The 144,179-nt window shown below is 38.4% G+C and overlaps 1 pseudogene across 1 annotated transcript; it reads left to right on the top strand.

Annotated features, from left to right (window-relative positions):
- The first annotated feature begins 25,077 nt into the window (after nt 1-25,077).
- Nucleotides 25,078-77,967, top strand: LOC307187843 (small ribosomal subunit protein uS9-like; annotated as a pseudogene). The gene is made up of 2 exons: nt 25,078-25,260; nt 77,540-77,967. The product of its transcript is annotated as a small ribosomal subunit protein uS9-like (transcript).
- Nucleotides 77,968-144,179: the final 66,212 nt, after the last annotated feature.

Genomic DNA, 144,179 nt, shown 5'->3' with positions numbered 1-144,179 from the left:
TCCTAACCACATTTTAGAAACCAGCAGTTGGTCCCTTCATTTCCCTAACTTAACATTATGCTTCTCTAATGCAGGGGGATCATAAATTTCACTCCCAAGTGCATTTTACAATTATGGAAAGGAATGAATCAAACAAAATACTCAAAGATCAGAAATTTTTTTTCCAATTTATTTTCCAGCTGTGCTTTTCTATGCATGGAATAGTTTTCTTAGGTACATACAGATAGGAACCCCTGTGCATATCTTCAACACGTATTTGTAGATGCATTGATTAATTGATTAATTGATTATTTTGATTCAAAATCTGGCCTCAATCTGATTAACATCATCAGCCACTGTTAATCCTAGCTTTACTAGCTGAGTATTTTTTTAAAATTTCTTATATACCATGAAACATTTAAGCATGATAGTTTATTATTAAACTGGTAGAATCTAATCTCTGTGTTATTCTACATGATCTATATCATCGTGAACTAGTGGCTCCCAATTAAATACTAATTGTGACTTTACATGCAAAGTGACCTACAAAATGACAGCAAGCAGTGGTGGTTTCATTATTGTAAACATCTGCTCAAGTCTAGAAAGTTCTCTGAAACACACTGAGCTTTGCCTTACCTAAGTGAACTGTCTATCCTGATGAAATTCATCAGTTTGCTACCCAATCTCCACTTCACTGTGTGCTATGAGGAGTCACAGATTCAGTTGCATTTATTCCCCAAAAGTTCTGTGATTTATTTCATCTTGGTGAGTAGCTACATCCACATATCATTTATTCTTTGTGTAATTCCGTGCTAATGCTCAGGGCCAGTCTGTAGGCAGCTTGAGGGATGTGCACAGAGGTGAAGCAGCAGAGGTGGCAAGAGCCTGGGCAGAATAAAGGCAAGCCCGGGAAAGGACTGGAAAACTCTGGTTCCAGGGAAGCTGGTGGGCTTCAGCCACGGAAATTCTAAGTCAGAGTTTCTGAAGATGGAATCTTCAGATCACCTGCAGCAGAGTTATCTAGAAAGCATGATAAAAAAAAAATTTCGCTCCTATCTACCCTACTCAATCAAAATCTCTATGAACTATCTCCAGAATGTCTGGCCGCTTATAGATGATTATTGAATGAATGAAGGAAAAACTGAACAAACTGTATTGATACCAACATCAAAACCACACAATCTCTCAGCCATCCAACTTCAGGTTAGGAATGAAAGACAACATATCAATGAGGGATGCCATCAACAAAAGGATGTCTGGTACTAAGCTGAATGTTATTAAAGTTGCTTTTTCATGTTCTACCTCTTTGTGTGTTCTACCTTCTTTAGAAACCAAAAGACATTCCATGGTCTGGCTTCATCTATGATTTCAGCATAGATGCTCCTCAGTCCACATAGGTGAATCTTTCCAACTTCATAGTTAAGTCAAGTGAAAGACCAGGTAGGCATTGTCACCAACATTTCATAAACACTGATAATAGACACAGTCATCACTTTCTGAAGCTGAGGTTCAGAAAGGTTGAAGCATTTGCCCCAGTTCACACAGCTAGAAAGTGAAGGAGACAGCACAGAAATCAGATTTGCAAAGTTGGTCAGGAAACAGTCTCTCTTGATACTGGTTACTTGCTCACATTTTTAGATGCGAGGGACATGCGTGGAGTTGGGCTGAAGAGAGTTTGAATCGCTTCTATTCCACAACCAGGTTTAGTTTTTATACCCGAAGAGGCTCATTTTTCCCTAAACAATGAGCTGTCGCCCCCAAGACACATATTATGCAAAAAAGCTGCAACAAATGTTTACTTGAACAGCAAGTATTTTCTTCCAAACTCTATGTATATGTGTTTGTGTGCATGCGTGTGTGTGTGTATCTCCATTTCACGCATTTACAGCTCCTCCAATCTTGTCTGTGTCCCTGTCCTTGAAGACTCCCTACTCTTGTTCTCAATTAACCACAAAGGGCTGTCATACTGAAATACTGTTTGTCACAGCTTAGCCTTCTCAGACTTCATCCCCCCAACCTGGCTATCACCCACAGCATCAGTGTGTTAACAATCAAATACCACAGATTGTGAGGACTGGAAAAACCTATGAGGTCATCTATGATAAGTATCATTTCACATGAGGAAACGGGGGCCCAGGGGGGTTTAAATTCTTCATCCAAAATTTCACCGTGCATCAACACTGCCCTTTTATTATGCATGCTTTCTCATCAATTCAGTTATAACACAAACAAATTCTACTGGTAAAATGAGCAGCTGTTTTAAAAATTGTGTTTCTTTTTTTTTTTTTAGTGACCTTGACCCACCTCTTACCAGTCACAGAAACATGGTAAAGCCCATATTTAATCCTGGTGATATCTAAGTAAATCTGCTCACTAGTAACACTTTGGGTCTGATAATAAAATAATCAGACTGAAGAGGAAGTAACGTAGGTTATTTGCTCATGGAGTATGCTTTCTTAAGTTGATTCACTTAGGAGAAAATGATGGAGACAGTTTCTAAAGTCAAGCAAAGAGCAAATTGTCATTTGGGGTTAAACTACCAGGTGACAGAGATGAGCTGTTTCTCTGTTGTTTAAAATAGCAGTTTACGGCAGGAGTTTACAATTTCGCAGAGGTCTTATAAATGTAAACGTCAGGGAATTTGCTGGCTCTGTCTCCTGCTTTTGGCAAACGTGAATCCCATTCCCCTGGTCCATGGAAATATACGACTGTATATTTTAATTTGTCTGAAGTTATACCACAGAGTCTATAAATATTATATAACAAATCTGAGCATTACTACGTTCTTGTGCATTCAGGAGACATCGCTGTGATCACTATAATCAACCTAATTGGGCAAGACTGTCTAAGTGAAGGCAATGACATTTGTTTACTTCATAATGCGCTCACAGCCTGGTACCGCCACATTCAAATCAGTTTCTAGCCAAAACAGAGAGTAATGCACCCTTCAGTCAACACAGTCTGTTCATTTGAATGTGTTTAAATGAACTGTGTGCGTGTCTGCAGGAGACTCTGAGAAGCTCTGTTCTTTGTCCCCTTGTGAGAGGACTCAGTGACATTCAGACCTTTGCCTTCTTTCATATTTTGCAGATGCAGAGAAGAGGGAGCCCTCCTCCGTTCCCTGAGGTGGCTGGTCACAGGCCCAAAGCTACCCAAAGAACCTCATTCCTGGTTGCAATGGGGGCAGCAAAATTAATTCTCTTGAGCGTTGCAGTGCATTGTGAAAAAGGGCAAGATTGTGGGTGTAAGGGGGAGACAGGGGCAGAGTTAGCGATCCAGACGAAGATGGATTATTCATATCCCTTTTGTAGGAATCCTGTACCATTTGCATGTGCTACTTTACCTCACAGAACTAACCTCTTGACCCCAGACATTTCCGTCAGAATTGTCATTGTTTTATCCCCAAAGGAGTTGTCACATCTTCCCCATCCCAGCCCTACCTTCTGCTTTGCTTTGTAAACCTTGGCCAGGTGCACTTTCTACATCAACTCCCCACGTGCTCAAGGCAGGATGGTAGCTCCAGGTAGCATATCTGGAGGTAAGGGAAAGGAAGGAATTGGAGGGAGGTTTACATATGAACCAGCAATCCCACTGCCGGGCATATACCCTGAGAAAAACCATAATTCAAAAAGACACATGTGCCCCAATGTTCATTGCAGAACTGTTTACAATAACCAGGACTTGGAAACAACCTAAATGTACATCGACAGAAGAATGGATAAAGAAGATGTGGTACATATATACAATGGAATATTACTCAGCCATAAAAAGGAACAAAATTGTGTAATTGGTAGAGATGTGGATGGACATAGAGTCTGTCATCCAGACTGAAGTAAGCCAGAAAAAGAAAACCAAATATTGTATATTAATACATATATGTGGAATCTAGGAAAATGGTACAGATGAACATGTTTACAGAGCAGGAATAGAGAAGCAGACGTAGAGAAAGGACATGTGGACACCGGTGGGGAAGGGGAGGGTGAGACGAATTGAGAGGTTAGGATTGACATATATACACTACCATGTGTAAAATAGCTAGCTAGTGGGAACCTGCTGTACAGCACGGGGAACTCAGCTCGGTGCTCTGTGGTGACCTAGATGGGTGGGATGGGGGCTGGGAGGGAAGTCCAAGAGGGAGGGGATATAGGTATACATATAGCTGATTCACTTCGTTGTACAGCAGAAAACTAACACAACATTGTAAAGCAACTATACTCCAATTAAAAAAAAAAAAAAGAGTGTCTCCTATGACTTGTGCTACTCTGCATCAAAGTGTTCATGTGTCATCACGTAAAGCATGTGTACTAGTATATATTATTAGCATTCTTATGTTAAGGGAAAGTCTTTTAATGTAAGATGTTTTAGAGCAGTCTCTCCAGCAAGGAAAGAGAGCTGTCCCTACAGGATGGGGAGGAATGGAATTCACAGGATTCCTGCACGGGTCCTGCCCTATGCCACCATTTTGCGAGGCCATGCTGCAGGTGGATAAAAAGTGAGACAGGACAGGGTTCAGAGAGACAGAGGTAAACAGTTGATGCCCCCGGCTCATGCTAAAAATACTCCATGATACACCTACACACAAGTCAGCTGAAATTAACCAAAGTTACCTTATTGCTTTCATATGCATTCTTCAGGAAACATTTGATGTTTTGTTTTCTTATTCCCTGGAAACCTCCTGGCCCCCAGATTTTACCTTTATCATTTTTCAGGGGGAAGAAGGAGTGTGCTATGTTGACAGGCACTTTGGTTGACTTTAACGCACACCAACTATGGTATTGTTGTCTTTCCAGTGGCTACCTGACATAGGCTTAGCAAAAATTGGCACTCACATGTGTGCTGAATGAAAGCCATACCCCATGACTCGCTGCTGGCCCTCTCTGCAAATGTTAACTATCAAAGAAAGGGGTTTTATTCAAAAATAATAAACTCAAGTCGTCTAAGTCACACCAATCTGAGAGATATAATCTCAGAGGGATGATAAAACAACAGCAACCCTTTGCAGCGGACTCTTGGCAGAATACCTGGAATGCCATTCACCATTTCTTGCCATTTTCATGACATTCCTAGGGAGTCTGATGTGTAACTGCAGGCAACCACAGCCGTCTTTCTTCTTATAGCATTTTCTTTGTTCTCCAGCATGGTCCTTTTTGTTGACTTCTGCCAGCAGCGTATGCTCCTGGTATCTTTACTGTCATTGATCATATTTTCTCTGTTTCCCTGATTCTCATTATGCGGGTCTTTTTCAATTGTTCATGGCAGTAACCCAACTCAAACTTGTTTAAACAACCCAGGAATTAATTGATCCTTATACTGGGACATATATGAAAAGAAATGTCTTCAGGTGTAGCTGGATCCAGGGGCTTACAAATGTTATCAAGGATTCTGTCTCTTTCTCCTTCTTTAATATTTTTCTCTTCAAAGGCAATTACAAATGGTAATGGAAGGCTCTATACTCAGCTCTAAGTAGAATTTTCTAATGGCTCCTAAAAAAACATTCTGCTGAGGATTCTAACAATTCTGGTTTGTATCACATGCCCATCATTTATTGAGGTGCATAGATTCTGACTGGGTCAAACAATTGCTGCTGTTACAGGGAGTGGGTTTAGCTCCCCCTGATCCATACTGATGGGTTCCCTCCAGGAAAAAGGGGTCCTATTAATAGAAGAAGGAGGGAAAGAGGGTATCAGAGAGAACAAACTTGTTTCCGCAACCATGTTACTATGATGCATCTTCTGAAGTGACTTAGTTATTCCAGGTGCCAAAATAAAATGAAATAAAATGTCCTTTCCCACTACAAGTATTACTTTCTTTGACTAGTTGTAGAAGTGAAAGAGGAATTTTTGGAGACATGGATATTATAGCTCTTTATCTGGAGTGCATCTCCCAAGGGCTCTGGCATAAATGAGTCCCTGGGCTGAGCTCAAGGAAAACCTGTGGAGTGTAAGGACTACATCATGCTGGACTCAACAATCACACCCTAATTGCTGCTGCCTATGTTCTGAGTTTCTTCCCTTGGAGGTTGCTTCTCATCATTAATCCCTTCTCCCAGAGCAGGTACCCAGAGAGGTCCTGGTGATTAAGACATCCAGCCCTAGGGACTGGCTGTCAACAGCAGTGCCTTGTGTTCGTTCATTGACCTTCCACGCAGTTTGCTGATGTTCTCTAGTCAATAGGCCAGGTCTCTACCCTCTGCTCAAGTGTCACCTGCTCATGTAACCTTTTCTTACTTGACCTAAAACAGCACCCCTCTCTGCTCACTTTCTAAATTCTGCTTTACTTTTCTTATTTCTACCTTAAATGATGTCACATGTGTTTGTTTGCTTATTAATTTTCTGTTTCCCTCACTACGCTACAAGGAGCTGGATGACAGGATTTTTTTCTCTTGTTCTCTGCTGCATCCCTGTGCCTAGAATAGTGCCTGGCACATCCTAGCCACGCAGTAACTATTTATTAGTTGTGTCAAGAAATAAATAAGTGAGCAAACAAAATTATAGCAGGAGCAGATTTTAGACCATAATTCTGGGACCCTCATTACACAAACATAAACATATGTTCAGTAAAACATCCACCTGCAATTTTTTTAATGTGTGAATAAAAATGTCTATAAAAGACCTCAGTCCATGCCCTGCATTTTGTATCATGTAACTAGTCTTGCATCTCCCCTTAATTTCCTTCTGCTTCATTTACTGATTTTCCTTTCTCCCCAGAATGGTGACTAAGCTGACGGGGTTGACTAAGAAATAAAATAGCATATTTGATGTGATTTTTGCTAAGTAAAGCCAGAGAAGAGGTAAAATTTAAGCTGCATAGAATATTTATATTAATTCTGCAGAGTTTTTTTTGGAGTAACAGTCTTAAACAAACAAACAAACAGAAACATGACTTCTCTTCCAATGTGCTTTCTCACTCTTTTAACTGTCAGGACTTTAGTTTTCTGTAAAACTATGAGAGAGATATGCATTCACTGCTATAATGGAGTATAAGGTCATGCCATCCACTTGATGTTCCCCATGAAGAGGCTACATTAAAATCCAGAAGACTGGTTTCATAATTTCATCCCTCACCCAATTTCTCCTGCACCTTTATCTTTGGGGTGCCTGGAGATGGTGGGCAGGGCAGAGTCAGGCAGAACCAGTAGCCTGTTCTGGAGGCTCTGCTACCCCTCAAGTGCAGTGGGAATTCCTTTCTGCCTGAGTGAAATGTCTAGTCTATAAAACTGGTTAGTAAAACATACTGTAATTTGGAATTTGGTAATATCGGCTTCATTTTGACAGAACCCAGGCGGACCCACAGCATTACATCATGAACAGATGTGAATTCTAGAGGGGTGGAATTCTTAAAAGCTAGTTCAGAAAGAAGAAAACTAAGTCAAAAGAGACATTCGTTCTTCTATAGCTTCTAAACAGTAAGTTGTGTTTGACCCTGTTTTGTTCAAGTGACCTTAGAATCACCTTTGTCTCTCTTGATATGTAGAGAGAGGGTCTGGTCATAGTACAAATGGATGCTTTCAGAAATGTGCTTTACATGTAATTAAGACCTCTTGGAATCCCTTACATTTAAATATACAAGAATTCTAATAGCTTAATGATCCAGGGCAAGTCAATCAAGAAACTCCATCCTCAGTTGTTTTCATCTGGAGAACGGAAACAATAATACCATAAGTGTGGTTTTATTGGAACAGAAACAATAAGTTAGGTGTGGAGTTTTTGTGAGACCAAATGGGTAATTACTGTATGAAAGTACTTTTCAAACAATAAAGTACTATAAAAATATTCCAGTAGTTAGTATTAACAGCTGTGGACAGATTAAAATAATGGCAATGACTGTATTATATAAAACTTTATTGCCAGCATGTTGTTAAGGGGTTATGTCATGCTTTGGATTTTTGATAGAATTTTCCAAACAATATTCATAACTCTGTCTCCTTTTAGACCTAAATTGATTATTCAAAATCACTTCAAAAACCAGTCACTTCAAAAACCAGTTACTATTTGGCGGGAACAGAGGTGGAAGGGGAGAGGAGTATTAGGTGTGTATGTATGTAGATAGATAGATACAGATATACAAATAGATGTCTATTTTTATATATATAAATATATATACATATATATCTTAAAATTCTATTTTCTTCCAAAATAAGCAAAACTCATGCCAGGATATATTAAGAAACTATTGAACTGATGACACTCAACTTGACCATTTGTGAGGAGTATCCAAACAGAAATGGTTCCTATTCCGGTAGCGTCTTGGAAGATGACCTCTATTATCAACTTTGGAAACCAAGATGGTGAATAAATATAGATTCTATCCAGCCATCTGGGAACCTGTTACCCAAAAATTTCCCTGAAGTCAGAACATTTGTAAACTTTAAGTCATTACACATAGTCATTCAGGAAATATGTCAGACACTGTTCTAAGTACTGGAGGTTTAATGGAAAATAAAACAGACATTGGCCTTGACCTCAAGGAACTTGTATTCTAATAGGGGAGAGAAACATTAAACAAATACATTAAAGAAAATAACTGCAATTTTCTAGGCTCCAGTTCTCCATCAAGTCACTAAATGGGATGAAAAAGTCAAAAGAGAAAAAAAAAATCCAAGGGTAATGGCGACTTCATGGTGCAATAAGAGGCCTAAGGACACAGGCTCTTAGGAGATTCAGGTCCATGCCTCTCCACATTGCTGTGACTCTTTTTTTTTTTTTTTTTTTTTTTTGCAGTACTTGGGCCTCTCACTCTTGTGGCCTCTCCCGTGGCGGAGCACAGGCTCCGGACGCGCAGGATCAGCGGCCATGGCTCACGGGCCCAGCCGCTCCGCGGCATGTGGGATCTTCCCCGACCGGGGCACGAACCCGTGTCCCCTCCATCGGCAGGCAGACTCTCAACCCTGCTGTGACTCTTTTTAATGAATTCTCCTGTTGACTTTATAAGTTTGATCAGCTAAGCAGACTGCAACTGGCAAGTAGACATCACAGCAGTGGCATCTGGGATCATCTACCAAGACTTTGTTCCTGTGACTTGACCCCTGTTATTCCACTACTGCATCCAAAAATAGTTAGGATTCTACACTGAGTCACACTGGCCAGTGTCAGCCAGGTCATTTCTTGCTGCTGCTGCTGCTAATAACAATAAATAATGCTATTGTAGTGCTTATGATATCCTGAGAAGTATTCTTAACCATGTTAGATAAATAACACATATTAGGTCTCGCATAGTATGAAGGGCATTCTAAATCTCTCTGTATAAAATAGCTCAAAGTTTACCTTTTATAATAGTCTTCATCAAGACCATTTCTGTTTACTGCAAGTGTTTATGTTTCTATCTGTTACTGCACAGATATGGCTCCTAAGATTTGGCAATTACATATTTTAAGAAATGTGTCCTCCTCCTATATCATCAAAACCAGGTAAATTCATGCATTTAATTAGGCTCCCTGTGACTTTGTCTATATATATGTATTCTGGGAGTTTGAAAACTTGTTTAAAAAGTTATTAAGTAGGGCTTCCCTGGTGGTGCAGTGGTTGAGAGTCTGCCTGCCGATGCAGGGGACACAGGTTCGTGCCCCAGTCAGGGAAGATCCCACATGCCGCAGAGCGGCTGGGCCCGTGAGCCATGGCCGCTGAGCCTGTGCATCCGGAGCCTGTGTTCCGCAACGGGAGAGGCCACGACAGTGAGAGGCCCGCATATCACAAAAAAAAAAAAAAAAAAGTTATTAAGTAGTTAAGAGTGTTGCTAGTCATCTAGGGGCTGCTACCAGATTCTTATATAAGGATATATCCCAATCCCTACTATTATCTCCCTTTTTTACTTTTTACTATGGAAAATTTATAATATACAAAAGTACAAGAGCCAGTATAGCAGACCCTCATGTACCCGTTACCTGGCTTCAACAACTGTCAGCTGATGACAGTTTTACTTTATCGATATCTTACATGTATTTTATTGAAAACTTATATTTATAAAATTAGTGACTGACAATGTGTCCAGATGATATAATTTTTCCAGATGCTCTAAGAACATTAGGGTGGGGAAGGGAATGTCTGGATTGCTATTGTAGAAAATGAGAGCATGCCTAGAAGCAAAGGGCTTGGTAAAACTAGAAAAAGCAATCTAAAGGAAAATAATGTTTGTAGGTTAGAGTATAAACGAAGGCCACAAATTCTCCACCAATAAGTGGAATTTATTTTCTGTTCCCTGGAAATGTGGACATTTAAGCCTTATCCTATAGAATGTGGTGGAAGAAATGGTATGATAGTTCTGGATCTAGAGGGTTAAGAGCATTGTAATCTTCCACTTTCTCCCTCTTAGAACACTCATTCGTGGGTTACTTCCTCATGGAACCCAGCCAGCAGGCTGTAAGACTCCCAAGCCACGTGGAGAGGCCACGTTGGGTGCCCCAGCAGACAGTCCCGGCTGAGTTCCTGCCTGACAACCACATCACCTACCAGCTATAGGGGGACCATCTTGGAGTTTCCAGCCCAGTCAAGTGCCACATGAGATCACGTGGATCAAAAGAACTACCCAGCTGAATCTAGTCAACCCATGATTTGTGACAGAGAATTTTAAAAGTTGCTGTTTTAAGCAAGCTGAGTTTTAGGCTGGTTTTCCATAGCAAAAAAATAACTGAAACCAAATTTGTGCTTGACTTAAGGTGCTGCCATCACAAAGAATAAAAGTCTGCATTGGCTTTGGGACTGGTGGCAAGTAGAAGCCAGAAAGGCCTCGAGGAGACTGCTGGTGAGGGTGAAAAGTACAGCAAGAACATTGTTTTGGAAAGTTGGAGAAAAGAGGACCCAAGTTATGTCCTGGTAGAAAATAGTGAAACTGTTGCCTTTGGAGGCTTGGAAGAAAAGGTAGTTGACGAACTCATGGATCTGGTGAAAGCTATTTCCAAAAATAATGTTGATAGTTACTCATACTATTGGTCAGAGCAAGTCTGAAGGTGCGCCCAGATTCAAAGACAGGAGAATGGACTTCACTTCCGAGAGAAGTGGAAAGAATGTGGGGCCTGTGTTAATCACCATAAGGGAAATTTGGTATCTGAAGGATACACACAATCCCAGCAGGTAGTACGAGAGAGCCCAAAAATAACACTGAATTCTGACTTAAGAAACATGGGAAAGAAAAGGTAAGTGTATAAAATCCCTCACACCCGGAATAGACTAACGGGTTGATTTAATCTTTAATTAAGAGGGCTTGCCGATGCTGCAAACCTGCCCTTTCGCTTCTTCTGTTATCCCTGAAAGTAATCAAGCAGACAGCCAGAATAATCACAGGTATAAATAGGACGTTGCTTCCACTCAAAGAAAACAAACCAGTTTTATTGTTTCCTTGATGTTGAATTAAGGAGCTAGTCTGGTTTTTCCGTTAAACAGAACTAAAATCCACATCCAAGCGAATTACTCAGATCTGCTTTAAACAAAAGGCCATCATTGTCAAGATACAGGCCGTTTCATTTTTATCACAGGAAGAGATGTTAGGGTAGGTTAATGTCTTTAGAAATTATTTATCCTGGAAAATCTCCTGTGCATTACGCTGAAGTAGACTGGGAATTAGGAGACATTAATCTGAAAGAAAGAGCCACTGCCAGTTATAGCCAAACCCCCAAATACCTAAATAGTTAGATCTTTTGGGTCTTTACAGATAATGATACTTAACAGCTGTGCTCTGTTATGTTGCTTGTGTGTGCCCCAAAGATGGTCAATATACCTTTGCACATGGTTTTTATTTGTCCATGATCATTTGAAGGTGAATGAGGAGGTCCTGGGGAAAAAAATTGGGATCCCAGGAAGCCTACAGTTGGACTTCTTGGCCTCCTTTTTCCCATAACTTTCCTGATTTCATAACAACACTCTGCAGAGAAAAACAGGAGGCCCTAGAAGCTGATGCTGGAGACCGAATTCAAACAGGTCAGGGAAGGGGAGAATAAGAATAAGGGGTGAATTCTGATTGCCCAGATGGGCCTGTACCTCTGCATTAATCTCCTAAGGGAGAAGGGCAGAGAGCCCTGACTTGACTTCTCTCAGATCCATTAAATCAGGGCTAGTGAAGGTCTTAATAGATACTCCAAGAACTTCCCACCTGCTACCTCGATTTTAAAAAACACAGTGAAACTGCAGCGAGAACAGAGGCCATCAGCAATTCTGTACATTTGGAAAAGCAAGTTCAGGAAGGACATGGATTACTGTAAAATTTGGTAGAGAAACTGTTCCGTTACTCAGCCAGTTTTCCTAACCTACATTTCTTGCTCCACAAAAAGACAAACCACTTGTCTATCAGATGATCCTGGTGGGATTTCCTGCCCTAGCACATGCTGATGGGTCCTGAGGTCGCCAGTGGTTTGGAGTTGCCATCTTATCTCAGCCACAAGAATTTGACTATAAATGTATCTAAGTACAGATATTTCCAAACAATTGGCTCCCTTTTCCCTACCTACCCGCCATGGCTTTCTCTTCTCTGTATGTTTCTCTCTTTCTTTTAAAATTAGGATTTCCCCAGTGCAAGAAATCTTGATTCTAGTTGTGACGCTCCCTCTAACTCACTTATAATAATGATAACTTGGGCTTCCCTGGTGACACAGTGGTTGAGAGTCCGCCTGCCGATGCAGGGGACACGGGTTCGTGCCCCGGTCCGGGAAGATCCCACATGCCGCGGAACGACTGGGCCCGTGAGCCATGGCCGCTGAGCCTGCACGTCCGGAGACTGTGCTCCGCAATGGGAGAGGCCACAACAGTGAGAGGCCCGCGTACCGCAAAAAAAAGAAAAAAAAAAAGATAACTTGTGTGCTAGTCATTTCACCATTCCATCACATTTTCCCATCTATAAATTATGGGATTATGCCTAGTACACCAGGTCTGAGTTCTCCCAGGACCCCCAATTTTCTTTAACCATAGCCCAAAAGGCTTGTGCAGAAGATAGATGACTTCTCTTTTCTGCAACATGCTCTTTGTTTTGTTTTGAACAGAAAAATATTTAGTCCAAGTGAACAAAGGAACATAGTTTCTGAAGAAAAATTAACTTGAATGTCTTACACAGGAGCTAGCTGGTATTTCTACAATATATTTTCTATTCCTGTCCAAGACACTAACAATAGCACACAACACAGTTGGAGGTAGAAATACCAGAGTCAGGGCTTCCCTGGTGGCACAGTGGTTGAGAATCTGCCTGCCAATGCGGGGGACACGGGTTCGAGCCCTGGTCTGGGAAGATCCTACATGCCGCGGAGAAACTAGGCCCGTGAGACACAACTACTGAGCCTGCACGTCTGGAGCCTGTGCTCCGCAACAAGAGAGGCCGCGATAGTGAGAGGCCCGTGCACCGCAACGAAGAGTGGCCCCCACTTGCCGCAACTAGAGAAAGCCCTCGCCCAGAAACGAAGACCCAACACAGACAAAAATTAATTAATTAATTAAAAAGCAAGAAAAAAAAAGAAATACCAGAGCCACTCCCCAGTAGATCACAGCCATAACAATTATCTATTACCCAGTAGTAGGAATGATCTATGGCAAGCATCATTCAGCTGGCGCTGAAAAGCCTCATGTGCTACCTTGGGTTTGGTGAGGTTACTGATGGCTTTGAGTTTGGCTGGGGGAGAAATGGGGAGGATGTGCTTTTTCATTTACAGAGCAGGGTTAGTTCACACAGTGAGGAAACAAGCTCATGGATGACCATTCCCAAGTGCAATATTATAAGAATAGAAAAAACCCAGCATACACATGCTGAGTAAACACTGAAGCTGAGGTGAAAAGGGAACAACTACGATCCCACACGTACATGGTCTTATAGGGGAGAACTCAACTAAGGCAAAAGTTCCGTTTAGAGGGTGCTTATAGTGTTTGGTCCAGTGCCCATCCGCATGAGCAAGCAGCATTTTTCTTCCCAAACAAGTTTTTCCTGCTTTGTTGTTTATTTATTCATTTATTTATTCATTCATTCATTTTTCTGTTAGTCTTCGCCTAGATTTCCAGGCTCACAGCGCAGGAGTTGTCCTCAACGTTTCCTGTATCCTCCTGTGCAATGGATCTGTGACTCTGTCTGAAATGACTTTTCCATTCCCCTCTTTGCTGCCCTTTCACTATCCGGATCAGAGCCTGCATGAGTAAACAGATCCCCAGCTGAAGTGCTCTGTTTCCACAGGGCTCATAACCCTTGGTTTACATCTCTCCCGTAATATTTATCAAATGTTGCCTTGCTTTGGTTTGGTTTGTATTTCTTACATTCCCTACTGGATCATAAATGGATGTCAGGCAACATTTTCTTCATGTCCAATTTTTCCATGGCATTTAGCTCTGTACCTTGTACAGTAGAGCCTGAATACATTTCACAAATTGATTTCAAAAGCTAATAATTTCTCCAGATCCAAGAAGCCCGTGGGGTAGAATGAAAGTAGCAGCAGGATGAAGAGTACAAATTTGAGCGGTGATATTACTAATAATAATGACAGTAACAACACATTTATTGAGGGCTTATAAATGCCAAGCCCTATAGTAGGCATATGTATATGATTATATATAACATTAATAAGAACAGACAAATAAGCATGTTTGTTGTTGTTGTTGTTACAGATTGTACATAATCTTACAGATTAGAAAATTGAAGAGCAGAGAACTTAAGAACCCTGTTCAAAGTCTCGTAGTCCATAAGCATCAGTATTACATTCCAGAAGGCCTGACTGCAGAACCCACCATAAAATAGGTAAGTTATTCTATGCCTCAGTCTCTCAAGTTTCTCCTCCAGATCACAAAGGGCAAGCATGTCCTGGGGTGTCCTGGGGTTCTGTCTTCCCCTTGCTCCTGCAAAACCTCTTGGACTCCCTGACCCTTGAACTAGCTACCCTGGAGCTATCGTAGGAGTCCAACATCAGAGGGTCCATGGGTAGCCAGGACCACCTCTCTTTCTTTGATTACGCCTGCAAGTCCAGATGCACAGCTCTGGGACTTGCCAGGTACCTAGGGACTGGGCAGGAAAGCTGGAATACCTGGGTGTCCCAGGAGGGTTCCTCCTGACTCCTCCTGACTCCAGATTTCCCCAAGGAGCTCATATTCTGTGGGCAGAGGCTCCCAACATACAATCAAACAAAAAAGCAAATATCAAGTGGTGATAATGGAAACTGAAAAGTGCAGCAGGGTGAAGGAAAGGGATTGAGGGTGGCTGTTTTAGGTGGGAAGGTCAGGAAGGGACTCTCGCATGAAGCATCAATTAATAGGAAGAAAACATTTTAAAGGAAGCCTCCTGAATTTATGCATGGCCACTGATTACAATATTTTTATTTCATTTGGTGTGTGCTGTCTTAGGACTAAGGGCCATTCATACTAAAAATGGAAACTTAGGAAAATACACATACAAAAAACACACACACACAGGCACATAGACACATAGACACAAACACACACACAAAAATACGTAATGAATGAAAATTATCTGGCTAGGGATATTTTAAAAGTATTAAGCCAAAGGAAGATCTCCTATTAATAAATTGGAGACAATTTGAGGTTTACAAGCCAGGTGGGGGAGGGACTGGGGACAGGAGAGCTTTCTCCACACTCCTGGGGTCAAGTGCCTGGCTGTCACCTGTTCTACCTATGCCCAAAGACAGGCCTTCTCTAGATGCGTTGGTTTTCAGTTTGATGTTCTTATAATGTGGATGTTAGCTTTAAGCCCCTCAAAAAGGCATTTCAGGGATATATTTTAAAGCAAATTCCAGTCTATTATTATTTTATTTATTTATTTTTGGCTGCATTGGGTCTTTGTTGCTGTGCATGGGCTTTCTCTAGTTGTGGTGAGTGGGGGCTACTTTTCATTGTGGTGTGCGGGCTTCTCATTGCCTTGGCTTCTCTTGTGGAGCACGGGCTTTAGGCACGTGGGCTCAGTAGTTGTGGCTTGCAGGCTCTAGAGCACAGGCTCAGTAGTTGTGGTGCATGGGCTTAGTTGTTCCGTCACATGTGGGATCTTCCTGGACCAGGGCTCGAACCCGTGTCCCCTGCATTGGCAGACAGATTCTTAACCACTGTGCCACCAGGGAAGTCGCCCAGTCTTGAAACACCTGTTCAATCATGAGACCATTCCTGACATATGAGGGATTATAGGCTGGAGAAAGAAATGACAGTACAATTTATGAGTCGTCTCACAATTCAGTTTTGAGGTAACTAATCCCCTGTATTTCCTGTCAAATTATTATTAAAAAATTAATACAAGTCTTTCCCTTTAAACTTATAAAATTACACCAAATGCAATAGATTAATTTCTTACATGTCACCATTTTGGAACAAAGCAGGAAGACAGGAGGAAATAATTCACTTTTTTGAGCCATTCTCTGTGGTTTAGCCTCTGACAATCAAATTTTTGTGACCCGTGTGGTCATTCATAGATAGGTGTTCATTGCAGAAAAGCTCAGCCACCACAGACTCTGCTGACACGATACAAGGAAATCCAAACATGCTTTGTTATTCACCTTGATACATCTTAGTCTGACTCCGTATTGATTGTCTGCAAGCCCCTGTAGTGAAACAAAGTGATCAACCCCAGTAACATGAATGTCGTTCCCTGTATGCATCAAGTCCATTAAAAGAAACCACTCAACAGCATCAGTTTTAGGTCAATGGCTTTTAAAACATGGAGTTCCTACTGCAGAAGGACTTTTCCAAGGTGGAGAAATGGTACAGAAAGTTGACAATGGGAGGTATACATTGAAAACTAAGGGGAACAAAATTGGTTTAATTATAGAACCCCATCCAAAAGAAAAAATTGGGCAGGCACATCTTTTCAACTCCGTAGTGTATTTTTCACCAGCTCTAGCCCTCCTTGCTTCTATCTCTTCGCAGGTCCATTTTCTTGGTTTCATGAGACATAAACTTGTGGTTAAGAATTATATCAGAATAGAAATTGAAAGAATTATGCCACGAAGACAGGAAGGAATGATTCTGAGTTGTATCACATTATAAATTGAAAGAATTATGTGATTGGATTCAATTCTGGAGTTCAGGTGCCAAAGAGATAGGTCAGAAAACCAAGCAGCATGATCATATTAGAGATTACAAAGATCCCAAGCTTTTGGTTAAAGAGATAAGGGGGTTGGCCTTGAGAATTCTCAGCAATATTTGACATTTAAAGAAGTTTGAATCTTTGGAAGAGAAGAAAATGAATGCCATCCTGGGAGTGGGAAACCTGAGGAAACTAGAAAGGTTGAAAGGAAAAGGAAAGAAATGAAGAAACGAGTTGATAATATAACTGAAAGCAACTTGCAAATATCAACCTTTTAAGTACAGGGATTTTGTTCACCTCTGTTCATTCATTTGTTTAATCAATAAATACTTATTGAGTATTTACTGTGTCATGCATTGTTCTAGACACTGGAGATAAAATGATGGACAAAATTGACAAAGTCCCTGCCTCCATGAAACTTACATTCTAATGGGAGAAATAAACAATGAATATTTACATACATTTTAATATAGTATTAGATAGTGACAGGTGTCATGAAGAAAAATAAAACCAAGTAATAAGGTAAGAGATGTGCTATTTTAGATAGGATTTTATGTCCTGGAAAAAAAAGATGGGGGATCTTATTTATAGACTTTCTGATTCCATGGTGTAAACACTCCTGCTCTGGCCAATTTGGGCTACCACCATGCCATTACTGAATTCAAAGATGGGAAGAAAAGCTCACTGTTGTCCCTTGCAAGCTCATACAAGCTGGCTCCAGCCTACCACTGGTGGACATTCGAGAGGAAACCTCAAATAAAGGGAGGCACTGAGCAATGCAGATCTATGGGAGAATAGTATTCAGACAGAAGAAACAGCCATTGCAAAGCCCTGAGGCATGGCCATGCCTGATGGGTTAGCAGAATATCAAGGAAGCCAGGGTAGCTGGAGAAGAGTGAGTGGGAAAGGTAGGTGAGACCAAGATCATGAAGTGCTGTGTAGACCATCTTGAGGTCTTTGGATGTTATTCAAACTGTGATGGGAAGTGACTAGAGGAGTTTGAACAGGGGCTTGGCATAATGTGACTTATGTTTGAAAAGGATCACTCAGACTGCTAGTGAACAGAATATGTGGGTAGGGATGGACAAGAGAGGAAGCAGGGAGACAAATTTGGAAGCATTTGTCAAATACCCAGGCAAAAGATGGTGGTGAACTGAATGGGATGGAAAATGGTAGAGGTGGTGAGATGTTATATTTGAGACCAATTTATCTTTCATACACACATAGATATATACACATATGCATATACATATTCATACATACAAACATACATATACATATTCAACTTCTGGAAATTGAACTCCAGATATGATGTGACTTGCCTTAGGTAAAACACTCAGCAGTGGCAAAGTCAGGACTGATGCCAAGCCCACATCTGTACTGCTCAGGATGAAGCACTAATGGGGTAGTGGGGTTGTTTTGAATGAGACCAGGGCTTGAAGATAAGACTGTCTGGTAAGAGCTTTGAAATATATTTTGAAACTAGAATGAGAAGTGTTTGCTCATGGATTAGATCTGGACAAGAGAAAGAGAAATGTCAGTCATGTCTCCATGAATTTTATCTGATTATCTGAGCTAGTGGTTTGGGCATAGAGTAAGTTGGAAAGTATTAGGAAAGAACATATTTATGGGGAAACGTTAAGCATTTGGCTTTGAATACACTAGGTTTGAGATGCCTCTTAAATAGCCATGGGGCAACACAGAAAGGCGGCTAGAGATGCAGTCTGGAATATAGGAAAGATACTGGGGTTATAGAAACAAGTGTGGGAGTCATCAATCTTGTAAATGGTATTTAACTTCATGACATTAGATGAAATACTGATGGAATAAGTGTATCTAGAGAAGATACATGAGGAAAACTAAATCTTGGGGCCCTCCAAAATTTAGAAGTTAGAAGAATCCAGAAAAGGATATGAGAAGAAAAGTAAAAATAAAAAAAGAGAATTTTGTTTTCCCAGAAGCCAAGAGAAGAACATGTTTCAAGGGGGAGAATGGTCAGTTTGCTAAATGCTGTTCAGAAGTCAAGAAAGATACAGACTGAAAACTGACCATTGAATTTGCCGACATAAGGGTCATTGGTTACCTTGACAGAGTCTCAGTAGGAGGACAATAGTGAGGGTGTTGGGATGGAACTTCATACGAGTGATTTTGAGAGAGAATGGGTGATGGGACAATGGAGAAAGCTAATATAGACAACACTTTAAAGTTTTGTCTTACAGCAGAGCTGAGAAATGATTCAGGAGTGTAGAGAGATGTGGGTTCAAAAGAGAGATTTTTAGCAAAAATATTATAGCATATTTGTGTATCCATTTTAATGATCAAAAGAAGAGGAAAATTGATGATGCTGTAGAGAAAGGAGAAAATTGTAAGAGCAAAGTCTTGGAGTGAGAGGATAGGAAGAGATCCAGACAACAAGTGGAAATTTTGGTCTTAGACTGGAGCCCAGACCATTCATCCAGCATAACAGGAAGAAAGGCAGCGCATAAAGGTACAGAAGCAGGCCATGTGAAATGTTGGTGGTGAGGAGGGAAAAACATTCCTTTTTGAATGCTTCTATTTTTCAGTGAAGTGAGAAGCCAAGTCGTCAACTAAGAGTGAAGGGTTGTTTGAGATTTGAGTGGTGAGGAAAACATGTTACTTTGTCCTATGGGAGATGGGAGAGTAAATCAACTGTAGGGCTGCCTGCCAGTGCTAAGGGTCCACTGGAGATCTGCTATCATAAATGCAAAGTGAGGTCAATCACTAGTCAACATGGCTAGTGTTTTCCTTCAGTGAAACCCAGCTATTTGAGTACAGTTGTAGAATCTGAAAGGAATTGGGTTGAATCAGGGTTGGAGCTTTTCTAGGCACAGAAGAAGAAAGAAGAGAAGGGCAAGGGAATAGATTATGAATGTAAGGGAGCATTTATAATAATGGTCTGTGAAATCTCAGCTAGACAGGGAAGAATGTGAGGAGGAGTGGTGTGTGTGTGTGTGTGTGTGTGTGTGTGTGTGATATTGTGGAGGTACCACTGTGATGATAGGTATCAATGGATCTCAGATTCTAGTGAATCTGGTGTCGTGAGTACTAGGAGGAGCGAGCTAAAAATATAGGAGAAAATAGAGAGTATAATCAGTTAATTAAGATTTTGGAAGTGGTACACCTACGGATAATAACAAAGTAGTACTGGGGAGATTTTTTTAAAAAATAACACCAAATTGAGGCTTTGCCCCTGATAATTGAATGGTAATTTTGGGGAGGTGGGGCTCAGCATGTTTCAAAAGCTTCCCAGGTGACACTAATGTGCCTCCAGAGCTGAGGACCACTGGTCTAGGGATTATATTTTAATTGGTGTGAAGCAATCCTAAGCATTAGGATTTTAGAAATGTCTTCTAGAATTATTTTTTCAATGGTTTTAATTGTAGGAAAATACACATAACTTAAAAAGGAAATATCTGCATAGAATATCTTTTTCTATCCTTTCACTTCAGTCTATTTGTGTCTTTGGATCTAAATTGAGCCTCTTGTAGGCAGCATATAGTTGGATGATGTGTTTTATCCATTCTGCCCATCTCTGTCTTTTGACTGGGTAATTTAATCCACTTACATTTACAATAATTACTGATAAGGAGGGACTGATTTCTGTCACTTTGTTATTTGTTTTCTATATGCCTTATAGCTTTTTTGTCTCTCATTTCCTGCATTACTGCCTCCTTTCGTGTTTCATTGCTTTTTCGGTTGTGAAATGTTTAAATTTCTTTCTCATTTCCTTTTGTGTTTATTCTACAGCTATTTCTTTTTGGTTACCATGGAGGTTACATTTAACATCCTAAAGTTATAACACTGTAATTTGAATCTATACCAGCTTAACTTCAATAATGTACAAAAATTCTGCTTCTTTACAGCTCTATCCCCATCCCTTTCTGTTGGTGATACCACAAAATTACAGTTATATATATTATGTGCCCCCAAATGTAAGTTAATTCTTTAAAATGCATTGGTCTTTTAAATTATATAGAAAACAAAATTTGGAGTTACAAACCAAAGTTACAATAATATTAGTTTTTAGACTAGTAATTGTGTTTTTTTTAAGTGCACTAGTCTCTTGAATTGTGTAGAAAATAAAGTGCAGTTATAAACCATTGTTATAATAATACTAGATTTTATAATTGCCATAATTTACCTTTATTGAGATCTTCAATCTCCATATGGCTTTGAGTTTCTTTTTGTTTTACCCTTCTGGCCTCCCTGGAGCATTTCTTATAGTTAGGTCTAGTTGTCACAAACTTCCTTAGCTTTTGTTTATCTGGGAACGTCTCAATTTCACCCTTGTTTTTGAAGGACAGTTTTGTCATATGTAGGATTCTTGGTTGACAGTTTTTTTTTTTTTTTCCTTTTAGCACTTTGACTATATAAACACATTCTCTTCTGGCCTCCAAAGTTTCTGATCATAAATCTACTAATAATCTTATTGAGGAACACTTGCATGTGACAACTTGCTTCTCTCTTGCTGCTTTCAAGATTCTCTCTTTGTCTTTGCCTTTTGAGATTTTCATTATAATATGTCTCAGTGTGGGTATCTTTGAGTTCATCTTATTCCCAAATTTGTTGAGCTTCTTGGTTATTTATATTCATGTGTTTCATCAAATTTGGGAAGTTTTCAGCCATTATTTCAACAAGTATTCTCTCTGCGCCTTTCTTTTTATCTTCCTTTTCTGGGACTCCCAAAATGTGTGCGCTGATCCACTTGATAATGTCTCACAGGTCACTTAGGCTTTTTTTATATTTCTTCTTCTCCTTCTTCTGTTCCGCAGATTCAGTAATTTTCATTGTCCTATCTTCAAGTTTGCTGATTCTTTCTGCTTGCTCAAATCTGCATCTGAATCCCTCTAAAAACTGAATTTTTAATTTCAGTTATTTACATTTTCAGCTCCAATTTTTTTAGGTTTTTGATTTTTTATTACTATGTCTGTTTTATTTATACATCATTTCCTTTACTTTCTTCACATCTTCCTTTAGTTCTTTGAGCATTTATAAGACACTTGTTTTAAAGTCTTTGTCTAGTTTATGTGACATCAGATCTTTTACAGGAACAGTTCCTGATGTCTTATTTTTCTCCTTTGAATGGGCCATACTTTCCCGTTTCTTTGTATGCTTTGTGATTTTTGTTCAAAAGTGAACAATAGAATCTAATAATATGGTAACTCTGGAAGTCAGAGTATCTCCCTTCCCCAAGGTTTTCTGTTTTTTGTTATTGTTTTTTGTTTTTTTGATTGTTGTAGGCTGTCTCTGTGCTGAGGATCATCCTGAGGGGTAAACTTAAGGTCTTCTCAGGTATTTTCTGAGTCTTTTCCTGGACAAGGACAATCACTTTCTATCAAGTTTCCTCGTTTATGTAATTGTTTTTAAATGTCCTAGTTTTTAATGTTTGATTCCCAAAAGGGGAAAAGAGAAAAATGAAGGGAGGATAAAAGGCACTGGCCTTTTAAATCCCTTAGAAGTCACTTCAGCCCTTGAGAGAGGGGTTTGCAATGAGGGGAAATGCAACAAAATCGGCCACCTGTCTCTTCATCTGCGTCTCTGTGATCAAAAGCAGCAATCAGCAATCAGAGCACAGATTCTTGATATTTGGAGGATAAGGTCCTTTTTTGCCCATCCTGGCTCCTGTATGCTGTGTGTAAGCTGCTCCAGGAACCATGAACAACTGCCTGCCATGTGGCTGAGGTGGGGGATAGGTAGCTGCTATAGTGCTAAGAGGTGAAATTGACCAAAATCAGCCTCAACATACCCTCCAAGTCTTCCCCTGGACATTGTCAGGCTTCAATAGATTCCAGAGTTCCAAAACAGTTATATCAGATAGATTCTGCCAGTGCAATTGTTGTCTAGGTGAGGAGATAGATTCTTGGTGATTACTACTTTCTCTACCATTTTCCCAGAATCCTCTCTCCTTCCAGAGAGAGGATTCTGGGAAAATGTTGTTTATATTCAACATAAAGCAAAATTTAAAAATCATCTAGAGGGTTTGTTAGAGCATGATTTCTGGCCCTACCTCCAGAGTTTCTGATTTATTAGGTTTAGGTGGTGTTAGGTGATGCTACTACTGGTGGTCCAGAGGACACACTTTAAGAACCAAGGTTGTAGACTACACTGTTAACTTTGGGAGTAGGTAGGAGAGATGAGTAATCCTTCTCAAATTTTAATGCACATATCAATTATCTAAGCTTTGATAAAAAGCAGAATTTGATTCAGTAGAAAGAGAGTGAGGTCTGAGATTTTCTGTATGTATCATAATTGACCTCATGCTGCTGCTGGTCTGCAGATCACACTTTGAGTAGCTAGGGACAGAGTGTAAGATAATAGGTGAACTAACAGGTGAGAGCTTTTGATGAAAGAGGCAACAGATATTTATTCAACTCCTGCTCTGTATGTCAAGCATTGCAGTGTTTTCTGCTAACAATTAAAATATGCAATGGCAGAAACTTACTAAATATATTCTATGCTTCATTAAGTGTCCTTGCTTGATTATAGAAATAACATGGTCTTAGTGATATGGTGCTTCGTTCTCAAACGTTTTCCAAGTAGAATTTCCATATGTAGAGAAGATTGGCGACTTAACGCTATTTGGCTATTAGATGAGCTGAAGCAGTTACACACATGTTAGATGTGATTTAAAGTTTTGTGTTTTATCTTAAAATGCTATGTAAGTTTTACTTGTTAAGCATAATGCTTGTTTTATAGAAAAAAATTTTCCTCAACATCCTTAAGAAAAAATTAATATTCAAGGAAATATTAATATTTTATTAAAGGAAATAAATGTCCTTAAATTAACTTTAAGTAAAATTAATGCTCAAAGAGAGCTCATTCTTGTCCTTTCATTTTGTTTTTCTCTTGGAGTGTATGTAGCCAGTGTAAGAATCACCATTGTAGTAAAAAAACAGAAGACATTGTTTATAGCCACTGTTATAAAAAAGGTCAACATGGAGGCTCTAGACTCTCACTAACTGAGCTCAGTCTGGGTTCCACACTGTCAGCTCTGTAGCTGGTTTCTGGAGAGTTCCTTAACCTCTGTATATAAACCTTGGTTTACAGATCTGAATAGAAAAAAATCAAATAATATTTACCTAATAAAGTTCTTGTCAGGAGTAAATGTGGTATTTGTGTTCAATCTTCAGCAGTGCCTGACATAAAAGAAGGGCTTATTCAATATTAGCTATTACTATTATTGTTACTATTTAGGGTAATAAGTATATCTGGATTCTGGTCTTGCCCCAATGGGGGTATGTGTTTTCTAGACCTGGAGCACATCACATCTCTTTTTTAGGACATCAGTTTTCTTCCCTAAAAAAGGAGAGGAGAGTCAAGAGCTCTGTGGTTCTCAAACCACTTTATCCAGCATCAGAATCACCTGGAGGTTCTGATTCAGCAGCTCTGGAGTGAGCTTTGAGAATCTGCATTTCTAATGAGTTCAGTCTATCTTCTGATATTTAGCAGAGGGTCAACAACATGTGCAACCTTGTTCAGGAATTAGAGAAATGAAAGAATTTAAAGAATGCAGAGTTAAAGAATTCTATGACTGAAAAGAATCTTGGGGGTTATTTATAGAAGAGATAAGAAGCTCAGAGAAGAGCAGCTGCTGGTCCAAGTTAATGTAAATCTGGAACCAACACCCTGATGTGGACCCCTATTCATGTTTGCCCCTCAACTGCCTTCAGCTCACACAGAACCTGGAAAATGGTTCTTATTAACTTAGACTGACTTTAAGCAGTGCTTGATCAGATTTCGCTAGCCAGTGGGTGCAAATGGGATAACAATAAAAATAATAGTTAACACTTACTGAGTCTTTCCTATATGCCAGGAGCACAGACATAAACTATATTCCTGTGGCTGTCACCAGCATTTGCCATTCAGTATCATTAGTAACTTCTGAAAATCCTTCAAGATATCTCACGTATGGTCACAGATGAGCTGGTATCTTTGCCAAGTTTTTCCTCTCCTGCTTCAGGCTCCTTCAGTGATGTTGGCTGCTGAAGTTGTCTATAGAGGATTAGCTGCCTGCATTAGAAGATGCTTCATTTCCACCCTGAGGGCTTTGCCCTAAAATTCTGGTGAGTTGGGGACACTACCGTCACAGGTTCAGCCATGGCTCTGGAGCCTTCAGTATACCAAAGCCTCCTTGTGTTTCAGGCAGATAGTGGAGGACCCAAGAGGCATCCATCCAAGTCAATGGCTCCTGCTGCCTCAGAAAGCTACATCCTCATGGAGATATGGCTGTCCAGCTTTCTCATTCAAACAGACCTTGAGTTTCTGAGCCAGGTGCAGACGGTGGGGAGAACGATAATGGGTCTTCTTCCTTTCTTTTAGTCCTACTGGTTTATTCACTGTCTTTTAGTGTGTAAACATTTGTTAGGTACCAGCTGAGTTTCTCCATTTAGCATCATCAACCTGATTTAGAGGGAATCCCTTTGAGAATATGGCACTCCTAGAGTTTTTGGTGGTTTTATTTTGGCCTTTGTGATTTATAAATATGTTAGTGAGAATTGAAAGGTGCTGAATCAAAGGACTGCTTAGCCATTTTTGTTACTTTTTGTTTGAGTGCATTTTAGAATTACAGAAAAGCTGCAAAGAATAGTATGGCGTTCACTCGTATCCCTCATCCAGCTTCCACTAATGTTAACATCCTACATAACCATCATACAATAATCAACACCAGGAACTTAACCTTTGTCAGTACTACTAACTACACTTCATCTTATTTGGATTTCCATAGTTTTTCCACTAATGTACTTTTTCTTTTCTAGGACTGTTTCCAGGGTCCCAAATTTCCTTACTTTTCCTTAGACTCCTCCATTCTCTAATATTCCTCAGTATTTTCTTTCATGATCCCAACACATTAGAAGAGTACTGGTCACTTACTTTGTTCCTAAATTTGGGTCTGTCTGATGTGTTCTCGAGTTATAATGAGGTTATAGTTTTTTTTTTTTTTGCAAAAGAGATGTTGTGTCCTTCTTAGTGCATCGTATCACGTGGTTCATGATGCTGAATTTTCTTATGCTTGATGATGTTAACCTTGACTCCTCGGGTAAGGTAGGATCTGCTGGTTTCTTTCCAAAGTTATAATCTTTCCCTTCATAATTCATAAATATCTTATGGGACCTGCTTTGAGACAATACAAACATCCTTCCCCGCCCCTGCCAAACTTTTATCCATCAATTTTAACTCCATTAGTTGATCTTATCTGATCTTATCTGCAATAATTACTATAGCATTTGCCTAATGGTGATTTTCTATTTTTCTCTTTCTCTCTACATTTATCATTTGGAATTGTTTTGTAAGGAGGAATTCATTCTGTTCTTTAACTTTATCGATATGGACTTATGGATATTCATCCTCTATTCAGTGGGTTAGAATCCAATGACCTCATTATTTATATTGTTTCTCTAATTGTTCCACTTTTGTCATTGGGAAGTCCTTTGGGTTGGCTCCTGTATCAGGAAGCAACTTTTACTGGAAATTGGCCTTAATATTGTTTCTTTTAAATCATAGATTACACTTTTCTACAGTATAATAATCCCCTGAGGGGGTTGTTAAAATATAATCCTTGTCCTCACTCCCAATGTTCTGATTCAGAGGATGGGGTTAGGACCCTGTAATCTACACTTTAACAAAATGTAGGCTGGATTGTTAAACTAATGGGCCACAGAAAACATGTGAGGAACACTGTTTTAGAGACAATGTTTCAATATATATCCTGTAGACTTTTGTATCAGTATACCTTTATGTATTTCTATCTAGCTCTATATCAACCAATATGTCTACCTACCTTATATCCATACATGATATGTACTAGATGTTCTTTTTTATAACCTGCTTTGTTTTCACCCAGTAATTTCATGAAAGTTTTTGCATGATAAAGGATATGCTTCTACAGTACCTTTTTCAATAGCTATTGTATTTTATGTATTAGAGTTGGTTAGATTTTTTTTACCTTTATAAATAACACTATTGACATATATCTCATATATAACGAATTATTTTTTTACAGTAAATTTATAGAAAGATGTCGACTCAAAAGTTATTTACATGGTTGAGGCTTTGGAAATCTATGGACAATTTGCCTTCTGTTGACAGTAGATGGTAGTGCTTTTTCCCCCCCACACTTTAATCAATGTTTAATCATATTCATTTCATAAAATAGGTAGCCAAAGAAAAAGTATCTAACTGTTATTTGAAATTCTTTTATTTTTAATGACGTTAACTTTTTAATATTTTTATTGGTCATTTATATTTCTTCTTATCAAATGCAAAGTTGAACCTCTACCTCTTGATCAAAGAAGCTAAGTGGGAAAGCAAGGTTTTAGGAAGACTGACTTTGTAACAAAATGAAGGACTGATTGTGCTATTGAGATTTAAATAGAGGGGTTGCATATCTGCTCAGCTACTGAAAAAAGAAGCACATAAAAAATTTGCTCCTGTGTGTACCTCAACATAGCATTTTTGCACTGCTTTATTTGTCTATTTATTTGGCTATCTCCCAAGTTATGAATGCCCCAGCTCTTAAAGGCAGAACTTTATCTTGCTTGATGTATAAATCAATGCCCATCTACCAGACTCTTTGCCATCGAGTTGCATTCCAAGGACATGTTAGCTGGAAGAATAAAAGGATATCCCATTGATAGTGAAACATCTCAGATCATCCATGCACCAAGAGAAGAGCATCATTCACTTTTCTGACTCAATATGAGAAGTAATAGTAACTTTTTTTCTTCTGAAAACTGTCATTTATCTTGCTGCCTAGAGTAATTGTCTGCTGGCTTAACTTTTTCTGTTTTATCATTTATGACCTGCCTATTCCAAAAAGAAAGATGTTTTGTGGGTTAAATTAGTTAAAAATAATTAAATAAACTTTTAAAATTAAAGGACAGTTTCCAGGAACTTAAAATAAATTTGCTGTTGGCAGTAAGATTTAGTTATAAGATTTCTGGGAGCCAAGAAAAAAGGTAAACATGTTGAGTTGTATAATTTTTATTGCCTCTAAGAGGAAGCTCAGCAGAGAAAAACCAGGAGAAAAAAATGTTTAATCACCAGGATAATTATGTAAAAGACACCTTAGGTAATATCAAGAACAATGTCTTCTACTACAGTTTTGTAAGAAAAAGGAAATGACACACATACAAACAATCATGCACACACACATTCTGCCTGTAGATTGAAATATGTTTTATCTTTCTTTGACTGCACAGTTGTATAGGCTAATTCAGTAAGCACATTTTAACAGAATATAGTCCAGGTATATTGTTTTCTGAATACCCAAATTTATAGAGAAACAGCTCAGAAAACCCAGATCCACAGCAGAAAAGAGAGCTGTGACACAGGTTACGTTGTAGGGGTACTAACCTACCATGCGCAGGTGCATGAAGGGGCTTCCAGATGCCTGTGAACTTCCCAAAATTCTTTGCAATACATAGATATTCTCTGGGGAGAAGGTCGATATCTACCTCATATTTTCGAAGATTGTTCATTGATCCAAACTGCTTTAGAAACTACTTAGCCAGAAAATTCCCAAATCATTTTCATTTGATTTAAAAATTCTCATTCCCTAAGCTAAAAATCAGGAGGAAGTATCATGGGATTTTTCTGGGAAGAGTCCAGGGTGACAGGGGAAGTAAAAATAGGATTGATGCTCTGGGCTCGCATAACCAAGCATGCAGATGAGGTAGGGGACCTGATGGATGTCCAGTGTTGGCTTCTCAGGTGGGTCCCTGCTTACTGAGTCACTCCAGGCCATAAATCGCAATTGCTTCCCTCCTTTTCTAATTTCAAAATCTCTCATTAAAAATTTATAGTGGGCAGTCATCCAGCTATTTATGACTATGTCTAGACAACTGAAAAACAGCAGACAGTGGCAGGGTCGATTAGGGGCTTTCACTTGTCTTGGTGACCAGTTCAGATCAGGGCAGAGTTGATCAGATCAATTAAGTGGAAATCAGATGTTAATGCAACCAGGGCAATCGACCTAGGGAGAGAAACTGATTGTCCCCACTGGTGGTAGCAGGAGCCAAAAATGGATATCCGTTCTCTTGTTTGCAAGCATTTGTCAACAGTGTCACTGTGTTACTCTGCTTGGGCTGGCATCACAGAATTCCACAGACAGGGTGGCTTAAACAACAGAACTGTATTTTCTCACAGTTCTGGAAGCTGGAAGTTCCAGATTAAGCTGCCATCAGAAGTAGTTTCTGGTGAGAGCTCTCTCCTTGATTTGTGTACAGCTACCCTCTCCCTGTGTCTTCACATAGTGCACAGTGGAAAGAGAGACATCTCTGTGTATCTTCTTTGTCTTATCAGATAAGGATACCAGTCCTATCGGATTAAGGCCCCACTCTTGTGACTTCATTTAACTTTAGTTACCTCCCTAAAGGTCCTGTCTCAGAATACAGTCACATTGGGGGTTAGGGCTTCAACATAGGGGTTCTGGGCAGACACAATTCAGTCCATATCAGTCACTGACTAAATAGGGCAAGACCTGTTGAAAGCTGCTTGTGCAAGTAAAGTGACACCTCATTTTTTCTAGACAAGATGCCTTCATTACCTCTGTGACAGTGAGACCTGTTAGTCAGCTCTCTTTGGGCAGCATTATTAGTTGGCATTCATAGCTTGCTCAGAAACTGTCTATGCTTTTTTTGACATTGTTACTGACAAAACACCTGGAGACAGGCAGAAAACACTCAGGACACCAGAGGGGAAAGATGAGCAATGATGAATCTTGTGGCCACTAGAGAATTCCTACTTTTAGAAACAGAAGCCTACATTATAAGGTCTTGTAACCTGTGTCAGTGGAGTTGGGCTACAGCAGTGAGAGAATGCACGATTCAGTGTCCAGATTCTGCCCATTACAGCACATTCATTTGTTTGCTTGTGGGGTAATGAGCTATGTGTCATTCTTAATGACGTGGCAAATTGGAGGACGGTGGAAGAATAGGGCAATCTCAACCTGTGTGTGGCAAGATCACAGGATCCTAGAATTTTAGAAATAGGAGACTTTTGCAGGATTGAAGACTACTAATAGTCCCGTCTGTCTGTTTGGAGCTTCGTGGTCAAGGAGGCTCTTTCATACACTTACCACCTGGCCAAGGCTGACACCAGGTGAGGACACCTGGATAAAGCAGGGCTGACCAAATTCTCTCTGCTACAGATTTGGAATTGGAACTGAAAGAAATTGGTTAATCTTTGCTGATGTCTGGACCTAAGGGTATATAAACACAGGAGCTATGAGAAAATTGTATCCAAATGGACCCAGAGAAAGCTGTTTGGCAGAGACATAAGAGTGAATTAGATATTCAGAGAGTAGCAGAGATAGATTATGGAGAAGGAGAGGGAGAGAGCTAGAGAGATGAGAGATGGGGAGGCAGAGACTGTGAGAGTAATGGTTCAGTTCCTTATGGACTCAGAAGCTAAATCTGGCATGGCTTTCTTTGTGGGTGGGGAGGTAGATAGGAGCAGTTCACAGAATAGCAGAAGGACTACTGTCATGAGTTTTGGAAACCTCCAATTTTTTTTTTAACATCTTTATTGGAGTATAATTGCTTTACAATGGTGTGTTTCTGCTGTATAACAAAGTGAGTCAGCAATACGTATACATATATCCCCATATCTCCTCCCTCTTGCGTCTCCCTCCCACCCTCCCTATCCCACTCCTCTAGGTGGACACAAAGAGCTGAGCTGATCTCCCTGTGCTATGCGGCTGCTTCCCACTAGCTATCTATTTGACATTTGGGAGTGTATATATATATGTCCATGGCACTCTCTCACTTCGCCCCAGCTTCCCCTTCATCTTCCCCATGTCCTCAAGTCCATTCTCTACATCTGCCCGCAAATGTTTTTAATAATTTTACAGTTTAGACTCTGGCCTAATCTTTATTTCACTAAACAATATTGCCTTCTAGAACACATATGAAGCTATGAATCCTGTAGTTTAATCCTGAAGGTGTACCTCAGTAAAAAGAATATTAACCCTTGCAAAGAAATCCTTTCAAAATATCTCAAGATATTTCTATATAGATCCCAGAAATGTCTTAAAAATATCTTTATTTTTCCTTTCTGGTCCACTGTTCCCACACACCACAGCTATCCCCGTGCATCTTGTTCCAATGACCTGTTTCGAGAAAAACTCCTTTTGTGCTTTACCTAACAGCCTCCTGAGAGTCCTGTCACCACATATTTTTTAGTTACAAATGCAAGAACTTTCTAGAAGAATAGAGAAGCAAAAGAGCATGAGAGAGTTAAGATAAAGTTCTCCTATTATAGTATTATGCAGAGGAAAGGCATAGATGGCAAATACTTTACTTTTATCATTTGTATCTCTGTAGACTTGTAAGAGCATATAAAAAGACAGTAAAATCTTAGAATTTAGGATCTGAGAAGGACTTTTTTTTTTTTTTTTTTTTTTTTGTGGTACGCGGGCCTCTCACTGTTGTGGCCTCCCCCGTTGCGGAGCACAGGCTCCGGACGCGCAGGCTCAGCGGCCATGGCTCACGGGCCCAGATGCTCCGCGGCATGTGGGATCCTCCCGGACCGGGGCACGAACCCGTGTTCCCTGCGTTGGCAGACGGACTCTCAACCACTGCGCCGCCAGGGAAGCCCTGAGAAGGACTTTTGAAATCATTAAATCTGGACAACAATTCTACAAATGAGGACACTTGGTCCTAGGTTTGAGAAGCACCTTCGTAAAGATTATAACTTTAAATAATCGCAGCCTGCACAGATGTAGAGATCAAACGTATGGACACCAAGGGGGGAAAGTGACGGGGGGTGGTGGTGGTGGTGGTGTGATGAACTGGGAGATTGGGATTGACATGTATACACTGATGTGTATAAAATTGATGACTAATAAGAACCTGCTGTATAAAAAAATAAATTAAATTAAATTAAAAAATTAAAAAAATAATAGCAGCCTGACAAAATGAGTTATTGGGAGGACAAAATACTGAACTTCTCATATAATTGTTTAGTGCTGGACCAAGAAGGAACTTAGAGATAATTTCTCTAGCCTCCTTACTTTGTAGGTGAGTGTACTGAAGATTAAGAGCATCAAGTGACTTACCCTAGGTCTGAGATCTAATTAAGATTAGAGCTAAAACTTAACCTGGTTCTCAAAGTGCTTTGATGAATGATTTTATCCCCTTAGACCATTGGCTTCCAAACATTATATTACTATTTTAATTTATAAAATGGATTCATTGTTTAAACAAATTAATGTAAGGAACTCTAATTGGTAATACTGATAATCCCTTGAGTGGAGCAGTGTTTAACGATTTCCCCCAACACAAACACACACACACACATACACACACACAGAGTTCCACCTGCTTACCTTCATTATATACCTTGTGACCCCTGGGGGGATGCTGAGAAAACTTTAGGCCTCGGCAAAGCAGAGTTTGGAAACCCCTACTTGGAAACTGCCTCACACCAAGACACTCCCCGTCTCCATTTATAAGGTTTGGGAGGATTCAGGCTTTAGAAAGAGAATATAGCAAAGAGAAAATGCATTTGCTCCAACAGGTCACACTGTAAATTTACATATTTTGACAAAGCAGCATAGGACAAGGGGGAGCAAAATGGGTGAGAAGGAAGAAGAGATTGAAAACTACCCTGAGATCGGGCCTAGGTGGCGTTAAATATCATTATTTATTCATCTTCTGAAAAGACAGAAGTGTATGAACTTGGTCTCTCTGTTAGACTGAAAATCCATCACTAATTGAAAGATGTTTGGACAAGAAAGCTGGTTGTCGTTCCTCCCCAACATACTAGTCAGACACAAATCATTTTACTGATCCCCAAGGTGCTTCCTAATTCTCCAAACATCTTTGCATCATAAGAATCTGCTGACTTCATTAAGAAACAAAAATATCTTCTTTGCATGCACATGTTTGTTCTCCTAAAGGCTTGCCTGCAACTCTAAAAAAGAATTTCCTGAACTTTCTAAATACTGAAAACACAGATTGGGGTAATGAGGCCTAAGAGAAGGACTAACTGAGGAAATTTAACAATCTAATACAAATGAGAGGCAAATTTTAAGGAATGGAGTCAAAATGAAGAATAAGGGGGGGCTTCCCTGGTGGCGCAGTGGTTGAGAGTCCGCCTGCCGATGCAGGGGATACGGGTTCGTGCCCCGGTCCAGGAAGATCCCACATGCCATGCAGCGGCTGGGCCCGTGAGCCATGACCACTGAGCCTGCATGTCTGGAGCCTGTGCTCCGCAACGGGAGAGGCCACAACAGTGAGGGGCCCGCGTACAGCAAAAAAAAAAAAAGAATAAGGGGATGACATTTCTTTTATGACAGTCATTAGTGGAAGAGTTCCAAAGGTAGCTTCCCCTTAGTCACAACCATCTGTCAAATATTATACCAAAGGCCTATTCTAATAATGTTCTTAAACTACTTTGAATTTGAAATGTCACTAAGATCAGAAATAGAGATTTTTCTAAATTAAGTTTTCGTATTTATCCTTGTATATTAAAAACAAGACTAAATCATGATTTTGAAAGATTTTTTTTAAAGTTTAAAATCTTAAAATACATATTTTCTATGAATAAGAATGTGATCTTTCTGATTAATTAATATAAAAAAGAACACAAACACATATTTTTTTAAGGTAACTAAAACAGTTAACAAAGCACAAAAAGAAATCAAAGTAGTTTAAATTTAAACCTGGAAAGAAACTAAAACAGTTAACGAAGCACAGAAAGAAATCAAGGTGGTTTAAATTTAAACCTGGAAAGAAACAATCCCAGTGTCAGACTAAAAAAGATGTAGGATGTATTTTCAATAAGATATTTATATTTACTATTTTAAGATTTTAAAGACTCTAAGTGGAAACAGGCCTACCTGAAACTCAGACTAAAAAAGTCTGCTGTATAATTCTGGTTGTACTATGCTCTCATTTTATCTACATTAAAATAGTCTTATAGAGAGAAGAAAGCTATTATTGTGCTAATCTTGCCCTCCTTTTAGGGTTCTTAATTACTCTGGTTATAGGCTCTATAGAAATTCTTAGACAAATAGATTTCTATGTAAGAAAATTCAGAAGCAAAGGATAAGTCACCCCCAAAAGGACTTTAATTTCAATATCTGCTTTTATAATTTCAAATAATTTCAAACTGAAATAATAAATACATTTATGTCCAAATTCATTTGGCATGACTCTAAACTTAGAATGAAACTGAGAAGGATTTGCAGATAAACACTGTGATTATCTTCACCCTTTCATGGATAATGTCATTCAGGTTAGTTGGGACAGCTACTTGTGTGCATGGGCAGAAGAATTAAGGGTAAGGGTAATATTGCTATTATATCTTAATAGGATGAACCAATACCAGTTTGCATGTAACATCAGCTTTTTTATTTTGCAAAAGAGGGAAAAGTGTCTGGGAAATGTTTCAAAGTTAGTGTGCTGGGGTGAAATGAACTCTGGAAGTGGAACCAAAAAACCCAATTTGGAGTCCCGTATCTGCCATTTATGCAGTGTGTGACCTATGTCAGCTCAATCATTTGGGGCTCAATTTTCTCATCTGTAAAATGAAGAGATTGTACCAGACAATTTTTCAAAGACCCTTCAGAACTAATTGTTGTTATGGTAACTCTAAATGCTTATGAAATATATTTTAAAATCGAGAATCTAAAATGGAAATTATCTATTAGTGAATAACTTAATAACAACAACAAAGGACTACAGATGGCATAGACTCCATATATAATGAATATACAAAAGGGAAAATATGACTTAATTCCCATATTTGAGAAAAATAAAGAGGAGATGTAACTGAAAACTTGGGGCATCAATACAAAATATACAAAGGACTATAACTTCAAAAAATACCCTTTGTCTTACCACAGTTGCATTACATATTAAATATATTTCTACTGGAAAAAAATGGAAAAGATTTTAACTTTTATCATTTGGGGAATTTAAAAGAAGAAATTATTGAGTTGGCTCTTTTGATTTAAATTTTTCATGTAATGACACAAGTTGAATTGCATAACTGACATAACATTATATTTTTAGATATTTGATAAGACATTGAATATTACTGTTTTTAGTTTTCTTCTACATCTTAGAGCCAATGAATATATATTTTTTCTGGTCTCAGATATTTTCTTAGCTCTTGAATGTTCTCTATGTACAGGACAGTGGGCTTATACTGCCTAAATAATAAAAGTAGCCCTGCAGTATTTCTTCAATTAATATTTCTTGAATGAGTAAATTCTAGCCCTGTACATCCTTCAACACTTAGTTTGTCTTGCCACTGTTCCTCTTTATCTCTTGCCTTTTGAGGTGAGGGTAAAATTTCTTGGGACTGATTGACTATAAAGTCATTGTTACTCCATTTGGGTAACATAGAAACCTTGATATCGTGTCAAAGCTTTATCTTCCCTCCAAACACCATTCCTGACAGAGGAGATGCTCACTGAATTTGAGGCAGCCACAGTGGGGAGGAAGAAAGTGTCCCTTCTTCTCTCCCTCCCATCCTCCATCTCTGGGCTGGGTTTGTATGAGATCATTGCAGCCCTTCCAGTCTCCTTTTCTCCCTCCCCAGAGTGCGCTGACTATGACTTACTTTTTGATTCCTTCCCTGGAGGACAGGATCCAGCTAATGTTGAGTTTAGGAAAACAGGAAATAATAGTATCTGTGGTGGGAAGAGACAGGAAAGGATGCCCTGCGAGTTCCTTCAGTCCAACAGGATCCCTCAGGAGAAAACAAACAGACTCTATCGGCAATGAGGACCCAAGCATTGTGGAGAATGGAGTGGGTGGGGGGAAGAAGTGGAAAATGGGCCAAAATTACTAACCAAGAGGTTATGGTAGGGATTCTGAATGTAGTCTTCAGGAGACAAATTTCTTGGAGTCAGATCTGCCTCAGCTACTCATATTTGATGAAGACTTTTTTCCCCAAATGAGACTTGTTCTTGTCTGAGTTGCTTGGCATCAGTTTGCTTTCTATAAAATCACTCTCTCCTCCACTATAGCCTTTGTCTCACAGATAAGGTTGCCAGATAAAATGTAGGATGCCCCGTTAAATTTGAAATTCAAATAAACAATGAAAAAATTTTAGTATAAGTATGTCTCAAGTTTTCTGTGCACACTCTGTCTTCTACTTTTTCTTTCACAAAGTCTGATATCACTGTTCAGGAATCAGTCAGCCTAGCCTGACCCATGATTCCATTTTCTGTTCATTCTCCTGATGGACTTTGCATTGGTCTCCCTATAAACTCCATCTCTTGGTTTCTAGATCCTTGTATTTGGCACAGATGAACCATTGATATGGTGGTTCCAAACAAATCATTCCACAAACAAGAATATCCGGTTGGCACAAAACTTAGTTCAGTAGATCATTCCACCCTCTCTGAGAACAACTGGTTGTGGACCCTCCAAAGGTAAAGACAAGACCAGACCTATATAAGTCCTGGCTGCATAGAATACAGTTAGCTGTTATGAAATAGATCTGGAGTTGCCTTAGAGGTTGGTGTGTGCAGAGGTCTGACTCTCCTCCAAGGAGGACACATTGCTGTCCTCGGCTTGATGGAAAGGGCTCAATATAGTTCCTTACCTTCTGCTATGTATGGGCAGCTGGTCCCCTTAAGTGATGGTGCCATGTTAGGGTCTGGAGGTGAGTCATTAGAGATGGCTAATATTAGGTCCTCAGAGATGGTGGCAGTTCCCAGCATTTTAAGGGATACCCATAGAAGCCATGTGAAAATTCTGCTCTTGTCACAGATGCCCACAGCATTGTGCCCCAGAACAAGGCAAAAGTGCAAGTGTCATGTTTCTTTTTGCTTCTATTTTGTGTGTGTACTTTTCAGGCTCTTCTGAATAGAGCATCCCTAACATAGATTGAGAACGTTGCATTTCCCACTTTCTGAAATACTTTTGTAAAATGAAAGTAGGTCAATGTCTACCTTTTAACAACACTCTTGAAAGTAGAAGAAGTCACAAAAAGACCATTTCAACCTGAAAGATGAGTACAAAGGAGAAAGGGAAGTGCCTACTTTTCAACTCAGAAACAGTGTGAGCCCATTTCTCAGCAGGATCCTCAGGCGTTTTTGACAGCCATGTTGGGTGTCAGCTTCTCCCACACTGTCAGCCTCGCAGGTAGTCATTGTACCTCCTTCTGCAAAGGCAGAGAGAATGTGCCCAAGGTGCAGCCTTACATTCCCTTTCCTTGGAGGGTGTTGGTTCCAAACATGCAAAAGTCCCACATGTTCTCTTTCTGTCCTCTTGGGCTCACACATCCTTCTTCCTCAGATACTTCTGTTAGGGTCACTCATTCCATAGCAGTTGACGTTTTTCCTCATAGGAGGCACAGGGAATGTGTAAGGAGCTGGAGGGTACAGCTCAGATGCCAACTTCCCCATAAAGCTTTCTTTGATCTCCAACTCTAGAAGTAACGACTTTCTCCCTATTTTATATAAATTTCATTTACCATATACCATTCCTTCCCACCACTGGTTAGGTATATAACTGGACTGTATGATTCTGGAGAGCAAGGTTCATTTCTTACTGACCTGGGACCTTGGTATCCCCTCAAGTGGGACTGGAAGAGTGTTTTATACATAGAAGTGATTCAAAACATTGATCAAAAGTTAGCTCCTAGTAGATTTGTGTAGAAATAAATTCTCCATTTACGATGAATATAAGATTCCAAATGTAGCACATTCTTGCAATGTAATCATACACCCGTGCCATACACAAATCATGTGCAATTAGGAAAACATAATTAATAATAGGTAATTAATTTTTCCATTAATTGCCCTCTCTCTTTGTACTCTGAAGTATTCTTTTTACAGAGATTACTAATTTTTGTCCCAATTCCCCAAATGGCCCACTAGTATCAGCCCACCAGCAGCAGAAGGCATTTTTAGCCCTTAGGCATAGCTAAATGGAGCATCATTAGAGCTTTTGTTTTATTTTTTAAACATACTCTGAAGTGGTTCCTTATTTCAAAAGCTAGGAATTATAGAATGGTCTTCCCAATAAGACTGGATATTAACTCAGAAAAATACCTTGTCTCATGGATTGAGGTTGATTTAATTCATTATAGAAGAGTATGAAGTTATTTGAAGAACCATACCTTTTTTAAGGGAAAAATATTTTTCAAAAAGTCAATGGCTTATGGTAAATGCAAACATATAAAATATTTTGCTATGAAGCATCTGGTTTGAATCCAGGGCAGGTTAGCAATCATTAGACATGGGTTCATTTGAGTGACTGCCTTTGTACCTAGTAAAAGTACACCTCTGACATAGAAATTTCATACAACTCTGTGCTTAAAAAGCAACTTCCTACCAATCATCTACTGATTCCCTTCTACCACTTAATTCCAAACTCTGCTCAGATCCAACTTTCGCTATGAAAACTTCTCTTTATTCACTGGGCTGGAGAGAGGTTAACCGCTGCCCGGGACCACTCCCGTGGAACTTTATTAAACACCCTTTCTCCTGCACCCCATATGAGTTAATGAACATGATTCCTCTTTGCTTCTCCCAGAACACACTGCGGCCAGAGCCGCAGGGCTGGGATAGCTCCTTCTACACAGCTCTTTGATTTTCTACATGGAATGAGCTTACTGTTGCAGTGGACACTTCGGGGCTGAAAATAGCAGAAACTGGATCTACCTAATGTAAGCCAAAAGGGAAATTCTTGGAAAAAAAGTGGGCTGCCTAACAGAATCATGGGGCCGCCCAAGGAACATGCTTGGAAACGTAGGGACCAAGGCAGCAGGGACTGCTTAACAGCCTGCTTGATGATGGTCCAGCTCCCACTGTTTTCAGACTTTGCCTCACTCTGCTCCTAATTTCAGTTCCAGGAAGAAAGTTTATATTGGTTTATTCTGAGCCACCAGCCCTCCTACTTCCTTATCATAAGGAGCACAAAGCACTTGAACCTTTCCATCTCATGTTAGAGGGGAATTTACCCAACTAGAAATAAGGGCGCTATTGGAGAAAGATGAGGAACTGTTTACTAGGCAAGCGTAAGTATCAGCCAAGAATCACCATGCATTTACTGAAGACAGTGGCATAGGAGCCTCTGGAAATCTCTTAGGAGACCTGCTGCAAAAAGAGGCAAAGTAGTAAAGGAGAAAGAGCACGGGTGTTGGAGTCAGAACCACTTGGATTCGCCACTTACTATCTGCGCGATGGGTCCTTTCTGAGCTTCCATTTCCACATCTGCAAAATAGATTTACCTCTTGAGGTTATCATGGGGATTGCATTAGATAACATGTGAAAGTAGCTTCCTCGGTAACTGACATTCAGTGGGCATTCTTACTAGTTTCATTTGTTTTGGGTCTGTGGGGAGCATTGTTGCCCAGCATTTCTAAAAATAACTCTGAAGCTTTGTGCTTGCTCTTAAGCAAGTGTTTTCTCTTTAGAAAACTTCAACTACTTTATGATATTAACAGACCCCCATCTCCCTCTAAAGTCATTGGTGCTTTCAGGAAGTAATGCTTTGTCATGCTCTTTTCTTAACTCTTCCATTTAACTATTGCATCTTACATTTTGTTGCTTTAAAAAAAACTTTGTTGTGTATTTTCTTTATATTTTTGCTTAATATTTAACTCAGTTCCACCATCACTGCCACACCCCTCACCTTCCCCACCATACATCTGCTCTTCTAGGCACCCCCTGTCAGCATCATGCTCTATCCAACTGTTCACTAGGACTTTGTTATTTTCTTAGTTATCCTTGACATCTTTCTCTCACCATCTTGCCCCAGAGTCTCAATGACTCAGTTTTGTGGATTCTGTCTCTCAAATATTTCTTGATCCATCAACTTCTTTCCAGATCTACCACCAGCAGCCAAGCCACCATTGTTGCTGAATCCTCTCTACTTTGTTAGTTTCATCTAGTACTTTTTCCTGATGCTCACATGCTGTATCTTGTTGCCTGGAAATCTGACCTTCCCATCTTCCCACATCAGAGACTACAAGCTTACAGTTGCCTCTGCCTTCAGCTACCTCCTGTTCACACTTGTTTCCCAGCTTAGATGTTAGTATCTCAGAAAAGCCCTGCCTAATCCCATTGTCCAAATTAGGTTTACTGCTAAATGTATTTGTGGAACTCTGTACTTCATCATGGCTCTCATCCTGATTCCCATATCGAAAAAAAATGTGTATTTTTGGTTTGTTTGTATTTTATTACACCCATCAGACAACAAACTCCATATGAGCAAGAACTAGCTCTGTCCTATTAATCATTAGTTGATGCGCAAAAATATTTAATAAATGAATGACTGGCTATATGAATGAACGATTCCAACTAGGCACAAGTATGGCATAATAATTGTGAGGATATGTGAATAAAATAAAAATAAATTAGGAAGAAGTTTTTCATCTAAAAATTGCTCTCCATATTTGTCAGAGACATATAGGACTATGTCATTTTTCTTTCTACCTTTATTTTCTGCTGGCTTCAGGTAATACAATGGAATTGTTTTCTTTTTTTTTATGAAGAGATGATTTCATTTATTTTTAATTGGTTTCCCCTCATAAACTTTTTTTTAATAGATTACATTAAGCTAAATGAACTCATTTAAATGAATTTCCACAAAAAGTAAAATAATCACATCGTTTATCATTTAAAGAAAACAATACAATGTGACCAATTTTACTTGAATGCTGAAACATTAATGATGATGCAGGTTTTACAAGAAAAAAATTTGGCCTTATTTATCTTGAACAGAGGTTTATTTTCATAGACAAATACATCTAGCTCACAGGGATGACTAGAAAAAATGTACTCAAGGAAAGAGAGTCATGTTGTGAGTAAATACCCAGGACCTCCTTGAGGCAGTAAGAGTTAGGGTTATTCCTCAGGGTCTAGAAGTTCTGGAGGTAAGACTGTGCTTCTGGTTCTACGTTTAATTCCTCCAGTCTAAGACTCCTCCAAAGTACACATCTTGTCTCACCTCTCTTCCTCGACAGGTCCTCTCCTTGTGAAACATGCAACAGTCAGGTGTTGTGACAGGTGTCACACCTGTGACAACACCTGACTGTTGCATGTTTTCATTTTGTTGCTTTATATCTTTGGTATAGGACTACTACCAAAAATGTAAAATGTTATTTTAAAATCAGTAAACACTTTTTTAGTTCTTTAATATATGCAATTATTTTACTAATTTCATTAACCACTAATATTTATTGAGGACTTGCTATATGCTAATCACCATGTCAAGTACTTTACAGGCATTTATTCCACCCAACCATCCCATAAGTAAGGGATTATTATTAGCATCCCCATTTCACAGATGAAGGAAAAAAGCCTTAGGGAAGTTCAAAGTCATGGAAGTTCACATGGCTATTTTTCATAACTGGCCCTTGAACCCAGCCCTCTTCAAAATTAGCCCAAGCTCTTACCCACTCTGCTGTACTTAAAGTGAATCTTGATATATTCAATTCATTATGAAGCTGTTCTCTCCAATATTTTCCTTTTAAGGTATCCCTGGGCATTGTTAGGGCCTGTAAATAGGGGATATTATACAAAGTGTTTCCAAATCTAAAATGCAAGGGTCACGATTATAGTGGCTATTCCTGATAAAGGTCTTCAAATAGCCTGTATACTGCCTTGAGTGTTTCACATATATTATCTCATTTAATTCTCATACAAGAAATCTGCTCTCTCATTATCCACTTTGAAGGATGAGAGAGAGGAAGTTTGTCAAGGTTAGTTAAATTTTCTGAAGTTCCACTGCTATTTAAAAGCATGCAGTGAAATTAGGATCCATGTCCACTGACTTCCAGTCTCAAGGTTAAACTCCTATCTGGCCTGTAATGTGACCCTCCTCAACCCACACCCCACTACCCCCATTCCTGGAATCACATTGCTGGCCCTGGCATGCCCTGACTTCTTCTAAGACCCCAGATCAGGCTGGAGGGTCCGTTGTGATTCTCAAGAGCACTGCTAAGTAAATTCTATCATACAAACATACAGGGGCCAGATATTCTCCACTAGCAAAACACTTCGCAGGATTCCCTCCAGGGCTTTGTTTAAGCCACTTGTCTACCCACTGTACAGGAAAAACCATAATTCTCTAAAAATACTCAGGATTATTAGTCATTCCTTCTGAGAAGTGATTCTTGTTTAAAAACTCCTATTCTCATGACTTGGTAATGCTTTCTACTTAATTGTTGGAAAAATCCAAATTTCTGAACTTTGGAAGCTCAGGTAGTCAAAGGATATCATTGTTACGATTCTGAAATGTCATTGTGGGCTGCCTATAGCTTTCTCTGTTATAATATCATATATCATTGTCTTTTAATGTTAAAATTAAAAAATATATATATGATTATTCTTTCAGAGCTAGTATCATGTATCTATAGGAAGTATATGTGTGTATATATGTATATGTGTGTGTGTGTATATATATGTATATATAATTTTTTCCCAAAGAGCTTTATTTTATGGGTTTTTCTGCTTTATCCACATTTGTTTGTTCAACAGGTCATATTGAAAAGTTTGCTTTATAGTTGGCTGTCCTTTAGTTCTCATCTGTCTTTATTATCTTTGATGCCAAGCCACTAAAACCAAAGGTTGCCAGTAAGTTCGTGGGAGTGGTTTGAGTTAGGGAAGATGAGAGAAAAGATGTTCTTTTTCCGTAAAAGAAACCATAAAATATATCTTCCCCGGGAATTCAATGCCAGGTTGAACTTTCCCCTGCCCCTCTCATCCCAGGACTTTCCATTCACAGACCTCTGTTTTGCTTGTAAAAACCGTATGAAATATTCAATGTGCCTCACTTAATGTAAGAGGCTTAGTTCCCTAATGCAGGAAATTTCCTATACTTTTACTGTCTGTGACCTACATTATAATAATCACAGTATACTACATTTACCAGTCAACTTGCTTGTGTAGACTATATAACATAAATCCTTATTCAACTTTTATTGTGTTCTTTTTGGCAGCTTTGAAACAACTTTAAAAGGACCCTATATTCTAATATTTATTCTAGTATTTGGGTTTAAGAAACAGCCCGAGTTTATTTTCCCTCCCTAAAAATGCCACCGTTTTGTTTCCATTCGTACTTCTCAGAAACACTATGTCCCAGTGGGAACTCAGCAGGAGTCTACTGAAACTTGTGTTCCTAAACAAAATCTTGCAAAATGTTCCCATTCATCCCAGGGCTTTAGAGGTGGGTTTCACCCCACTGTGTTCGAAGGGTCATCGCCCCTTGAGAGGCCCAAGTGGGCTAGAGCTCCCTGGCTGGTGTCATATTCATGCCCGATACTCAAGTCCTCCCCACCCCTCCAATCTGCCAGAGGGATAGTGGACTCCTTTCCTCTGCCTACAGTGGGAGGCTGACATGTCTGTCCAACTTTCTCATTAGCACTTGGCCAGGTGGCACAGAAGCATGGGGGGTTAGACAGCCATATTGAGACAGGCTGACTGCCGTGAACACTGGCGATACCTTAGGTTGTGCTGTTGACCTCCTTACAGAGCAGAAGGGGGAACAGTACTTATAGCAGGAGGAGGCTTCTCTCTCTAGGGATGGGGATGAAGACATTGATGACAGTGGACACCATGTGCGGAACGTGGTGATTGTGCTAAGACCCTCCATCCATCATCCCATTTAATCTTCTCAACAATCTTACTAGCCAAGTAATATTATTTGTATTATTTCCCAGCAGTCTTCGAAGTGATTTATGAATATCAATTCACTTAAATCTCACAAAAACTATGTGAAGTATGTATTATACAAATATAATTTTTACATACAAGGAACTTCAGGTCAGGTAAATCTCTGAGGTCACACAGCATGCGAAGTGTGATTCAACCCCAATCTACCCCAAAACCCATACTCTGGACTACAACACTACAGCTCTGTCAAGCAGCTTCTTTAAATGGAACAGTTTGGTGGTGGTAGGTTCTGAAGTGAAGTCAAGATTTTCAGTCTGTTGGTGGAGTGTTTTCTCAACTTGCCCTGTGACCCACAGCTTCTAAGATGGTTCCCAATCGTCCCCAGTTTCTGGTGTTCCCAACCTTGTGTAATCCCCTTCCCTGAGTATGGGCTGGACCTGGCTTTCCATCTAATGATTAGACTATGCAACAGTGGGAGGATGTCACTTCCAAAATTAGATTAAAAAAAAGACCATGTCTACAATTTTGTTTGCACTCTTCCTGACTGGCAGTTCTTACTTGCTTGCTTGATAGAATGAGCTGTCATGCTGTGAGCACCCTATGAAGAAGCCCACATGGCTAGCCCACATGGCAAGAACACAGGGCAGCCTCCAACCAACAGCCAATGAGGAACTGATGTGCTTCATCCAACCACCCAACAAGGAATTGAATCCTGCCAATAACAGTATAAGTGAGCTTGGATGTGGACTCTTCCCCATCCAGGCCTTAAGATGTATAATGGACTGAATGTTTGTGTCCTCCCAAAGTTCATATGTTGACCTCCTAATCCTCTATGAGATGGTATTAAGAGGTAATTAGCTCATGAGGGTGCAGCCCTCATGAATGGGATTAGTGCCATTCATGTAAGTAGAGACCTCAGAGAGCTCTCTCACTTTTTCTGCCATGTGAGGTTACAATAAGAAGTCAGTCATCAGCAACCCAGAAAAGGGCTCTTGCCACAACTCCACCATGCTGACACCTGATCTTGGACTTCCAGACTCCAGAACTTTGAGAAATAAATTTTTGCTGTTTATAAATCTCCCAGTCTATGGTACTTATTATAGCAGCCCGAACCAACACCTTGATTACAGCCTTGTGAGACACCCTGAGTCTGGGCCCCAGTTAAGCTATGTTCAAATTCCTGATCTGCAGAAACTATGATATAATAAATATTCATGTTTTAAGCCACTAATTTTTGGTATAATTTTTCAGTGAAGGATAATACACCTTGGTTTACCCAAGGAAATAACTCATACTAGTCTCAAGGTTTTATTAAGCACTCAAAGGGTTTATTGAGAATCACTGATTTCCCATGTTAAAATAAAAGGTGTGTATTTAATTTTTTTTTTTTTTTTTTCAGTACATGGGCCTCTCACTGCTGTGGCCTTTCCCGTTGTGGAGCACCGGCTCCAGACGCGCAGGCCCAGCAGCCATGGCTCACAGGCCAAGCTGCTCCATGGCATGTGGGATCCCTCTGGACAGGGGCATGAACCCGCGTCCCCTGCATCGGCAGGTGGACTCTCAACTACTGCGCCACCAGAGAAGCCCAAGCTGTGTATTTAATATTTACCATTAACTGAACAGTATTTACTATATGCCAATCAATCACTATACTGAGTTCTTTCCACATTCAATTTTAAATATTAACACTTAAGCCTCATAACTTTGGGGAGGGGCATTTTTAGTCACAACTATATTCATCAAATTATATTTAATAATGGTGTTTTGATGTTTAATTTCAGTTATCTCATCAATTGTTTAGCTCTTCCTAGAGATCTTTTTACTCAGATCTTACCTGGATTCTTGGTTTCCCTGTATTAGCCAACTTGCTGAAGGTCTTCTTGGTGGTCCCACACCGCCTTGATATTTCTCTTATTTTTACTAGGACCACTATCACATTAAGAAAATGATCAGTCTTTGCTTTTATGAATGCACATTGTACTTTAGATACAGAATCTACAGCTTACTTTTTGTAATATCTTCTGCACAAATGTCTCTTGCTTCAGATCACTTATTTTTGGGGGCAAGTTCCTTTTATTGTTGTTATGTCTCTGCAAGGTTTTGACTATTTCTATTTTTCATCCTCTGTGCGTTGCTGATGATGGAGCCACAGGGTTTGATGTGTACAAACTTCACCTTCTTGATTAGCATGCAGGCTAAAATTAGATTCCTCTTCCCACATACCAATAATGGCCATGTCATCATTCATTATGTAACCCCCCAACACACACACACACACACACACACACACACACAGCCACCCCCCAGATCAGGATGTTCTGTTTGAATGATCGATGCTCATTATAAACCCAAAGTAAATCTGTTAAACTAAGTATGTTAGTTCTATTAGTTGCTTCTTCAAGTTTTTTTCATGTGCAGATGGGTAACTGTTTGGAAAAAGGTATATTACTCTCAAAACCATCATGCTCAGCTTCCTGGGTTCTTCAAGGCTATACAGACTGTGCACTCAAGATTTCACACCAAGAGCAGAGTTGAATAAACCCACATGGCAGATTCATTATTTGGGAAAAATTTGTGTATATTCAACACATATGAATTTCATTTGCCCAGTGCACAATCTAGAGATAAATTTTCAGTCCCTTTATATTTTACAATAAAAAAGGATTTAAAAATTGATGTTTAGCTTTTTCTCCTTAGATAAACATTTCTAACATAATTGCTGAGCTCCTTAGATTCCATTCCATTTATTTTTTCTGTATGACTTTTATTGAAGTTCTGTTTAAGTTCAGGCACCAGGCCACTGAAAAGCATGGAACATTTAGGCATTAACAATTTCTTCAAGAGTCTCGTGCCAGATAACTGCTGGTGTGTTTTAACTTTTAAAACCCCTTTCTTCCCCTTAACCCTTGCATTGAAAAACTTGATTTTCAAAAGGATTGATCAGTTGTTAGAGAAGATGGAAAATCTTTCTTTCTTGGGGCTCTCTGGAAGGCTCTTCTCAAAACCCTACATGGCTCCAGGAACATTAAAACAAACAACGGCTTTGGCATTATTGTTCAAAAATAGGACCCCGCATTTTTCTACCTTGGGGCTGTGTTGTAACCCCAGCCAGCTTATTATGGGAAATGAATGACTCTGATATTTTAGTGATCAATATGGATTACTAAAATACAAATAGCAGGGCTCCTGCAGGCCAAGCAAATTGTGATGGATAGTTTTGGGGAGTGTGTGGACCACTTTAGTCATTATAAGGTTTGGGGGAGGGGAGCTGAAGGAAAAGAAAGGATGAAGTATGACTCTCAAGTCTTGGCTTCATGATGGGTGGAGTCATTGAGAGAGACAGGAAATCCAAGTGTCAGTTTTCAGTGAAAAATAGTGGATTTCTCTTTGGATATGTTGAGCAGGAGGTGCCTGACAGACCTTTAGTTAGAAATGTCTAACAGGCAGTAGAATATATTTGTCCCGTGTTCAAGACAGTGGTCAGGACTTGCAGTTGTGGGGAATGGAGGTATTTAAAGTAATGAGAGAATGTGAATGTTAATGGATTGATACGTTGCTATTTTTAGAAAAGGAGACAAACCTACAAAAGGTGGGTAAAAGGAAAATGCCTTTGGCATTGATATCTGTTCAAGAGTTTCATGTCCATAAGTTTAACTGTATGTGACTTAATCCTTTGAAAATATTTATTTAGCTCTTACACAAAGGCTCATCTTACGACCGTGAGATTATTGGGGCACTGGGGAGCATCTTGCTCTGGTTCCAGGTGGAGATAATTAACCTTGCACATCGGATGGATGTTCCTCTCAGGAGCCATCCTTCTATACCTCTATTGAAATAACTGTAAATTAAAATCTGGCATTATTATACTTATTTTATAAACTTTCGTAAAAAAAAAAAAACAGCAGGCATATAACACATTACTTTGTAGATTACACACCACGTTTTTTTAAAAAAATATTTCTAAGGATGACTGTCACAGTTACCTGTTGCCATAATAATGCCACATATTTTTAAAAGCCACAAAACATCAATGGCATACAGCAATTAATTTGTGTTCACATGTCTGGGAAAGCTGAAGATTGGCTGGGTGCCTAGCGGGGCTAGCGGGGCTTTCTCAGATGTTTGGGTGTCAGTCAGCTGCCAACTCAAGCATCTGGGGTTACTCTGCTCCACATTTCTCTTATCCTTCTTCTAGCTGGCTCTGACATGTTTTCATGGCAATGGCAGAGGCACAAGAGAGCAAGCCTGAATGCAAGTGTACTTCAAGCCTTTGCTTGGATCCTATCTGTTAATATTGCATTAGCCAAAGCAAGTCATGCATGTGGTTGACCCTGGTAAAAAAGGTTGGACAGCAAAGTTCCTTGTCACAGGGTGTGGGTATGGGGACAAGGAAAGAAACTGGGCTAGCACTGCAATCTATCACAACAGCATGGCTCCCGTCCATGAGAATGGGTCCCTGGAAGCAACAGTTAAATATGTCTCTCCTATCGTCTACTTAGAGTTAATTGGATCAATGGCTATCACTATCCAAAGCTAAGAATCTAATTAAGAGGGTAGAGATGCATATATATAAAATAAATAAACAACGAGGACCCACTATATAGCACAGGGAACTATATTCAATAGCTTGTAATAACCTATAATGGACAACAATCTAAATATATATATACATGTATATATATATGCACAACTGAATCACTTTGCTGTACACCTGAAACTAACACAACATTGTAAATCAACTATACTTCAATAAAAAACTAAAACAGTGTATAGATGCAAAAAAGTCTCTCCATTTGAAGTCAAAAATCATATTATAGTTTCCTAATAAGTTCAAGATTTTACTACAGTTTAAAACTTATTTCCACTGTATTGCCCTCAATAATATCATAGAGAGAGAATCCTTTACATAAATACATCACTAAGTACATTCACCTCTTTATTAGCTCAGTATTGTTTATCATATTTATTGTGTTATACACTAAAAATATATTAAAACATGGCCTCTGCTCTCAACATATTTAGAAAAATGGGAAATAAGTAACATATAATGCAAGGTGATAAGTGACTATAATCAGATTCCATCTAATTCTACACAATTTTGTGGCATCATGTTATGAGCCCTATGTTAGTTGCTCTAAATTTTTCATCTCTTGTAATCCTCAACAAACACATAAAGTAGATATTTGTATCTTCATTTGACAACTAAGGAACTGAAGTCTAGAGCCTTGAAGAAACTTGGTTAAACTTCCCTCACCTGCCAAACATTTGATTCAGATTTGAACGTAGCTCTTGCTCACCTCAGAATCCAGATACTTTCCACCAAGCAAAATTCCCTCCTTCTCTTAGGAATCCTCCCTATATTATAATGGTTCTTTGTGAAATTTGGATATGAGATTATATTTTTAATAGAAAAAATAAAAGAAAAAATTCTATTTGGTACTATATCAATTTAATATTGTTAAACTTTTGTACTGAGATTACATTTTCCACCTATATCTGTTATGTAAAGTATTATATAACACTAACTATTTATTTATTTTTAACATCTTTATTGGAGTATAATTGCTTTACAATGGTGTGTTAGTTTCTGCTTTATAACAAAGTGAATCAGCTATGTAAAGTATTTTTAACTCATCTTTTCACTACACAAAATTCTGTTGCAAGTGCCAGTACATATTAAACATTTTTAGCAACATAAACAAGACATTGGTTGCATCTTTAATATTTTGCTGATGAAATGAAAGTCTTCCAAGCATCTATAATAAATTCTATGGTCTCTACCCTCTGTGACTAGTTAATTGGTACTACAGAACATTTAACGAAATGAAGCACCATGGGCAAACATCAACTCTTCCACGGAAAGCTTCCAAATGACACAGAAATGGGCTTCATGAATTTAGTCAGGCAAGACATATGTTAAGATAATGTGAATATTACTATTACTTGCCCAATAAATGTATAAAGAAACTTGTTTGAATGTATAATTAAATATATTAATTATTAAACATGGTCATTAACTCATTGTTAATATACTTATTAAGAATTAACATCTGAAAACTATTGAAATTTTTGAAAATTTAACCCTAAGTCAGGATAGTGAACAATCATCAAATATTTTTGCTTTGAAGTAATAAATGTCTTCAAATTGAGTATGGAATACATAAAGCATATTAAAGCAACATATTTAAGTAAACTTTAGCAAATATTTTTATTTCTCTTAACTCCTAAATTGTCAAAATTTTTGATTTTCCAAGTCTGGACAGAAGGGCTACAATGAAAATTCTTGATCAGATTTTATATCTGTTGCATAAAGTAGAGATACTAGACTTACCCCTTTATTAGCCTTATACACAAACAGGTACTTTCTTAAGAGATTCATAATAACAAGAAACATAAGTTCTTAAATCTGTACCACTACAGACATGAGAAAATATCTTAAAGATGACAAATATCAGATACCTATAAAAAACTACATACTTTAAGACTTGTATATGTGTATGGCCATTGTGGACAAGTGCAGTAAAATTAGCACAGAAACCGAAGTCAGAAAGCCATGTTTCAAAATTTGGCTTTTTTACTTATAATCCTGGCTGCACATTCGAATCATCTGAGACACTGTTAAGACATATCAGTTCCCTGGGCACCCTCCCAGGATGCTGAATTAATCGGTGACGTTTGGGCTGCTTTGTTCAAGCACCGCTCCCACACCCTCAACGGAGGCAATTCTAGATGCATACTCTGAGAAACACAACACTAGGTCAAGTTCCGGATGCTGAATTCTCTTCTGCAAAATGGGATGATGTTAATTACTACCTAACCAATTTCTCGGGGTTTCTAGGAGGCTCAAATGAGATATATACATGCGTTATGTCAGCTTTCAATGCTAGGCCTTTCAGCTCTGTTAAATAGCTTTAGTGACCCAAGTGGTGCTCTATAAGAGTGCTGCAGTGTGTGTGTGTGTGTGTGTGTGTGTGTGTGTGTCTGTGTGTCTGTGTGTGTGTGTGTGTGTGTGTGTGTGTGACAGACACAGAGCCACAGAGAGACAGGGAGAGTTATTCATCAATTTGGTTGTCATTTCTTTTCTATGGATTTGCCTTATTTTTCATGCAGAACAAAATACTGTTAATGGATATTTTAAAACCATACTTGATAGATGTAATATGTGGTACATGTTTTTCCAGCTAGTGTGAGCACCTTGTGCTCAGATAAGATAAATAAGATAAATCTTATTTATGCGGTTTTCTATTTATAAGCTAATTTATATTTCCACTCTTAAAAATTCTGTTTATTAGAGAAGTTTTTTTCCCAGAACATAGATACAATACAGGCTAACAGATAATAAGCTGGAAAATATAGAAATATAGCAAAAGAAAAATAAATCAGCCATGATCCAGAGAAAAAGCACTGTTGATATTTTGATTTGCTCATTTCTCCATTTATTTAGTACTTTTGAAATTATTTGTATGCGGTCATTCCATTAGAAGTTGCCAGCATTTTATCTGTTATGTTTTGCAAATATTTTCTAATTGTGTTACCAGCTTATTTACTTTTGTTTTTGGTACATACTATTTAAAACTTTTTGTAATTATAAGACTGACTTTTTTTCCTCTATGATTAGTTTTATTGTTTTCATGTTTATAAAGTCCTTGCCTGATCCAATGTTAGACAAATATTCACCACATTTTCTATTTTGTGACTGTTTTAGTTAGCTCACTGATTCATTGTTATCATGCGGTGTGGTTCATATACCACATATAAATATAATTTCAGATACAGGTACACAGTTAAATTTCCCTGAACAATATAGGGATACATTTATTCTTTTAGTTTTCTTTTAATCCTTACAATTAAATCAAGGAGAAAGTCTAAGACGGAGGTTAGTGAGTCTTTGAAACTTTTTACACACATGTTAATCTCCTTTAAAACACAAACTGGAGGCCTTGGGCTCAAAGTCCAAACAATAGCATCAAGCTACGTTAAGAATCATTGCTTCATGTGTGGAATTTAGTTTTACAAGCACTTTCTATATTTAGAAAGTGATATAAAGCTTTTTATAAAAATAAATGTATTTAGCGTTTCCCTGGTGGCGCAGTGGTTGAGAGTCCGCCTGCCGATGCAGGGGACACGGGTTCGTGCCCCGGTCTGGAAAGATCCCACATGCCGCGGAGCGGCTGGGCCCGTGAGCCATGGCCGCTGAGCCTGCACGTCCGGAGCCTGCGCTCCTCAACGGGAGAGGCTACAACAGTGAGAGGCCCGCGTACCACAAAATAAATAAATAAATGTATTTAAACTCTAAAAAGTGTATTCATATAAAACTTTAAATGAAGAAGTGTAGAGATGATATGGGATAGCAGAGAGATTAAGGTGAATGAGGTGATGACATGGGTTTCCATCCTGTATGTGATAGTCCCCAGCCAAATGCCCCAGGCATTCCCCTTGCTGAGCCTCCCGGCCCTCACCTGTAAAATAGGGACAATAATAGTGGCCACCACATAATTTGGTTGTGAGAATTAAATTATTTATTTTCTGAAAAAGCACTTATAAAAGTGCTTAATAAATATTATTAATTATCACCCTTATTAAGATACCTGAAACTAACTTAAAACCACCTGAAATTTATTTTAGAGATTGTTTAAGGCAGTAGTTCTAAACTTGGGTATTTTTGTGTGTGTGTGTGTGGTACTCGGGCCTTTTACTGTTGCGGCCTTTTCCGTTGCGTAGCACAGGCTCCGGACGCGCAGGCTCAGCGGCCATGGCTCACAGGCCCAGCCACTCCGCGGCATGTGGGATCTTCCCGGATCGGGGCACGAACCCACGTCCCCTGAATTAGGCAAGCGGACTTTCAACCACTGCGCCACGAGGGAAGCCCTACACTTCGGTATGTTTAAGAAGCACCCAGAGAGATAAAGTAACGGAGAGGTCCAAGCTCATTGAAACTGAACGAGCCCCGGCACTGGTATTTTCATTCAGTTCCTTGAGGGATCTGATGTCCACAGAAGTTTGCAGACTACTGGGACTCCATCAGAGCACTACTGATGGATGTGAGGGGCTATCCTAAAATTCTTGGCTGACTAGCCTGTTTTCCCAGGCTGCTGCCCTTTGTGATGTCAGATATAGCCCTGGAAGAATAGAAAAAAAACCAATTAATATTTGTTGAATGAATAGATGAATAAATGAACAAATAATATGACTAAGTTAGTACTAATTAACTAGAGGATTATCAAGCTTCTCAAATCAAATTTTAACTTTAATGTCATTCAGACTAATATCCCAAAGGAGCTTTTTTGAAACTTGACAAAATGGTTTTGAATTTCATATGAAAATAAAACTAAAAGTGATTAAAAAGCAAAATAATGTTGCAAGACTTTTACCATTAGGAAGAAAATATATTATAAAGCAACTATAAAGAGTGTGGAAGTAGATCCAGAATTATAACTGAGATTAATGGGAAAGAATAGATATCCACTCCAACAAATTACTTATAAGTATTTAATATATGATAAATATAGCATTTTGAATTCCGGGGAAATGGTTTTTTTAATAAATGATGCTGGCATTGCAATCTATAAAATACATTTAAAAAGAAAGAAAAATGAGAACTATATCATACAACAACGTGTATTCCAGCAGTATTAAAATTATATGTACATCAAATTAAAATCATAGAACTAAAAGAAATATACATGAATATTTATATAATATTGACTAGGGAAGACCTTTCTAAACATAAAACCAAATTTTTCACAAAGGAAATGAAATAAATGTATACCCAAAAAACAAACACAACCAGCATACACATATATCATATATATACACATATAAAATATATACCATATACAGATATACATATATAAGTATACATATATAAAACTAGGAAAAATATAAATACAGGGAAAATGTTCATTATCACAGTCACTCAAAATTATGCCAATAAAAACAAACCATTTTCAACTATCAAATAGGCAGGTATTAAAAATTCAAAAATATTGGCAAAGAGATTGGGAATTAAGAAACCTCAGGCCCTGTATTTCAGAGTATAAATTTTCATAGAACTTCTGGGGAAAAACATGGCCAAAGTCTTTTTTTTTTTTTTTTAACATCTTTATTGGGGTATAATTGCTTTACAATGGTGTGTTAGTTTCTGCTTTATAACAAAGTGAATCAGTTATACATATACATATGTTCCCATATCTCTTCCCTCTTGCGTCTCCCTCCCTCCTACCCTCCCTATCCCACCCCTCCAGGCGGTCACAAAGCACCGAGTCGATATCCCTGTGCCATGCGGCTGCTTCCCACTATCTACCTTTCGTTTGTTAGTGTGTATATGTCCATGACTCTCATGGCCAAAGTCTTTTAAAAGTCTTAAAAATGTACAAACTCTTTCACCAGTAATTTCCTTTGTAGGACTGTAGCTTAAGGAAGTTATCTAAACCATATAAAGATTTTGATAACAGAATTTGTTTCTCTGAAAAAAAAGTAAAGAAAACATCTGAAAGGATAAGCAAGAAGAAATTGGCTAAGAAAATTACACCACACTTTTGAAATGAAACAATATAAAAAATATATATTATAAACTACATCACTAGAATATATATTGTCTAAGGGAAATGTTCACAATATATTTCTTCTGTGAAAACAAAATTCTACATTTTGTAAAAAAGAAAATGATACAACATTCAAAGGACATACACTAAAATCTAAGCAGTGGTAAAGTTTGGTTTTTGCAGTTATTAACAAACAATAAATCATTTTAGTATAAAGACTGTTAGAAGATAGTAGCTTCCATAATTCACTGAAGTTAATATTTGTTCATCTGTAAGGGACAGATGCTGGCAAAATGAAAATCACATTTGCTAGTCTCCTTTAATTTTGTCCAATAAGTTAGATTAAATTAACTTGTTGATCCAAAAAGTGAAACTTTTATGTATGATAGGCTTATCCACCCTGGAATACAGGTAGAGAATGTTTAACCATCCCTACAGGATACAATTCTAGATTTGATGGTGTGTTAGTTTTAGAATCAGAAGGAAACTTGAGTCCTGTCTTCATGTTGAGCAAGTTACATAATCCCTCTAAACCTTGGTTTCCTCAAATGCAAAACAGGGAAAACACTTGCCCTGCAGGTAGGAGTGTTTCAAGGATTCAGTATCCAATGAGATGGTGTGTGTATGTCTGTATGCATTAAAAATGTAAAGTTATAAGTCAAAAATAGAATGTTAGCCCTGGAAGGGAACATAAAGCCATTTACAACCATCTCCCAATCAAGAGGAAACTATTCATCTAATGAAGGCATACACACTTGGAGATTCGAGTTTTGACACCTCTACAAAAGTTATCAGCAAACTCGATTCTGAAGGAACCTGACCCATTATTAAAAGCCCTATACCATTCAACAATTAAAGCATGGTATAAAGATAAATCAAGGAGTCATGTTTCTTCTCAAAGAAACACACAGTGTAAAAGGAATAATAAAACCTGGTGATTTAAATCCCTATAAAATTAATGCATTGTATATGAAGAATTAACATAAAACATACTGACATTTATAGAATTGTTTCCAAAATACACTAAAGGAATTCCTTGTTAGAGAAAACAGTGGTTTGGAATCGTTTCCTCATGTGAGCCATAAAAAGTCTTATACTTGGGTACTTTTATTTAGTTGCTTTAACCACAATTGAGTTCATATAAATTGGAGCTTAGCTCTCAAATATGTCTAATCTCTCTATTCCCATGCTGGAACCAGCTACTGGATTCTAAGGCTTTTAAAAGGACACTTCAGTGATATGATTGTTTTTACTACCAGTGAAAATCAGTAAAGAAAGTACAGATTATGATGAAGAGCTATCTTCTTAAACAAAATCTCTAAGCTTGAGATGTGCACATGAACTTTTTGTAAAGAGTGCACAAATTTGCAAATGTTTTTAACTAGGTCAATGAGATTGTTTTGGGGTTTGTGTCAATTTAAGCAGCAGTTTTTAATTGGATTTGCTTGATTCACTTAAAATAGAAAATCCTAATTTTCAATTTTCAAGACAAATACAAAATAGAACTGTCTTATATTTGAGGTAGAAAGATTCACTTTTTTTTTGCAAATTGTCCTATAGGAATTATTATTTTCTTTTATTTCAAAATACACATAAAACTTACCATTTTAACGAGTTCAATATGTACAATATTTTGCAATCATCACTGGAACTGCTATCTATTTCCAGAACTTTAGTATTATCCCCAAAGAAAACACCATTAAGCTGTTACTGCCCATTGTCCCTTTCCCCAAACTGTGGTAACTACCTATCTGCTTTCTTTCTCTATAGATTTGCCTGCTGTGGATAGGGACGATTCTTTTTGTTGTAAATTGACGCACAATTGACATATAACCTTATATTAGTTTCAGGTGTACAACATAATGATACAATATTTGTATATATTGCAAAATGATCACCACAATAAGTCTAATAATATCCATCACCACACACATGTTACATTTTTTTTCCTTGTGATGAGAATGTTTAAGATCTACGAAGTAACATTCAAATATATGAGATAGCATTATTCACTGTAGTCACCAAGCTATACATTATATCCCAGGACTTATTTAGTACTAACTACTATTTTTAGTCTAACTGTGCTGAAAAGTCTTTGCCCTTCAGGATCCATTCTTCACTCTTCTCTATTCAGCTCTGGACCTCAGAAAATGAATGTCCATGGACTACACTCATGGGGTGCCCCTCCCCTCTGCCTTCTGCTTGGCTGTGGTTCTCAAGAAGCACTGTACAAACTTTGGAGACTAGGAGAAGCATTTATTTCCTTAGCTTCTTGCCTTCCTGGATGTGGGTCACACTGACCATGGCTGTGTTCCTCTCTCCAGGGCCAAGACTTCTTCCCAGATGTCTCTCGTCCAGCTAAATTATCTCTCCAGATCCCAGTACCCGTTCTGTCCTTCCCTTCTCTCTTTAGGCCTCTGCCATGTGGTAGTTGCTTCCTGGTTTTAGTTTCACCGTCCCTTTTGATGTCTTTGAACCCAGCCCACACATTCATAAACATTTCCTTCATTAGGAAACTATTCTTCAGTTGGCCCATTTGAGTGGGCTGTTTCCCTGTGGAACACTGACTGATACAATAACTTGGCTGATACACTAACTTGATTTATCATGAGCATTTTCTTTTTAATTATTATTATCATTCACCATTGAGAAGCCATATTAAAAATACGAGGACTTGAGAAGTGTATCATTTCTTTAAGAAAGGCAGATGACAGGGAAGCTGAGGATGAGGGGAAGGTAAACAAAGAGTTATGGTGTAAATTTATTTAAAAATGAAATCTAATTACAGGTGTTTTGCTTTCTGTACATAATTTGATTCCTGTTTGTAGCCTATTTTTCATTTAGCCCTCTTTGATTTCACCTTCCAATCCTGACTTGGTACTTTCTCTTCACACTGAGCCTGAAAAATGTCCAGCATACACACATACATAATACATGTAGTGTAAATATCAAAAATAAATAAGTTTGTATATGTCAATCCCAATATACACACTACTATATATAAAATAAATAACTAATAAGGACCTACTGTATAGCACAGGGAACTCTTCTCAATACTCTGTAATGACCTATATGGGAAAAGAATCTAAAAAACAGTGGATATATGTGTATGTATAACATTAACTTTGCTGTACAGCAGAACCTAACACATTTTAAATTAACTGCACTCCAATAAAAGTTAAAAAAATTTTTAATAAATTTTAAAAATTTTTAAATAAATAATTTTATATAAAAATAAATAAGTTTATTTATATAAAAATAAAAATAAATAAGTATAGCACAATCAATATAACTGAATAAATTAAAATGAATACATAATTGTGAATATATAAACTACAAGGAAAGAATATTTTATGACTATTATCTCAGAAGGAAAAAGATATATTAAAAAATAAATAACCAGAAAAATATTTTTAAAAGATAAATATTTTTAAAAGATAAAAAATATTTTTAAAGGATAAGTGCAACATGTTATAAATGCATTTTAGCTTGATCTGTGCTTGATCCATAGGATAGAATATCTTAAATTGCTAAAGTCATTATTAATGCTGGTTATTTAGGACGTGTCTTTCAGTTTGAAGATCATGCTTTTAGAAACTTTGTCTTTGAGATGAGGTCAAGGCTCTGGTTGTGTCTGTAGCTATTGAAATTCCAGGCAGCATTTTGCAGTAGATAGTATGTAATTCTTTATGATGTGACTGAATTTTAACTTGGGTAAATTTGAACTATTTTGTGGATTTTTTTTCTCAGTTGAGAGGGACTAGAGATCTGGACAGTTTTAAGAGAATTTAGTCAACTTTAGTATTAAAAGAGCACAGCAACTTTCATTTGTAATGTATTATTAGTTTGGAAATGTCCTTGTGTTCCTTTCTAATTTAATTTTGATCTTTTGATTTTTTTTAAAAAAATGAGGATGCCAAACACTTTACGTATTAGCCAACGAATAGAAAAATCTTGTAAGAGAGTTTTGTGTAAGGCATAGCACCTTATAATCACCCCATAAAAATAAGAAATATTTACAAATGCCAGGTTTTCAGTCGTGCAATAAATATGGGCAGTGACTTAAATAAGTTATTCAGTACAACTGCTAGGGAAATAGACATGTAAGGATCCTAACAAGCTTTGTTATTCAACTCTGAATATGAATATGAGCTTTACAAAATGATTGAAAGAGAGAAACAACAAAACTGCAGTGGCTTTCAACTGAGGTCAGCTGTAAATCATCCAGTTTCTTGGTTTAGACTCAAGAATCAGAGCAAAGCTTTACTGCTTCTCAAAGATTTTTCAATGAATTTACTTATAAGGCATGTTTCATAGACTTTAATATTACAAATTTGTGGAAATGACAGCTGTTTCTTCTCTCCAGACTTAGAGGGAAAAGGTAAAGTAAAAAGAGGAATGCAATTCTCCCAATAGAAAGAAAAATTTACCATGAGGTTTGTCCAAAACAGAATATCAGTGGATTCTGACATTAACAAGTTTCTAAATATAACTTTTACTCTATAAAAACTAACATAATGAAAAGACTAAATGAAAACCAAGTTAATGATGATGTCATTAAACAATTCATACTGAGGAACTATCTCAGTAGGTAAAACAAGACTGAATTAATGACTCAGTGCAGAAATAAAATCAATTCTTAGGACATAAACTTGTTTTAACCCCTTGAGAATTTAGGCCTAGTCCTTTTATAATTTGTTTTACACCCTTGGAAGCTAAGGGTTTATAGCTCTGAGGTCATACCTTTACCAAGAAGTAAGTTTCCTTATGATATCTGACTTGTGGATTATTAAACATTTGCTTGTTTTAATTTTTTAGGACATTTGAAATAATTCATGCCACTTTGTGTCTCTATCCATGTCAAACACCCCAGTGATGTCAAGAGTATGAGGAAAAGTAAAGACAAATTATGTTCTAGTTTCAAAAAACTATATTAAGAAAACTGCTCCATTTTAGTAGTGAATTAAAGAAATTATATGCATATAACAGATTAGTCCTTCATTAAACCATCAATAGAATTAGAGAAGGTAGTCAATAAAGCTTGAGATTGAACAAATATAAACTCTAGTCTCCAGATACGTGAAGAACAGAGTTTGCATCCAACATAAACACACAAGGAACATGCTATTTAAGCTTTTGGATCCTCTCTGTATATATGTGTTTTGATAAACTGCAAAGAATCTGTCAACAAAAACAGTAACATTGGCCTCTTTTTCCAGCAGTGTTCTACAAATGCAAACACAAAAAGTACAATGCATTTTTTTAAATGCTCAAGATAATAAAGTTAATTGATAGCATTTTGTGCTTCTCAGTTTATTAATTATCACTTTTATCTAAATCTTTCTTCGATCTCATTACAATTTATGTTTCTACAATGGGACTCCTAAGAAGGCTCCATGGTAAAGAATCCCAAATTGATCAAATGTCCCATTGAGAGGTCTCTCCTGAAATAAAAAAGGAGATGATGGAAGAGTATCTCTATTTGATAAAGAGAAAGAGGGAAGGAGTGGGAGAAGAGAGGACAGAGGAGGGAAGGGGCTCAGGGGGTGGTCAAAGCGAGGGGAGCAGGTGGGGAATTGGTCGTTCATGGTAGCAGAGCTCAAGAGAAGAGGAGGGAAGGACTTAAACATTTATGTTTAAAATACCCGCAATGTGGTTGTTACTTTTTGATTAAAACAAATTAACACACCCTACTGTACCCTACTGTTGGAACCCAATACTCACCATGCAATTTTGTATTTGAACAAATTTTGATTTTTAAACAGAGCTCACATTGATAACAGTAAGACTCTTCTATTTGGATTGCAATTGAAAAGTAACAAGGGAAACAGAGTCACGGGCACTTTTACCTTTTCTCACTATGTATTTAGCATTCTAATAAAAATGCCAATGAAAATAAAAAGTAAAACCGTCATACCTTCTAATTAGATACATAGAAGATATTGTCTTGTTGATATAGCGTCGTTTAATAATCATTGGTCTAGCTTTAAGTACTCAAGGCCTCCCAACAAATTCGAAGTCCTATCCCTGCACTCCTTTCCTAGGAAGGTTCTCATCCTTCAGTCCCCTATTTAATGGTGTCTCAGTCACTTCAGGTCAGTTTGGGAAGTGTTTTGTCCTGACCAAAAGTTTTCCCAAGATCTTTCTAAAGTAGAGAAGAAATAGAATTCTATGTAAAGAATACTGTTGCAGATTTATCTTGCTTTGTATTTAGTTTAACTCAAAGTCATTTCTCCCTCTAACAAATCAGAAAGATTATTTTAAAAATATCTTTTGGGATAAGCTTCAATTCAATAAACATTTGTGGAGCCCTTTCTTTATGTTAAGATTTCATTCTAGGTTCTCTGAGATGCCTAGATTAAGAGGATTAATTTACTGACCTTGAACAACTTACAGTCTAGAAAAAGAGGCAGAAACATTCATAACAACTCAAATTAAAAATGCTGTAATATGGACTTCCCTGGTGGCGCAGTGGTTAAGAATGCGTCTGCCAATGCAGGGGACATGGGTTCGAGCCCTGGTCCGGGAATATCCCACATGCCGCAGAGCAACTAAGCCCATGCGCCACAACTACTGAGCCTGCACTCTAGAGCCTGCGAGCCACAACTACTGAGCCTGTGTGCCACAACTACTGAAGCCTGCACACCTAGAACCCGTGTTCCGCAGCAAGAGAAGCCACTGCAATGAGAAGCCCGCACACCGCAACGAAGAGTAGGCCCTGCTCACTGCAACTAAAGAAAGCCCGCGTGCAGCAACAAAGACCCAACGCAACCAAAAATAAATAAATAAATAAATTTTAAAAAATGCTGTAATAGTAGGAAGGCAAGATTGATGCCACCCAGGATGATCAGGAACATTATGAAAATAGGTTTTGAAAATTATCTTGGATTGGGATCATTATGTTTGCATTGGCACATGTGAAAGAGGCCTTGGGTCTTATGCTACTTCTTGCCAATGACTAAGGCCATATTTATCAGGAATCCTTAGAAGTTCTGAGGTTTTCCATCACCGTTCCTATTCTTTCTTACAAAAGTTAAAAAACATCTGACTAATTCAGTGACTTAATTAGCCAGAAGCATTGTTTGGTTTCTGAAAACTGTGCTTACCTGTTCAAAATGAAGAGGTTGAGTGAGCACCTTAGAATACATCTACAGGATGACTGGCTGGGATAAGTAATCATGATTCAACTGTATTTTTCAGGTACAGAGTTTAACCTTTATAGTGTCTGAAGTGAATAAAAATGGATCAAATTTCAAAAATATACAAAACTCATTGGACTATTGACTTAATTGCCCCCTTCTGGCAAAGGTGACGTTGACAAAAAGAGAATTCTGAGGTGCCCTTGGGGTATAATATCAGTATTGGTTTTTAGAGGAGAGCAAAAGTTCAGGCAGGTGGCACTTGAAACTTGCCTGCGATAGTGGTGTTTTACAATTCATTTTTAAATGAAAAGTTTTGAAGCTCATGAGCTAAGATGATAAATGAAAGGAATTGAATTGAAATGTCCTCATTTCATTCATTTATTCTCAATAAGATCCTTCCTACTTTAGAAGAGTAAACTTCCCTACTTTTAATACCAACTCAAAACAACTATTTGTGAAGTCAATCTGCTGCTCCGTGATTGGCTTACAAGTATGTAACCCTAACAGTAGCAGCAACTCAGCCATGGTTATAATATACTGGAAACTTGATGCTTCAAATGTGTGGTGGAAAAGCAGCATCAGCACCACAGGGGAGCTTGCTAGAAATGCAGCTTTCAGACCCCAGCCCAGGCCTCTTGAATCAGGATCTTCATTTTACCAAGATCCCCAGGTGGTTACTATGCACATTAAACTCTGAGAAACACTGCACTAAAGTTTTGACTTAAAAGGAAAATAATAAAGAAAAATAACACATCCGGCAGAAATTTAGAGTTGGCATTGAAGAGAAACAGCACCACAAATGATTAAGGATCCATAGATGCTTTTGCATCTGTGTTGTTTTGCCTTGGTATTTAAACATGGTGATGTGATCAACAATCACTTCCATAAGAAAAAGAAGCACCATTTCCCTTTCCTCCACAGAGTTCTTTGTGGTTCACGTCACTGTTTTTGATAGGCCTGGGGCCTGCAGTTTGTCTCTGAGACAGAGACAAAGAAGAATAGCTTGCTGCTGACACAAACAAGAGAGCACAGCTCAATAATTCAACTGCCACCTCCCAACTGATCCTCCTTTCAAACTCAACCCTGAAGACTCCACAGATCCTGACTCTCTCCCACCTGGTCCCTGGTAGACACTCAAAGGACTAGGATGAAAGTTGTTCATAGGGGCAGTCAGGACAGTGATGTGTATCATGGCCCAGCAATTGTTGGCACCTTCTTTCTGCTTACCATTAAGGGTTCTTCCAATCCATCAAGGGTTCCTTTTGATCTTGGGCTCACAGACAAATCCCATGCCAGAGTAGTTAGTATCTCTAGATCTCAGTACTCTACAACACTTTGAGCAATGGGGTTGACTTGTAAGCTCATTCACTATTATTTGAGAGAAATCAAAGTTATACACAGATGTGAGTAAGAGAAGAAGAAAGAAACTTCCCCACAGTCTCTGCTTCCCAAACCACCTTAAGTCCAGGGAAAGAAAATGAGATGCTGGGTCCACTTGAAGATACCCAGGGGAACTCAGCCAATGAAACAGATGTTAGGATGATATCTATTAAAGGCAGGGTCTAAGCATATGATTTAGGCTCTTTTATCTTCTATCGCACTCAGCTTACCAGTGAGTATAGCCATGTGTCTTTGTGTGTGATCGGATAGGATGTTATTAAAAGGCTCATGTTTTGACAATTGCCATGACCATTCATGGAGCCCAGAGCCAGTGGGTACCCAGATAAACTTCCTCTCATGAGGAAGTATCAATCAGTCAAAATGAGAATATGGGCGGATCACAAGCAATGAACTCACCTGTGTACAAGTAGTATATAAATTAGTCTCTTTGTTGAAAGTGTTCATTAAGGGTATGTGAGAGTTATGAAGCTGGGGTTATAAAGTTGCTCCCTGTGAGACTTGGGGCTAATATTTAATTTTTCTGGACTTCATTCCATTATTCTTAAAATGATGAATTTCAAATTAGTGTCCCACCAAACACTGTTCTAGGAAATCGAGTGTTAATACAAGGAAAAGATGTGAGGGTTCACCATGTACAAAGCTTTTCATGTTCAATTGAGTGGGGAGAACATGGGATTCAAGACAGGTAAATGGGCTACTTTCCTTCAAAACATTTCAGTGTTTATTACATGTCAGTTTGGAAGGTGAATATCCAAGAGAAGACACAGCTTTTTGGATCTCTCCAGATCCTTGACCAAGGTTGCTCCTGACTGTGGTAGATAAAGCCACATCTCCTGGTTCAAGCTGAGGGATGCTCTTGGGGATGATCTGCAAGATTTGTGACTGGGCTGACACTTCTTGATTCTGTGATCTTGGAGGCAACCCATATTCCTCCTTTATTTCTTCCTTGATAGAACTGTCCTAAAAAGCTTCAGTGGCGGGGAGGTCCTTTATATTCTGTGACACTGCACCCCTGGTCTCCCATGCCTTCCTAACTGTGTATTTAGGTAAAACAAATTAACTCACAGTTACAAGCCAACACTGAATGTAGAATAAGTTGAAATATAAATTAACCTAATGGAATCATTTTTTATTACGATTCATTCCAAAATAAAGTTTGTGTAAAATTTACATCAGTGATTTAAAATGAAATCATTTACTTGAAAGGGAAAAAACAGGTCTCTCAATCTATTATCAGATAGTCAGTTTCAAATGTTTCTGGGGGTCTAGCTTGTATCCTTTTTCTCTAAATAAATAATATAGTTGTGACAGCCATAAGGGAAACCTTTTTTGGGGGAAGATATTAAAATTAGAAACTTGTGTGCCTAGGGTGTTTGTATTAAGCTTGGTAATTGAATGTTAATACACCTTGAAAAAGTGTCGGTTCAGTATATAATGTGTCCTGCTAAAACGAATCATTATAGTATAGTATCTTAAATTTTGAAGAATTCTAGGATCAAAAGAATTCCAGGTGAAAAGATAGCCAACTAAGGTTCTAATGTCTTTGGCTTCTAAGAACCGTGCTAGAATTAAAAGGAAATAATAGATTCCCAATTTGGTTGTAACAAAAAATGATGTAAATGTACTTTGTCATTTTCAGGGGGCTCTCTGAAACTGCAAACTATTGGCTTTTTCTTCTCCTTTTCAAAACTATCAGTAAAATTTTCTCTTTTTAAAATGGCTCATCCTGTTCACGTCTACTTTGGGGGAAAATTGGTAAATTATTTAATTTCAAAATAAGCCATATCCCAGCCTTCATAAGGGCGGTTCCTGGAATCAGTCTAATTTTGAGTCCTCGTTCCTGGCTAGAGCTTATTATTACTAGAAGAATACGTGCTGACAGGCAGAGACAAAAAGGTCATGGAGAAGGTCACTTTTAAACAGAAATATGATTTATATACTATAAAGCACTCTATTATTATTAGATATGAATGGAAGTGCAGGGAAAGAATATGGGACTTGAAAAGTCTCTTATTTCCGAAAGTTCAGACAGATTTTAAGGGGAAATTGTGCCATGAATCTCTATTTCACCAAGAATGAGGCTGCATGGTGAGCAGTGCAGACAATATTACAGACAGATCTATAAACCAAAGTAATTGTATTATATTTTAGGTTAAACTAGCTAAAATATGTGATTTTGTCTGGGTAGGGAGAAATAACATTTATGCACATAAAAGTGAATGTTTTCTTAAATTAGTAATTATTGGTTTTGAAATACAAAATCTGCTAAACATGGTGTTTTAGGCAGCTCAGAGCCACGGCCTTTGCAGTGGCCAGTGTTTTGTATGTTTTCATATTGTTTTATTTTTTCCGTTTTTTGGGGGTGGGAAGGAGAGGAGGGAAAAAAGGGGCAGGGGAGAGAGAGGAAACTACTATAGCTTTGAGTCAACGTTAGAATATGATAGACTTTAAAGAGTCAAAACCAGCTTTAGATGTAAATGCTAAAAAACAAAAGAAGGTTAATAAATTAAAATGATATCACAAACCACAAAACAGGTCCTGTTACTTTATTGAAGTTAAAGATGTCTTATTGGCACAGGGAAGAGGGTTTTCTTGCCTGGAGCAGTGTCCCAAGTTCTTCAGTTTATCCATCTGCAACCGGTTGACTGTTTCACATTGGTGATGAATTATTCCGTTTCCTCAGTCTAATCCTTTTCATTTATTTATATTTTATGGAGGAAACATAAAAGCCTTCCGAGAAAAATCCAACTGTTTTTGATAAACCTTGTCATGTGCAAATAATGGAGCCTTGTCAGGACCAAGCTTTTCTGGAAATTTATACCTTCTAATAATAATTAAAAGGGGAAAAAAAAGAAAATCAGAAACAAATAAGAAGTATATTGAATTGGATTCAAAGCATGTTTGTGGCTTTGAATCAGTGGCAATAAAGCTTTTTCTATCAAAAAATGTTTAAACATGGCAGTGGAACTAAAATCCATGTTCAGCTTGAGTTTAGCATTTTTCAAATAGTGAAACCATGACTTCAATCTTGAAGCCTAAGGAAGAAAGAAAACATTTAGTTCTCAGCGAAGCATCAGATGAACAGTCTGGATCTGGAACAATGAGAAAGAACTGGGCAGTAGGATGGACTGTATCTTGATGAAGGACCTTAAGACAGGCTGTACAAATTTCTCAGCAAGAGGTTTCTAATTATTTCTGAAGAAGTAAAATTTATAGGAACAAAGACATATATTTTAGCTACGGATCATACATATCTGGGTTTTGATTTTCTAAGTATTTTTTCTGGGGTTTGACAAAGATATAAATATTTTTAAAAATTAATAACAATGATTAATAATGTCTACAAATTGAATATTCTGAGAAAAAATGTCCAGTTGTGTGTTGATTTCTGTCTTTTACTTCCTTGTATATATATATATTTGTTAAATTTATTTTTGGCTGCATTGGGTCTTCGTTGCTGTGTGCAGCCTTTCTCTAGTTGTGGCGAGCGGCTCCTACTCTTCACTGAGGTGCACAGGCCTCTCACTGCGGTGACTTCTCTTGTTGTGGCGCACGGGTTTAGGCGCGCGGGCTTCAGTAGGTGCAGTGCAGGGGCTTCAGTAGTTGTGGTGCACAGGTTTAGCTGCTCTGTGGCATGTGGGATCTTCCCGGGGGGCTTGAACCCATGTCCCCTAAATTGGCAGGTAAATTCTTAACCACTGCGCCACCAGGGAAGTCCCTTCCTTGTATATTTCTATTAAATCAGTCAAAACTCTTCAGCTAATTATAAAAGTTCTATTTAACAGATTTCATTTGCTTTGAAAATTTAAGGAAATATCCTATTCCTATCTTCCCCCAATAGTGTAGAGCTTCTGTTTATGGTAGAAGTTCTCAACACTGAATGTTTATTAGAATTTTCTAGGAACCTATAAAAGTGTTGATGCTTGGCTCACCTCAAACCAGCTGAAACCAAATCTTTGGGGACGTGGTCCTGGTCATTTGTGCTTTTAAAAGTTCTTCAGGTGATTCTAACACACAGTGAAGTTGAATCCTATTCGATTAAAATATTGTTGTGGGACCAATAGCCTTATGCTCATTTAAATGGCCAGAATTCTACCCACTTTCCACCACTGCAGGGAGTGGACAGAGGATAGGTGTTGGGAATTCACAGAATTCTGAGTTCAAATCCAGATTCTGCTATTTACTTAAAATATGATCTTAATCTTGCCTATAAAAGAGAGACTGAACAATTTTTAGAAGGCTGCAGAGAGAATTAACTAAGACAACTTGACTGCTGAGGGTACTAGAGAAGAGGCCAGACTGCATCCATTCTATAAGTGGACTTGTCAGGAGAACACCTAGTCCATGCAGGTGATGAAAGATGTCACCTCCCTTCTTTGTTGAAATGGCCTTTGGGGGCAAATACAGCAGTAAAAGGAGGAAATACTCTGTGGCCAAAGGAAAACATTATTACTTAATTATTAGAAAAGAAATCATCTCTGGACACACCCTGTACATCATAAAAAATGAGGGAATCTTCAAGGCCACCCAGCCCTTCCATCAACTTGGAAGATGCTCCTGTACAGAAATCACAAGGACCGAGATGGCAAATTCGAGTCAGCTGCTCCCTCCTCACCCTGGATCTTCTTTCCTCCTTAAGGAAATGAAAGAGAGAGATTTAAAAAGAATTCCTGTATTTCTGTGTGAGGTTGGCCAAGAGACCTTCTGTATTCACCACTATCATTAGGACCATTTAGCTTCCTTGGGTCGTTGGTATGTTCTATATTGGGTTACCCATGTCAAACAATTTGCAGAGGGCTGCCATCTACAGCTATTCCACAAATGTTGCTTCCCTTCCATTCCCCACCACATCACTTTCCCCTTCACTGTCTCATTTTTGTGTATCAGTGTTTGGTATCCCTAGCTCTTAAAATCTTCTTGGCATTCTTTTTACAACTTGACCTAGCACACCTTCCATATGGTTGATTGCCCAATGCAGTTTCATTGATTGAATTAATTTGCTAGGGCTGCTATACAAAGTACTGTGGACTGAGTGGCTTAAATAACAGAAATTGATTTTCTCACAGTTCTGGAGGCCAGAAGTCTGAGACCACAGTGGCAGGAGGTTTGGTTCCTTCCAAGGGCTGTGAGGGAAGACATGTTCCAGACCTCTCTCCTTGGCTTATAGACGGCCATCTTCTTCCTTTGTCTCTTCACACCATCGTCCTACTATGAATGTCTGCGTCCGTACCTCTTCTTATTATAAGGACACCACTCAGGTTAGAATAGGGTCCACCCTAACAATCTCATACTAACTTAGTTACTTCTGTAAAAAGGCTGTCTCCAAATACAGTCACATTCTGAGGAAATGGGGGTTAGGACGTTCAACACATGAATTTTGAGTGGGGTGGCAGGGGGGACACACATAATTTAACCCATAACATTGACTAAATCATGGATGGAATGAATAAATGTTTGATGAATACAGAATGTATATAACTCCTTAAAAGGTCGGCCAAACTAGAGGCTTTTTAATATGCAAATAAATTTTTATAACCTTAAAAAACTTGTAAATTAAAACCTTTGTTTCAGAGGAAACATCTACTTTTGTGTTTAGAACTTCTAAAAGTATCTTTATGAGATAAGCATATTCAGTAACCCTGAATTTTACACACAGATTTCTTAAAATATAATTCTTATCTATTTTTTTTCCTGGAATGATAAAGACAAGATTAAAGGACCAGACACAAATATTGTGGATTGTTTTCCTCTTTGCTTAAATACTTTCCAGCTAGGTCTTTTAGCAGTTATACACGTTTTGAGACAAAGATAACGCCTTTGACATTTTTAATCTCAGACATCTCCCTAATCTCTTTTGGTGCAAGTGAGTTCACATTTAAACTAGCTTAAAAAATGGAGCACTGTAGGTCCCTGTCTTGGGGGGTAGACTGTGGGTGGCAAGCATCCAGAGGTGGCTAAGCTGGGAAGGGTTAAATGACCTGAGGTCTGCATTCGTTTGAGGAGCATCACACAAACCAGGAGGGCAATGATTACAAGCCAGATCAGGAATGAAAATGTTAGACAACGCCATTAATTTCCAAAGTGCCCAAGGAAATCAGTGGATTATTCTGGTCTACGGCAAAGGCATGGAATCTAGCTGTGGATGCGTCCACCAGCTGTGGGTAGTGAGGCCAAATAGATGAAAATAATTATGCCACGAAAAATACCTTTTCTCTAGAATCAGAACTACCATTGAAGACAGGCTTCATAGAGTATGCCCTGATTTAATAGTGAATTTTTATGTGTGAATCATTGGGACTAATATGCACTTTGTAAGTAGCAAACATTTTTAAGTTTCATAGAGAAGATAAAAATTAGCATAATTGGGCTTCCCTGGTGGCGCAGTGGTTGGGAGTCCGCCTGCCGATGCAGGGGACACCGGTTCGTGCCCCCGTCCGGGAGGATCCCACATGCCGTGGAGCGGCTGGGCCCGTGGGCCATGGCCGCTGAGCCTGTGCGTCCGGAGCCTGTGCTCCGCAACGGGAGAGCCCGCAGCGGTGAGAGGCCCGCGTACTGCAAAAGAACAACAAAAACAACAACAAAAATAGCAGAATTATGAAACCTCTAAAAGGTGTCTCTAACTGTATCTGGAATATTCACCAGGATGGACTGTGTAAAATTGTAACAATATGTATATATGCCAGTTTTGTGTTATAAGCACATTTAGAGAAATGGTTTCTCTGTACCAGAAAATAATTAAATAAAATAATCTATTATCCATGTAACTCATTACCTTACCTTCTAATTTTTGCCTTATTTTCTAATTGTTTTCATATAATTATTATTGGACTGTGAAATTTATAGTAATGATACCTAATTGGAATTTTTAGTGACAAAGTAAAATTAGATATTGGCACCATCAAACCTGAATTTTACTAGAGATCCATCAAAATGATCTTTTAAAATGTTAGCTATAATTATTTCAAACTCATTTTTTTTTTCTTTTTTCTTTTTTTTTTTTTTGCGGTACATGGGCCTCTCACTGCTGTGGACTCTCCCGTTGAGGAGCACAGGGTCCGAACGCGCAGGCTCAGCGGCCATGGCTCACGGGCCCAGCCGCTCCGCGGCATGTGGGATCCTCCTGGACCAGGGCACGAGCCCGTGTCCCCTGCATCGGCAGGTGGACTCTCAACCACTGCGCCACCAGGGAAGCCCCTCAAACTAATTTTAAATCTTAATTGTAGTTTTCATTTTAGCCATATGTATCGGTCTGGATATGCAGAAACAGTAGCTGATTAGCAGTATTCCAAAAGTTATTACAAGTGAAGAACATGTTTTAAAATAATGACAATGTCTTGGATATAAATCATTCTGAAGTATCTGAGTTTAAGTTAGATTTAGCAAGGCTTGTTGGAGGAAGGAGGGGGAGAAAAAATAAAATTAGTCACTGGTCCTAAAATTTATTTGAAAAGACAAATTTTTAAATTGTATTAAATCTTCTGAAATTTTGGAACTAATTTTTTTTCATCTGTGACACAACACTTCACTAGAAACTGCCCTGCATGTCCCTCCATAACTCAAAAATGTATTCCATCATCCATTCTTCTGCCTTTAATCATAGAGCTGCCTCCGTCCACCCATACTGGCACACATATACTTCCACATGTACCACTGTCTCCACCCACTCTTTAGTCTCTAAATGATTTTGAAATCAGGACACTTTCCCACTTCATTCACATTTGCTAAATTGTAATTCACATGAGTCAGTTGGAAAGCATATCTCAGTAATTTCCAATGAAAAAGGAGACCCTAGCAGGGAATAAAGGCACATGCTCTATACAAGAAGGGTTTAATAAATGTATGTTTTTACTATTCATTTGGGGAAAAATTCAAGAAGCATTCTGAGATTTGGAGACATGTATTTGCCTTTCAGATATCTTAACACTTAAAAAAATGCAGCTTTTAGACTTGGGCTTGAATAGCTAGCAAGTACCTCCAGATGAGAGTATTTCCAACCAGGTAAAGTTCTCACCTGGCAATTTGAAAATTGGGGTTCTGAACAGCTAAATAATCAAGTAGATCTGCAAACCTCTCAATGAACCCTAGCCAACGCTTAGATGAGTTTTCAGCAAACCTGGGCTGAGTTTGGAGAAATTCAAATAAATTTTATGGTTGCAGATGGAAACCAGGCCCAACTCAGCAGTTTAAATGAACCTGAAACTCAAGGGCCATCTCAAGGGGTCTGAACCCAAGCAAACCAAAACAAAGTAATGATTCCCAGGGAACACTGGTAGCCCTCAGTGCATTGTCTTGGCAAAAGCTGAGCACAGATTTATTTTATATTATCCAAAAGTGGTAAGTGAGAAAATTAAGAAACGTTTCCTAAATGGATTGTCTGGAAGGTCTGTGTGATTCAGAGGCAAAATGAACAAACTTTCAGGCATTGCTCCCTTTACACAAAGTTTTCAGAAAATAACTGAGAACTTTTAACTACTATGATAACTATATAAAGACATTAACAATTAGACATAAGCCAGAATGCCTTTCCCTAAAGTGAATCATTCTGGCCATCTGGATTCAAACCTCACTTCAGGTGTTCTGGTTGACCACCGGGTTCCACATGATATTGGGTCAGTGCCTCGCATGCTTGGTGTAGCTGAACATCTTTCTAATTTTGAGAGCACCTGGAATCCAGGCAACTAGAAAAAGAATTCTTTGACTTCTTCCTGAGGGCTTTCATAAATAACAATGTCAATAGTTCACAAGAGAGGGGTGTGTGTGTGTGTGTGTGTGTGTGTGTATCTGTCTTTCAGTCATGTCTTCTGGAGCATCAAGGAAATGTAGTTAGAAAAATAATTTTTATAATTGAACCAGCTTTTAATTTCCCAAGAAAGTCCATTAATTTTTCATCTGGTTGACTCTTGGTTTCAACAGTTATTAAAGATCAAAGTATCCCAAATTGTTTCTACAAGGGAGAGGAGAAAAATTATAGTGACTAGTATGTACTGGAAACTGGATATGCTCATTCGATATCTGTTTCTTAGAAATGTTGTAAGAATTGAATAAGAAAAACTCCAGTTCCCACTATATAGAGGGAACTTGATAATTGTTAACTCTCCTCATTATATTCATCATTATCATTGTCATCATCATTGCTCTTCTACCAGGGCTCATTGCCAGGAACACCCTTAACTGCCTTTGGCAAAAAAGAGACATAGGAAGATTGTGTTTTCTATGCCTCTACCTCCTAGTTTTCATTCTTGTCCCCACTTCTAGAAGTGCCACTTGCAGTCCACCCACTGGGTGTTCATAAGTATTCTCATGTTCTTCTTACCAACTTTTCTATTAAAATTCTCCTGGATAGTCCCTGTCAATCTTCCCTTTAGAGAAAATGGCTACTTACCTTTGAATATTCTGTGAAACATGACACAAACAAGTTATTTAATATAATTATAACGAACGAAATAAGAATCTCTGAGTTTGGGACCCTATGATTACTTTTTTTTTTAAACATCTTTATTGGAGTATGATTACTTTTTAAAGCCTTTCCCCCATCTCCCCACGCTTGTGATTCTAAAATGTAGACAGAGTTGAAAACTACTGCTTCACATAAATTAACATAACTTTACCTATGCTACAGACATCCAGAGATTCCTAATAATTGACTATTCATACACTGACTAAAAGGTTGTTTTGTCACAGTATATTTTCCTGCAGTGGGTTTTCCAATAGAGATAGAAGGCTGATATTTAATAGGAATCACACATTTTTATGTCAGGTTCCTGTAGGCAACATTATTTGACAATCTGGTTTACTCTGAGATCTCTCAAGTTGTCACCCAAGCAAGGAATTCACTTTGGATTGCCAGTGGTCCACAGATCATGGTTTGTGAGCCATTCACCTAAGAGTTTCAGTTTTATTTTTACGCAAATAACCTGAACAGCAAATTCTTCTCTCATTACCCAAATTGCTTAAGGAGATATCTATAAGAAAATTTATTCAGTAAGCATTTATTTAATTTTCCAATAGTCGAGGCACTAATGCCCAGTGTTAGAAATACAGGGGAATAGACTTTATTCTTTTTCTTATGATCTCAGTAGAGAAAAAAACTATAGACAGTCATGTTTACATATAGACATCCCAATCTTTGTCAAACCACAGTCTCTGACTTAGAAATCAGAAAAATAAGTTCTCCAGAAGAAAAATATATATTAATGAAGAGCATTTTGATGTTTTTCTCTCCCTGATCAACTTCCAAGACTCCAAGAAATATGGTCAGATCTATGGAGTTCAAATGGTAGCCAAAAATATAATCATCCTGTATCACTCCCTAAATCATTCTAGGTCAAGTCAGTTCACAAAGTGCTACTTGCCCTCTTGTTTGTTTGTTTCTTTTTTAAGCTTGTTTTATGGAGTACTTGCCATGTGCCAAGCATTGCCCTCGCCCTTTCATTCATTATCTCATTTAATTTTCCTGACAATTCTGTGAGTCAGGTATGATTATTCCTTGTCATTTACAGACAGGGAAACTGAAGCACAAAGAGGACTGATACCCTTGTAAGTGGCCCAATTAGGATCTGAACCTCAGCATTCCTGCTGCAGGGTGTGTAATCTTAAGTGTTACCCTACAGCTTCTGGGCCCATTATTGTGTTAGCGGTTCTAGGTAGTTGTGAGGTAGAGAGAGTTGGTTAACATTCAAGCCTGTATTTGACCAATTTACTTTATTGTGTTTGCTGTTGAGACAAACCTACTGAACCCCTGAAAGGTAGTGTCCCTTAAAACAGAGTGTGGGGATTACTGCCTTAACGTGTGACATTTGATTTTCTGTTCTTTCATGTCTTCATCCCTGCTGATCCCTTGTATATACTCTGGTGGTTTTAGACTGAAGATTCAAAAGCACAAGAGGACTCATGGCAATACACTTAGGGTTTCTGAGTTTTCAGGAAGCTGCCCTCAGGACCTGGCAGGGTCATGTGGTAACAGAATGAATTGCAAAATGTGTGTTCGCATCTCAAGTGGACAGTGGTCGGCTTGCTCCTGTTGGCTATCCCAGCATAGGGTCTGTCTAACATCCATCCACCTTGATGCCTTCCTTTTATATCCCAGCTGCTTGTGTTAGTGCTTATGAGTGTAAAATAAAGTAGCTGAAGCATGATCAAAAGTGTAACCAAAACTACTTCCAAGCCCCCATTCTGCAGAAATGCTGAATCAGTTGGACACAGGTGCATTGTGCCCAGTCAGCAAGCAAAGTAGCTGAGGAATTTGCAGGGAGAACCATTCGTTAAGAGTGGTGACCTCATACACACTTATAAGCTGGATCAACTTGATTCCAATGTGAATGCTACCAACGGATGAAATGCATCTCTGAAATCTACATCTGAAATGATTCTCATGCATGCCTCCCTCTCCTCCTTGACCACAATCCTTATCACAGTAATAACCCTCATAATTGCTTGTCTATATGATTACAATAACTTCTTAATCAGTCTCCCACTTCTGGTGTCCTTCTGGTCTATTTATCCTCAACAGCTCTGCGAGTGGTTCTCATACTTTTGGAAAAAACCATTGGAAGAATTGGAAGAATGTGTTGAAAAATGCAGATTTCTAGCCCATTTTTAGTCCCATTTATTGGGTCTAGAAGTGACCCAGTAATCTAAGCAATCTATATTTCTTTGATTAGTCATCCCCATGTAATTTTTGTGCAGGTTGCTTTCACTTTGAGAAATTGTTCCAGGCTGTTATCTAAAATACAGTGGTAACACAGCATGATTTTTCTCCACAAAGAAATGTCTCTCTTTCTGTAATAGAAAATAGGTATGGACTTGGAATGAATGCGAGAAGGGACTTTGAGACTCAAAAGACAAAATAAGAAGGTCAAAGGGAATTTGTGGGTCTAGTGTAGATACCAGAACTTGTTCTGATACAACTTTCCTGGGAGATCTGGGGAAGTGACTGTGTAAACAAATAAAAATAATTGGATTTGAAAGATCAGGGTAACGGTGGTGTAGAGCTCCCTGTCTACATGAGGTCACCATAACTTGGACAGAAACCTCCACTGTTTTCCACTTAAAAAAAAAAAACAAAACATTTTAGATCAAGCAATGTGATCCTTGCAGCAGTGAGCAGGGAAAATATCAGATTTAAAGAGGCCACTTATGGGACTTCCTTGGTGGTGCAGTGGTTAAGAATCCGCCTGCCAGTGCATGGGACACGGGTTCGAGCCCTGGTCCAGGAAGATCCCACATGCTGCGGAGCAACTAAGTTAGTGTGCCACAACTACTGAGCCTGCGTTCTAGAGCCCACGAGCCACAACTACTGAGCCCATGCCCCTAGAGCCAGTGCTCCGCAAGAAGAGAAGCCACCACAATGAGAAGCCCGCGCACTGCAACGAAGAGTAGAGAGCCTGCAAGCAGCAACGAAGACCCAACGCAGCCAAAAATAAATAAATAAATTTATTTATTTAAAAAAACAATAAAGAAGCCACTTCTCTAAATGAGAAAGCCACTTTTCAACAACGTCAGTGACAGAAGCAGAAGCAGCAGAAAACAGATCTCATTTCCCCCCCTCTTGGCCTGTAGTCCATTGTTTAGGATCATGATTATTCTCTTTGGAGTTAGTTATATAATTCTTAGACTAGTCTTAGACTATTGGTGGAAGTAGGGTGGAGATCTAGAGAAAAAGGTTGGAGTCCCTGCTTATCTGAGAAATGGAGGCTTAAGTAAATAAACTTCAATATTAAAAAGAGACATAGCATTATTCATAGTCCAAGAAATAAAGCAAACCACGTCCCTGATCACGCCATTTCCCTACTTAAAAACAGTCAGTGTGTCTCCATTGCCTAGTCTACATGGTTCTGATGCCACAATATGACATGAAAGCTTCTTCACAACTCTGTCAACAAATAGTTCCAGCTTCATCTGCCTCGCTCTTAAGTTCATGCAGTTTGGTCATATTATTTTCTGGTTTTTAACTTGCTGAGTGTTTTCAGATTTCCATGTTTCTTTTCTCTTGTTCTTCCCTTTGCCTGTAAATTACAACTATTCACTCTTTAAAACAATATTAAGGGCTTCCCTGGTGGCGCAGTGGTTGGGAATCCGCCTGCCGATGCAGGGGTCATGGGTTCGTGCCCCGGTCCTGGGAGATCCCACATGCCGCGGAGGGGCTGGGCCCGTGAGCCGTGGCCACTGAGCCTGTGTGTCCGGAGCCTGTGCTCCGCAGAGGGAGAGTCCATAGCAGTGAGAGGCCCGTGTACCACACACACACAAAAAATATTAAATGGAACTTTACTTGGATAAATAACCAAATGAATATATTTTCAGATGAGAAAACAGATTCAGAAAAAATGAAAATTTTCTCCTGAAGCCAAAAAGTTAATCAGTGCTGGAGATGTGGTTAGAAGTCTAGTTCCCTGATCCTAATCCCCTGCTTCATATGCCAGTGGCATCTTCATTCAGAATCTCATTGATGCCAATCTGATCCAGGTTTTCATAACAATTGTTTACCTGAATCTCAGGTGACCTGCCCCAATTCATGTCTCACCTGATGCACTGTGTGTGTGTTGCCACTGTAACTTAGAGATACCTATTCACTACAGCTCCTACCACCTCCCCTAGACTTTGGACAACCCTAGCTCTAACTGTGATAAAATGCCAGTTAGAATAGTTAGAACCGGTCAGTTCCCTGATCACTCTATTGATAAGCTACATATACCAAAAAGAGAGCAACCATTTACATTATTCCATATTTAGGACTGTTGTAATCCTTAGTTACTGGCCTTACTTTGGGACCTGAGAGATCCTGAAGATGCTCTGTTCCTGGGGAGGATGAGAAAAGAGCCTATTTCAGGGTCAAAGGGCACAGAAGAGATGGAAGGGAGTGGACATAAGATGAACTTCACCCAAGGTCCACTTTGTTTCCTGAGCTACAGTTTCCATTTTGGAAAAGAAATCTGGTGAAATAAATTTTGTAAGGGGGGAAGAAATATAACTTCAGCTTGAAGGTTGCCTGGAGAGAAAGGAATCTGATTTTAGAATTTAGAATACGAGCATTTTAGCTTGCTGCATTGTCACTTTATTTATGCTCATGCTTAACTCAACTGTAGCTTCTGGGTATTTCTTATGTCATTAAAAACCACTGGTGCAGCCAGGAGAATAGAAAGTAAGATGTTGCTTTGTTTACTTTTGTTGCCATTCAGCATTTCTTCTCACAGTCCACAGGAGACCTCTGGCTATATTCACAATTATAGTGACAGAAGTTTAAATAAATGCAGCGGGAGCCCACTGGTTCGTAGTGCAATAAATCTGAATGCACGAATGGAAAGTCTCTTGGAAGCTTCTTTTTCATAGATGTGAAAATAAACCACTGATATTTTGTTTTTCTTTAGTTTTGTGGTGGGAACAAAGTTAGGGAGAGAAAACTACAGGCAAAGATGCAAAGATTCTTTCACTAGAACTTCAGCTAAGTTCCTGTCACTTTTGATCCATCCAGTTAGAATTTGGAAAACACAGATTCTTAAATACAGCAAAATACTAGATCTTCTCTGATAAAACCCATTGGAAGTTAGAGCTATAAGGAGAGCCTTGTTGACTGAGACTAACTTGTTGATTTTGTAAGTGAGTCACCTGACCTAGGTGTCTTTCTCAAGGTCACACAGCTAGTTTGTGGCATCTGTAGGTCTGGAAACCAGGTCTCCTCACTTGTTGCCCAGTGATTGTTACACCATGCTTCCTGGCTTCCCCTCAACCTCAACAGTTGAATTCTTTCCTGGAGTCTGGGAGACATAAGGCAAAGTTGGAGAGCAAGTGCAGGATAGAAAATATGCAAGCAAAAGATGTGTACATGTAACACTTTTCTGGTTACAGCACTATGAGGTGAGGAGCTCTTGTCTACACCAACAGCCCTGTGATCCAAGGGCCCTCTGCAGTTGGTGCAGATCTTCAGATGCAAGCAAGAAGATGGCCATAGCCATGGCACACTGCAAATGGAGCAATGGCCTCATCAGGGTGAACGGCACCCCTGGAGATGATCAAGCCATGCACACTGCAATATAAGCTACTGAAGGCTGTTCTGCTTCTGGGCAAGGAGTGATTTTCTAGGGTGGACATCTGAGTCTCAGTGAAGGGTGGTGGTCACATGGCCCAGATTTACACAATCTACCAGTCCCTCACCAAAGCCCTGGTGGCCTATTACCAGAAATACATGGATGAGGCTTCCAAGGTGGAGATCAAAGACATCCTCACCCTGTATGACTAGATCCTGCTGGCAGCTGATCCTCATTACTGTGAATCCAAAATGTTTGTAGGTCCTGGTGCCTGTGCTCACTACCAGAAATCCTACTGATGAACCCATCATGAGGATCAAGGATCACCTTTATAATAAACAGTGGTTGTAGGATTTGAAGTTTAAAACAAAAAAAAAGTACAAGGAGCTAGCATTGTTTCTGCAGTAAGGTAGATGTCTTGGATGGTCTATTCAAGGGAGTTCACCTAGTCCAACTTAATGAAACCTACAACCTTTATGTACTGAGGAAACACTGGCTACACACACTGAAGCAGTATTTCTGGATTATACATGCCAGTTTGAGCAGATGTGGCATGGGCAAGAACCCCGGCTGAATTTTCTCTGGTGGCTCCAGTAGAGCTGTTGATGACCCATCTTACTTTCTCAGATGCAATGAGGCACAACACAAAGAGACATGTACCCGTGGAATCTTCAGAGATTATGCTATATCCGGGACAACTTGCTTTGCTCTCACAAATTGGTTCTGCAGGAATATATACAGTCCCTCCATTTAGACAAACTGAGGACTGGGGTGTTGAAGTCAGGATCAGGAGCCAGTACTGGATACTGAGGCAGAGTTCACTGGTCTCTGGGCTTTAATGAGAAGAGTTGAAGGAGATGGGTAGATCTGGAGACTAAAGGGAAGTTACTGAGTTAAAAAAACAAGACCATAAATTGCCAACTTGAAGCCAGGCTGAATGGGAACATACAGATACAGAAGCAATGAGATGGAAATCTAATGAGAGAGAAAGCTTCAAGTTCAAGTTAAAACCTACAAGGATGAAAGGACAGCTGCAGCACCTTTGTATCTAGCTCCTCCCATCTTAGGTATGTGTGGAGAGGTACCTCGTCCACACTATCATACTGACACGACTGTTAAGAGATTCTCTCTGCTTCAGCTCTGATGGAATCAAATTTGTATTCACTCCCACTCCCCTCACTAAACTTTGTGGATTTCTCTCTTCATGGTTATTTTAGCCTATTGGTCAAGTGATGTGTTTGGAACCAAAGGGTTTCCATTATTATTCATGACTTTACAAGAATTGCTATAAAAAGACAGTTGACTCAGCATTCTTAGTTTATCAAATGAATTCACATGAAGCTAGATTATTTTTCTCTTCTTTACGATCTACTTTTCTCCTCTTAAAGGATTTTTGAATTAATTTAAATGTCCTATTTTTAAAATTTTTTATAGACCCATTCAATGACATAGTTCTCCTTTCTACCTTCCCAAGAAACATCATGAATTCATAGTTTAAAACCTTACACATAATGAGATCATGTCATTTTTAAGGTCATGGCTTCCATAAACAAATTATCAATCTGATTTTCGTGAAACTCTCACTTTAATTTCTTTCTGGGATGTTGTATATCTAGAGGCCTTCCTCCGATGCCACCTAGTCTGAGTGTCGATTTACATGTTTTTAAATACAGTGGGCAATTTCTGATTGGATGTCATTTCAGCTACGGTGAGGACAGATCTGTACCCTAACTTCTCCCCTTTTTTGTGCCCACTTGTACATTCAGTCATGTAACCTTGGAGATGACTAATCCATTTTCACCCAGCATTATACGAGTGTTGAGATACAGTCTGAGTGGTGCTAATGAACCCAATGTTTTGGGGCTGATTGACAGGAGAGCTCCTTATTCCGTGAACTACCCCTCATAGAGCCATCTTGGGAGAGTGTACCATGGGTTATAAGGAGAACAGGGCAAAAGGAGCATGGTTGCACAAGTCCCAAAACTTGCTTATGAGAAAAGTGATTAAAAATCCTGTTGATTGGTAGTCAGAACCATCATATTTTCAAGAAAGACCAGAACAGTACTCTGGGTAGCTATGATTCAATATTAATTCATTGCTTGGAGATTTCCATTTCTTGTTTATATTCATTTACTTCATTGCTTTATTATACTCAATTTCACTCTTTATTTCCCACATTGTTATTGTTAATGGTGTAATTGATGAAGTATGCTCTGCTAAAGTGATGTGCATTTTTTATAGCTGTCTTCTCTAGGCACAGTAAAAACCCTAAACAGCCTTGAAATTAAATGTAATATATTTGCATCTGTATAGTTTTTATTTTAGCATCTGGAAATCATTTAGCCAGTTATTTATTTGAAAACTGGCCTTAGAGCAGTAAAAGACCATGCATTGAAGTGTGTCTATACTGAGCTACTGAGTCAAACCCAGGCTAGAAACTGTGATTGAATCCAGACAGGTTGCTGACCCAGTGGAGAAGGGCTGTACTAACACAAATTGGAACCATCACTGATTCATGAAAGATGAGAACCACAATCTACATCACCTGAATTTCAGTTCTAGCTCCAACCAGCATTAGCAGGTAGACAGCAAACCAGTAAATTCCTTGCTGGTTTTCATGATTAGATCTGAAACCCAGTTATCATGGGGATCCTGGGAGGGAATGTTTTCTCCTACTAAGGAGAGCAGAAATATGAACAGGTTGAGCTTGCTATCAAAGGCATATGTTATATGTTTTCTACAAAATTAATCTCAAGGGATTGAGGAGGGGAGTGGGGTGATATGAGATGGTAATTGACAATTTGGAGAAAATGCAAGGAACACACAGGGACAGAGTTTTTGAAGACAATATACGCATATAAAATGTATGAGAAAGGCTTTGAAAAAATAATTGCTCAAATTTCAAAACAAAGTTACAAGGTCTAATGTCCCTTAACATCCTGACCAGTACACAGTATTGTTCCATAAACCTCAGTTGCTTCCACCTTACCTCTTATCACTTCTCCCTCATCCCTTCTTTCTTGCTTATATCGTTTTCCTTTCTTTTTAAATTTTTTTGACTAGGCTTATTTTACGGTAAATTTTCATAATTAATGGAAAAATTGTTTGATGTTCAAAAATGTGGCTTATGTTCTATTTTTCAGAAATGCTGTGCTGAGGTACATTTTGTAGACTATAGTAACTCTTTATAACCTTGTCACACTCAAGCCAACGCTTTATAAAAAGTGAGTATAATGTTGGCTTTCACAATTAAAAAGGAATCTGGAAAACTGGGAAAGGTGTCAATGACAGGCATATGGAAAGCCCTGAAAGGATGAAACTAAAGAACTGGATGAGTCATTAATCCAGACCCTGTTCTCTTACAGCTGAAAAAAACTGCGGTACAAAAGGGGGAAAGTTTTATTACAGTTAACAATTTTATCCTTCCTGTTTCCATGCTTCTGAAGTCCACACAACTTGAGAGCTGGACCTCCAAGTAAATGAGTATTGTACATAACAGTTCGAGTGTCATACCTTGACATAGTAGATGCTCAATAAAATGTTAGCTCCCTGTAGTGGACAGACTCTAAGATGACCCCCAATTATCTCCATTTCCTAGTATTCATGACCTATGTAATCCCCTCCCTTCTTCAGAGTGGGCTAGACCCATGATAGCTGCTAACAAACAGAATTCAGTAAGAGTGATGAAGTCCACTTCCATTAAAAATTGCATAAGATTTTGGCTTACATTGTGCTAGCAGACACTTTTCCTTGATGGTTTTGAGGAAGCAAGCTGCCATGCTCTGAACTGCTCAGTGGAGAGGCACACAGAACAAAGAATTGAGGGTGGCCCCCAGTCAACAGGCAGCAAGGAATGGAGGCCCTCAATGCAACAGCCTTCTAGGAACTGAAACCTTCCAACACCATGGTGTTTGGTAGCAGGTCATTACCATTTGAGCATTCAGATAAGATCCCAACTTTGAGTACCACCTTCACTGCAATCTCGGTTGAGACACTCTAAGATGCTCAAAGCCCTTTGCTTATATTTCTGGCATGTTGAGATTATGAAAATAATACGTGTGTATTGTTTTAAGCAGGTAAATTTTGTGGTAATTTGTTACACAGCAATAGGTAACTAATATACACCATCATTTACCCATCCCTCCCCAATATATGAGACCAGTTTTGCTTCTGGAGCCCTATAAAGAAGTTTTCTCAATCTCCTTTTACTAAATCTTCACCCTCTGCCACCATTTTGTCTCTGGATGACACATTCTTTGTACTACATAGTCCATCTTTCTTTTTTTTTTTTTTTTTTCCTGCATTTATCTTCTCCCTTGAATCCCAGACACCAAGATGAAGTCCTGGGCTCCTTTTTCCTGCTACTGGACCATCCTTAAGAAGATAGGATTTTCATTAACTACTTGCTGTGTTCATTTGCTATAATATATGCCCAACTTTGCTTGAATCAAAACCTCAGATCTTGGACACTATATAGAAGAATGCTACTTAGTCCTTCCCTGCCTACCTTAGATTATTATTTCAGATCCTTGTCTGTGTAATAATTAGTTGGTGGTTATATTTCTAAATCTATATTCCAGACTTTACCTAGTTTTTTTTTCAGATGCATCCAAACTCCTGATCTGATCCACAGTGTTATATCATTGAATGAAATTATTATTAACAGTGTCTATGATATCACTGAATCAAAGGCTTAGAGGCAAAGCCAAGACCAGATTGGATTTTCTTAGCCCTTGTTAAATAATCTTTCTACAACCTTTTGCAACTTCCTTGAAAAGATAAAAAGACAACAGACCATCTGGCACAGACAAAATAAAAACAATCAATGATGATTTTCAAGTATATTCATAAAGGTTGTTGCTTTTTCATTTCCACTGGGGTTGGAAGAAGAGAAAAGGTGCTTAAGCTGTGTGCCACGTACCGAAAATTATTTATTATGGCAATATTTTCTTGAGAATGCTGTGAAAATTCCTTCTAGAGTAAATTTCTTTCTACCTAGGATATGTCCAGTATTGTACATGAAGGCAGAAAATGGCCTAAGTCACCTCGAGCATCCAGCACAATGCTTCTTATCTAGTAGAGATTTAACAAACAGTTTAAAGTAAAAGGTAAATCTAACCTTGAATTCTAAGATAAATGAGCCATTGACAGAAATGGAAACTACATAAATAAAATCCAAGAGACAGCACAATTGGTATTTAGGTACATAATAAAATCTACTCTCTGTAAAGTTGGAAAATAATATTTGAAATCCTACCTTAAACTGTCTACTTAAATGGTTCATGTTGATATATCTACCTAACTCAAAACACAGGGTTACTTCCTCAAATAAGTTAAACATTTGAAAACACAATGTTAAAGAGTGAAAAGATCAAGGTAAAGTTATGTCTGTCTCTTACTGGAAAAGTGATCAGTTTTGACAAGTCAGCCTCGGACAAGATAACAACCATTTATAATAACCATACATATGTGTGAAGTTTGATTTCACCAATCATAATATGGTCAGTTTAAGTGTTGAGCAATCTTAATGGCCATTTCTCAAGTGATTAGTGATATCAATAGCTAACAGGTCTTATGCATTTAACAAGTTTTAGATATTATGGTAATTGTTTTCCATGAATTATCTCATTAAATCCTTACAGCAACACAATTACATATAGAAATTATGATTATATCTATGTACTAGATAAGAGAAACAAAATAAGAGAGGTTAAGAAATTTGCCCAAAGTCACATAGTTAATAAGGGATGGAGTCAGGCTACAATCTAAACAGTCTGATTCGAGTACAGTAAGTGCCCTACATCTGAACCTTCAAGTAGCGAACTTTCAAAGATGGGAACGTGCATTTGCATGTCCAATCATGTAAGTTAGTTCACTTGTCTGGCATACATGGTCAAGTGCATGCATTCTCTACAAGTGGTTGTGCTTTTGTGTACTTTACTGTACAGTACTGTATAGAGTACAGTAGTACAGTATTTTAATTTCAAGCCCAGGATGTCTGGAAGCAAGTGTAAAAGCAGCGGTGGTAGGTATTATAAACCTATGACAGTACAGTACTATATAACCGATTGTGTTAGTTGGGTATCTAGGCTAACTTTGTTGGACTTATGAACACACTCTCGGAACGGAACTCATTTGTATGTGGGGACTTAACTGTATGTGCTCCTTACCACTGCAACATAGAGTGCCATGGCTAATCTGACTGTAGTGCACAGAAAAGTATTTCAATCTATTGATTACAAAATCATGTTAACTGTGTTGAGCACTTATGATCAGTCCCTTTGAGGATAAAGTAATGAACAAGATGTGGATCCTGTTCTCAGGAGGCTTACAGGTTACGATTATAACTTGCTTACAGCTTCATTACTGAAATTAGAGGAAGAAAAGAAAATCCCATGATTCTCTGAGAGTTGAGATTCCCTTTCAAATGAAGTGGACACCAGCACGGCCTGAAGGCTTTTTTATGGTCCTCACATGTGTAGAGGGCAGGCAGGAAATTCCAGGAGGTTCATGCTTCTTGGAGATGCACTCAGCCAATGACTGATGGGGTTGGAGGATAAATATTTCCGCTTCCTCACCCTTCAGATAGAATATCTCTGAAATGTAATCTATATGACTTCTAGAGTTCCCCAGCAAGACTAAGCCTCAGTTGCCCAAAGTGATAACCTGCATATGATAAAATACAGTTTATTGACTTGCATCCTTCCTTGTCTCACTTTTCAATCCTCTCCCAAAACTGCGTGGAATCACCTTCATATTACACTTACTTATATTCAAATCTTTGATTCAGAATCTACTTCTGGGGGAACCCAACATAGGATAATTTTTGAAGTAATATTATTTCAATAATATGAAAATTCACTGTCTTGTTCTACTTCTTAGTGTTTTCCCCATTGAAAAAGAGTGTTTTGCTCTAAGACCGGCAGGTTTGAAAACTTCAGGTTTACATAAAGTTTGTTGGATTATTTTATGACAAAGAAAGTGAAATGCAATGGGGAATTCTTGATAGAAGAGAAGATTGAGCTATCTTTGGTATGTTTCTCAAGCCTAAAAAACCTATTCTAAGGCAGTCTCCGGTACCTGTCAGAACTGAAGCCTTTGTGTCTTAACATATCAAGTAGTGACTACAACCTACAGAGAAGAAATTCTTCCTCAAATATTTTCAAAAGGGATACTGTCTAAGAGAAGTCAAGTAAAAAAGATACATGATCAGGACAGTAGGTCAAAGAGTGGAGGAGGTTTTGTATAATGAACAGGTCTCAAAAATGAAAGTCATGAAAATTGGATTCTAACCCTCCTTTTGTTCCTAAAAAGCTACATCACTCTAGGAAAGCCAGTTCATTTCTCATGGCTTTATTTTCATGTAAAACAATGTTTGATTAGATTGATTTATTTTTTTTTAATTATTTTTGAATAAAATTATATATTAGCAGACTAGTAGTTGCCTGGGGAATGCGGGGAGAGAGGTGTGTTACAATGGATAACAAGGAAACTTTTTGATTTGCTCATCTTCTTGATTGTGGTGAAGGTTTCACTGTTGTATATGTGTGTCAAAACCATCAAATTGTGCATTTTAAATAACATGAAGTGTCAAAAGTACATAGGAAAATTTTCAAACAGTATATAAAGGCAATTTCCCCTTTCTCTTCATATTCCAGTGTCCCCAAATCCACTCCCAATAGATTAACTATTTTAAAATATTTAAATATTACTAAATATTTGAGTTGTTCAGAGTTTGGTTCAGATTTCTCTTCCTTTTCTATACTCTCTTCTTATATGATATAATCTATTGCCTTAATTTTGATTTCTCTCTATATGTTACTGACTCTGAAATACATAAAGCAAGGCTAGGACTCACTTCTAAACTCCAGACTTACAAGTAACATTTCTTACTAAGCTTTTCTATTGGATGTCTCATAGACAATTCAAATATAACATGTCTCAAACTACTCTTAATATTTCCTTGTTCACATCCTCCTACAGTCTTTCCCACCTCTTTGTAAATGGCACCATCAAACACTCTCTAAATTAAGAAACCTTTCTGTCATCTTTTAGAATGCAAATCAAATCATATCTCTCCCTGGCTAAAATCTTATGCAGTGTAATTGGAATAAAATTCAACTCCTTCTCTTTGTTTGTTAAGACATTGTTCTGTGTCAGCAGTTCTCAATGATCTGCAGATACCTGTAGCTCCCTGGACTTGAGGGGTCAGTTTGACCCAAGCTAATTTTATAATACTACTAAAATGTCTACTAAATACTACTAAAATTTTTCCTTTTCACTCTAACATTTTCATTGATGGTACAGAGGCAATGTTAAGTAAAACTTCTGGCACCTATACTATGCATCAAGTCTGTGGCATCAACCTATACAAGTAACCATTGCATTTTTCTCTGCCAGACATTAGCAATTAAAGAAAAAAGAAGCAGTTTCACATAAGAATATCCTTGATGAAGTACTAAAAATTAAAATTATTTATTTTGTTAAATCACAACTCTTGGCCACGTCTTTTTAATATTCTATGTAATGAGATGCGAGATACACATAAAACACGTGAACAATTGTTTGCATTGTGAGCTGAACTAACCTCATTTTTTCATGTAATACCATTTTTATTTGAAAAACTAACTGATAAATTATGCCTATTCAGATTTGAATGAGTTTGTCACTTCAAGGAAAGCAATTGACGACATTTGTTGCCAATGTTAAATTCAAACTTTCAAACAAGCAGTAAAATTTTGGAAATCTTTGTCTACCACCATAAGTTTGACAGCTTCTCAATACTTGAAAACTTTTCTGATAACATCAGTGATGATTTTAATAAATGTGATTTTCCTTGATAATATACAATGAAATGTGTCAACATTTGAAAGATCTGCATTATTTTCAAAATATTTCCAAAATATACATCATTCTTTTCTTTCATTTATTTTAGTTTTAGAAAATTATTTATCATAAAACTGTTATCTTTATATTGTCATGTGTATTAATTTCTTAAGGTCACCATAACAAACCACCACAAACTTGGTAGCATAGAACAACAGACATTTATTCTCTCACAGTTTTGAAAGCCAAATGTCTGAAATCAAGGCGGTGGCACAGTGAGCTCCTTCTAGAGGCTCTAAGTGATTTTGCTTCTCTACTAGCTTCTCGTGGATGCCAGCAGGTCTTAGTGTTCCTTGGCTTATAGACCCATCACTCCAATTTCAGCCTCTGTCTTCCCATGGCCTTCTCCTCTCCTGTGTCTCTATATACCTGCTTCTCCTTTTCTTCTCTTATAAGGTCATGTCATTGGATTTAGGGTCTATTCTACACTCACCTTTTCTCTGCTACCTTTTCTCTTGGAACACTCCAAACTTTCTCTCCTTTGGTGCTCCCAGAATGGGAGTTTGTAAACCTGTGGTCTAATCTCTGTTATGTCAATGACACTCTCTCTCATGTTCCTCACTAGTGAATGAGTAGGATGGGGCTAAAGTACTCTGCATGTCCTTTAGATCAAGAATTATACCATTATTCTCCTCAGGTCTCCTCAGGTTGAAATGTCATCTCTTCTAGAAAGCTTCACAAACCATCTTGTATATAAAAGCATCCTCTCATTCCATCTCACAGCATCTTGCATTTTTTCAAAAGTTTTATCCATATTTTAATTATGTTTAGCTTACTTTTTTACTTTAAAAGATTATTGTCAATACCCTTCAGTAGACTACAGCTTCTTGAACAGTTGTACCATAGGTGTTTTATTTAATATTATACATACTCGGCTTTATTATATATACTCAAAATAGTCAACCTGTAAATATTATTTTAATGAATAAATAAATAAATAAGTGGACTCTGAGTTAATCTATATATATTTTCTGAATTAAGTTTATATATATTCTCTGAATATGTATATAAAATATGAGGTTTTTTTAACATCTTTATTGGGGTATAATTGCTTTACAATGGTGTGTTAGTTTCTGCTTTATAACAAAGTGAGTCAGTCATACATAAACATATGTTCCCATATGTCTTCCCTCTTGTGTCTCCCTCCCTCCCACCCTCCCTATCCCACCCCTCCAGGCTGTCACAAAGCACCGAGCCAATATCCCTGTGCCATGCGGCTGCTTCCCACTAGCTATCTACCTTACTACGTTTGTTAGTGTGTATATGTTCATGACTCTCTCTCGCCCTGTCACAGCTCACCCTTCCCCCTCCCCATAACCTCAAGTTCGTTCTCTAGGAGGTCTGCGTCTTTATTCCTGCCTTACCCCTAGGTTCTTCATGACATTTTTTTTCTTAAATTCCATATATATGTGTTAGCATACGGTATTTGTCTTTTTCTTTCTGACTTACTTCACTCTGTATGTCAGACTCTAGGTCTATCCACCTCATTACAAATAGCTCAATTTCGTTTCTTTTTATGGCTGAGTAATATTCCATTGTATATATGTGCCACATCTTCTTTATCCATTCATCCAATGATGGGCACTTAGGTTGTTTCCATCTCCGGGCTATTGTAAATAGAGCTGCAATGAACATTTTGGTATATGGTTTTTTGTGAAACAAAAATGGACCATACTATAAGATGATCAATAACTTATATTCTTTTTTTCTGAATACGTGTTAGACAAGTTTCCATTTCAGTATAAATGAACTCTAGCTTATCTTTTCTTAATTGCTCCATAGCTTATCATAGTATGGTATATCATTTCATAAATTAACTACTTTCTAATTGACAGACACTTAAGTCTTTTTTTAATGTTTGGTCTTATAAATATCATCCTTTTACACATATCTTTGTACATACATTTTTAACTGGATATAAAGCTGCTGGGTTAGAAGACTTGTGCATTTAAATTTTTGATGGAAGATGCCAAACTGACCTGCAAAATGGCTGAACAAATTCACATTTCCACCAATGGTTTAGCTAGTGTAAATCAACCAGATGATAAGACTTGAGAAGTAGCTAAACTTGTCTAACCAAGACCTTTTCTCCCACTGGCCTACCACAGTGCTTAAAATCTTTCTTCAGTAATTGAAGGTGGCGTTTGTATAGATATTAACTTAAAATAATGGCAAATTACTGTGTCCACGTTGAGATAAATTGTGAGTCTTTAAAAACAGAAACGAGATAAGGAATTAAAAATTTAATGAAGATCAATATCATTATTAGAAAAACACAAATCAAAACAACGATGAGGTATCACCTCATGCCAGTCAGAATGGCCATCATTAAAAAGTCTACAAATAATAAATGCTGAGAGGGTGGAGAGAAAAAGGAACCCTCCTACACTGTTGGTAGGAATGTAAATTGATGCAGCCACTATGGAGAACAGTATGGAGGTTCCTTAAAAAACTAAAAATAGAGTTACAATATGATCCTGCAATCCCACTCCTGGGCATATGTTCAGAGAAAACCATAATTCGAAAAGATACATGCACCCCAATGTTTATCACAGCACTATTTACAATAGCCAAGACGTGGAAGCAACCTGAATGTCCATAGACAGATGAATGGATAAAGAAGATGTGGTGTGTATATATACATATATATATATATACACACACACACAATGGAATACTACTCAGCCGTATAAAAAAGAAGAATGAAATAATGTTATTTGCAGCAACATGGATGGACCTAGAGATTATCATACTAAGTAAAGTAAGTCAGACAGAAAGACAAATATCACACGATATCACTTATATTGTGGAATCTAAAAAAATGATACAAATGAACTTATTTACAAAATAGAAATAGATTCACAGACACAGAAAACAAACTCATGGTTATCAAAAGGGATAGTAAGTGGGGGCAGGGAGAGAGGAAAAAATTTAATGAAGAGAAAGGGACCATTGGTATCTTAAAGGGGAGGCAGCTTGAACAGAACTCTAGGCTAGAGCTCATTATTGTTCAACTAGAGACAGTAGAACAACACAGGACAACTGAGAGAAAGAGACACTCGGATGTCAGAAAGCCAGAATAAAGAAATATTGAAGACAAGCATCTGAGGAGAAAAACTCTGGCCTTAGAGTTATTTACAGCTGTGTTCCCCTTCCTGCTCAGTCACCGACCATCTCCTGACTCTGAACAAGGCACTAGTTCTTTCTGGGACTCATCACTACCACCAGTGCTGGATGCTCTAGTCCCAGAGCCCTTTCTTATTCAGACCTAAAATATATTATTGCATGACCCTATGATGAGGTTTTGCTTAGGGCTTGTCCTGGTCCCAGGATCAGTTCAAGGAAAGGGAGAGATTACTAAGCTACAGATATAAATACTTTTATTAGTTTCTTATTGCTTCTATAGCAAATTACCACAAATGTTGTGCCTTAGAAAAGCACAAATTTATTATTTTGCAGCTCTGGAGCTCAATAATCTGAAATCATACTCATTGGGCTAAAATCAAGGGCTGTACTCCTTTTAGAGACTCTAGAGCGAATTTGCTTTCTTGCCTTTTCCAGCTTCTAGAAGCCACCTGCTTTCCTTGGCTCATGGCCATTTCCTCCTTCTTCAAAGCCAGCGGTGGAGCATTTTCAACTCTCTTTGACTCTAATCTTCCTGCCTCTTCCTTTATTTATAAGGACTTCTGTGGTTACACGGTGGGTCCAACTGAATAAACCAGTATAATCTTCCCACGTCAAGATTTCTTTACTGCAAAGTCCATTTCCCATGTAAGGTAACATGGTTGCAGAGATTAGAATGTGAACATCTTTGTGGGGAGAGATTATTCTGCGTACCATACAATTTAAGTAAAGAATGTACTTTCTGATGGTATGAAGCTGGAAGCCAGAACGTACGTTGTTTCTTCCTTAGATTTTTTCAGTTATTGATTGCTGTATAGCAAATGACCGCCAAATAGCAGCAGTAACTACAGCTGCCCAGGTGTTCTACTTCCAGCAAGGCTTACTAACAAGTCAGGCACATTGATTCTGGCTCTTGGCTGGGAGTTTGATCAGGATTTTGGATTGGGGCCTCAGTTTCTCTCCATGTGGGTTTCTCCATAGGCTGTTGGGCTTTCTTCATGCAATGCAGGGTGGGTCTCAAGAGCAAGAGGCTCAAAAAAACAAACAGTCAGAAGCTATATCATGTATCATATCGTATATGATCTAGACTTGGGAGTCACATAGCTTTACTTCTGCCATAATTACAAGGTCACTTTTATTCAAGGGAATGTAACCCCAGCTTCTTTTTAAGAGAAGTGTGAGTCCCACTGTGAGGAAAACTTGAGGGATGGGGATAATATTGTAGCCACCTTTGGAAAATACAATTTACCTTGAGGGTAGTCTGGAATCTTAATTAAACTCTTCTTGGTAGAGCCATATAACCAATCCCTGAAAACTGCACAAATTGTGGGTTGACACAAGCAATTTGAAGAGGTCTGGTTGGCTTACCCTTCAGTAACCATATTGGAAAATTAGGTGTGCCTTTGGACTGAAAAAACTCTTCTGTTGTTATTAGATGTGGCCAGTGCAAACTTAACACATTCTCATATTAGTAATCAGAACTGACATTAAATATCCTCTACTCAAAGGAAATCATGTTTATATTTCCTTCTACTTAACTACACTGGCATTCTCTCTTTCCTGGTAAATGTCTTACTGTATAAATTATAGGATAGATACATGCAGGGGCTTTTATGTATTGATACAGCTCCAGACTCATAACATCATTGGTTGTGTTAAAGCACATAAGTGGCCAATAAAAAAATTGAATCTAGATGTTTCATCTATCACCATGCCAAACATCTGGTTATTGGGATGCGTTTCATGAGGGATTCTTTTCTTTTAATTTTCCCCCTGGATGTTTAGCCTTGGTTATGTACAAAAACTGAGTGGATTCTGAAGCTGGAATAATTTCCAGGTCTTGGCAAATCCATCTCCTTATTTTTAAACTTGTTTGCCTGGTTACCTCTAGTTAAGTAGGTATTCATTCATAACTAATCCAAATTAGCTTTTCTCATCTTTTGGTCTCCATCTTCATCTGTGGAAGAAAAAGCAAACAATTCTCTACTCTTTTGCTCATCCCATAGATCGTTGTATTGGGTGGATAAGTGTGATTTTTCTTTAAAGTATGTTAAGGTATCCATGCTTCCTACCTTCCTTCCTGATGTTCCTTCTTCTTTCCTTCCTCCTGCCTTTCAACATATGTTTACCGAGCACTTACTATGTGGGCATTTGTTTGCTCACACCTAATGGGTTGCAGAAAATGGGCAAAAGATATGGTATCTGACCTCAAGTTGTTTACATTGTAGTGGAGAAATAGTGGGATAGAGGTGTAGAGGAACAGCATTCCAGAGGAATGAGGATGAAGCAGTGGTTGTTCCAATAGGAGATGAAGGTCAAAAAAGGCTTCACAGAGAAAGTGATGTCTCAAATGGGCCTCAAATGGATTGATAGGGATGGGCTGGAAAAAAGGAGAGTGGATGGCATTTATTCCAGGCAGTGACCTAGGGCACAAAGGGGTTCAGAGCAACAGGGTGCAGGGAAGGCTCATATCAGCTCAATAGAACCATGAGATGAGAATACCAGGCTTTGGGGATGAGTCAGATAAAGGCTAAAAAGATAAGTTGGAAAAAAATACTTTGTGCTGCATTCTGTCAGCAGCTGGTGTGATCATTTTGAAGTAGAAGAGTGACAAAATTGGCTCTGTTTCATGAAGCTGTCTTTGGGAGCAGTGTAAAAGGCTGACTGAGAAAAAGGAGATTAGAAGCAGGAAGGAGGACAACTCAGATGCAATCTCAGTAAGACTGGTGGGAGAACATGACTTCTGTAGAATTTTAATTTAATTTCAAGTCAGTTACACACTGCTTTCATTTATATAAACTGTATTAAATGTGTGTCCACAAGTCTACAGCAGAACACTTAATTTACCACATAAATTTGTACATCTTGTAGTCAAGTACTATCCTGCCATTCTTTGAGGTGTTGCTTAAAAAGGCAGGCATCTCCCATGGGTTATTTAAATTCATTATGTTTGGGTCATGTAAGCATTTATGAAAACAGAAGGGCTATTTCAATGCATCCAGAGACAATTTCACTGTATAGAATAAGGAGTCTGTTAATACTAATTGGAGGGTATTTGTAGGTTTGCCTGGTGAGGTCCATTTAAAACAGATAAACTTGCAACCACGGGCTATGACAAATCTGCATCTTAAATTCATTTGAAATAGTAATATTCAGCAAATGCTTACTGAGTTTCAACTATGTGCCAGGCACCAAGAATGCAATGGTAAGGGAGGACAGCATGTGCAGAGGTCCTGTGGTAGGAAAGGAGATGTCTTAGTCTGTTCAGACTGCTATAAGAGAGGATCATAGACTGGGTGGCTATGAACAAAAGGCATTTATATCTCACAGTTCTGGAGGCTGGGAAGTCCAAGATCAAGGGCTTGGCAGATTAGGTGTCTGGTGAGAACCTGTTTCCTGATTCATAGGTGGCTGTCATCTGGCAGTGCCCTCACATGCTAGAGAGAGCGCTCTGGGCTCCTCATCTGTTTAAAGGACACCATTGCCATCATGGGGGCTTCACTCTCATGATCTCATCCAAACCTAATAATTTTCCAAAGACCCCACCTCCAAATACCATCCAACTAGGGATTAAGACTTCAATATATGAATATTAGGGGAACACAAATAACGAGCATAAAGCAGAAGACTAGCAAGGACTTGCTAAGGATTTATTTGAAAGTGAAAAGATCATGACTTAAGCATCTTCTGTGATGGTTACCTAGTAAATTTTCACTAAACCACTGCTTGATTGCAAACAAGAAGAAAAATCTCATCAATGATAGGGAATAAAAGGCCTCACTTTATCAGAAACAGAGAAGATAAACAGAGAAATCAGTCTCCTGGGAAAAGGAAAAGAGCTCTAGGGACAGAGGAAAGGGAGGTATAAACCAGGTGCTTAATAAATACTTGTTGCATTAGGATACTGTTGACTCAGTGTGCTATATAACAGAGTGGTTAATAGTGAGGATTCTCAAGTGAGCCCAAAGGGGTTTGAGACTTGATTGCAATTTATAAGCTGAGGGTTATGGGTTTAATTGTACCTCCAAAATTCCAAACTTCGTGTTGAACCCCCATGACCTCAGAGTGTGATCTTATTAGAAATAGCATTGTTGTAGAGGTAACTAGTTAAAAGAAGGTCATACTGGAGTAGGATTGGCCCCTAGCATAATCAGCTTAGGCTGCCGTAACAAAATACCACAGACTGGGTGACTTAAACAATTGTCATTTATTTTCTCACAGTTCTGGAGGCTGGGAATCCAAGATCAGGGTGCCAGCATGGCCAGGTTCTGTTGAGGGCTCTCTTCCTGGCTTGCAGACAGCTACCTTCCTGCTGTGTCTCTACATGGCCTTTTCTTGGTTCACATGCATGGAGAAAGAAAGAGATATTTCTTCCTCTTCTCATAAAGCCACCAATACTACTGGATTAGGGTCTACCCTTATGACCTCAATTACCTTTAATTACCTCCTAAAAGCCATATCTCCATATACAATCGCAGTGGGGGTTTGGGCTTCAATATATACATTTTGGGGGGACACAATTCAGTCCATTGTAGTCCTTAATCTGACTTGTGTACTTATAAGAGGAAATTTGGACACAGACACACTTAGAAGGAAGACAATGTAGAGAGACATAGAGTGAAGATAGCCATCTACAAGCCCCGCAAAAAGGTATGGACCAGATACTTCCCTCAGAAGGAACCAAACTTGCTGATAACTTGATTTTAGACTTCCAGCTTCCAGAACTGTGAGACAATGAATCTCTGTTGTTTAAGCCATTCAATTTGTGATACTTTGTTACAGCAGCCCTCTAAAGCCAGTATACTGAGTAACCTCAGACATTTCTATGTCTCAATTTTATCACCTGTAGGATGGGAATGATGATAATAATACCTGCAATTTAGGGCTATTGGAATAACTAAATGTACTAATATGTATATAACTCTTAGATTAGTCACAGAAGGGGCTATAAATAAAGGTCAGCTTTTTTGGGGGACCGTGCCACTTGTGGGGTCTTAGCTCCTCAACCAGGGACTGAGTCTGAGCCCTCAGCAGTGAAAGCACCAAGTCCTAATCACTGGACCACCAAGGAATTATTGTCACCTATTGTTTTAATAATACTTTCCTTAGCAACATAGAAACCTCTGTGTTTTAGAATAAGTTATATAAGACTGCGTCTGCCAGATGCCATTCAATGGCTATAGTCTCATTTAATTCCTCCATGCCCAAAGAAATTTACGACAAACATTTATAAGCACAAAAAAAGCAACATAGCTCAGTGGAAAGCCCACCAGGCCTGAGATTGGCAAGTCATGACTGGAGTAACTTTAATTTCCTCATTTGTATAATGGAAATTAATTTCTCTGGTACCTGGGCTTGTTTGAAGATAAAATGAAGAGCCTAGCACCTACCAGGTGTCCAATGACAGAAGCGATGTTGAGGGGTTTAAGATTAGATCACTAGGAGGCCTGCAACATGGCGGAGGAGTAAGACGTAGAGATCACCTTCCTTCCCACAAATACAACAGAAACACAACTACATGTGGAAAAACTCCTACACAACACCTACTGAATGCTGGCAGAAGACCTCAGACTTCCCAAAAGGCAAGAAAATCCCCACGTACCTGGTAGGGCAAAAAAAAAAGAAAAAATGGAGAAAAAAGAAGAGGGATAGGACCTGCACCTCAGGGAGGGAGCTGTGAAGGAGGAAAAGTTTCCACACACTAGGAAGCCCCTTCACTGGCAGAGATGGGGGGTGGCAGGGGGGAAGCTTCAGAGCCACAGAGGAGAGCACAGCCACAGGGGTGCACAGGGCAAAGCAGAGAGATTCCTGCACAGAGGATCAGTGCCGACCAGCACTCACCAACACAAGAGGCTTGTCTGCTCATCCGCCGGGGCAGGTGGGGGATGGGAGCTGAGGCTCGGGCTTCAGAGGTTGGATCCCAGGGAGAGGACTGGGGTTGGCTGAGTGAAGACAGCCTGAAGGGAGCTAGTGCACCACAGCTAGCCTGGAGGGAGTCCGGGAAAATGTCTAGAACTGCCGAAGAGGCAAGAGACCATTGTTTTGGGTGCATGAGGAGAGGGGATTCAGAGCACCACCTAAATGACCTCCAGAGATGGGCACGAGCCACGGCCGGCAGTGCGGATCCCAGAGATGGGCATGAGACACTAAGGCTGCTGCTGCAGCCACCAAGAAGCCTGTGTGCAAGCACAGGTCACTCCCCACACCTTCCCTCCTGGAGCCTGTGCAGCCCGCCACTGCCAGGGTCCTGTGATCCAGGGACAACTTCCCCAGGAGAACACACGGCACGCCTCAAGCTGGTGCAATGTCACGCCAGCCTCTGCCGCTGCAGGATTGCCCCGCATTCTGTATCCCTCCCTCCCTCTGACCTGAGTGAGCCAGAGCCCCCTAATCAGCTGCTCCTTTAACCCTGTCTTGTCTGAGCCAGCACAGATGCCCTCAGGCGACCTACACACAGAGGCGGGGCCAAATCCATCACTGAACCCCAGGAGCTGTGTGAACAAAGAAGAGAAAGGGAAACCTCTCCCAGCAGCCTGAGGAGCAGTGGATTAAATCTCCACAGTCAACTTGATGAACCCTGCATCTGTGGAATACATGAATAGACAACAAATCGTCCCAAAATTGAGGCGGTGGACTTGGGGAGCAACTGTAGACTTGGAGTTTGCTTTCTGCATCAAATTTGTTTCTGGTTTTATGCTTATCTTTGTTTAGTATATAGAGTTTATTATCATTGGTAGATTTGTTTATTGATCTGGTTTCTCTCTTCCTCCTTTTTCAATATATATATATAGATGTATATATATTATTTCCTTTTTCTCTTTTTGTGATTGTGTATATGTATGCTTCTTTGTGTGATTTTGTCTGTATAGCTTTGCTTTTATCATTTGTCCTAGGGTACTGTCTGTCCAGTTTTGTTTTTTGTTTTTTTAGTATAGTTTTTAGCGCTTGTTATCATTGGTGGATTTTGGTTTGGTTGCTCTCTTCTTTCTTTCTTTCTTTTGCTTTTTATTACTTTTTAATTTTTTAAATTATTAATAATTATTTTACTAACTTTATTTCATTTTCTTTCTTTTTTTCTTTCTTTCTTTCTTCCTTCCTTCCTTCCTTCCTTTCTTTCATGTTTTGTTTCTTTTTTTTTTTCTCCCTTTTCTTCTGAGCCATGTGGATGACAGGGTCTTGGTGCTCCAGCCGAATGTCAGGCCTGTGCCTCTGAGATGGAAGGACCGAGTTCAGGACATTGGTCCACCAGAGACCTCCCAGCTCCATGCAATATCAAACGGCGAAAGCTCTCCTAGATATCTCCTTCTCAACGCTAAGACCCAGCTCCACTCAATGACCAGCAAGCTACAGTGCTGGACACCCCATGCCAAAAACTAGCAAGACAGAAACACAACCCCAACCATTAGCAGAGAGGCTGCCTAAAATCATAATAAGGCCACAGACACCCGCAAACACACCACCAGACGTGGTATTGCCCACCAGAAAGACAAGATCCAGCCTCATTCACCAGAACAAAGGTACCAGTCCCCTCCACCAGGAATCCTATACAACCCACTGAACCAAACTTAGCCACTAGGAGCAGACACAAAAAACAACAGGAACTACGAACCTGCAGCATGGGAAAAGGAGACCCCAAACACAGTAACTTAAGCAAAATGAGAAGACAGAGAAACACACAGCAGAGGAAGGAACAAGGTAAAAACCCACTAGACCAAACAAATGATGAGGAAATAGGCAGGCTACATAAAAGAGAATTCAGAGTAATGTTAGTAAGGATGATCCAAAATCTTGGAAATAAAATGGACAGTATACAAGAAACGTTTAACAAGGACCTAGAAGAATTAAATAGCAAACAAACAAAGATGAACAACACAATAAATAAAATTAAAAATCCTCTAGAAGGAATCAATAGCAGAATAACTGAGGCAGAAGAATAGATAAGTGACCTGGAAGATAAAATACTGGAAATAACCACTGGAGAGCAGAATAAAGAAAAAAGAACAAAAAGAATTGAGGACAGTTTTAGAGACCTCTGGGACAAAATTAAATGCACCAACATTTGAATTATAGGGGTCCCAGAAGAAGAAGAGAAAAAGAAAGGGTCTGAGAAAATAATTGAAGAGATTAGAGTTGAAAACTTCCCTAATATGCAAAAGGAAACAGTTAATCAAGTCCAGGAAGTGCAGAGAGTCCCATATAGGATAAATGCAAGGTGAAACATGCCAAGACACATACTAATCAAGCTCTCAAAAATTAAATACAAAGAAAAAATATTAAAAGCAGCAAGGGAAAAATAACAAATAACATATAAGAGAGTCCCCATAAGGTTAACAGCTGATCTTTCAGCAGAAACTCTGCAAGCCAGAAGGGACTGGCAGGACATATTTAAAGTGATGAAAGGAAACCTACAACTAAGATTACTCTACCCAGCCAGGATCGCATTTAGATTCAATGGAGAAATTAAAATCTTTACAGACAAGCAAGAGCTGAGAGAGTTCAGCACCACCAAACCAGCTTTACAACAAATGCTAAAGGAACTTATCTAGGCAGGAAACACAAGAAAAGGAAAAGACCTACAATAACAAACCAAAAACCATTAAGAAAATGGTAATAAGAACATACATATCAATAATTACCTTAAATGTAAATGGATTAAAACCTCCAACCAAAAGACATAGACTGGCTGAATGGATACAAAAACAAGACCTGTATATATGCTTTCTACAAGAGACCCACTTCAGACCTAGGGACACATACAGACTGAAAGTGAGGGGATGGTAAAAGATACTCTGTGCAAATGGAAATCAAAAGACAGCTGGAGTAGCAATTCTCATATCAGACAAAATAGACTTTAAAATAAAGACTATTACAAGAGACAAAGACAGACACTACGTAATGATCAAGGGATCAAACCAAAAGAAGATATAACAATTGTAAATATTTATGCACCCTACATAGGAGGACGTCAATACATAAGGTAAATGTTAACTGCCATAACAGGGGAAATTGACAGTAACACAATCATAGTAGCAGACTTTAACACCCCACTTTCACCAATGGACAGATCATCCAAAATGAAAATAAATAAGGAAACACAGCTTTAAATGATACATTAAACAAGATGGACTTAACTGATATTTATAGGACATTCCATCCAAAAACAACAGAATACACTTTCTTCTCAAGTGCTCATGGAACATTGTCCAGGATAGATCATGTCTTGGGTCAGAAATAAAGCCTTGGTAAATTTAAGAAAATTGAAGTCGTATCAAGTATCTTTTCCGACCACAGTGCTATGAGACTAGATATTAATTACAGGAAAAAATCTGTAAAAAATTCAAACACATGGAGGCTAAACAATACACTACTAAATAACAAAGAGATCACAAAAGAAATCAAAAAATACGTAGAAATAAATGACAATGAAAAGACGATGCCCCTAAATCTATGGGATGCAGCAAGCAGTTCTAAGAGGAAAGTTTATAGCAGTATAATCCTAACTTAAGAAACAAGAAATATCTCAAATAAACAACCTCATCTTATACCTAAAGTAATTAGAGAAAGAAGAACAAAAATAACCCCTAAGTTAACAGAAGGAAAGAAATCATAATGATCAGATCAGAAATAAATGAAAAAGAAATGAAGGAAATGATAGCAAAAATCAATAAAACTAAAAGCTGGTTCTTTGAGAAGGTAAACAAAATTGAAAAACCATTAGCCAGACTCATCAAGAAAAAAAGGGAGAAGACTCAAATCAATAGAATTAGAAGTGAAAAAGGAGAGTAACAACTGACACTGAAGAAATATAAAGGATCATGAGAGATTACTACAAGCAACTATATGCCAATAAAATGGACAACCTGGAAGAAATGGACAAATTCTTAGCAAAGCACAACCATCTGAGATTGAACCAGGAAGAAATAGAAAATATAAACAAACCAATCACAAGCACTGAAATTGAAACTGTGATTAAAAATCTTCCAACAAACAAAAGCCCAGGACCAGATGGATTACAGGCAAATTCAATCAAGCATTTAGAGAAGAACTAAGACCTATCCTTCTCAAACTCTTGCAAAATATAGCAGAGGGAGGAGCACTCCCAAACTCATTCTATGAGATCACCATCACGCTGATACCAAAACCAGACAAAGATGTCACAAAAAAAGAAAACTACAGGTCAGTATCACTGCTGAGCATAGATGCAAATACCCTCAACAGAATACTAGCAAACAGAATCCAACAGCATGTTAAAAGGATCATACACCATGATCAAGTGGGGTTTATCCCAGGAATGCAAGGATTCTTCAGTATATGCAAATCAATCAATGCGATAAACCAAATTAACAAATTGAAGGAGAAAAACCATATGATCATCTCAATAGATGCAGAAAAAGCTTTTGACAAAAGTCAACACCCATTTATGATAAAAACCCTCCAGAAAGTAGGCATAGAAGGAACTTACCTCAACATAATAAAGATCATATATGGCAAACCCACATTCAACATCGTTCTCAATGGAGAAAAGCTGAAACCATTTCCACTAAGATCAGGAACAAGACAAGGTTGCCCACTTTCACTACTATTTTTCAACATAGTTTTGGAAGTTTTAGCCACAGCAGTCAAAGAAGAATAAGGAATAAATGGAATCCAAATTGGAAAAGAAGAAGTAAACTGTCACTGTTTGCAGATGACATGATACTATACATAGAGAATCCTAAAGATGCTACCAGAAAACTACTGGAGCTAATCAATGAGTTTGGTAAAGTAGTAGGATACAAAATTAATGCACAGAAATCTCTTGCATTCCTATATACTAATGATGAAAAATTGAAAGAGAATTTAAGGAAATACTCCCATTTACCATTGCAACAAAAAGAATAAAATACGTAGGAATACACCTACCTAAGGAGACAAAAGACCTATATGCAGTAAACTATAAAACATTGATGGAAAAAATTAAAGGTGATACAAACAGATGAAGAGATATATCATGTTCTTGGATTGGGAAAATCAACATTGTGAAAATGACTACTACCCAAACAATCTACAGATTCATTGCAATACCTATCAAACTACCACTGGCATTTTTCACAGAACTAGAAGAAAAAATTGCACAATTTGTACAGAAACACAAAAGACCCTGAATAGCAAAAGCAATCTTGAGAATGAAAATTGGAGCTGGAGGAATCAGGCTCCCTGACTTCAGACTATACTACAAAGCTACAGTAATCAAGACAGTATGGTTCTGGCACAAACACAGAAATACAGATCAATGGAACAGGATAGAAAGCCCAGAGACAAACCCACGCACATATGGTCACCTTATTTTGATAAAGGATGCAAGAATATATGATGGAGAAAAGACAGCCTCTTCAATAAGTGGTGCTGGGAAAACTGGACGGCTACATGTAAAAGAATGAAATTAGAACACTCCCTAACACCAAACACAAAAATAAACTCAAAATGGATTAAAGACCTAAATGTAAGACCAGACACTGTAAAAACTCTTAGAGGAAAACATAGGAAGAGCACTCTTTGACATAAATCACAGAAAGATCCTTTTTGACCAACCTCCTATAGAAAAGGAAATAAAAACAAAAATGAACAAATGGGACCTAATGAAACTTAAAAGCTTTAGCACAGCAAAGGAAATCATAAACAAGACGAAAAGACGGCCCTCGGAATGGGAGAAAATATTTGCAAATGAAGCAACTAACAAAGGATTAACCTCCAAAATTTTAACCAGTTCATGCAGCTCAATATCAAAAAACAAACAATCCAATCCAAAAATAGGTAGAAGACCGAAATAGATATTTCTCCAAAGAAGATATACAGATTGTCAACAAACACATGAAAGAATGCTCAACATCACTAATCGTTAGAGAAATGCAAATCAAAACTAAAATGAGGTATCACCTCACACCAGTCAGAATGGCCATCATCAAAAAATCTACAAACAATAAATGTTGGAGAGGGTGTGGAGAAAAGGGAACCCTCTTGCACTGTTGGTGGGAATATAAACTGATATAACCACTATGGAGAACAGTATGGAAGTTCTTTAAACCTAAAAATGGAACTACCATATGACCCAGCAATTACACTACTGGGCATATACCCTGAGAAAACCATAATTCAAAAAGAGTCATGTCCCACAATGTTCTTTACAGCTCTATATACAATAGCCAGGACATGGAAGCAACCTAAGTGTCCATCGACAGATGAATGGATAAAGAAGATGTGGCACATATATACAATGGAATATTACTCAGCCATAAAAGGAAATGAAATTGAATTATTTGTAGTAAGGTGGATGGACCTGGAGTCTGTCATACAGAGTAAATCAGAAAGAGAAAACAAATACCATATGCTAACACATATATATGGAATCTAAATAAATAAAAGGGTTCTGAAGAACCTAGGGGCAGGACAGGAATAAAGATGCAGACTTAGAGAATGGGCTTGAGGACACGGGGAGGGGAAAGGGTAAGCTGGGACAAAGTGAGAGAGTGGCATGTACTTATATATACTACCAAATGTAAAATGTAAAATAGATAGCTAGTGGGAAACAGCCGCATAGCACAGGGAGATCAGCTTGCTGCTTTGAGACCACCTAGAGGGGTGGGATCAGGAGGGTGGGAGGGAGATACAAGAGGGAGGAGATATGGGGATATATGCATATGTATAGCTGATTCACTTTGTTATAAAGCAGAAACTAACACACCATTGTAAAGCAATTATACACCAATGAAGATGTTAAAATAAAAATAGATTAGATCACTAGTCCAGTTGCCCTTTTGCATCATCCTCATGATGTGTCCTAGTGGGTGGCATCCTGCACCAGAGCCCGGTGTCCAGCTCTCCAGAGTTCTCAGGTGGGACTTTCATGGTAACTAACACCTGAAGCTTTCTTGCAGTTGCAGCTGTTCTGCTGTTGTTAGTCTCTGTTTTTCTCCTTCTCACCTGTTGGCATTTACACATTCCTGCACAGCAGTATACAGAATATATAACAATATTCTCCACCTAATTAAGAAACAAAAATACAAAACCAAGAACAAGTGAAGTCCAGCCATGACAGTAAGAGACATGACCCTTATTTTAACGTTTGGCACTTTGTGGGCTGATGGGATTTGTTAAGCTCTGAGAGGCTCTGATTTCTGGAACTGCATTAATTCATGAATCATACCTCCATCTACCTCTTGAGTCAATGGTTCTCTCTCTGATGATGCTAAACTTTGACTTCAGGCTTCCTGGACTTCTAAGCATCTTTGCTCATGTCTGAGTGACTTGGATGGCTAAACACTTATTTAGCACTTGCTATTCAACAGCTACCATGAAATTCTGCCTTCACACCCAATGTTCATCATGACATTTCTCTCTTCCATTCTGAAACAGAGATCCAGGAAGTCATTCTGTTCTTTTCTTTCTCTCCATTCCCAATGTCACTTTTTATCCCTGCATGCTCAGAGGGACAGTTTTATCTCATTTATGGGTAAGAAGGAATTACTTCCTAGTCAGGTGTTATTTGAAAGGCAGACCCTCACAAAAAATCAGAAGTTTATTTTCCCTATGTTTGTATTTATTGTTTTTCTTATTTATAATTTTTTTCATTCTGATGGTTATTCAGCTATTTCCTCCCTCATCTATCAGACACATTCCTCTTCTCCCAACTGTAGAGCAATATACCTCACATTTTCCTGCCAGCAGAAGTTTTTTATTTGATAATTTAAAGTATTTTGAAGTCTCCGTAGTTGATTATTTATGGATTACACTTTTAAGAAGGAGGTTGGGAAGAGATATTGGGGCCATAATATTTGTCCATTTTCCTAGAAAGTCAATGGAAGCTTATCACTCTGGAAAAATAATCAATGTCATTCCTGCCAGCTCTGATGGATGCAAAGAGTACAATGTTGGAGCTTACATGCCACGGACATTCAATAAATCCTGCTTGACAATTTCAGGAATGGACCTCCTTCCTCATCAAACTTTTACAAAATCAGAGTAATATTCATTTGGCACCTACCGCTTAATGAAAACATTTCCCAAATGAATTACTTTCTTTTTACCCCTATATAACCTTGATTTTCCAACAAAAATATTTCCTTTGTACAAATTTTAGAGTAACCTACAATACAATAGGTAGAGAAAACATATGTGTAAGCAAAACATAGTGTTTAATATTGGAGTCACTAATTTTATGGAAATATACACTGTGTTTAGAACACAACATTTTCTGGTGCTCCTTAACACTGATTTAACATTTTCAAACTTTTGAAATATTATAATTAATATATTTAAAAAGAAAAATACATTGGAAGGGAGGAAAAGAGGATAGAGGGGAGGAGAAAGTGGCAAGAAAGAAAAAGAAAAGCAAATTCACTCAATATGGAGTAGGAGTTACAAATATGAAAGGATAGAAGGCTAGAATATACACTGTCATATTGGATTCAAATTGAAAGTATCAATATGAACTCCTGCTTTTTTATAGCTAAAGATAAAATGTAGATATACTTAAAAATATAGAAGCATATATGTACATTTTTCCAATTCTGTCTGCTGAGGATACTTCGAAGAAACAGTATATCAGAAAATGACACTATCCACTAAAAGAAACCAGGGCTCCTTCGAGAAAAGATTCATTTACAAACCGGGAAAAATGAACTTGGAACTATTTTATGACCCTGAAGTAAGGACATGCTCAAAGAATGATGGGACTATATAAACATACACACAAACACAGGAGCCAGTTTGAAGACACCAGATCTTGGACAATTTGAGCATATAAATATATAATGATACTAAGTATATTATATCCAATTGATTAAAATAAGAATTCATGAGTCCATAATAATGTAATAAAATAAATTAATAAATGAATATATTAACAGAAGAGAAATGAAAGCCCTTTCTTACAGCAAAAGGCCAATCAGCCAATTTAGAAGGGATGATGAAGTTAGAAAATCTTCAATAGGTAGTAAAACTAATGTGTAAAAGTTTAAGGAGAAACCTGGATATTTTAAGCAAATGTTCAAGTTTAATATCAACAGCAAATCAACATTGTGTTGCTCCAGATGTGATACCCTGAAGACACATTACTTCTGTGTTCCTGAATTTTTGATGCATAACCTGAATCAAATCATGAAAGAAAAACAGGCAAATCCAAATTGATGGATATCCTGCAACTGAGTTGGCTTTTAATACTTAAAAATATCAAGGTCAAGAAGGACAAAAAGGGCTGATGAATTTCTTTTTCTTAGAAAATACCCATTGAGGTATTTTTGGATTAAAGGTAAATGGCATACTATCTTCAACTTATTCTCAAATGATTCAGGAAAAAAAAATATGTATATATATGGAAAGAGACAGGAGAGGAAGTGAGAGAGAATATGGTAAAACAAGGGGGTTAACTGTATGATAAATAATTGGTAAATATGGATATATAGTAATTCCTTGTACTATTCTTGCAACTTTTCTTTCAGTTTGAAATTGTATCAAAATATGAAGGTTTTGTTTTAGTTCTAGATTTTAATGTCACCCAACATGAAGACATTTTTTTTTCTTAAAAACATCAGTAGAATGGTTTTCACTAAGAAGTGATATTCCAGATGTGTCAAGCAGTAAGTTCAATGTCTGGGTGCAAAAATATTTATCTTCTGGTGTGTAATAGTCCCCAACTGAGGTTTAGACAAGTTGCTTTTACCAAGCATGCTGACATTCTAAGCTCAAGAATTCGTATTTTTGAGACAAACCAGCCTCATATATTATTTATTTTATTTATGAGACTTGCTCCAGTATAGGTAGTCCTTTAGAGTAAGCTCTTTCTACTGGTAAACACTGGCATTGTTTAACTTCAGTCAAGGTCTTTATGATCAGATCTTTCTCAAAATATTCCCTTTGAAAGTGATATTGTGCAGGGGAAAACTGCAGTATTCAGATGCCTAACCACAGAATGAGATCAGGAGCATCTGGTCACTGGAAAAGGTACCCGTCATTGTCAAAACATTGAGACAAGCCATGTGATGTACCCACGACATTCCTGAACTTCCACAAATATCAGATTTAAGAACTAGCAGTCCAGATTAGAATTTGACACTTTCAAGCATAAGTGACAAAATCGAGAAACATATATTAAGTCAAAGCAAGGCAAAAATGCAGCTAGGCATTTGAGCAGTGGAGATAAAAACCATGGAATGTCAAACACATTGGCAGCTTTTCATAGTTTAGAAGAATGAAAAGCAATTTGTGCTGCTGTTAGCAGTGTCTTGATTCTATGTTTATTTTAAAACCAATATATTTTTGTTTTCATCTTTCATTAATTTTTATCTCCGTGCATGGATTTTCACCAAACTTACATAGAATATTAGAAGTTAAATTTACGTGGAATAAAATTCCCAGAGCATAGCAACATTCTATACTTTTTAGTGTATTTTCAGCAATGATAATCCCTTATGCGTGTGGGCTTTACTGTTTGCAATGCTTTTTCAAGTGTTATTTTATCTAGATATTTTTGCTCAATAAGCGTTGTGAAATTCATTGTTTTGTATGCAGTTGTGGTTTTGTTCTTTTGAAGGAATTTAATACAATTTTTATATCTGTTCTGCTGTGGATGGATATTTGGGATGTTTCCACTTTGAGGGTCTTGTGCATGTTCTTTGGTGAACATATGAATGCATTTCTTAGGTTAGTAAAATTGCTATGTCATTAGATATACATATTAATGCCAGTTTTCAGAAATGGTTGTACCAATTTAAACTCAGTTGCAGTGCATGAAAGTCACAGTTGCTTGACCTTCTTGCCAATACTTGGCACTGTTAGCCTTATCAAGCAGGAAGGAGTAGCTGAAGGAAGACAAACGCTTCTGTTGAGATCAGCCCAAAACCTACATAAAATAAAACATTATTTGTTTAAAGGCATCAAAGAGCTGCTGAAACAACAGGAACCAGAAGGGCCAAGATTCCATAGAAGGGAGAAGTAAGGAAATGTGAGTTTATGATGCGTAACTGTTTTCATTCCTGGGGGTTTTGCAGATTCTTGGTGTGGGCAACAGGCTGAGAATCCAGGATCTGTTCTGGGAAGAGAACTAGGAAATGACAAACAAGTAGAACTTTTTGTAGTTCTTAGTTCTGTAAAGCTGAAAAGACAAAAATGGGAACTTTAAGGGCTTCTAACACAGAGATATTTTTTCCTTCAACACATTGGGTGAATTCCGAAGCTGTGTGAGACGGGGGATTAAAAAGCTAAATTGGAAACATCTGAAAAGTAAAGCAGAATGTCACTCAATCCCATACTGTTGAGTAGACTAAGATTAGAGTGCAAATCCTACCAGGGACTGGACCTAGGGAATGCCCTTTGTCTCAGTCAAATGATCTGGAGGACTATGTTCCAACAATAGGAGAGAACCAGAGGTAGACCAAGACTTAACTTTACAAAGATGGCCTCAACTGTATATATTGATTAGAAATAAGTGATAAGCCCCACTTTTCATGACTGGTAGAAGAGAGTATGAACCCATTCTAGAGAAGATAATCTCATTTGAAATACCAAATATTCTTTTTGTTTTTTCAGTACGCGGGCCTCTCACTGTTGTGGCCTCTCCCGTTGCGGAGCACAGGCTCCGGACGCGCAGGCTCAACGGCCATGGCTCACAGGCCCAGCTGCTCCGTGGCATGTGGGATCATCCCAGACCGGGGCACAAACCTGTGTCCCCTGCATCGGCAGGCGGACTCTCAACCACTGCGCCACCAGGGAAGCCCCCAAATATTCTTTTTTATGCAACTGCTATGTTGAAATTCTTATTTTATCTATTTTGTTCATCTTTTTCACAATTTCCTTGATAATAGTTATTTATTGTCCTCGTCTGCTGACTCTAAGATCTGCATTACCTGTGCCTGTTTCTCCTGTCCCTTTTTCCCTTGGTTTTAGTCACGTTATCCTATCTCTTGGTAGGCCTGGACTTTCTTGATGGAATATTGGACCTAGCTCTCTGATCTCTTGAAATTTCATTTTGCCATCTATTTTTTTTTTATTGGGGTATAGTTGCTTTACAATGTTGTGTTAGTTTCTGCTGTACAAGAAAGTGAATCAGCTATATGCATATATATATCCCCTCTTTTTTGGATTTCCTTCCCATTTAGGTCACCACAGAGCATTCAGTAGAGTTCCCTGTGCCATATAGCAGGTTCTCGTTAGTTATCTATTTTATACATATTAGTGTATATATGTCAGTCCCAATCTCCCAATTCATCGCCACCTTCCTTTTCCCCCTTGGTGTCCATACATTTGTTCTCTACATCTGTGTCTCTGTTTCTGCCTTGCAAACCAATTCAACTGTACCATTTTTCTAGATGCCACATATATGCGTTAATTGAAGTTGTTAATTTAAATCAATTTAAGGTCTACGTCTAAAAACACTAGTAACCAGTACACTTGCAACTCTGTTGTCTTTTGATTTTGGGGTGCTGTTGATTGTTATGCATAGTAATTTTGATTGAATGCCAGGCAGGGTCAACGTCAACCAAGGTAGATTTTTAGATGATGCTCTTCCTACAGTGAGGATTCATCCTATCCTGCAGCTGAGTAGAGGGGAGTTCACCTCAATCCAATCAGGATTTGATGTTACCCAACACTAGTTTGAAGTCTTTTAAAGTCTTGGTCTACTTTTCACTTCCAATTTCTGGAGTGAAGCTTGCCAAGGGTCCCCATTGAAAGATAGAGAGTTTTCTAGGAACTCTTTTCCTTGGCAGTCTGAATTCCAATTTTTGTTTACCCAGTGCTGTGAGATTGCCAAAAACTCTCTTCTCCTTTTCAGCTGCTTTTTACTTAGCTTCTTAACCTCTGACACTGTTCAATAAGGAATTGGCATATGCCTTATGGGGAGTACAAAGAATATCAGACTTACTCCTCTGTGCCTCTTTATTTTTCATGCTCTCGGTCCCTCAAACCCTTGATGTCTCGTTGACCTGGACTCTAGTTTTTGTCTTCCAGCCCTATGATATTTTCCAAAGCTCTGCTGGTCCTTCTGCATCAATCTTCCACCTGGTTTTAAAATCTCTTACTAATATCAAAAATTAACAAATTCTCTGAAAAAAGATGCAGGTATAAATTGAGCTTATCTTAACAATTGTCATTTTTTCCCTGGGATCTTCACCCTCAAATTCTGGCTGCCTAAGCAATTTTCCAATGCTTTCACACAAATTATATTTATTCTATCTGACTTTTCCAGTTATTCTGTGTGCTATATTGGTCTGCTATAAGCACATCGATCATAGCCAGAATCAGAAGTCTCTTCACGTTTGTGTTTTATTAATCTTGAGTTGTGTCATTACCTCCATTTTACAAATGAGGTAAAAGATGGAATAAATATATGTGGTTTATCCATTGTTACATGGTTAGAGAATGGTAAATCTTGGATCTTGAGTTCTGATTCCAAGTTCAGGGCTCTTTAAACCATATTATATTGACTTTTATTCTTTTACTAAACTAATATCTGATCAGCAGATGAGTATATTGCCTGAGAGGCTCATAAAAGAAAAGGATACCTCTCCACTGTCACTGTAGTTGATGTGTACTAATAGAATACACACACGTACATACCTGTATCTATCTATATCTATCTACCTGTCTATCTATTTTTTTAATTGGACCATGACTCTTCTAGTCTGGCACTCAAACATAGTAGATAATTATATTACTAATATATGTTCTACATACTTAATATATTTAATCTTCATGTCAATTAAAACACCTTCAGAAACAACCCAAACACATTCATAACAACTCAGCTTTTAGATATATATTTTTTAATAAACATTCTTACTAACAAATTTTAACATATGATTTTAGTTAGTTTTCAAATAACATAATATGAACTAATGTTTATTGATCACTTACTGGTTCAGTGAAACTTACATACAACCTGTTCTATATAAGACATATATTCTCAACTTCCGTTTATAAAGGAGGAACCCAAAGTTTAGGGATATTTTTAAAACATACCTAAAAACGTATATCTATGATGCAATTAAGCCTGGGCCTGAACCACACAGCCTGCCCCAGAGCCATGTCATTAAGTACCATGTAGCATTATACCCATATACACAGGGTAAAATACTCATATTTTTTCCTTTGGATTTTAATCTATCAAATTTCCTATTGTTATTAATGGAGAATGAAAGCATTTATACAGCCAAATGAATTGAGTGTGTATATATTATAGTTACTGTGGTGGATACACAAAAGTCACAGGAGCTTCCAGTTTAGTTGATAAGAAAGAACATGAACATAAGAAATAGCCCACTGCAAAATGCCGTTAAGTGTTGAGTGACACAGATAAGAGATTAAGGAATTTAGACAGCAGAAGAGTTGCGAGCCTATTGTTGGCAATGACTGCATGGGGGAGGATGGCTCCTAGAGCTTGTCTTGAAGGTCAGAGCCTCAGATAAGGGAGGAGGAGGGTGAAGCATCCCAGACGAAGGCACTGCAGAGGCACGAATGTACCTGGTGTGTCCAGGCATCAATGCATAGGCATCAGAAGTCACTTTTTTGATCTCCTTTAAATGAGTTTAATATCTCTGAAAATATATATATATATTTTTGAAGATGATGGGGGTAGGAGTTTATTAATTAATTAATTTATTTATGGCTGTGTTGGGTCTTCGTTTCTGTGCAAGGGCTTTCTCTAGTTGCGGCAAGCGGGGGCCACTCTTCATCGCGGTGCGCGGGCCTCTCACTATCGCAGCCTCTCTTGTTGCGGAGCACAGGCTCCAGACGCGCAGGTTCAGTAGTTGTGGTTCACGGGCCTAGTTGCTCCGCAGCATGTGGGATCCTCCCAGACGAGGGCTCGAACCCGTGTCCCCTGCATTAGCAGGCAGATTCTCAACCACTGCGCCACCAGGGAAGCCCTTATCTTTGAAAATTTTAACCTTTTATAATTTGTGTATTTTAAAGAGAAAAACTAAGCAGAGGTGTTTCTACAGTGTAATTTGAATAGAATAACCAAAGCAATACTTTGCCCCCAAATATCGGCCCCCTTGCTGGTCTTTATCATTTCTTAACCATCCATTTGTTAGAGTCCTCATTTGCTCTAATAAATGCCAATTCTCCTTGAAATGGGTCTGCCTCAAGATAGTGTCATAAAATAACAGCTTAGTTTAAGCTAATTAATACGTTCCCTCCATATTTTAGAGTATAGGTTATGCCCGAGGTATGGGAAGAAAAGCGAAGAAATCATGTGAGAGACTTAACAAACGCACAACGGCCAGGCCATACATAACAGTAAAACGCTGACCTACAACCTCTGCAATCAGCCCAGAGCATCAGAACTTGGTCAATGAGTGCCAACTTCTCTTTATTCACCACTACTAATTCAGGACTAGTCCAAGGAAGCCAAATATGCCTCCCAAACCAATCACATAAATGCCCTGCTTCTAGACAACGCATGTCTAGCTGCCCCATGCCAACAACCTCCAATTAGAGCATATTAAAGTCTTCCCATTTTTTCACTATTAAACTTTCCCACTCCCCGCAAAAGCTTCTGAGTCTTTGCCAAACACAAGTGATGGCTGACTCCCCAGCTATAGCACATGCTGAATAAATAGCCTCTGTTTGTTCTAATTTGGGTGGTGTTAGTTTATTTCTACACAGGCTGGTCAAAGGCAAACAAAATGTTTATTGATAAACTTTTAGGTGCTAAATACACTGCGCTGTACTAAGGTCTGGAGCAGCAATGATGAAAGAACTAGAAATAGTTCCTGCCCTCATGAATGGAGCTTACAGTCTAGTAGGAGAAATAAGACTTCTATACACACACAAAGAAAGAAAACGTAAAGGGATGAAATGACATAGGATAATCTTAAATTGTGGTAGTGAAATAAAAGGGTGTTTACAGTAGGAGGGGCGTGGCTTCTTAGGTAGGCTGGTCTGGGCTGATCTCTCTGAAGTAAACTTTCAGCTGAGACTTGATGAAGAAAAAGGGAAGACTAGCCTAGAACAGAGCTGATGAGGCAAAGAGGTGAGGGTGAGCTGGGAGGGGCTACGTGTGGAGGGATCCAGGTACAAGGGAGCATTTGAAGCAAATATTATTCCATATTACAGATGGGAAAAGTGAGGCTCAGAGCAACTGAGGTATCCAGAGTTTCAAAACTTGTGACTAGTTTCCCGTTAGGTTTCTCCTCCAGTCCCTGCCCCCCATGACTACTGGGGCAGCTCCCCTGGCTATAGGTTAATGAAGGGATTCTCACTATTGAAGAGGCTTCTCAAGGGCTGGAAACTTCAAGAACACTGGACATTGGAGGGAAGGGAAGGCAAGGGTTCTTTAAAGAGTAGAGGAGAAGGGCTGAAAGATGAAGAAAGGGGCACTGTTGGTAAATGCCACAAACTTCATGATTTTGCCTTAAGGCAGCTTTGAATGAATGAGTAAGGAGAGAAAAAAATATTAATGGAAGCCAGTGTCTGAACTTGCAAGGTAGAAAGATTTGACTGAAACATTTTCAGGTTTGACAAGTCCGAAAATTAAAAAGAAAAATGTGTTGGTGAGCATGAGGAAGTAGTAAAACATTTTTTTAATGGATTTAATTAAGCCTGAAACCAGTATTAGATACCATGCTATTTCTCTTGTCATTACTTAATGCAAACAGTTATTTTCATGAAATTTTATAAATTTATATTGGGTTGTTTTGACCACTTGAGGCAAAAAAAAAAAAAATCTGAAATAGAATTATGGTTTGTTCCTTCTCTGAGGGCCCAAAGTATATCCCTGTTGGTCTCAGGAGGCTGTGAGGACCAGGCCACAGGAAGAACCATGCCATTCTGAAAACAGGATTGCCCCACGGACACCAGCCAATGGATCTTTTGGGGATGTTGTTGCCATCGGAGGTATTTGAGGATATTAAGGTGCTGACAGGACCCATTAAGGGAGAAAACAAAAGACTTCTTAGAGCATTGCTAGATTCCCTGAGAGAGGTATTCTCCAGAACCCCACGCTGCAGACAGCTTCTACACGCTATTTAAGGAGCTGGCTCTTTTTAGTTTTCCTTAGTTGGTTCCTGGAACTTGAGTCCGTATCATTTATTTAACTTTCCTCGAGGCCCCCTCCTCCTCCTGAAATAAAAAAAAAAAATGACATACTATACAATTTCTCTCTCTCTTCTTTTACCTTGGTGTCATGCCTGTAACAGATCCATGTTCCAAGAATGTCTTTGTTATCCACTGAGGACCTGCTGCTGCCTTCTGGTTCCCAGAACAGCTCTTATCATCAGTCGGACGGCAGCACCGTCCCTTTGATTCAGAAGCCCAGCTCTCTGAGAACATCTTTGGCTGAGAATCCGCGCGAAGACAATAATATTTAGGCAACGCTAAAGTGACCACAGGCTTTTCAGCAGCTGATTGTGTCGTTGCCGTCTTTACTAGTATTTCCCGGTGGTTCAGCGATTCTTGGATCTCAGGGTTTCCTTGACTGTAACACCTCCTTAAAATTATAAATACCCAGTGGGACCTGCTGTCTCATAAACCTGCTTAAGCACCCCTGCAAAGCTGCAGAAGGAAGAGTGGCCCCCATTCTCTGCTTGGATGGAATCATCATCAGCTGTCATCATGTTACCCAGAAGTGTCCCCTGATGCAAGTGAGGGGCTTTGGAGACAAGTTTGAGGGTCCCATCACTCCACTGATAAAGAATAGACACACGAACATTTTTCCAGTGAGTTGTCATATGACTCAGAGTGCACTGTCAAACTCCTGGAGTGTGGGTGTGGGTGGAAGGGTGGTACTTGAGAGTGAAGGAGCACCTCTTTTCTCCGTGTGGAGCACAGCAGCTTTCTATGTGGTTCTATATTCTTGTGTTACGTGAAGTGAAGCAGAATTGGAATTATGACAAGATTAACTATCATAATACCTGTGTGAGAGTCCATTCAGGAGCTGTTTATCTCTAGTCAACTGACACAGCATTATATAATAATACTATTACCTTTCTCCAAAGTTTACTGGGAGGATAAATTTTTAAAACTTAAAAGTACTTTGAAATATTAACTCTACAAAATGTTAGCTATAATGAGCATGGAACTATGCAAATGTTTTTGGGTATTCCTCATAAGGAGTCAGAAGTGGAGAAAGCGTGGTTCCTTTGAGATGTATAATAGAAAGTATCTGAGATGCATAAGAATTAATGCCGCTCTTGGACGTATTGACAACAAAGACATAGTTGTAACCCTGGGATTGCCAGCCTCTGCCGTCCTGTCTTTGACGATTGGCTACACAATAGGAGTACTTAATAGACCACTTAATATACCTGGAACTCTAAGTCCTAAAGGTTAAACAATTTGACTGAGCTCAAAAACTTAAATAACATCTCTCTGTATATGCAAAAAAAACTGGACAGAATTGATAGCTTGATTCTTCTGAGTTTTCAACTATTTCGAGTTTCCTCTGAGAACTCTGGAACAAGTAGGTCTATTTGCTTCATGCTTTTCTTTGAGAATCAAGAAAAGAGTAGCTTTTCTGGCTACAGTGATTTGACCACTTTCCTATAGGCAACAGATTTAGTGGTGCATAATACCTTTCTTCAGAATTCAAACCTTAACCTCTCTTTACATTCAACTATAGGCTCCTGTTGTGCTGGTGGAGACACCTACTGTTTCTACCCACACAGAATCTCTTCTTTCTTTGATCTCTTTCTTCTTTCTTTCTTTCCTCTCCCTTATGCGGGCCTCTCACCGCTGTGGCCTCTCCCATTGCGGAGCACAGGCTCCGGACGCGCAGGCTCAGCGGCCATGGCTCACGGGCCCAGCCGCTCCGCGGCATGTGGGATCTTCCCGGACCGGGGCACGAACCAGTGTTCCCTGCATCGGCAGGCGGACTCTCAACCACTGCGCCACCAGGGAAGCCCTCCCTCTTCCTTTTGTAAATTGCCCCTCCACCTTCCAGTGGAACTGTCAGTCATGGTCTCATGGATGACTAATAACAGTATCCCAGACCCAGGACACAATTGTTGGTTCAGGGTAGGTGTGTGACCTGAGTAAGACCAGTCTTTTGACATAATCATTTTGGGTGCTCAAACAAGGGAGATGCTCTCTCCTTCTGGCATGTGAACTTGGAGGTACTTGAGTCTATTTTTACAACCACATGGAGGGATCCTGATTGACAGTAACACCAACTCATAGGAAATGGGACAGTGGAGAGAGAGAGAGAGATAGAAGAGAAGGAAGAGGAGAAGAGAAAGAGAGACGTTCTGATTACATGTTTTGTGTTTCTGAATGCAGTAACTTGAAACCACTATATGTATGTATGTATCTATCTATCTATCTATCTTTTAAGATAGTTTGAGTTGGGTTTTGTTAATGCAAACAAACATGTCTTGAGTAAGACATATGCCCAACATAACAGACAAATATACGATTCTCAGAATAACATATATTGAATAACATGTTGAATATATATGATTTTCACCATATGTTGAAAACTATGTGCTAAATAATATAGCACCTAATACCTAAATGACTGGTACTCAGTAAAGCTGTGTCAGATGAATGAATGAAGCCTAGTCAGTGCAGAGATGATTGTTATAAGTTTCTTCAGAGTCTAGGAATAGTACTGAGAAAGGCCATCCTCTGAAATGGAAACTACTAAAAACCAACCTGTTATGTATAAAATACAACACACACTAAGATATTTTTTGGAAGTGTAATTGATGAGATTAGGTCACCTACTGAATCCAATGAAGAAGATAGGGTGTTTTGGAAAAACCTGTTAGCAGTGCAACCGGATTGTAACATGTTGAAGAAAGCTCCTACTTTCCTCCAACAGAAGAGAAGTGAGCTAAATAAAGATGAGGCGACAGCAGGAAGTGCCAATGTGTTTCCACATACTTCGTTAAAGTTGGAAAGAGAAATTCAACCAGCGTTTTCGGGAACACAGGTGTGTGTCCATATCCCTTTCTCTAATCCTCTATTTGTAAGCAATCTTTGGCAGATATATGAGTTTAATCAGGACCAGCTTCATGGGCTTGTGACCCGTGCAGTTATGCAAGGTCCTCACTCTTATGTGGACCCTGAGCTTGGCTTTATGCTGTACTGCTGCTGTCTTGAAATTCGTAATCGTTTTGAAAAAAAGCCCTGTATTTTCATTTTGCAGCGGGCCCCACTGATTAGGTAGCTGGTCCTGAGTCTAATTTGTGGTTATGTTTCTCACTGAAAATTAATAAAATGGAATTTTATATTCTCAATCAGTCTTCAGTGAATTTAATTAAAGGTGGTTTGCCACCAAATGTGAAAAATCACAAGGTAGGTTTACACAAATGTTTCTGAACTTTCAGAACTGAGAATCAGAACCCAGAATGTGGCAGTGCATAATATGGACAGTTACTACTTAGAAAGCCTTATGTAAAGAAGCTAAACCTTTAGTATCTATTTAGCCTCAAAGTAAAGTATAAATATATGTACCACTAGCTTAAGATGAACAGAGAGACAAAAATGATCCCTTCACAAAGGCAGAACTATAGCAAAAAATATGTTGTCTTCCATAACTTTATATAATTTTGTTATTTTAAACTTTATAAATATATCCTATTTCTTATACCTTTAGATTATTTCTAGATTACTTTCAAACAAACAAACAACAAGCTCTGCTAAGAAGATCCTTCAGGAAACCTAGCATTTGTAGACAATATTGTGGTTTCCTTCTAAAAAGTGAGCTCACTGATAGAAGATCTATATCGCAAAAATATTTTGACTCAACACCGATTAGGTTTTTAAAGGCTATCTTCTTCATAGTTTTGTTCTACACAGTAAGAAAATCATCACATTTTCAGCTCAAGATGAGAACCTGGCAACCAACTATAACCTCAACTATTGAAATGCATTTTTAAAATGTTGATGCATTATTCAGTAAGCTACCTTGAATCCAACATTTAAAAGCCCATGAAACAAAAAAATATATAGCCAATATTGTCACCAGATGGTAGACTTTATTTGTTATCCTAATTCTATTTTACATTTGGAAAATAAATATCAGCATGGACATTTAATACACTTGCTAAAACAGAGACAAAAGGCCAGTATTATTATTGGAAGAATGTGAGGCTCAGAGCTATTTAACTTTAATGGTGCTGTTGTTTTTATATTGCTGCACCATCTTTTTTCATTGAAATGGGCTAATTGTTGCCCAAAGTGTCTGAGGAGGATGATGTTGGCTATAGGTTTTTCATATATGGCCTTTATTATGTTGAGGTAAGTTCCCTCTATGCCTACTTTCTGGAGGGTTTTTATCATAAATTGGTGTTGAATTTTGTTGAAAACTTTTTCTGCATCTATTGAGATGATCATATGGTTTTTATTCTTCAATTTGTTAATACGGTGTATCACATTGATTGCTTTGCATAAATTGAAGCATCCTTGCATTCCTAGGATATACCCCACTTGATCATGGTGTACGATCCTTTTAATGTGCTGTTAGATTCTGTTTGCTAGTATTTTGTTGAGGATTTTTGCATCATGTTCATCAGTGATATTGGCCTGTTGTTTTCTTTCTTTGTGACATCTTTGTCTGGTTTTGGTATAGGGTGATGGTGGCCTCATAGAATGAGTTTGGGAGTGCTCCTCCCTCTTCTATATTTTGGAACAGCTTGAGAAGAATAGGTGTTAGCTCTTCTCTAAATCTTTGATAGAATTTGCCTGTGAAGCCATCTGGTCCTGGGCTTTTGTTTGTTGGAAGATTTTTAATCAAAGTCTCAATTCTAGTGCTTGTGATTGGTCTGTTTATATTTTCTATTCTTCCTGGTTCAGTCTCTGAAGGCTGTGCTTTTCTAAGAATTTGTCCATTTCTTCCAGGTTGTCCAATTTATTGGCATATAGTTGCTTGTAGTAATCTCTCATGATCCTTTGTATTTCTGCAGTGTCAGTTGTTAATCTCCTTTTTCATTTCTAATTCTATTAATTTGAGTCTTCTCCCTTTTTTTCTTGATGAGTCTGGCTAATGGTTTTTCAATTTTGTTTATCTTCTCAAAGAACCAGCTTTTAGTTTTATTGATCTTTGCTATTGTTTCCTTCATTTCTTTCTCATTTATTTCTGATCTGATCTTTATGATTTCTTTCCATCTGCTCACTTTGGGGGATTTTTTTCTTCTTTCTCTAATTATTTTAGGTGTAACATAAGGTTGTTTATTTGAGATGTTTCTTGTTTCTTGAGGAAGGATTGTATTGCTATAAACTTCCCTCTTAGAACTGATTTTCTGCATCCCATAGGTTTTGGGTCGTCATGTTTTCATTGTCATTTGTTTCTAGGTATTTTTTGATTTCCTCTTTGATTTCTTCAGTGATATCCTGGTTATTAAGTAGTGTATTGTTTAGCATCCATGTGTTTGTATTTTTTACACATTTTTTTCTGTAATTGATATCTGGTCTCATAGCACTGAAGTCAGAAAAGATACTTGATACGATTTCAATTTTCTTAAATTTACCAAGGCTTGATTTCTGACCCAAGATGTGATCTATCCTGGAGAATATTCCATGAGAACTTGAAAAGAAAGTGTATTGTGTTGCTTTTGGATGGAATGTCCTATAAATATCACTTATGTCCATCTTGTTTAATGTATCATTTAAAGTTTGTGTTTTCTTATTTATTTTCATTTTGGATGATCTGTCCATTGGTGAAAGTGGGGTGTTAAAGTCTGCTACTATGATTGTGTTACTGTCAATTTCCCCTTTTATGGCTGCTAGCATTTGCCTTATGTACTGAGGTCCTCCTATGTTGGGTGCATAAATATTTACAATTTTTATATCTTCATCTTGGATTGATCTCTTGATCAATATGCAATGTCCTTCTTTGTCTCTAATAATAGTCTTTATTTTAAAGTCTATTTTGTCTGATACGAGAATTGCTACTCCAGGTTTCTTTGATTTCCATTTGCATGGAATATCTTTTTCCATCCCCTCACTTTCAGTCTGTATGTGTTCCTAGGTCTGAAGTGGGTCTGTTGTAGACAGCATATATATGGGTCTTTTTTTTTATCCTTTCAGCCAATCTGTGTCTTTTGGTTGGAGCATTTAATCCATTAACCACTAAGGTAATATCAATATGTATGTCCCTATTACCATTTTTTAAATTGATTTGGGTTTCTTTTTGTAGGTCTTTTCCTCCTCTTGTGTTTCCTGACTAGAGAAGTTCCTTTAGCATTTGTTGTAAAGCTGGTTTTGTGGTGCTGTATTCTCTTAGCTTTTGCTTGTCTGTAAAGATTTTAATTTCTCCATCAAATCTGAATGAGATCCTTGCTGGGTAGAGTAATCCTGGTTGTGGTTTTTACTCTTTCATAACTTTAAATATGTGCTGTCACTCCCTTCTGGCTTGCAGAGTTTCTGCTGAAAGATCAGCTGTTAATCTTGTGAGGATTCCCTTGTATTTTATTTGTTGCTTTTCCCTTGTCGCTTTTAATATTTTTTTCTTTTTATTTAAATTTTGAGAGTTTTATTAATATGTGTCTTGGCATGTTTCTCCTTGGATTTATCCTGTATGGGACTCTCTGCAGTTCCTGGACTTTATTAACTATTTCTTTTCCCATATTCAGGAAGTTTTCAACTATAATCTCTTCAAATATTTTCTCAGTCCCTCTCTTCTTCTCTTCTTCTTCTGAGACCCATATAATTTGAATGTTGGTGCATTTAATGTTGTCCCAGTTGTCTCTGAGACTGTCCTCAATTCTTTTCATTCTTTTTTCTTTATTCTGCTCTGCAGTAGTTATTTCCAGTATTTTATCTTCCAGGTCACTTATCCATTCTTCTGACTCAGTTATTCTGCTCTTGATTCCTTCTAGAGAATTTTTAATTTCATTTATTTTGTTGTTCATCATTGTTTGTTTGCTCTTTAGTTCTTCTAGGTCCTTGTTAAATGTTTCCTGTATTTTCTCCATTCTATTTCCAAGATTTTGGTTCATGTTTCTATCATTATTCTGAATTCTTTTTCAGGTAGACTGCCTATTTCCTCTTCATTTCTTTGGTCTTGTGAGTTTTTACCTTGCTCCTTCAATTGCTGTGTGTCTCTCAGTCTTCTCATTTTGCTTAACTTGCTGTGTTTGTGGTCTCCTCTTTGCAATCTACAGGTTCGTAGTTCCTGTTGATTTTGGTGTCTGCCCCCAGTAGCTAAGGTTGGTTCAGTAGGTTGTGTAGGTTTCCTGGTGGAGGGAACTAGTGCCTGTGTTCTGGTGGAAGAGGTTGGATCTTGTCCTTCTGGTGGGCAGGGCTGCTTCCAGTGATGTTCTTTGTGGTGTCTGTGACCTTATTATGGTTTTAGGCAGCCTTTCTGCTCGAGGCTGGGGTTGTGTTGCTGTCTTGCTACTTGTTTGGCACAGGGTGTCCAGCACTGTAGCTTGCTGGTCGTTGAGAGGAGCTGGGTCTTGGCATTGAGATGGTGATCTCTGGGAGATTTTCCCCTTTTCATATTACATGGAGCTGGGAGGTCTCTGGTGGACCAATGTTCTGAACTCGGCTCTCCCACCTCAGAGGCACAGACCTGATGCCTGGCCGGAGCACCAAGACCCTGTCTTCCACATGGTTCAAAATAAAAGGGAGTGGGCTTCCCTGGTGGTGCAGTGGTTGAGAGTCCACCTGCCGATGCAGGGGACATGGGTTCATGCCCCAGTCCAGGAGGATCCCACATGCCGCAGAACGGCTGGGCCTGTGAGCCATGGCCACTGAACCTGCGCATCCGGAGCCTGTGCTCCGCCACAGGAGAGGCCACAGCAATGAGAGGCCCACATACCGCAAAAAAATAAATAAATAAATAAAAAATAAATAAAAAAATAAAAGGGAGAATAAAAGAAGTAAAGAAAGAAAAAAACAAATAAAATAAAGTTATTAAAATAGAAAACAATTATTAAAAAAAATTAAAAAGTAATAAAAAAGAAATAAAGAAAGAAGAGAGCTCCAAACCAAAAAACAAATCCACCAATGATAATAAGCACTAATAACTATACTAAAAAAATAGAAAATAAATAAAAAGTGGACAGTCAGAACCCTAGGACAAATGGTAAAAGTAAACTATACAGAGAAAATCACACACAGAAGCATACACATACACACTCCCAAAAAGAGAAAAAGGAAAAAAATATATGTATTGTTGCTCCCAAAGTCCACTGCCTCATTTGGGATGATTCGTTGTCTATTCATGTATTCCACAGATGCAGGTACATCAAGTTGATTGTGGAGCTTTAATCCGCTGCTCCTGAGGCTGCTGGGAGAGGTTTCCCTTTCTCTTCTTTGTTCACACAGCTCCTGTGGTTCAGCTTTGGATTTGGACCCGCCTCTGCGTGTAGGTTGCCTGAGGGCATCTGTTCTTCGCTCAGACAGTACGGGGTTAAAGTAGGAGCTGATTAGGGGGCTCTGGCTCACTCAGGCCTGGGGGAGGGAGGGGTGTGTAATGCGGAGTGAGCCTGAGGCGGCAGAGACCAGCGTGATGGTGCACCAGCCTGAGGCTCGCTGTGTGTTCTCCCAGGGAAGTTGTCCCTGGATCACGGGAACCTGATAGCAGTGGGCTGCCCAGGCTCCCTGGAGGGGAGGTGTGGATAGTGACCTGTGCTTACACACAGGCTTCTTGGTGGCTGCAGCAGCAGCCTTAGCATCTCATGCCCGTCTCTGGTGTTGAAGCTGATAGCCACAGCTTGCGCCTTCTCAGGAGCTCATTTAGGTGGTGCTCTGAATGCCTTCTCTTCATGCACCATGAAAGAAAGAGGCAAGAAAAAGTCTCTTGCCTCTTCAGCAGGTGCAGACATTTTCCCAGACTCCCTTCTGGCTAGCTGTGGTGCACTGGCCCCCTTCAGGTTGTGTTCATGCGCTCAACCCCAGTCCTATCCCTGGGGTCTGACCTCTGAAGCCCAAGCTTCAGCTCCCAGGCCCCACCCGTCCCGGCGGGTGAGCAGACAAGCCTCTCGGGCTGGTGAGTGCTAGTCGGCACTGATCCTCTGGTGCGGGAATCTCTCCGCTTTGCCCTGTGCACCCCTGTTGCTGCGCTGTCCTCGTGGCTCCAAAGCTTCCCCCCACACCTGTGCCCCCCATCTCCGTCCATGAAGGGGCTTGCTAGTGTGTGGAAACTTTTCCTCCTTCAGAGCTCCCTCCCACTGGTGCAGGTCTCGTCCCTATTCTTTTGTCTCTGTTTTTTCTTTTTTCTTTTTCCCTACCCAGGTACGTAGGGAGTTCCTTGCCTTTTGGGAGGTCTGAGTTCTTCTGCCAGCGTTCAGTAGGTGTTCTGTAGGAGCTGTTCCACATGTACATGTATTTCTGATATATTTGTGGGGAGGAAGGTGGTCTCCATGTCTTACTCTTCTGCCATCTTGAAGGTCTCCCAAAATAAATGTTTTTTTGGCCAGAGTAGTTCAATCCAAAAACCATCTTGAAGAAGTATGGTTTCAACAAGTTATCAGAAATTCATGCCCATCAGAAGCATGAGAGTGACATTGTGTTTTATAGCATATCTGAGGACAAAATAGAATGAGCAATCTTCTCATTTGTAATGTGAGAATATAAATACTTATTTCATAGTGTTATTATAAAAATAATAAAATATTGTATAAAAACAGAATAGGCACAAGTCAATGAATTTAGCAAATATTTGTGTTAAAATATATATATGAATATAAATAAAAACATTTACGCTCACCAATCAACAAAATCAGGCAATCTCTGAATTACAATATAGGGCAAGCTACATAGCTTTTGGAGACCTCATAATTGAAGCTTACCAAAATTCCAGTCCTGCTGAGCCAAACCATGATTTTGAGAACTCAGTAAATTTCATGAGAGCAGAGAAATGGTTAAAGAAGATGTGTTATATATATACAATGGAATATTACTCAGCCATTAAAAGGAATGAAATTGGGTCATTTGTAGAGACATGGATGGACCTAGAGACTGTCATACAGAATAAAATAGGTCAGAAAGAGAAAAACAAATACCATACATTGACACATATATGTGGAATTTAGAAAAATGGTACAGATGAATCTGTTTGCAAGGCAGAAAGAGAGACACAGATGTGGAGAACAAATGTATGGACACCAAGGGGAGAAAAGGGGGGTGGGATGAATTGGGAGATTGAGTTTGACATATATAAACTAATATGTATAAAATAGATAACTAACAAGAACCTGCTGTATAACACAGGGAACTTTACTCAGTGCCCTGCGGTGACCTAAATGGGAAGGAAATCCATAAAAGAGAGGATGTATGTATATGTATAGCTGATTCATTTTGCTGTACAGTAGAAACTAACACAACATTGTAAAGCAACTATATTCCAATTAAAGAAAAAAGAGAGAGAGAGAGCAATAAGTAGATATCTAAAACCCAGGGAAACAAACTTTGTTTGGATTTAACGCTAGGTCCATTCCTTAGCCTCATAAATAGAAGGAAGAACTTTTTTCACTTGCTAATGCCCAGAGCACGGTGAGTGCCCTGTAGCACATGCAGAAAGACAGGAACCCATTTAAATTCATCACATCATAGGGACCCTAATTCACGCTTTATGCAGAGACACATGTACTCTGAGCGAGGCCATAATATTAGCAACTGCAAATCATTCAAACAGTAGAGGAGATGAGAAATAAGTTTTATTCCCAGCTTTACTGTGGAATACTTAGATAAAATTGTAAGATATTTAAAATATGCAATGTGATATTATTTATATATGTATAGAAATTATTCCTACCATTGAGTTAATTAATACTTTCATCACTTCACATATATACCTTTTTTTTTTTTGGTGAGAACATTTAAGTACTACCCTCTTAACAAATTTCAATTATACAATACAGTGCTATCAACTATAGTCACCATGTTATACATTAGATCCTCAGACTTTATTCATCTTTCACTGAAAGATTTTACCTTTTTAACAAACTCTATTTCCCCCACCACCCCCACCTTCACAAACACTTTTCTACTCTTTGTTTTTATGAGTTTGACTTTTAAACAAAATTATTTTAGATTCCACAAATAAGTGATACCATGCCATATCTGTCTTTCTCTGTCTAGCTAATTTAGTTTAGCATAATATCCTCCACTTTCATCCATGATCTTACAAATGACAGGATTTTCTTCACTTTTAAGGCTAAATAATGCTCCATTTTATATATATATATATATATATATATATATATATATATATATATATATATATATATATATAAAATGAACTTTTTGGCCAACCCAATATATATATGTCTATATATATGCATATCATATATCATATATATACATATATATCACATTTTCTCTATCCATTTATCTGTCAATTGACACACATTGTTTCCATTCCTTGGCTATCATAAATAATGCTGCTATGAACATGGGAATACAGATATCTCTTTGAGATCACTTCATTTCCTTTGCATATATACCCAGAAGTAGGATTGCTGGGTCATATAGTAGTTGTTTTTAAATTCTTGGGAAACCTCCATACTATTTTCAACTGTGGCTGTCCAGTTAAATTCCCACCAAGGGTGGACAAGTGTTCTCCTTTCGCCACATCCTCTCCAGCATTGTTAACTCTAGTCTTTTTGACAATAGCAATGCTAACAGATGTGAGGTGATGTATTATTGTGCTTTTGATTTGTACTTCCCTCATTATTAGTGATGTTGAACACTTTTTCATGTACCTGTTGACCTGCTGTAGGTCTTCTTTGGAAAAAATGTCTGTTCAGATCCTTTGCCCATTTTTTTTTTTTTTTTGGTACGCGGGCCTCTCACTGTTGTGGCCTCCCCCATTGCGGAGCACAGGCTCCGGACGCGCAGGCTCAGCGGCCATGGCTCACGAGCCCAGCCGCTCTGCGGCATGTGGGATCTTCCCGGAACGGGGCACGAACCCGTGTCCCCTGCATCGGCAGGCGGACTCTCAACCACTGAGCCACCAGGGAAGCCCCTTTGCCCATTTTTTAATTGGATGTTTTTTGCTATTGAATTGTATCAGATTTTTGAAATATATATACTTTTTTAATCTTCATACTAGAGTTATAAGTGATTTATCCACAACCATCACAACATTAGAGTATTCTGAATTTAACTATTAATGTATCTTTACCAGTGAGTTTGATACTTTCATGTATTTTCCTGTTACTAATTAGTGTCATTTCGTTTCAGCTTGAAGAACTTCCTTTAACATATTTGTAGGGTTTGTCTAGTGGTAATGTATTCCTTCAGCTTTTGTTTGTCTGAAAAATTCTTTATCTTTCCTTTAATTCTTAAGGATAATTTTGCCAGGTTGAATAGTTTTCGTTGGTAGTTTTTTTCTTTCCGTATTTGGAATATATTGTGCCACTCCCTTCTGGTTTGCAAAGTCTGCTGAAAAATCTGCTCATAGTCTTATGACGGAGTAAAACAATGTAAATAACATTGTTTTACTCCTGACGTGCTTAAGATTCTCTCTCTGACAATTTCATTATAATATTTCTCAGTGTGGATCCTTTGGATTCTTCCTTTTGGGAGCTTTATGGGCTTTGTGGACCTTGATGTCTATTTTCTTCCCCAGAGAAGTTTCCAGCTATTATTTCTTTGAATAAGTTTTCTGCCCCATTCTCTTTCTCTCTTATCCCCCTGGGACCATTATAATGCATATATAGGACCATTTGATGGAGTCCCATGAGTCTCCTATTAACTATTTTTATTTCAATAGTTTCTTCTTTTTGCTCCTCTGATTGGATAAATTCCACTGCCCTGTCTTTGAGTTTGCTGACCCATCATTCCACTTGATCTCATCTTGTTGAACCCTTCTATTGAATCTTCAGTTCAGTGATTGTATTTTTCAGCTCTGTGATTCTTGTTTGGTTTAATATTTTCTATTTATTTGTTGCAATACTCATTTTCTTCATGCATTGCTCTCACGACCTATGTAAACATCTTTATGTCCATTATTCTGAAGTATTAGGTAAAGCACTTATCTCTATTTTATTAAGATCTTTTTCTTGATACTTATCTTTTTCTTTTGTTTGAAACATATTCCTCTGTTTCTTCATTTTCACTGAAACTCTATATTGGTTTCTGCACATTATATAAAACGCACATCTTTCCCAGTCTTGACAGAATGGTCTTGGGTAGGAGATGATGAACATTGTTGATTAGCCAAGCTCCTAGTCGTCTCTCAAACTTTTGTATTGTCCAAGCCTCCTTCTTTGTTCCCAGTGACTCCCAGTAGCTGAGAGTGTGCTAAGGCACATCAATGTCCCAAAGGACATTGGGACAGGATTGCCGCAAAGGGACAATGTCCCAAAGGGGAGGATTGCAGTCAGCATCTAGATGCAGGTTGACTAAATGCTGAACTATAAGGTCGCAGCTGGGAAAGTATGTAGTTAAGCCCTTTCCTGGGAGAAACTGGGAGAAGGGCATTTTTTGCCATGGTGGCGGGGGGTGGGGGGTGCTCCTACATCTGTTAAGAACTATTTCTTTGTTTGCTACAATGAATGCAATATCCATTGGCTATTAGAGCCGGACTACATCAGGGGCCCATTTTTGGGTGGTTGCTGCAAAAGCTGAGTTGCCAGATGGGTGTACAAGTTCCTTCAGGGAGATACTGGTGATTTGGTTTTATTACTGGAGCAGGCTAGAGGGAGAACGTATGAGAGGTGTCCACCAGCTTCCCTGTTCATTAGCAAGATCACACCTTGCCCAGAGATGCTTTTTAAATTAGAAGCCTGGCCCTAAGCAGCAGCTTTAAAAATATACAGATAAACCTCTTTCAGGAAAATACTGGAAGATAGGTGATTTTGCTTGCTCTCTGTCCACCTGAGCCCTGACGGGGGGGAGAGCTGGTTAAGAATTGCTTCTTTGTTTGCTAAAGTCCTATGGGACTCATGAATGCAAGCCCCTTTGGATCAGAGCCAGGTCATCTGGGGACCCACTTCTGGGACAGCAGCCATAAAATCTGGGGTACAGTCATGTGTACAACCTCCTTCCAGGGAGATGTTGGTGGTTTGGAGTAGGTTGTAAGGAGAAGACAGTGGTGTCCTCTGGCTTCCCTGGTCTCTGGGGAGGATCTCAGCCAGCCCCTAGTGCCTGCCATTTCAATATGTGTGTTATCTCACTTGTCCAATGTATTGGAGGTGCTCAGCTAGTTTCTGGATCTCCTTTAGAGAAATTTCTCTGTGTGTAGCTACACATTCCATCCATCCAAGGGAGGAAGAGAGCTCAGAAACCTCCCAAGTTGTTATCTTGGTGAATTCCCCCACTGGAATAATTCTGAAACAGAATTAAATCACCACTATATAATTAATAACAGTCTAATTCTACATATAGTTTTTCTGACACTCTGCTCTGTGAAGTTTACCTTGATAAACCTAAGGTGAACCAATTTCTCCCTTCAATGAAAACAATTAAGTACTTTATTTTAATTTGGATGTTTATTGAGGGTTTACCATATGCCAGGCACCTCCCACAATCTATCTGCTACAATAGCTGCTCCTCATGTTCAGAGTCTGTTCCTATCCATCTTTGTATTTAATGTGCCTGTTCAGTCGTTATATGACATCTAACCTATGTAAATGTCCACAAGTGCACCTCAGATTTTGTATGCATTATTTAAGTTGATAAGATAGATATGGAATTCCTCCACGATGAGGCTAGAGCACATTTCTTTCTAATCATTGGCCTTTGTTTACTAAGGTCTATCATTGTCCTGCTGTATCAATGTAAAAGCCTAAACTAAAAATTGTTTGAGATTTGTTCTTGCAGAAGTTATGCCAGTGAAGGAATGTGAACAGAGAATTCAAAAGAGGTGATGTCAGCCATATTTTGAAGTGAATTGTGCAATGTGAACTGAGCAACACATTAAGCCAGAGCTGTGCTGTCTATCATGATACCCACTTGCCACATGTGGCCATTGAGATATGCTGTAGGTATAAAATACACACCAGATTTTGAAGATTTAGTATGAAAAGTAGAACAGACTATCTCATAATACTATTTTATATTTTTACATGTTGAAATAATATTTTTAATATAATGGGTTCAATAAAATATATAAAATTAACATCATCTGCTTCTTTTTTTTTTTTTTTTTTTTGCGGTGCGCAGGCCTCTCACTGTTGTGGCCTCTCCCATTGTGGAGCAACAGGCTCCGGATGCGCAGGCTCAGAGGCCATGGCTCACGGGCCTAGCTGCTCTGCGGCATGTGGGATCTTCCTGGACTGGGGCATGAACCCGTGACCCCTGCATCGGCAGGCGGACTCTCAACCACTGCGCCACCAGGGAAGCCCCTGCTTCTTTTTTTAACACGGTTATTAGAAAATTTTAATTGCCTAAGTGGCTCACATTATGTTTCTAACACACAGCACTCAACCATGTTGTGAGTCTTCCTTGTTCTAGAATCTTCCAGGGATCATAACATCTTACTACACGTATTTTGAAAAAAATAAGTGAACTAAATTCAATGGATATTTTCTTACTACTCACAAAAGATGCTTTGGAAATGGAATTAACTATCAATTGTCTTTAAGCTATAAATGCTATTAGGTTGAGCCAATTTAGATTACTTGCACCTTCTTTTTTTAGTATCAGATTTGTTCACAACCTACACTAAAATGCTTTGACACTCAAACACATTTTTTTATACAGTGATAAGAGAGAAATACAAGTTCACAAAACTGAATGGAAAATTTAAAATAGTTAATAAACTATAATTCAGAAAGATACATGCACTAAATATTCATAGCAATACTATTTACAATAACCAAAACATGGAAGCAACCTAAATGTCCATCAAAAGATGAATGGATAAAGAAGATGTGGTGTATATACATAATTGAATATTACTCAGCCATGAAAAAGAATGAAATAATGACACTTGAAGCAACATGGATGGACCTAGAGATTATCGTACTAAGTGAAGTGAGTCAGAAGGAGAAAGACAAATATCATATGAAATCATTTATATGTGGAATCTAAAAAAATGATACAAATAAACTTATTTATAAAAGAGAAATGGACATAGAAAACAAACTTATGGTTACCAAAGTTGGGGGAGGGATAAATTAGTTGATTGGGATTAAAATATACACACTACCATATATAAAATAGATAATCAACAAGGACCTACTGTAAAGCACAGGGAACTATACTCAACATCCTTGTAATAACCTATAATGGAAAAGAATCTAAAAATGAGTATATATGTATACACACACACACACATATATATAAATATATATATATATAATTGAACCACCTTTTTTACACTTGAAACTTACACGTCATTGTAAATCAACTATATTTCAATAAAATTTAAAATAAAATAACAAACAACCAAACAAACAAGGATGTCGGCATATTGACTAGAATTTCTACTATTGCTCTGGAGCAAGTAAAGTATAGAGCTGAAGACAAGTAGACACCAAACATCCCACATTTAAAGAAAGTTAGTAATTGGGGACGTGATATTTCCTTGTGCAATTACTAAGAGGTTACCAAACAGGTTCTGTTGTCTGCAACCATTTTATTCCTTCTCTTCCTTCACTTTTTAAAGAAGAGGAAACAAGGAAGAAAGAAAGAGGGAGAAAAGAATCATAGAGTTGTTAGTCATAAGCCAACTGAAGAGTACTTGGCCTTTCCTTCCCTTCTCTGTGGTGGAGGGGAAGCGGTTACTTCTTGATGCAAAAGTCAAATGGAGAGGACTCTCAAAGAATCACTTCCACAGAGACTTGAGAAAGATTGCAAGAAGGGAATACTGACCTCTCATTCCCCATTAGAATTTTGTAACTGCCTCTTACTAATTTGCATAGAAGTAAAGAGGAAGTAGGGAGACATGGCAGGGCCAAGAGTGGGTGCTAAAAACAGAGCTTTTGCATCCTTTTTTGTTATATGTATGGTTAGTTGTATGTCAAGCTGCATGTGTACCTATACTAAACAGAAACGGTTGCCTGCTACATGAGAGTCCCAGCAGCAAGAAGAGATGCCTTGTACAGTGGTAGTGGACTGGAAAGTCTGAAATCAGGGATTTATTCAAGGGACCTCTGTTCCCTGTTATTGTCCCCTTATACACCCAAAAACACATATACACACCTCACTAGAGAACCCTATCCTTATAGACTACCAACTACCAGTCAACACTGGCCAGGAAGTATGTACACCCAAAACATTATTAAAATGTGATCTCAATTTAATTAAAAAAGACTTTATTCCTTTCTCCCAGAGCTCCAAACCAGAAGAGCTAAAAGTAGCAGGAGGAGAGAAGTGAAGAAGAAGATTGGACCATATCCTCACTTCTCAGTTCATCAGTTTCAATACTGGTTGGGGCTTGGGAGAGGCAAGGAAATAAATATAAACTAGATGTGAGATTTTAGTTTTTAACTGGAGTAACCTGGCCTAGAATTTTTAATAACTGAGAGTCACCAGAACAATGTGGGACCAACTGAAAGTATTGTCAGATTTCAGGAAAGAAGATCTGACAGAGAAAATGTGAAGGCAGTGAGAAAAAGAAAGCATTTTTACTTTAGAACCTCACTGACTTCAGTCTATTCACACAAACAAGTTGCAAGTAAATCATAAATGTTTACTTCCCATTAACTACAATGCTGGACTACAAAGTGACAGAGATCTTAAGTAGCTACTCTCTAGATTCAAGGAGATTGAAACAGGGCAAAAGATCCTAAGAAAGGTAGCAAGTTAAAAGATGAATTTAAGTAACCACTGCTCCCAAGAACCTTCATAATAGAATAACCATCTCCTTCTTCCTTTTCAATTTCCATTCTTCTCTCCTTTTGGTCACCATTTCACATGTACTCATCAAGGCATTCTTAACTTCTCAAATATATATTATTTTAAAACAAAATAATTTTTGAGTTAGTAGAGATGATCTTGGGATGGAAATTAGTAAGAAATGTAGAAAAAAACCTTATGTTACCACGGGGAAAAGCGGGGGAGGGATAAATTGGGAGATCAAGATTGACATATACATACTACTATATTTAAAATCGATAATTAATAAGAAATTAATGTATAGCACGGGACAAAATACTCTGTAATGACCTATATGGGAATAGAATCTAAAAAAGAGTGGATATATGTGTATGTATAACTAATTCACTTTGCTGTACAGCGAAAACCACCACAGCATTGTAAATCAACTATACTCCAATAAAAATTAATTTTAAACAAAAGAGAAGAAGGGCAGATTTCAAACTAAATAAGGCAATTTGATGCATGGTTTTTCAGTTAGTCTGGTGAGAAATTAGATTTTTATTGGAATTGAAATAATCAGAATGATCCTACTTTCTCAGGGGTGGAATATAAATATTGCAACCTTGGACAGTATGACTAAAATAGATCTTTTCTGTTGAACTTATTCTAAAGTAATTGATTGTCTATATTTAGGGAGTATAGGAACTATAAAAGGTAAAACACAAGCATTTTTAGTAGTTTATTATTAAATTTGGGGAAGTTAAAATGCTTTTAATCACATTGATATTTGATCAATAACTGCATTGTACTAAATGAAAAAATGACTCATCAGGGTACAATTTGAATGAGAAATTATGCTATGAATGATTGCTTTTATAAGAGAATCCAACTGGATTCTTTCAGGGGAAAACTAACTCATTCTTTCTAAAGTTATATTCAAGGGTACAAACATAAATATTATCTCCTGGGTGATACTAACTCATTGGATAATTGGATAATTCAGTCTCATGTCATAATAAGAGAGAATAATTCCCTTGGGGCAATGATGCACTTAAACAAAATAGGTCAGAGATGTGAATAACAGAAGAGGCAGTTACAAAAATTCAGAGTCAGCTTAGAGACTGTTTGAAAACAATTTCTGTCTCAAGAGACAGTTTTGTTGTGTCGGGGGGGACCTTCAAGATGGCAGAGGATTAAAATGTGGAGCTCACCTTCCTCCCCACAAATACATCAAAAATACATCTACCTGTGGAACAACTCCTACCAAGCACCTACTGAACGCTGGCAGAAGACCTCACACTTCCCAAAAGGCAAGAAAATCCCAACATACTTGGGTAGGGCAAAAGAAAAAGGAAAAAACAGAGACAAAATAATAGGGATGGGACTTGCACCTCTGAGAGGGAGCTGTGAAGGAGGAAAAGTTTCCACACACTAGGAAGCCACTTCACTGGCAGAGACAGGGGATAGGCAGTGGGGGAAGCTTCGGAGCCACGGAGGAGAGAGCAGCAACAAGGGTGCGGAGGGCAAAGCAGAGAGATTCCCACACAGAGGACCATTGCTAACCAGCACTCACCAGTCTGAGAGGCTTGTCTGCTCGCCCGCTGGGGCGAGTCGGGGCTGGGAGTTGAGGCTCAGGCTTTGGAGTTCAGATCCCAGGGAGAGGACTGGGGTTGGCTGTGTGAAGACAGCTTGAGGAGGCTAATGCACCACAGCTAGCCTGGAGGGAGTCTGGGAAAAGTCTGGACCTGCCTAAGAAGTAAGAGACCATTGTTTTGGGGTGCAAGGAGAGGGGATTGCTTCCCCATCTGTCCACAGAAGGCAGAGCGCCACCTAAATGAGCTCTAGAGATCGACACGTGCTGCGGCTATCAGCTCAGACCCTAACGATGGGCATGAAACACTAATGCTGCTGCTGCAGTCACCAAGAAATCTGTGGGCAAGTGCAGGTCACTATCCATACCACCCCACAGGAGCCTGGGCAGCCCACAGCTGCCAGGGTTCCGTGATCTAAGGACAACTTCCCCGGAAGAACACACGACGTGCATCAGGCTGTTAAAATGTAACGCCAGCCTCTTCTGTCACAGGCTCGCCCCACATTCCAATTATACTACCATACCCCGCCCCGCCCCTGGCCTGAATGAGTAAGAGCCCCTAATCAGCCTCTGCTTTAACCCCCTTCTGTCTGGGCAGGGAACAGATGACTAAGGGCGACCTACACACAGACTTGGGGCCAAAAGCAAAGCTGAACCCCAAGAGCTATGCAAACAAAGGAGAGAAAGGGAAATTTCTCCATGCAGCCTCAGGAGCAGTGGATTAAATCCCCACAAAAAACTTGCTGTACCCTGCATCTGTGGAATACCTGAATAGACAATGAATTGTCCCAAAATTGAGGCAGTGGACTTTGGAAGCAACCATAGACTTGGGGTTTGCTGTCTGTGACTGATTTGCTTCTGATTTTTATGTTATCTTAGTTTAGGTTTTAGTGCTTGTTATCACTGGTGAATTTGTTTATTGGTTTGGTTGCTTTCTTTATTATTATTTTTATTTTAAAATATTTTTAATTCAATAATTTAAAATATTTTTTAAAATTTACTATTATTATTTTTCTTTCTTTTTTTCTCCCTTTTCTTCTGAGCCATGTATCTGACAGGGTCTTTGTGCTCCAGCCTGGTGTCAGACCTGAGCCTCTGAGGTGGGAGAGCTGAGTTCAGGACATTGGTCCACCAGAGATCGCCCAGCTCCATGTAATATCAAATGGCAAAAGACCTACCAGAGATCTCCATCTCAACACTAAGACCCAGCTCCACTCAATGGGCAGCAAGTTCCAGTGCTGGACACTCCATGCCAAACAACTAGCAAGACAGGAACACAACCCCATCCATTAGCAGAGAGGCTGCCTAAAATCATACTAAGTTCACAGTCACCCCAAAACACACCATCAGATGTGGCCCTGCCCACCAGAAAGACAAGATCCAGCCTGACCCACCAGAACAAAGGCACCAGCCCCCTCCACCAGGAAGCCTACACAACCCACTGAACCAACCTCACCCACTGGGGGCAGACACCAAAAACAATGGGAATTACGAACCTGGAGCCTGTGAAAAGGAGACCCCAAATACAGTAAATTAAACAAAATGAGAAGATAGAGAAATATGCAGCAGATGAAGGAGCAAGGTAAAAATCCACCAGACAAAACAAATGAAGAGGACATAGGCAGTCTACCAGAAAAATAATTCAGAGTAATGATAGTAAAGAAGATCCAAATCTTGGAAAAAGAATAGAGAAAATACAAGACATGTTTAACAAGGACCTAGCAGAACTAAAGAGCAAACAAACAATGATGAACAACAAAATAAATGCTATTTAAAATTCTCTAGAAGGAATCAAGAGCAGAATAACTGAGGCAGAAGAATGGATAAGTGACCTGGAAAATAAAATAGTGGAAATATGTACTGCAGAGCAGGATAAAGAAAAAAGGATGAAAAGAATTGAGGACAGTCTCAGAGACCTCTGGGACATTAAATGCACCAACATTCGAATTATAGGGGTCCCAGAAGACAAAGAGAAAAAGAAAGGGTCTCAGAAAATATTTGAAGAGATTATAGTTGAAAACTTCCCTAACATGGGAAAGGAAATTGGCAATCAAGTCCAGGAAGGGCAGAGAGTCCCATACAGGATAAATCCAAGGAGAAACATGTCAAGACACATATTACTCAAACTATCAAAAATTAAATACAAGAACCAATATTAAAAGCAGCAAGGGTGTGGGCTTCCCTGGTGGTGCAGTGGTTGAGAATCTGCCTGCTAATGCAGGGGACAAGGGTTTGAGCCCTGGTCTGGGAGGATCCCCCATGCTGTGGAGCAGCTGGGCCTGTGAGCCACAGCTACTGAGCCTGCTCGTCTGGAGCCTGTACTACGCAACAAGAGAGACCGCGATAGTGAAATGTCCATGCACTGCGATGAAGAGTGGCCCTCGCTTGCCACAACTAGAGAAAGCCCTTGCACAGAAATAAGACCCAACACAGCAAAAATAAATAAATTAGTTAATAAACTCCAACCACCATCTAAAAAAAAGGCAGCAAGGGAAAAGCAATAAATAATGTACAAAGGAATCCCCATAAGGTTAACAGCTGATCTTTCAGCAGAAACTCTATAAGCCAGAAGGGAGTGGAACAATACATTTAAAGTGATGAAAGGGAAGAACCCACAACCAAGGTTACTCTACCCAGCAAGGGTCTCATTCAGATTCGACAGAGAAATTAAAACTTTTACAGACAAGCAAAAAGTTAAGAGAATTCAGCACCACCAAACCAGCTTTACAACAAATGCTAAAGGAACTTCTCTAAGCAGGAAACACAAGAGTAGCAAAAGACCTACAATAACAAACCAAAAACAATTAAGAAAATGGTAATGGGAATATACATATCGAAAATTACCTTAAATGTAAATGGATTAAATGCTCCAACCAAAAGACATAGACTGGCTGAATGGATACAAAAACAAGACCCGTATACACGCTGTCTACAAGAGACCCACTTCAAACTTAGGGACACACACAGACTGAAAATGAGGGGATGGAAAAAGACATTCCATGTAAGTTGAAATCAAAAGAAAGCTGTAGTAGCAATTCTCATATCACACAAAACAGACTTTAAACTAAAGACTATTACCAGAGACAAAGAAGGACACTACATAATGATCAAGGGGTCAATCCAAGAAGAAGATATAACAATTGTAAATATTTATGTGCCCAACATAGGAGCACTTCAATAAATAAGGCAAATGCTAACAGCCATAAAAGGGGAAATTGACAGTAACACAATCATAGTAGCAGACTTTAACCCCCCACTTTCACCAATGGACAGATCATCCCAAATGAAAGTGAATAAGGAAACACAAGCTTTAAATCACACATTAAACAAGAGGGACTTAATTGATATTCACAGGACATTCCACCCAAAAAGAAAAGAATACACTTTCTTACATGCTCATAGATCATTCTCCAGGATAAAACATATCTTGGGTCACAAATCAAGCCTTGGTGAATTTAAGAAAATCGAAATTATAGCAAGTATCTTTTTGACCACAACGTTATGAGACAAGATATTAATTACAGGAAAACCCTAAAAAATACAAACACATGGCGACTCAACAGTATGCTACTAAATAACCAAGAGATCACTGAATAAATCAATGAGGAAATTTTAAAATACCTAGAAACAAATAACAATGAAAACATCATGACCCAAAACCTACGGGATGCAGCAAAAGCAGTTCTAAGAGTGAAGTTTATAGCAGTACAATACTACATCAAGAAACAAGAAAAATCTCAAATAAACAACCTAAGCTTACACCTAAAGCAATTAGAGAAAGAAGAACAAAATAAACCCAAATTTAGCAGATGGAAAGAAATCGTAAAGATCAGATCAGAAATGAATGAAAAAGAAATAAAGGAAACAATAGCAAAGATAGATAAAACTAAAAGTTGGTTCTTTGAGAAGGTAAACAAAATTGATAAACCATTAGCCAGACTCATCAAGAAAAAAAGGGAGAAGATTCAAATCAATAGAATTTGAAATGAAAAAGGAGAAGTAACAACTGACACTGAAGAAATACAAAGGATCATGAGAGATTACTACAAGAAGCTATATGCCAATAGAATGGACAACCTGGAAGAAATGGACAAATTCTTAGAAAAGCAAAACCTCCTGAGACTGAAGCAGGAAAAAATAGAAAATATAAATAGACCAATCACAAGCACTGAAATTGAGATTGTGATTAAAAGTCTTCCAACAAACAAAAGCCCAGGACCAGCAGGCTTCACAGGAGAATTCTATCAAACATTTAGAGAAGAACTAAGACCTATCCTTCTCAAACTCTTCCAAAATATAGGAGAAGGAGGAACACTCCCAAACTCATTCTATGAGGCCACCATCACCCTGATACCAAAACCAGACGAAGATGTCACAAAAAACGAAAACTAGAGGCCAATATCACTGATGAACATATATACAAAAAGCCTCAACAAAATACTAGCAAACAGAATCTAACAGCACATTAAAAGGATCATATCCTTTTAATCCTTTAACCATGATCAAGTAGAGTTTATTGTAGGAATGCAAGGATTCTTCAATTTACACAAATCAATCAATGTGATGCACCACTTTAACAAATTGAAGGATGAAAACCATATGATCATCTCAATAGATGCAGAAAAAGCTTTTGACAAAATTCAACACCCATTTATGATAAAAACTCTCCAGAAAGTAGACATAGAGAGAACTTACCTGGACATAATAAAGGCCATATATGACACACTCACAGCCAACATCATTCTCAATAGTGAAACACTGAAACCATATCCTCCAATATCAGGAACAAGACAAGGATGTCCACTTCACCACTATTATTCAACATGTTTTTGGAAGTTTTAGCTACAGCAATCAGAGAAGAAGAAAAAAATGAAAGGAATACAAGTCAGAATTGAAGAAGTAAAACTGTCACTGTTTGCAAATGGCATGATACTATACATAGAGAATCTTAAAGATGCTACCAGAAAACTACTAGAGCTAATCAATGAATATGGTAAAGTAGCAGGATACAAAATTAATGCAAGAAATCACTTATATTCCTATACACTAATGATGAAGAATGTGAAAGAGAAATTAAGGAAACACTCCCATTTACCATTGCAACAAAAAGAATAAAATACCTAGGAATAAACCTACCTAGGGAGACAAAAGACCTGTATGCAGAAAACTATAAGACACTTCTGAAAGAAATTAAAGCTGATACAAATAGATGGAGAGATATACCATGTTCTTGGATTGGAAGAATCAACATTGTGAAAATGAGTATATTACTGAAAGCAATCTACAGATTCAATGCAATCCCTATCAAACTACCAATGGCATTTTTCACAGAACTACAACAAAAAATTGTACAATTTGTATGGGAACACAAAAGACCCCGACTAGCCAAAGCAATCTTGAGAAAGAAAAATGGACCTGGAGGAGTCAGACTCCCTGACTTCAGACTATACTACAAAGCTACAGTAATCAAGACAGTATGGTACTCACACAAAAACAGAAATATAGATCAATGGAACAGAGTAGAAAGCCTAGAGATAAACCCATGCACATATGGTCAACTTATGTTTGATACAGAATGCAAGTATATACAATGGAGAAAAGACAGCCTCTTCAATAAGTGGTGCAGGGAAAATTTGACAGCTGCATTTAAAAGAATGATATTCAAACACTTCCTAACACCATATACAAAAATATACTCAAAATGGATTAAAGACCTAAATGTAAGGCCAGATACTGTAAAACTCTTACAGGAAAACATAGGAAGAACAGTCTTTGACATAAATCACAGCAAGATCTTTGACCCTCCTCCTAGAGAAATGGAAATAAAAAGAAAAATAAACAAATGAGACCTATTGAAACCTAAAGGCTTTTGCACAGCAAACGAAATCATAAACAAGACAAAAAGACAACCCTGAGAATGGGAGAAAATATTTGTAAACAAAGCAACTGACAAAGAATCTCTGAAATATACAAGAAGCTTATGCAGCTCAATATCAAAGAAACAAACAACCCAATCCAAAAATGGGCAGAACACCTAAATAGACATTTCTCCAAAGAAGATATACAGATTGCCAACAAACACATAAAAGGATGCTCAACATCACTAATCATTAGAGAAAAGCAAATGAAAACTACAATGAGGTATCACCTCACTCCAGTTAGAATGGCCATCACCAAAAAGTCTACAAACAATAAATGCTGGAGAGGGTGTAGAGAAAAGGGAACCCTCTTGCACTGTTGGTGGGAATGTAAATTGGTATAGCCACTATGGAGGACAGTACGGAGGTTCCTTAAAAAACTAAAAATAGAACTATCATATGACTCAGTAATACCTCTACTGGGCATATACCGTGAGAAAACCATAATTCAAGGAGAGTCATGTATCACGATGTTTCTTGCAGAACTATTTTCAATAGCCAGGACATGGAAGCAACCTAAGTGTCCATCGACAGACAAATGAATAAAGAAGATGTGGCACATATATATGATGGAATACTACTCAGCCATAAAAAGAAATGAAATTGAGTTATTTGTAATGAGGTGGATGTACCTAAAGTCTGTCATACAGAGTGAAGTAAGTCAGAAAGTGAAAAACAAATACCATATGCTAACACATATATATAGAATCTTAAAATAATAATAATAATGGTTCTGATGAACCTAGGGCAGGACAGGAATAAAGACGCAGATGTAGAGAATGGACTTGAGGACACCGGGAAGGGGTAGTGTAAGCTGGGACGAAGTGAGAGAGTGACATGGACGTATATGTACTACCAAATGTAAAATAGCTAGCTAGTGGGAAGCAGCTGCATAACACAGGGAGATCAGGTCGGTGGTTTGTGACCCCCCTAGAGGGGTAGGATAGGGAGGGTGAGAGGGATACGCAAGAGGGAGGGCATGTGAGTATATATATATACATATAGCTGATTCACTGTGCTATACAGCAGAAACTAACGCAATATTGTAAAGCTATTATATTGCAATAAAGATGTTTTTTAAAAAGTTAAAAAAAAAGACAGTTCTTTTTCATTAATAACCAAATATTCCTAAACAAATTAAGGAAGAATGAAGCCAAGTATATGTATGAGTGCTTAAACAAGGATATCAAAATCTTGTCCATATGTTACTGAGTACACCAGCAGAACAGTACTATGAAATCAGAGATGCGAGTTAATGGCTAATTTGTATTCTCTTCATAGTTTAAAAATAACCAAGTTTTCTTCTGTAAACCAGTTTTGCACTTGGCATCATTCTAGGGCAAGTGTATCCATACTGCTGGTCACAGCTGGCCTGTTCATCTCTTGATGGTCCACCAAGGCCACTGTGACTCTTATCCCCATGCATGTACTCAACATTAGCATCTATGCATGACTATGAGAGACTGCTGAGAAAGAATTTTGCGGTGTAGACATTGACAAAGGGAACTGAAAATAAAGATATTGTTTCATTTATGTCTTCCTGCTCTTGTTTCTACTTTTATTTTCTCTTGGACAGACTTTATTGTATATTGACTACATTCTGGATAGCTTATATTTCCTGTGTCTTGTTTGAAGGTATTAGGATCTGATATAAGGTCATGTATAGGTTCTGAATTCATCCAGATGTTCTACAACATAAAACTTTTTAAAAGAAAAATCATGCACGCTCTTCCTGCCAGTTCCATTACCTCATGTCCCCTTCTCTCTTTTTCTCCGGCTCTGAGAGCCAAACTGACCACTACCCTTTTTTGAATGGGAAGACAATGATGTAAATGACAAGTTTGATAGGAACATACAGATTCAGATAACAGGGACCTAACTGTTAGTCTTTGTATCATTTCGGGAAGCCAAAGGCCAAAGCTATTGACGCATCCATTATGAATATGAAGCTATGGATAAGCAAGTCTTAGCTTGCAGATTAAGTTTTTAGTTTTTATTGTTTCTCACCCCCTCTTCTCTCCCCCCAGTTTATAAAGTAGTATCATTGTAAAAATGTCTTTGGGACTGCTTATGTGATTATATGCCACAATATACACAATTCTGACCCTGGGGTCAGATAAAAATTACACTAAGTTACCTGAGGCCAGATTCACTGGTTTAGTTTAAACATAAGCAAGACAAAATTATATCATTTATGGCTAACAAAGGTGGGGCACCTTAACCTGTGCTCTGGGAGGGACATCCGGGTGACAGGCTGTTAATGAATCTTACTCAGTGCCTAGGACTCTTGTCTACCATAGCATTCTGGTTCAAAGAGCAGTAAAATATAAAGAATGGTGATAAGGATGTGATCTTGGTTAACCAGAACACTGAGTTGTAAAGAACTAAAAAACTTTATTGAGTCTAAGTTAATATTCCCTATTTTGAATCAAAAGTGTAAGTACATCAGTAAGAATGAATTTACACTCATTTATGGAAAAAGTAAACAGAAGATTTAGTTGATCATGAATTTAATATGAGTCAGCGGCACTGTTGTGCTGAATTAATAAATTTGTTGGATTACAAAGAGCTTTGAATAAGGACACAAAGCATCTGGGTTTGAGCCCAGACTCAGTGATCACTTGACCCTGGACAAATCTGTGATGATTAGTTTTCACATCACTATACTGACAGAGTTGGATTAAACACTTTCCGTTTACACTAAACTTTGAATATAGAGTTAGTGAGGCGTGATGAGCAAGAAAGGAAGAAATGAGAAGTTGATTGATGCTATGGAAGGAAAGATTTGCACTGAGAAGTCAATGGGAAAACCTTGGGATATAAGATTATGTAGAGCCTTGTTGATGTTAGTACAAAATCAGACAGGAATTAGAGAATCAAAAATCATAAGTAAGGTAATATGATGCAAGTGTTGGTAGAAGGAGATGTGAAGTGTGAATAAGAACACTTAGAGGAATTTTCCAGTAATCCAACTGTGATATTCTGTATAATTGTAACAACAACAATAGGAAAAAATTTGTATTGATTTCTCACTTTGTGGCTGGCATTGCTATTAAGTATTTTACATGCACAATCTCATTTAAGAGACCTATGTGAGTGACCTCTCAGTAGAAAACATTAAAACAGAAGGACTTGTTCAATAATTCAAAAGCTAATATAAAAACTAGTTAATTGTGATTCAAAGTTTTGAGTCTGAGTTCTGCCACAACGATGACACTATTAAGTTCAGAGAGCCAACTAGTGTGGGGAGAAAGAGTTGGTGATAAGTTTTTGGCTATGTTGAAATTAAGAGAATTTCCCTAAGGAAATATAAAATATGGGAGTAGCTATTTCTGAGCTATGCTATATAGAGGTGAGCATTCACATCCTGAAAGTAGATTCAATTTCCAAAGGAGTAAAAACAGAGACAGAAGGACCTGATCTAAAGGCTATCAGGAAGAGATGATCATAGATTGGTGAAGTGGAACCAAAGAGAGAAAAAAGGGAGAATGGAAAAGAATGGTCACAAACTCTAAGAGAAGGAAGAATTTCAAGAACATTGAAGGAAATGGCTGGGGGAGAGATCAGCAGTGAAAATGTTATGGAGGTCAAGGAGGTTTGCTTGAGGTCTGGAACAAAATAACTGGATTTGGCTAGAAGAACTAAATTGAAATTACTTCTTCAACCTCTACTAAGATACTGACAGTAGGCATTGAACTTCACTAGCAAGTGAATTGAGACTGCACCTTTATAGTTTTCAATAAAAATGGACAAAATAGCTCCAGAAGTTGAACTCTTTATAGCTCAAAATCTTTCAAAAGAAAAATGGAATTTATTTCTGTTAAATATAGTGAGAAATATGGAACAGACACTAGTGACCTCAAATCCAAATGCTATTCCCTACCCCACCTGCCTCTTTTACACTGGCAGCTCCCTAAAGTTATTTAGTTTACCATCCTCCTCTGCTCAACCTTTGGTTTCATTAGGAAGTTGGTTCCATTGACAGCCCCCAGGGACATTTTCTAACACACTCATGGTGGTCCTACTTCCTTTGGCTAATCACTGTTCCAGGCATGCATACCAATTTAGCCAGAGAGAGATAAAGAGAAGCTGGCTAGGGTCTTCTAGAAAAAGTTTTCCGGACTGATTTTAAAAAAAATACAATAAAAAATCTGACCATATCTCACTTCCATAGATCTGGATGGGATGCCTGGAAATGAAGCAGCCATTTTATAACCATGAGGAAAATAGCCTCTGAGGGCAAATGGCTGAACAGAGAGCTGGAAGGAACCTGAGTCCTTGAGGACATTATTGAGCCATGCATCATACCATGCTGCATCTCCAGGATTTTCCTTTACTTAAGCTATTAGACTTTTCTGTTCTTTGTAGTTAAATGCAATCCATTATAAAATGTGAAGATTACTATCTGGCATTTTTCCCCTCACTCTTAATTTTCTATTATTTTCTTTTATTCAGCTTTTTGTATTTCATCCCTGTGGAATTCTTTTTATAGAAAATATAACTACTCTATAAAAGTCCAAATTCTAATTCCTAATATTGTAATTATTGTTACAATTGAATTCTTAGCTGATGAGATTGGGAGCTACCAGGGTGCAGGGAACTGAAGAGAGAGTGTGGGTAAAGAAATGGTTTATTATTTCCCAATTTTCCTCTCCATAGTCATGGCACAGATTTAAAATGTACTGTGTGTAGCATTATTTCAGGGGGAGTACAATAAAAACCAAAGTCTTTATATAAATTTCTCAAGTCTTTTGTTTTGGGCTCCCATTTTATGGTTTTTTCAGGCATGGCACTTTCATTAACATGTGCAAGCAAAGCCCCATTGTTCAATATGGCTCTCTAATGAGAAAGAATAAAACTAAGTATTGGGAATGAACATTGTACATTTTTATGTGGTGGTTTATAGACTATTACTTCTAATTGAAATTTGAAGTTAGCATTTACGGTTAAGGTGAAAGCAGAAAATCACACATTATGTCCCACTCTGACATAACAGACTCCAGACTGAAGTGAAAACTAGTCTTTGACAAAGGGTAATGCTTAAATAGCAAAAGAAACACAGAGCTGGCGTCATCCTCAAAGGTTAAAATTGAATGAAGTCCAATGTATATAAAGAGGCCATCTGCTGAAGGTAAGAACTTACAGTTATTGGAAATTTTTTGAGAGTGCTAAAATTAGAAGTTGAGGGGGAAAATCTATTAGAGAGCTCACCCAGGTAATGTCTGTGTTAAGGGATCCAGTTTTCTGATTTTTTTTTTCCAAGCTGTGAACTCTGTTGTGCAATTTTTAAGAATATTACAGAACAGACCTGGAGTACTTATTTCAATTATTTTAACAATGATGTTGAATAAAATTTATGGTATTTGAACTTTACAAAGCAATATTATATTTAAGAATACTCTGAAACCTGATGTTTCAAAGTTACTGCTTTATGTCATGTCTTCCCAAGAGGTCCAATATTACCCACAAGAGGATGAAAATCAGTTTAGGAGGAAGGGGTGGACACAATCTTAGATATTATATAAAAAGTTATACAGTATTTCTGTGGTATAAAAATTTCACAGGGAGGGATAAATAGGGGGAAAAAACTGAAAAATCTTGCAGGAGTAATTATGAATTTAAAAATTCAGTCTACTAAAGGGATTTCTTTACTCTGTGAAGAAGAAACACAATCTGTCATTAGAAGGTCCATCATAAGCTTTCAGAAGTATGTAGTGACACAGGACCCATTATGTACAATTTGCTTTGGCAGAAACTTGGAACCATTCATCTCATTAGAGTTTTCAAAAATGGATATGAATGGAACTTCCTCCATTATTTCGAATTGCAGCTAAAGGTTTAAGGTAAAAATTACACTCTTCCTACCTCCATAAGCCTATCCCAGGCCTATGGACCTATGAAGATGTGATCAATCATCTCTACCATGGTCCTCCTCCCTTCCCACAACCACGTAATTAAATAAAGCAGGGGAGAGAATGAATTCCAAGACTGTTTTATGAGTGGTTGGCCCAGAGGGGTGTCCTGAGAATTTTCCCTAGATGAAAACAAGAGTGGTAACCCTCGGGAGGACTACTTAGGTGATGAGGAATATTTGCAACTCATGGAGGCTGACATCTCATTTCCTGTTTGGACTTCAATTTGAGCAGCACATTTGCTGGTTTACATTTTTGTCTATTTGGGCAGGTAGAAAAGGAAATGAGAGACAGAGAGAGAGAAAATTCATAAGTGAAACATCCTGCATTCCCAACATTTGCCCTACGTTTTGCATGAGTTTTCCATCAATCATTGTGATGTTGTGAAAGATGGGCAAAAGAATCCTAAAAACAGTGAGGAAGCTGAGAGGATTTCAAAAGAGATCAAA

This window comes from Stenella coeruleoalba (assembly GCF_951394435.1).
Source record: "Stenella coeruleoalba genome assembly, chromosome: 6".
NCBI lineage: Eukaryota > Metazoa > Chordata > Mammalia > Artiodactyla > Delphinidae > Stenella > Stenella coeruleoalba.
This window is presented reverse-complemented; position numbering and strand designations above follow the sequence as displayed.